The sequence below is a fragment of the Pan troglodytes genome, chromosome 19, assembly GCF_028858775.2.
Source record: "Pan troglodytes isolate AG18354 chromosome 19, NHGRI_mPanTro3-v2.0_pri, whole genome shotgun sequence".
Classification (NCBI taxonomy): Eukaryota; Metazoa; Chordata; class Mammalia; order Primates; family Hominidae; genus Pan; species Pan troglodytes.
Genome location: NC_072417.2, coordinates 16,944,217 through 17,066,112, shown reverse-complemented (window position 1 = coordinate 17,066,112; position 121,896 = coordinate 16,944,217). Strand labels below are relative to the sequence as shown.

The 121,896-nt window shown below is 52.2% G+C and overlaps 2 protein-coding genes across 4 annotated transcripts; one reads left to right on the top strand and one right to left on the bottom strand.

The window, feature by feature from the left end:
• Nucleotides 1-7,030: 7,030 nt before the first annotated feature.
• PITPNM3 (PITPNM family member 3) lies at nt 7,031-108,902 on the top strand. 3 transcript variants are annotated; one of them, XM_016931368.4, is made up of 20 exons: nt 7,031-7,145; nt 25,540-25,635; nt 38,727-38,834; nt 60,032-60,079; nt 79,523-79,599; nt 80,061-80,296; nt 85,057-85,246; nt 85,697-85,819; nt 86,583-86,767; nt 89,193-89,365; nt 90,967-91,137; nt 92,448-92,642; nt 93,395-93,543; nt 95,472-95,588; nt 99,044-99,160; nt 99,497-99,645; nt 99,934-100,083; nt 102,276-102,459; nt 106,102-106,230; nt 108,494-108,902. In XM_016931368.4, exons 1-20 carry the CDS (start codon nt 7,124-7,126, stop codon nt 108,797-108,799), a joined length of 2,925 nt encoding a protein of 974 aa, XP_016786857.2. In that variant the 5' UTR covers nt 7,031-7,123; the 3' UTR covers nt 108,800-108,902. The 3 variants fall into 3 exon arrangements, with proteins under 3 accessions (XP_016786857.2, XP_054526748.1, XP_054526749.1); XM_054670773.2 differs by having other exon boundaries at nt 84,997-85,246; XM_054670774.2 differs by lacking the exon at nt 95,472-95,588 and having other exon boundaries at nt 84,997-85,246.
• Nucleotides 108,903-112,937: 4,035 nt separating this feature from the next.
• Nucleotides 112,938-119,595, bottom strand: PIMREG (PICALM interacting mitotic regulator). The gene is made up of 6 exons (XM_511991.7): nt 119,509-119,595; nt 118,590-118,918; nt 116,240-116,535; nt 114,596-114,691; nt 113,931-113,975; nt 112,938-113,641 (listed from the first exon to the last, which is right to left on the bottom strand). Exons 2-5 carry the CDS (start codon nt 118,881-118,883, stop codon nt 113,945-113,947), a joined length of 717 nt encoding a protein of 238 aa, XP_511991.4. The 5' UTR covers nt 118,884-118,918; nt 119,509-119,595; the 3' UTR covers nt 112,938-113,641; nt 113,931-113,944.
• Between the last annotated feature and the right edge of the window lie 2,301 nt (nt 119,596-121,896).

Below are 121,896 nucleotides of genomic sequence, written 5' to 3'. Positions count from 1 at the left end.
TGGATCCAGGTGATCCCACGGGATCTTCTGACACCGCCATGTTGGTTTCTGTGGGACCTGGATAGCACAGCCACAGCTGGAACCAAAACAATGGGCTCCAGAGTGAGGACCTCGGAGAGAAGCAGAGCCTGAAAGGAAACCTGTAGCCAAGGCAAAGGTGCAAGCACCATAGACGTGGAGATAGTAAACCAGATGCAGAGAAAGGCACCATCTTTTTTTTTTTTTTTTTTTTTTTTTTTGAGACAGAGTCTCGCTCTGTCGCCCAGGCTGGAGTGCAGTGGCACGATCTTGGCTCACTGCAACCTCCTTCTCCCAGGTTCAAGCGATTCTCCTGCCTCAGCCTCCCAAGTAGCTGGGACTACAGGCACCCGCCACCACACCCAGCTAATTTTTGTATTTTTAATAGAGGCGGGGTTTCACCATGTTGGCCAGGCTGGTCTTGAACTCCTGACCTCGTGATCCGCCCACCTCGGCCTCCCAAAGTTCTGGGATTACAGGCGTGAGCCACAGTGCCCGGCCACCTTCTATTAAAATCATCATTTTACATGATCTGATTGTGATTTTCTGCCCTTGTCCAACACTGTTTTGTTAGTAATCAGGCAGCTTTCCCCCCTTGATCTGTCTGCCTTATCATCTACCACTGTATTTGATTTTCTGAGTTTTGGGATCTGTCAGGAACAAACAATATTGTGTGTGAGGCTGGGGCAGGGGAGGGACACGGCTGAGGTCAGAGCCTCTGGATTTGCTTGTTCCTCGGCACCCAGTGCTGATGGGAATTTGCAGGAATGCAGACACAAAGAGCCCATCCTGCAGAGAGTTTTAGATTTTCACCCAGTTTCTAATTTTAATTTGGTCTAAGTGTAACTTGAAGACAACTGGGCTTGCTTGGGGCCAATCTCAAGTCTTGACAGCAAACAAGCGCAAAACGCAGATCCAACTGCCAAAGCTTTGTGAGCGAGATAAATTGTTGCTGACATTTTCGGGGGCAGATAGGAGGGCTCCACAGCAGAACCTATTGGGCAGCCTGATTAAGCTCTTTCCTCATAATTCCTCTCCTTACGGCAGCTGCTAGATTTCTCCTTGCCTCTACTCAACCACCCCTCAGCCTCTCCAGATCCCCTCTCCAAAATCCCATCTACCAGCACACCCCATTCAATAAGGCAAAAGCAAGCTAAACAGCAACTGAGAAAACGCAATCCAGGCTTGGGCCTCAACTTATTTCAGCATCTCAAATAAAAAGCTGGGCCAGGCGTGGTGGCTCACGCCTGTAATCCCAACATGGGAGGCTGAGGCGGGTAGATCACTTGAGGTCAGGAGTTCGAGACCAGCCTGGCCAACATGGTGAAACCCCATCTCTACTAAAAATACAAAAATTAGCTGGGTATGGTGGCTTGTGCCTGTAATCTCAGCTACTCAGGAGGCTGAGGCTGGAGAATTGCTTGAACCTGAGAGGCGGAGGTTGCAGTGAGCTGAGATGGGGCCACTGTACTCTAGCCTGGGTGACAGAGCGAGACTCTGTCTCAAATTAAAAAATAAAAAATAAATAAATAATCTGATGAGGTCCAGTTCAACAGATTCTGCAGATGTCTCCAGACATGTTTTGAAAACACAGCGGAAACACGCACATGTATGTTTTCTAGATTTTGCCACCCACTGTGGTGAGAATAAAGGGGGAATGCAGTCTCATGTAAAGACAGAACATTTTGCTTGGTCTGCTCCGTGGGGGGTCTGTCTTGGGTAGGGGGGTCCTTACACATGGGGGTCTGGGGCTCACCTAAAAGGTCATGTGTTAACCTTAAGGGAATCTTCCTGCCCCTGCAGGAAATCACACATAAGACGGTGGTGACCAGTGCCTTCTTTACAGCATCTGCCTTGAGGGTGAAGCCACAGCTGTCAACGTAACTGCTGAGAATGGGACTTACCAGAGGGGATTAAGACAGGGAGGTCCTAGCCCTTCTTGGGGTCGAAGGTAGAAGCACACACTAGATTGGCTGGGCACGGTGGCTCACACCTGTAATCCCAGCACTTTGGGAGGCAGAGGCAGGCAGATCACTTGAGGTCAGGAGTTCAAGACCAACCTGGCCCAACATGGTGAAACCCTGTCTCTACTAAAAATACAAACATTAGCTGGGTGTCTAGTCCCAGCTACTCAAGAGGCTGGGGCAGAAGAATCGCTTGAACCCCAGATGTGGAGGTTGCAGTGAGCCGCGATTGTGCCCCTGCACTCCAGCCTGGGTGACAGAGTGGGACTCCATCTCAAAAAAAAAAAAAAAAAAAAAAGAAGCACACACTAGATAAGCCACAGCCAGCAGCAGGGAAAAGGAAAAGGTGGAGGAAGAGGAAGAGGATGGGAGGAGGAGGAGGAAGGGGAAGAGAAGGGGAGGAGGAGGAAGAGGAAGAGGAGGAGGAAGAGGAAGAGGAGGAGGAGGGGAGGAGAAGGAGGAAGAGGAGGAGGAGGGGAGAAAGAAGAGGAGAAGGAGGAAGAGGCAGAAGAAGGGAGAAGGAGGAGGAAGAGAAGGGGGAGGGGAGAATGAAGAGGAGAAGGAGGAGAAAGGAGGAGGAGGGGAGAATTAAGAGAAGGAGGAGGAAGACGAGGAGGGGAGGAAGAGGGGAGGAGGAGGGGAGGAGGAAGAGGAAGAGGAGGAAGAGGGGAGGAGGAGGAGGAAAAGGAGGAAGAGGAGGAAGGAGGATGAGGAGAAGGAGGAAGAGGAGGGGCGGAGGAGGAGGAAGAGGAGAAGAAAGAGGAGGAAAAGGAGGGGAGGAGGAGGAAGAAGAAGAGGAGGAAGAAGAGAAGGAGGAGGAGGAAGAGGAGGAGGACTAGGAGGAGGAAGAGGAGAAGGAGGAGGAAGAGGAGAAGGAGGAGGAAGAGGAGAAGGAGGAGGAAGAGGAGAAGGAGGAGGAAGAGGAGAAGGAGGAGGAAGAGGAGAAGGAGGAGGAAGAGGAGAAGGAGGAGGAAGAGGAGGAGAAGGAAGAGAATGAGGAGGAGGAGGAAGAGGAGGAGGAGGAAGAGGAGGAGGAGGAAGAGGAGGAAGAGGAGGAGGAGGACGAGGAGAAGAGTAGTTCTGGATGGAAGGGCATGTTCCACTCAGTGTTCTGGCTGCTGGGTGGAACTGGGGGCATCCTGGGGCAAGGAGGAGACGGTGAGAAGAAACCAGCTACTCTCAGAGCAATTCTGTAAGACTCCAAGGAAGAGCAACTGTGTCTGGGACTACTTTTATGATTAGGGGTGGTTCCCATGGCAGTGGACAGCAACCATGACACTTTAAAGCATAGGAACCAGAAAGGAGGGGGTGAAGAAGGGTACATAGGCTGGGAAACACATCAGGAAGAGGTGCTTCCAGTGGTCCAGGTGAGACATAGTGATGTGATATTGGCCAGGGAGTGAGACTCAAGGACAAAAGGGGCTGTGGAAATTTACAAGTGGGAGTGAACACTCCTAGCTGGGTGTTTGTGTTTGGCCTGGGAGGATGGCCCCACTTGCTTGTCCATGTTCATGTCATCCTCTTGGCTTTGGCCCATGGTTCCAGTTTGTCAAGGCCATGGTGAGTGGGTTTGGCCCGTGGTCCCAGCTCGTCAAGGCCATGGTGAATGGCCGTGCATCTGTCCAGTCTGCATGAGCAGCGTCCTTCTTACGCAGCTTATTCTCTGTTGTGAGCACTTGCGCTGAGATGCTTGACATGGCTCAAGTCCTGGAGGGAGGTGGAGGCTCCCTCCACTGGAGCCCATCAGGGAGTGGACCGGGGTAAGCCACTTGACCAGGCTATCTTCTTGCTCCTGACTCCCTTTGTTGTTTACAAAGTTACCGTCAGAGAGCTGGGCAGCAGCCGTGCCCCAACCCAGGCCCAGAAGGCACAGCGATGCCCAACTCCACTAGTCATTATAACCGTGTCCAAATAGGAAATGAGCTTTGCCTGGCATGACTAGCTTTCAGGGGGGCCATGTTGGCTCCTAGGAACTGTCACTTAGCTTTCCAAGTGCTGACACCAGCTGTCCAGGCTGGATAGCCAGGCCTGGGGTCTGCCATGTCGAGGAGTTGTCTTGCAGCCAGCTCCCACTCCCTACCCACCTGGAGCTCTCCAACCTGTCCACATCTCTGCACACGTCCTCCACAGCCATTGACAGGATGGGCCCCTGCTCATTTTTACTGGTTCTCTGGGCTAGATGCTTGCCTGGGCCTGGGAGCAGCTGGCCACTGTGAAGGCAGGAGCAGAACAAGCTGTGGTCAGAGGAAAGGGCCTGGGTGCCAGGTCTCAGAGAAGGGATTTGATCTGGTCTCCTGGCACAGTAACTCTGGTAACTGGGAGCTGGGAGGCCCCATAGGCCCTGGCTGGCTCCTGCCTCTCTTTCCTCCAGGCAGCAGAGGTCAGCGTGGCTAAATTGCTAGTTATCCCTTTCTTCAATTAAGGACAATTCTTCTGACGCAGGAAGTTAACTCCCACCAGTTAATCTAATGGCCTTGAGTTCTGATGTGTTTGCTCTGTCAGAAGGCTGGGCTGGAACTTCCTTGGCAGCTGGTAACAGTCAGTGCCTTCAGGGGCTGCCTTGGGGGCAGACAGAGGCTGGGGTGAAGGCTTAAAGAGGGGAACCATGGATCTGGGCCTCTGAGTCATGGTTTTCAGGGGACAGATCTGGCTCACTGTCTTCCCATCTGAGAAATGGGGTGTGGAGTGGTCTGGAGAGATGAGTTCTGAAACTCCCATCAACTTGGCACCTCCCCTTAACCGCTCCACCCAGGCCCTCCTGGGTGACTAGTTTAGGGTTTGTGAGGACTAAGTGGTGGGAGGGGAAGGGGTCTGGGTGCCCACCCAGGGAGCATCTGTCAGCAGGTGTTTGCCTGTGTCTGTGTGTACGAGTGTGCCTACACACACCCATGCATGCATCCCTAAGCACACACACATACACCCCATGCACACATACCCAGGCACACACACAAACACAACGTGAAGCTGTGCCCAGAAGCAGGAGGGCCCTTGATGCCCTCTGGTCACTGCTGCTACTTTGAGCCAGGGCTAGGGAGGAGCTCAGGCCCAGGCGTGTCCCCTCTGTGGCAGGCGCATTGCTTCTTCTGCAGCCAGCGTTCTGTCTCCTGCGTGACCACTCACACCTACAGACCAGGTGGCCAAGCCTGGACATTGTCCAGGCTATCAGGCCTCTGAAACACCTCAGGGAAGGGTGAGGCCAGTGAGGCCCAGTAGACAAAGCACAGGGGCCTGAAATTGATCCTCCATGACCACAAGCACCGAACTTTCTTAGCCCCCACTTCCTTATGTGTATGCTGAGGATAACGCAATGTAGCTGAGAGAGTACATGAGGGTAAATACCGCCTGTTCAATCAATAGTCCTTGCTATTCTCATCCCCAGTCCCATTCTCATAGTGGGGAAAGGCTGCAGGGTCCATTCCTGCTCTCCCAGCTGGTGACCAATGGCAGGTGCTGGTGAACAGCGTTGGATTCAGGAGCCCAGAGCTTCTGAAATTCTACATCTGTTGGAGTTGGTGCTGTCATCTGGCTCTGGGATCCAGAGCTCTTGGGACTCATTGGTTTCCTGGGAGCTGAGCTCTGGCAAACGTGGATGGTTGTTCTCCCTGGGTGAATCCATACTAGGGAGTTTGGGTAGAAGGCCTTGGGAAGCCCTGGTTTTGTCGGGTGAGGTGTCGGAAGGCAGAGCAGAACTCATGGATGGGACATGCGGGTTGTAGATTTCAGCTCAAACGAGTAAGAACATTCTTAAGGCCAGCACTAGCCAAAAAAAAAAAAAAAAAAAAAAAAAAAAAAAAAATTAATAAAAGGAAGAACTCTCACTTAAGATACTGAGCTTCCTGTCCTTGGAGGTAACCAACCAGGAGCTGGAGGACTGCTTAGCAGGAATCTTGTGAATGGAGTCAAAGCCCCAGAGAAGGCACTGGACTGAGAGCCCCCATCTAACCCCATGTGTGCCCTGTTTCCATAGAGGAGCTTGCAGGACCCTGGAGCCTGGACCATGGATGGAATTCTCCAGTTGACCTTTTCCCTGTTAAGTGGAGTGGGACAGGGTGGGTTGGGTGCCTGGCTCTACAGATGGTAACTGGGCTTCAGCCTTACCAATTCCTGGGGGAGGCAGGGCACCCTCTCAGTGGAGGGTTGCTACCTCTCAGGCACCGCCAAATACAATTGGCCATCTCCTGCTCTCTTTTGGGGCTGGACTGTGGATCCCTGCTGCCCCTAAACAGAAGTCATAACCCATATCTCCCCGGCCCACAAGGCTTGTCCACTAGAATCTCTGCATCCCGATTTAGGAAGTGGAAGGCGGGTACTGCTCACCACCAGGCCGCTGGGGTCCACAAAGCCTGCTCCAGCCTAGAACCCCAGGTGGATGTGCAAGTGTTTTACTTATCCCTTGAGGGTTAAAATCACGGGAATCCTTTCTCTTTTGAGGTTAGGTCAGACGCCATAAATGATCCAGAACCCCTGGAGCGGGGGCTGATGAAGGGGGTCCCTCTCTTGTCTCTGATCCCAGAGCGACTTTCCTCTTGACTTCGTGGGGGCCTCCCTGGATCCCTGTCCTCCTTCCTCTCTCTGCTCCCTCTGTCCGTCTCTCCCGGAGCCGGGCTCTGGGTCTCTGGTCTCCTCTGAATTTCTCTCTCTCTCTCCCTACACCTCGGCGTTCTGGCCCTAGGAGCGTCTCTCTCCAGCGCTGTCTAATAGTCTGTGCACCCCTCTCTCAGTCCAGGGCCCCGTCTCTGGCCCGCAGTGTCTCGGGCTGTCTCCGCGTCTCTGAGCCCCTGGGCTGCCGCCCCTCGCGCGCTGCGGTGGCCGCGCGGGCCGGAGCGGAGCGGGCTGGAGCGCGGCGGCCGCGGCCCGGGGCGGGGGTGCGGGCCCGCGGGGGCGGCATTGGGCGCCTTCCTTCGTCAGTCCCTCCCCGGCGGCGCGGGGGGTGGGGGGGGGGGCGCGGCCGCCGCTCGGCGCCTTTAAGGGAGCGGGAGGGAGCGGCGAGGCGGCGGCGGCTGCGGTGGCGGCAGCCGAGGCGAGCGGGGCGGGGGCGCGGGCGCGGCGCTCGGAGTCCGTTCGGGGCCGGAGGCGGTCGGGGCCGGGCCCGGGAGGCGCGAGGAGCGCGGGTAGCGCCGCCGGAGCCCGCCGCCCGGGACATGGCCAAGGCGGGCCGTGCAGGTGAGGGCGGGCGCGGGGAGGGCAGGGCCGGGGCCCGGGGGAGGGACTCGCGCGTCTAGAGGAGGGGCCGCCGGCCCAGGTGAACCCCTCGCGCAGGTGGGCGGAGGTCCCGGGAGGGCGTAGGGGGCGGTAGCGGGGCTGGACCTCCCGCGCGTGGAGAGGGGGCTCCGCGCGCCCCCCGTCCTTCCTGCGCCCCCGGTCACCTCGCGGGACACCGCGTCCCCTTCTCCACGGCCCCGCCGGAAAGGGCCAGGTCTGCGGCGCCCCGGGCCAGTCCCGCCGTTGGGAGCCCTCTGCACCCCGCGGAGGCCCCGGGCAGACCCGGGCTTCGCCACCGAAGGGGATGTCCCGCGGCCGCCGCTTCGTCCCACACCCCAACGCAAACCGGGACGCGCCCCCTGCTCCTGCAGCTCTCTCCATCCAGGACGCCACAACCCCCCGCCCCAGCCCCCGTCACCAGCTCAGTCCAGAGACCCAGATTCCTTCTCGGGAAGGAGGGGAGCCCCGTGCCGCGCCGGCTGCTGGCCGCCCCGCCCCCTCCCCCATCGACCCTGGGACGCAAAGCCTCAGCTGCGGAGGCCTCTTCTGGGGTCCCGTGGGCTCTGCCCTCCTCCAGGCTCAGACGGTGTAGCCTGTGGTTTGAGGGAGCGGGCATTAGTCATTCGTTCATTCATCCAGCCCGACGTTCATTCACTAGCATCTCCTCTGTGCCAGACCCTGAGCTGGGCACCGGGGCTCAGGCGGACTCAGCCCCCCTGCTGCGCCCATGCTGGGGAGACCCAGGCCCGTGACTCATCGGGCACATTCTGGGCCTGATGGTGCCTTGGGAGGCGGGTGGAGGACAGCTGTGCCCACAGGGCCGGCCATACAGTAGGCGGCAGCAAGCCTGGTCTCGGCAGTGCCTCTTGTGAGGCTGGCGTGTGAGAATCTACCATGAACTCACACCCAACCCGTGACGTTGGCTGGTGCCATGCCGTCCCCCAGGACCGGGCGCGACAGTGAAGGAATGGGTGTGAATTCACCCGTATGCACACTGGGCGTGAATACCATCGGGCTGTGTGTCAATCCACCCCCAAGCCCGAAAGCTGCCTGGGACCCTGGGCTGCGGACCCGTCTCCCTGTGCAGGCACTGAGCCTGTAAGATTTAGGTGCCTGAGAATGCACTCCCGTTCTGTCCCCAGGGAGTCCTGTCGGGGTGGGGCCGGTTGTGTGAGGCACAGCCAGTATGGAACACAGCTAAACAGCCTTCTCACTCCCCTCCCTTTTCCCCTCCTGAGGGAGGCACTGTGAGATGACACCAAGGAGGCTGAAAAAGGCTTCTTGCCTCCCTCTTTCCTCCACCATGCCTGGGTCCTCACCCACCCTGACTCCTTAAAATGGCCCGTGGCAGGGCGTGTGTCCCATCTGCTGCCCTACCCTGTGTGTGTGTGAGTGTGTGTGTGCACTGGGACGCCTTGAGCACAGGTCACCTGCCAGGGCACTGTCATCGCAACAGCAGTGAACATTTGCTGCTTGTTCTATGTATTAGGCAGAGTGCTAAGCTCTTTACTGTACCGTGATCCTGGGAGCGAGGAAATGCGACTCTCCCACTTTTAAAACATCTAGAAACAGATACTCAGAGAAATAGCAGCCTCAAGGTGGCTCAGAGGGTCTGGGCAGAGCCTGGACTCACAGCCAGGTCTATTGGACTCGAAGGACTCTCTCTGTCACTGCCCTGATAGGTCACCCCCTTACCAAATGGGGGTGCCAGTCTCAGTCCCTCTGCCTTAGCCTGTGGGTCCTTTGGTCCCTGGGCTGAGAGTCTGTGGGAATTTGTTCCAGTGACAGGTGGAAAAACTGCCCTGCTCTGAGCATCAATGCCTTGTGCTGTTCTAACATTTTGGTTTTTTTCTGCTGCAATTTCACGCTTGGCCTTTTCCCTCGAGGCAACACAGATTCCCCGTGTCTGTGGATCCAGTGCCTGGGCTCCTGCTCCCCACACTCAGCAGTCATCCCAAGGAGTCTGGTTACCTCTCCCTTCTCAGCTCAGCTCTCCCAGGCTCCTCTGCATTTTGTAAATGTCCCTTCTCTTCTTCTTTTTTTTTTTTTTTTTTTTTTTTGAGATGGAGTCTCGGTCTGTCTCCCAGGCTGGAGGGCATGGCTTGATCTCGGCTCACTGCAACCTCCGCCTCCCGGGCTGAGGCGATTCTCCTGCCTCAGCCTCCCAAGTAACTGGGACTACAGATACATACCACCACACCCGGCTAATTTTTGTATTTTTAGTAGAGACGAAGGTTTCACCGTGTTGGCCAGGCTGGTTTTGAACTCCTGACCTCAAATGATCTGCCTGCCTCAGCCTCCCAAAGTGATGGGATTACAGGTGTGAGGCACTGTGCCTGGTCTCCCTTCTCTTCTTGATGCTCCTAAGCCTACCGAATCAAAAACAACACACAGTAATGTGTGTATGAGAATCACATATTCCCCATTGGCAACATCTGTGAAGAATAGATTGGTGAGCTTCAGAACAGAGGGAGCCCTTGGAGATCAGGAACCCATCTCTTTCTTCACAGCTGGGGAAACTGAGGCCCAAGGAGAACATAGAGAGCGGGGTGGCTGTTCAGTACCACCTGCCTCGGATGGGCAGACTGATGGGCAGGAATGATCAGGCCTTCACTCTGGCGGAGTGGGGCGGGGTGGGGTGACACAGGAACAAAGGGCTGCTGAAGGCCAGGAGTGGAGGCTATGGCACCCGGCCTGTGAATGAGGGGTCTGCACCATGACCTGTGAGATGTTCCCTTTAAAATCTGGCCAGTAGATCACCCACGGAGAGAAAAGGCAGAGCTTTGGGCCCCAGGGCTGCCATGGTACCTGACTTTAGGTCATCACATGTGGTCTAGTGAATAATACCCCTGGAGTTGTGCAGTGCACAGCCTGAGCAGCAGGTCATGGCTGTGCCAGATTTGTGGCATGGCTTGTGTCGGACAAGAGCTAAAAGGAGGCAGTGAAAGGACTCTCACACTGCCAGGAGAATCCAGGTACAAGAGAAATTGTTATCGGGGCCCAGAGAGGATGAGATAGATCTTCAGAAGGTGAATCCAGATGGGTTATTACCAGTTCTCAATCTCTAGGGGAGATTTCAGTTACACAGACAGGCATCATTTATGGTGGCCCCAGTCTAACCAGCAACAGGGAGGTGAGGGCAGGGGTGGGGAGGATTCAGAAGCTCTGTGTAGGAGGGACAATTTACAGTACAGAGCTCCCCATGGAGCAGAGAGGCCAGTGAGTGGCTTGAGACAGACAGTGAAGGCTGGGTTTCTCTGGGAGATGGGCCCTAAAGGCTAGCACAGTTTGGATAGAAAGGTGGCCAGGGGCTCGGTGCGGTGGTTCGTGCCTGTAATCCCAGCACTTTGGGGCGCCGAGGCGGGCAGATCACGAGGTCAGGAGATCGAGACCATCCTGGCTAACACGGTGAAACCCCGTCTCTACTAAAAATACAAAAACAAAATTAGCCAGGCGTGATGGTGGGCGCCTGTAGTCCCAGCTACTTGAGAGGCTGAGGCGAGAGAATGGCATGAACCCAGGAGTCAGAGCTTGCAGTGAGCCGAGATTGTGCCATTGCACTCCAGCCTGGGCTACAGAGCGAGACTCTGTCTCAAAAAAAAAAAAAAAAAGAAAAAAAAGAAAAAGAAAGGTGGCCAGGGGCCGGCTTCCAGGTGGGGGTAGTGGCTTGAACAAAGGCTAGGAGGATGGAAAGGAAGAGGCACATGTGTAAGTGTGGAAGGACTGCTATGGGTAGGGGTGGAAGGTGGGTAGGAAGTGCCCAAAAGTAAAGAAACCTGGCTGGAGCGGAAGAATGCAGAGGGCTAAAAGGAATTCCAAAGAGCATGAAGACAGGAGTGCCGGGGTAAGACTTGGCACTGTGTTTCGACAGATCCCTCTGGCTGGGACGCCAGGGCTCCTGGGAAGCTGGAGAGAGGCCAGCCTGGTGGAGCTGCCTTTGTTGGGAAGGGTTGATTCTGACTCCTGCCAGCCACACTGCCCCTCCCTTCCTGTCTACCTCCCTGTGCCCCTCCCTCTGCACCCCAACAGGCTGCCCCTCTTTCCCACTGAGAGAATGAGGGTAGGGGGTGGGGGCCAGGTCCCCAGGTTAGGCAGGAGCAGAGTGAACAGCCTAGAGGGTCTTGGCACCTCTCAGGCTGGGGCAGGAATATCTGCAGAGACAGAGCCGAGGCCACAGGGTTGGGCCTCCCGGGCTGGAGGAACCAGTTTATTCTCCTCTCAGGTGTTAGCCTCTGCTCTGAGGGGTGTAGCTGGCAGGCTTCCATGTGGCAAACCTAGTAATTTGAGTCAGTAAAGTACTGATCCTACGGTGTTAGGATGGGAGGGAACATTTCGATACTCATGTTCCAAGTCCTCGTTAACAATGGGTCGCTGAGGGCCCATGAGAGGTAGGTATTTGGCCAACGTCACAGAAGAAGGTGACGGCAGAGCCTGGGTTTCCAGAGTTTGGACCTTGCTCTGCTGAGTCAGCCTCCTTTGGGGTCCTCCTGGAGTGGGGTGTGTGCTCTCACATCCTCCCAAAGCCAGACTTCTCCTGGGCCCCTTACTCTGTGGCTCCCAGGGGCAGTGACTAGTGGCTGGATCACTCAGAGGAGGAAACATCTGGAAGCTTGGAAAGGGGACTAGCGCAGATTAAAAAAAAAAATTTTTTTTTAATACTTTTTTTTTCATAGAGATGGGGGTCTCATTACGTTGCCCAGGCTGGTCTCAAACTCTGGGCCTCAAGTAATCCTTCCTGCTTTGGCTTCCCAAAGTGCTGGAATTACAGGCATGAGCCATCATACCTGGACAACGCTGGGATTCTTAAATCTTTGGGGGAGGTGCCAGAGGATTTGAGGCATGACTCTGAGAAACTCCCAGGCCTAGGGCACTGATTACTCTACTGTGTATCTTGGGACGGGCATTGCATCCTGCAAGGAGATGGTAAACCCAAGGTCCCCAATGGGAAGATTATGGTCAAATATGGTCAAATCAGACACCAGTGTCCAGACTCCAGGCTTTTCTTTTTTTTTTTCTTTTTTTTTTTTGAGACGGAGTCTCGCTCTGTCGCCGGAGCTGGGGTGCAGTGGCGCGATCTCAGCTCAGCTCACGGCAAGCTCCACCTCCCGGGTTCACACCATTCTCCCGCCTCAGCCTCCTGAGTAGCTGGGACTACAGGTGACTGCCACCATGCCCGGCTAATTTTTTGTATTTTTAGTAGACACGGGGTTTCACCGTGTTAGCCAGGATGGTCTCGATCTCCTGACCTCGTGATCCGCCTGCCTTGGCCTCCCAAAGTGCTGGGATTACAGGTGTGAGCCACTGTGCCTGGCCAGACTCCAGGCTTTTCAAAAGCTTTCCTGCAGTCTGGGGTGTGCTGGAACTTGGATGTGCCTCACATTCCTATGCAAATACACCGACCTCTGTGAAATCACCTATCCCAGCAGCAGACCTGGCAGGTCCCAGCCTGAGACGTTTGTTGCCTCTCAGTTCTGGCTGTGGTGTCCTTGTTTGAGCCAAGGATGGTGCAGCTCAAACAGAGAGGTTCCACCTCAAGCCTGTGATCCTGGGCCTGGAACCCCTTATCCCCCATTTGAGGCCTCTGTGACTTGACCTGTGTTTGGAAGTCCAGTGTGGCAGGACACAGAATACAAGGACATGGCTGGACAGTGTCCCTGCCCCAGCCACTTGCCTGGGCCATGTCTGGGTCAGATTGGCCAGAAGCTGTGATGTTTTCTCACATACATCTTCATATGTTATGAGACTTCATGGCTGGAGGTGGCCTGGTTCTCCTGTTCTACCTGTTAAGCAGGTTGGGAGACAGAGACCAGACCCTTTCAGTCAAGGGTCCCTCTCTGAGATCCGGCATCCTTTCCCCTTTCAAGGACAGAGTGTGAACTTTCAGAGACCATGGAGGCTTTAGGGACTGGGGACTTCCTGGTAGGACCCAGCTGCCTTCCAGGAATTCTGAGATCCTAGGATCGGGAGTTCGCATGCTGGGACCCATTTGGCTCAGATCCTATAGCAGCTGTCAGCATGCTTTTCTGTCCAATGGCTCAACAGCATCTCTGAGGTAGAGCCAATGTTATTCCCATTTTATGAATGAGACACTGAGGCCCAGTAGGGTTAAATATCTAGGGCTAGAATCACACATAAAGTTAGAGGCAAAGCTGGGATTAGAGCTTATGTCTCTTCTACTGTTGGAGTCAATATTCCTGGGAGCTAGCTTGTCTAACGAAGGAGAGCCCTGGCTTTGGCACTGGTTGACCTTGAACTGCCCTCTTTGGGCCTCAGTTTCCTTATCTGTAAAAGTGAAAGGGAAGAGTTTGGGGGTCAAGATGAGCTTCAGGCTCTTTCCAGCTCCAACACTGCTCTCTCCTTTTTGGAGAGAGCCTCCCTGGCTGTGGGTTTTACTGTGTCCTGAAGAGGCCTTGCCCCCTCTCAACTCTGACCTTGCATTGATCCTCCCAGACTTGAGGGTCAGTCAATCCATGGGGAGCTGAGGACATGGACGTGGAGAGCACGTGCCTCCTGGCAGGCCATCACCAGGTCTGCAGCCAGGAGCCCGGAAGGGGGTGGCCAGGGTCCCCAGGGGAAGGGCTCGGTGTGGGAGGGGGGAGGAGAGAATGTATATTGGAAATCAAATGAGATCTGAGCTCCCCACCCACTCCCTCAAATCTCTCTCCACTCTCTCTCTTTTAAAATTCCTGTTTTCTAAAGAGAAAGAAAATGCTAAATTGCACCCCCTTTTGCAAATGGAATAGGAGGCTTAGTGAGTCACTCCGGAGGTAAATGCCACCTCCAGGGTCCCACGTGTGCCTGTGGAGGCCTGCACAGCTGTGTGGCCACCAGCCCCCACAGGGTGCGTGTGTGGCAAGGGTAGACAGGGGGCAGAAGCCTCCTCTGTCCATGACTCTGGGGTGGGAGCTGGGTCCCAGCACTGGGGCCCCACACAGCCAACCTGCTTCCTCCAGGCTCTCCTAGGGCTGGATTTGTGAGGCTCACACGTTCATGGGGCCACAGCTCAGATTGGGCCAGGCTGGAAGCCTGTGTGGTCACTGTCAGTGCTTGATTTGAGGCTAGAGATGGGGTGCAGGGTGTGGCATGTTGGGGTTCAGTCTGTGGCTGGAGTTGGCACAGTGTGAGTGAATTTGGGGCTCCATGGGGTGTAGTCCGTGTGGCCAGGGCTGGCAAGGGGCTGCGGGGGGTTGCATCTGCCTCTGGAAAGCAGGCGTCTCAGGTTTTGTGAAGCTGCTCTCTCTAGGTGTCCTGGAGAAGCTCTTCTCCAGGGCTGGTGAGCAGGACAGCTTGGAGTGAACCACTTACCAGGGGAAGGTTCCTGGGGGTGTTGGGAGCCTCCTCTCTCTTTGGGAGGGTCAGCCTGTTTATTAGAAGACCTGGGACATGGGAGGCCAGAGACGAGGTGTTCCTCTCCCCAGATGACCCATTCTTCTGGAAGGAGGGGAAGTAACCGTCTGTTAGCTGGTAGCAGGGATGCCAAACAAGGGTTGAAAGCAAAAATAGAAACGCGTTGGGCTCTGTCTGGGAGGGGCGTTGAGTTCTGGTGGATCTGAGAGGCCTCTTCTGAGCTGTCTGCTGCTGACACCGTGTTTGTTTGGCTCTGGGTATTTGCAGAGCACGTCACGTCCTGCACTCCTGCCCTCCTTGGGGAGAGACCTAGGTGTGCAGGATGTGGGACTGTGAGCTCTCGGGGCTGACAGCTGGAAGGCTTTCACTTGTTCTAGAGTCTGTCTTTCAGAGATTCTGAGTGTCTGTGGCTGCCCGTCACTCATGCACCATTGACCTTTTCTGATTGTTCTGGGTTGATCCAGATTACTACCCTCAACAGAAATCCTTTTGGCCCTGATGTCGCCCCTGTGGGTTCCTTCTCTTCCCCTTGCTCCTACTTCCTGCCCCCCGTGAGGCTAGTCCCAGCCGAGCAACTCTGGAGTCATCCCTTGTGGTAAAAAGAGCTATTTTCAGCTCTCCCATTACTGCCCAGTTCGGGTGTGTGTGTGTGTTTACCCCTCGCAGCCTCTGTGTTTCCTTCTTATATAGTATAATCTGGAGCAGTGATGAGAGCTCCGCCTCTGGGACTTTGGCTGGCAATTCCTGGCACTGTGCTTTGGCACTAAATGGAGGGGCCTGGGGGCAGAGGCAACCTTGGGCCCCATCTTTGCTCAGTTGCAGTCCAGGAGTGGCAGGTGGTATGAGTCGGATCACCTGCAGGGGGTCACATTGGCTCTTGCTGGCATGGGGTGGGGTGGGGAGCTGCTACCCTCCTACTGTTTGCTCCAGGCTAATGGCAGCCTTTGATGCACTTCCCAAAAAGCTGGTCGTTTCATTGAGGTGGTAGTCTTTGAAAGAGACCCCAGCCGGGCGTGGTGGCTCACGCCTGTAATCCCAGCACTTTGGGAGGCCGAGGCAGGTGGATCACCTGAGGTTGGGAGTTTGAGGCCAGCCTGACCAACATGGAGAAACCCCGTATCTACTAAAAATACAAAATTAGCCGGGCATGGTGGTGCATGCCTGTAATCCCAGCTACTTGGGAGGCTGAGGCAGGAGAGAACCCGGGAGGCGGAGGTTGCAGTGAGCCGAGATCGTGGCATTGCACTCCAGCCTAGGCAACAAGAGTGAAACTCTGTCAAAAAAAAAAAAAAAAAAAAAAAAGAAAAGAAAAGAAAAGAAAGAGACCCCAGCGTCCTTTGAGGAGTCTGATTCCAACCTGGCCTCCCGTTGCCTGGGTAGGTGCCTGGACCTTGAGCCCCTATTCTCAGCTCTCTGCAAGGGGGTCCTGCCATGAGCAGAAGGAATGCCTCCTGCTGTCCTGTCTTTCGGGCTGCCCTCCTGGGGAGCCTGCAGGTGGCAGAGCCTGTTGTGGCACAGTGGCAGGTGCTACGGGGAGCTCATTTTAGAGGGAGGAGAGAGCCTCCTCCTTATGGAACAAGAGTCTGGCGGGACATAGGGGGGACAGCTGGGCCTTGGGAGAATTGTTCCAAATAATTCAGAACTGTTGGGAGCCTAATTGGCAGAGCAAATGAAAGTACAATAGATAGCCAAAGCTATTAATCACTAATTATCTCCTAAATAAGGTAATTAATGGGTATTTAAATGGCATATTTATGACATTCCAGCAGGTCTTCAAAAAGCACATTTCCCCCAAAGCAACTGGTTTGGCCAACTGTGCCCTGCTTGGAGACCCCCCTTACCCCTAGAAACAGGCGGCATGACAGGAGGCACATCAGTTTTCTTCTCTGAGCTTCAGTTTTCTCATCTGTCAACAAGAATCGTGAGTCCTTTCTTACTGACCTCCCTGGGCTATCATGAAGACGACAGGCAGCAGAGGCTGTGGAAATCCCAGGCAACCGGATGCAATGCTGTACAGATTTTTTTCTTTTTTTTTTTTTTGAGACGGAGTCTTGCTCTGTCACCCAGGCTGGAGTGCAATGGCACGATCTCAGCTCACTGCAACCTCCACCTCCCGGGTTCAAGCAGTTCTCCCTGCCTCAGCCTCCCAAGTAGCTGGGATTACAGGCATGTGCCACCATGCCTGGCTAATTTTTGTATTTTTTAGTAGAGACGGGGTTTCGCCCTGTTGGCCAGCTTGGTCTGCAACTCCTGATTTCAGGTGATCCACCTGCCTCCGCCTCCCAAAGTGCTGGGATTACGGGCGTGAGCCACCACAGCTGCCCTGTACAGACTTTAGAGTGAACATATCCTTCAAGTTATTTGATACAAGCCCTTGATTGTGCTGGGTGCCATTGTGTGGCCAGGGTCAGGGCTTAGTCTTTGGCTAGCAGTGTTGTTGCTCCGTGACTGAGTCAAGCTGGGTCTGTGGTCAGGTTCGTGGTGTGGTTTGAGACAGGAGTTGTGGCCTGGCCTGTGGCCATGGTTATAACTTGGTCTATGGCTGAACTGAAAGTTGAGGCCATGGTTGAGGTTGAGGTTTGGGCCACGGCTAGTGTCAGACCTGAGCTGCTCTCAGGACAGTTCTGCAATCTGAAGTCAGCCTCAGTCTTTAAGTGCATTACCGATGGATGGATGATCCCCTCTGGTTGCCCTGGAAGCTGGATTTCTTCCGGGGTTCTCCAGGATGTTGGCTTCAGATGCAGTGTACTCGGGCAGATAGGCCCTTCCAGGGCTCCTGGCGTGTCCCCTGAAACAGACGAGCACATGAGCTCATCAGTGGCACATATAGCAGTTTGGGAGATAGTTAGGACATGTTTCTATAGCAACCAACCCCCAACCAGTACTGGTTTCCTTCAATAATGCCTTTTTCTGGAAGCAGCTTCTCCTGGCCTCTCTTCTCTCCCTGGACAGCCCCCCTTCAAGGCTGAGGATAGGCTGGCTGGCCCTGGACTGGTCTGGTCTCCAAATTCACCCTGATCCAGAGAGGAAGCCTGAGGACATTCCCTCGGGGATGCTCCCCTGAGAGGGGGCCTTGCTAAGATCTCCCCTCTGCTGGGCCACACTGAGCCTGACAAGAGCCTTCTGTGTGCCCAGCCCTGACCTGGCGCAGGTTAGGAGCCTGGAGAGGATTCCTACCAGGTGTCTGCTCAGGGGGAACCCACAGACCAGTGGGGCAGGCAGGCCTGGACCCAGTCTGTAAATAGGGACTCTGAGGGACACAGGTGCTGCACATGAAGGACACACAAGGAGACAGGCACCCGGGCTGGCCTCAGGGGCCAAAAAAGACTTCCAGCTGATGCTTCAAGCATCAATAGGAATTGGGGGTGGGATGGGGAGATAGAAGACGTTTCAGGCATCAGGACCTGCAGGAGGAAAGGCCTGGAGAGGAAGAGGAGCGTGGTGTGAAGGCTCTCCTGGTGGCAATGTGCTGCTGAAGCCCAGGCTGCTGGAAGGAGAGGCTGGGATGGGAGAGCAGGTCCTGGCCTGCAGTAGTTCAAGTTTAGGGAGCAGACAAGGCAAGCCCCAGGGAGCTGCGATGGGAGGGAGGAGAGACGGATTGGCCTCATGAGCGTGGGCAGGGGCAAGCATTTCCAGCCTTTGGGGAGTGGCAAGGCTCCCATTCCAGGGGCCCGAGAAGAAGGAGAGGGGTCTGCCCTTGGAAGTTGCCACGGATGAAAGAACCAAAGAAAAGCTCTTGGAGAATCACAATTTATGATTTTATTTAACACACCCTTTTATAGCACTGATGGAGTCTCAGGCACTCTGCTAAACCGTTTTGAAATGTTTGTTCATGTAATCGTCACTGCGACACTATGTAAGCATGATTATCCGCCCCGTTTTACAGAGCAGGAAACTGAGGCACAGAAGGGTTTCCTGTCATTTAGTAAGATCACGAATTGGTAAGTGGCAGAACTGGGGCTGGAAGCAGTCAGGTGGGAGCGGGATGGTGGTTTCCTCGAGGGAGGAGGAGGCACAGAGGAGGTGGGGCTTGACAGTCACCTGCCTGTCCGCAGGAGCCTCGGCCAGGCTGTAGGAAGCACTGCACTCCACATTCTGCGTTTGGACCCCAGGGACCCCAAGGCAGAGCTGAGAGCACTGAAGTGTGATTCTAAGTGCATGTGTGCGTGTGTGTGTGTGTGTGTGGCTGCATGAGCCACATGTGTGCTCTGGGCTGTATGTGTCTACGGGGCTCCCACTGCCCATGGGACATCCCAAGGCCTGATTATTTTCAGCTGCATCAGCCGCCAGGAGTTAGACCCTGATGCTTGTGCTTGTAGAACCTGCTGTTCTCGTGTATGTGTATGTGTGTGTGTGTGTGTGTGTGTGTGTGAGAGAGAGAGAGAGAGAGAGAGAGACCATTCAAATGAGCCTCAGCCCTGCAGCCAGGCACTGCTCTCACTCTTGGCTCCTCTCCTTTTCTGTTTTTTATTTTATTTTTATTTTTTTTGAGACAGAGGCTCACTCTGTTCCCCAGGCTGGAGGGCAGTGGCATGATCATGGCTCAATGCAGCCTCAACCTACTGGGCTCAAGTGATCCTCCCACCTCAGCCTCCTGAGTACCTGGGACTATAGGCACATGCTACCCTGCCAGGCTTGTTTTTTTACTTTGACTTTTTTGTACAGATGGGGTCTGACTTTGTTGACGTGGCTGGTCTCAAACTCCTGGGCTCAAGCAATCCTCCTACCTTGGCCTCCCAAAGTGCTGGGATTACAAGTGTGCGGCACCATGCCTGGCCTCCCTTTCTCCTTCTGAGGCACAGATTGCTTAAGTCCATCCAGCATTGGCAGGCTGCAGTTTCTGATATAGCCGTAGGCAGGGCTGGGCCTAGAAGCTGTGGCCACAGGCCAGTAGGTGCAGGTGCCGGCCCAATGCTGTGCACCCACCAGGGCCTCGCTCAGGGGCACCTGTTCCTCCCTGGAGGTCTGGAAATTGCACGTGTTATCTGAATGTCCCTGGAGTCACAGCTGCCAGCAGACACCCATGTGCCCTCCTTTGCCCCGATGCTCCTTACGCTTGAGGAGAAAGTTCTAGATCCAGCTTTCCTTGGAAAGGGCTCGATTGTTTTGGCTTGTGTCTCTCCCTTCCTCCCACCTGCCCCAGCCTGGCCAACCCTGCCCACCCCTTCCTTGGAGGCTCATCTTGGCTTCCCCTCCCCCGGAAACCCTCTGGGTACCCTAGCCAGTCCCTGCTTCTGGGAGGACCGTTCCCACTTGCCGCGGGACAGACATGGTGGGTGTGGAATTTCACACGGGCCAGGACGCCTGCTCCTCTGTTCCTCCTGTGCTCTGTGCAGGAAGCAGTGTAGGGCTGTGCCCCCAGGGCTGGCATTTCTGAGGGCAGGGACTGTTCCAGTTCAGCTCTGTCCCCTACTCCTTCCTTCCTGGCACCATCTGGCCCAAGGTCTGGCCCAGTAAGCATCGGCCAATACCTTTGTTCTGCATCTTACGGTCAGGGCGTTCCTCACTGTGAAATGTCTTCCCCTCAGACAGGGCTCCTGAGCATGGGGGAGGCATCTCCCTTCGCCTGAGGACTCTGCCCCTGGGACTGGGGCTGCCTTGGGGTCCCTGATATAGAGCAGAACACACATAGGAGACGCCTGTCCATCTGTCTGCCTTTCTGTCTCTCTGTCCACCTAGTCCTATGTCCCTGGGTGGGAAAGATGGCCAGGAGGAGCTGACGATCTGAGCAGAGTCCTTGGCTGCACCCATGCTAGGGAGACCCAGGCCCATGACAAGGTCCAGGAGACCACCCTGGACCTGAGGTGGTGGGTATCGGGGCCAGGAGAGGGAGTGGGGATGGCTTCCAGCAGCCCCTCCCACTGAGCGGCCCAGCTCGGAGCTGTGCTGGCATTGCTGGGGTGAAGGGTCATTTGTTTCTCTCTAAATTGCTAGAAGGGTTGGGATATTCCCCTTCTCTTTCATCCTGACTTAACATTTTAAATAAATTTGGGTCTGGGTGCGGTGGCTCACGCCTGTAATCCCAGCACTTTGGGAGACTGAGGTGAGCAGATCGCTTGAGCTCAGCAGTCCGAGACCAGCCTGGGCAACATGGCAAGACCCTGTCTCAATTAAAAAACAAAAATTAAAAATAAATAAATGTGGTAGTGAAGGTGGATGGAAGGAGGGTCTTCAGGAGGAGGTGGGCTGGGCTTGGAGGACACAGATAGAGCTCTGAGGCCTTGGGGAGGGCCCCTGGCAGCTGCCTGGAAGCCCCTCAGGTGGGCTTACCCTGCCTCAATCCTTGGTCCTGTCGCTGACAAGGCCACCATTTCCAAGTGCCAGGCAGTGGGCTAGACGCTCTGGGGCCTGATGTCATTCAAATCTCCTAACAGTGGGGTAAGGATTATGATGCTCATTTTCCAGATGAGAAAAGTGAGGCTCAGTGAAGTTAACTTGCTTCAGGTCCTAGATTAGCCAGTGGTAACACTGCACCCAGATTTGTGTTGTTCCAAAGCCTGTGTTCTAACCTCTGCTAAATTTTCACCCATGGCTGGAGCTGATTTACTTTGTGTGTGAGGGAGAGAGGGAGAGAATTATGGGAGTGTGCATGCATGCATGATTCTTAGGAACAATATTACGAAGGGGGCTGGCAGGTGGGTAAGCTCACACTCCCCAAGGAATGTAGACACACACACAACAGCCAAGCAGACACAGGGACAGATGCTCGTGTAACACTAGACACCTCTACGCAGGAATGTAGACATCCATTTAGATTTTTCCCACAGACACAAGGATACCCAGACACTGATTTGTAGACCTGATGGGCAGATGGTTCTAGAACTGGAACAGCTGAGCCCCTCAGGGCTAGGGCCCCCATGAGGAGCCAGGGGCAGGCCTCTGGCCCCTTGCCCAGCTGGCCAGAAACAGGTAGAAGGGTTGCTATTTCCAAGAGAGCAGGCAATGGAGAGAGGAGGAGACTGAGGTCCCCCGCCCTGATCTCTTCCGCAGAGCAAACGCCTTCCTGAAACATCCCTGAGGCTCTGTTTCCTTAGCTGTAAGGTGGGGATTCAGTATGTCTACTTTGCTAGGCTTGGTTAGGATGACTTTAGCTAATGTCTGAAAAGCAGCTAGCAGACTGCCTGGCATGCCGCACTCACCAAGCAAATCATTTTTATTCATTTACTTGTTTGTCAAATACTTCCTGGCCCTCTTCTGTGTGGGACTTTGTGTTGGACCCAGAAAATGCAGGGAAGTGTAGGGCAAGGACCCACCTCAAGGACACTGTTTCTGAGCCTTTCCCTTGCTGTTCTGGGGTCGTCATGCCCACCTGCTGTGACTCTCAGGAACCTACGTGGCCTCTAGCACATCTGACTTGTGGTCCCCTCCCCCACGAGACTTTCTGACCCTCTTCAGCATCTGTATTCCCCTCCTCTTGAAGTTTGCAGGTGATAGAGGCTCGGCAGTGGGAGGAGCCTTAAAATTCACCTGTTCCAAGCTTCCGTCCATGAGAGGTCCTACCCTACCTGGTCAGGCTCCATTTCCCCTATTCCTGTCCCCCTTCAATCATTGGCCCCAGCCACATGGATTTCTTTCTGCCCCTTGGACACACCAAGCTCATATGGGAATTTACCCTTGCAGTTCTTTCATCCAGGAAGGCTCTTATCCATGGATTTTGCCCGGTCCATCCCACACATGTATGTGCACAAGCAGATGTGCATACACACACACACACACACACACACACACTCTTAGCATATCTGGGTTTTCTTATTATTCAGGCCTCTGCTTGCCTGACACCTTTCCACAAAAGTCTTCCCCTCTAACCCCTCCTGAGACACTGCCCATTGCTTTTCTCCTTGTTGGAAATATGACCTTTGTTGTTTGCCAAAAAATCTGCATGCTGGAGGAAGAGATGCAGGGAAGAGTTCCCATGTTCCATCTTAACATATCTGTTTTTGCAGGTATATAACTGAGGTTCCCCGCACCCCAACACCTTTCCAGAAGTTTGTTGGGCAGCCCCTGCTGGAGGGGAGGGAAGACCTGGTATCCGGTATACATTTAAAAACCAAGGCAGGGCCAGATGCAGTGGCTCACGCCTGTAATCCCAGCACTTTGGGAAGCTGAGGCGGGCAGATCACCTGAGGTCAGGAGTTCGAGACCAGCCTGGCCAACATGGTGAAACCCCGTCTCTACTAAAAATACAAAAATTAGCCGGGCATGGTGGCAGGCACCTGTAATCCCAGCTACTTGGGAGGCTGAGGCAGGAGAATCTCTTGAACCTGGGAGGTGAAGGTTGCAGTGAGCCAAGATCGCACCATTGCACTCCAGCCTGGGCGACAAGAGCAAAACTCTGTTTCAAAAACAAAACAAAACACCAAGGCAGGTATACATTTTGAAAGCAAGTAGAATAATAGTAAACAAGATAAAATATGCATTTGAAAAGAATATATATTTTAACCACAAAAGAGAGCCACAATAATAAAAGGGAGACATCGTGTTAGTTCAGCATTTATAACTACAATAGGTGACAAAGTTCTTTTGATGTCTGAGGCTGAGTTTCCCCAAGCATTTTCTCCCCGTGGAAGTACAGATCCACACGTTCAAGTCTGTCTGTTCTTTAGGCTGTAATTATCACATAAGAGACACTTGAGGAAGGAGGACATAGTGTAGGAAGGGAGAGGTTTTGGGCTGAAATTATCTGGGTTGTTTATTTGACTGAGGCTGGCTTTTCCTTCCCCGCCTGCAGAATGTAAGCTTTGCGAGCACCCAGTCCTGTCCATTCCCCACAGTGTTCCCAGTTCCCCACACAGTGTCTGTGGAATGAGAGGCCCCTTTGATGCCTACCAGCCCCTTCCTTTTCTGCTCACCTGTAGCTGGGAGAACTTGCTCCCTCAAATGGAGCTGACTGGCCTCCCTGCAGCCTTTCCCTCTGCCCCAGACCTCCCGCTGGGACCCCTGCACAGGTCATCAGAGAGAATGCACTGGCCTCCCTGCAGCCTTTCCCTCTGCCCCAGACCTCCTGCTGGGACCCATGCACAGGTCATCAGAGAGAATGCCTCTGCCTTTGTTCTCGGATGGATCTAAACCGTGCATGTATGAGGCCACCGCATAGAGGAGCCTCTCACTGGGCTCTTGCTGTTCAAACTCAGGAGCCAAGTGGATCCAGATAAATCCTCAGCTGACTCTGTTGCTACTTAAACTCTTGCTTCTTACTATCTAAAACTCAGGAGCTGAACAGATGGGGATAATAGGACTTTGCTGACTATCCAAATTCTTACTTCTTAGGAACGGAAAAGATTGGGATAGCAAGGGATGTCTGTATATTAATATAGCATATTCACATAGTATGCAAATGTAGTAGATATGATAGATTTTATACCTTTAGTATCTGTTGATTGAGAAAACATACAGTTCATATAATTCAGGAATAATTTTAAGTGATTGTAGTTTTTGAATCACAGAAATTTTTATATACATTTGCTTTATACCTAAGTATTTTGTGTGCGCTATTTTAAAGGGCGTTATCATTTTCAAATTTCAGTTCATTTCTTGTATCTAGGAATGCAATTGACTTTTGCATGTCGATCTTATATCCTACAATCCTGCTATACTCAGTTGTTAGTTCTGGTAGTTTTTTTAATATAGATTTTGTAGACTTTTTGTTTTCTGCATAGACAATCATGTCATCTGGGAATAAAGACAATTTTATTTCTTCCTTTCCAATCATTTCTTTTTTCTTGTCTTATTGCAATAGCTAGAATGTCCTCCACATACATTTGGAAAATCGTCCCATATCTGTGTTAGGAACACACAGTTATGGTGCATCTGAACTCTCAGACCCCCCTTGCAGTAAATCCAGGGCCCGAGGGTGGAACGTCAGCTCACACTGGTGGAGACAGGGGATCAGAAGCTTAGGGAATCAGCCTTGTACCTAGAGGTGACTACCGAGTTGGTGTTCACTGTACCCTCTGTCCTTTTGATGTCTCAGAATGTGCTTCTTACTGGGCTCCAAGCCATGAAGCACAAACTGGGTGTGTGTTTGGGAGTTTGTGGTGGGCCAGGCAGGAACGACAGGCAGGAGGGCTGTGTCCCTGGATGGCCTGGGCTGGCCGTCTCCCTTCAGGAACAGTTTATGCTCTGGGATCTGAACTCAGGGCAGGGAACAGTGCCAGCATCCTGCAGGGTAGGGGGTGTGGTGAACTGGGACTGTAGCAGGTATCTCGAAGGACTGCACCATCAGGCTCACCTGGCAGTGGCTAGGGAGGATGTCCACCCCCCGCCCCATGCTTGTTTATTGACAGTTACTGTGGGCCAGGTGGGCTCCTCCAATATCAGTCAGAGTAGAAGAGTTTCAAAGGACAGTCTCTGCCAGGATTCTCATTGTACAGATGGAAAAACTGAGGCAGGGGCATTGCTGATACAAGAATGCAGGTCTCTGAGGGACAGGACGTGTGTGCCTGGTAGCCAGGGCCAGTGAAATGCGAGCAGAAGTGTGTGATTTCTGGGCAGAAGCATTTAAGACTAGGTGAGATTTTCTGAGCTCTTCTCCCCTGCTTGGCCAGAACTTGATGTCTCCTTTTGGGCTGGTGACATCGTAAGGTGGTGGCACTTATGAGTGACAGCAATGAGCAGAGCTCCCTTCCAACCTGTACGTGAGTGAGAAATGAACCATTGCTGTTTAAACGTCTGAGCTCATTTGTTAATACAGCAGAGCTTCCCCTGTGCTGACTGAGACACTGCTTGGCAAAGTCACCTTGGCAAAGGCTCATAACTACCACCAGCCTCAGTGTTAGGACATGGAAAATGGGCACACGCATTCCTGCTCTGCTGCACTTACTCAGAGAGGTTTTTGAGCTTCAATGACAGCACAGGAGAGGGAGGGCTCTGTGAGGTCTGAGGCCTCGGAGGGAGAGGGCACACATGTGCAGGATGCTAACTGGCTTTTAGTGCAGGGGGGTCTTGGGTCACCTCCCTCATACTGGGACACCATCTCAGGCTTGGTTAACAGATGTGTTCCCTTTAACAGGTGGCCCTCCCCCGGGCGGCGGTGCCCCCTGGCACCTTCGAAATGTCCTCAGTGACTCCGTGGAGAGCTCAGATGATGAATTCTTTGATGCCAGAGGTGAGTGAACCCCAGTCTCATATCACTGGCTGGGTGACCTTCCTAGAAGCCTCAAGAAGAAGATCCCATTTGGGGGTCCGCATCCCTCCCCACTCAGACACGGTATCTGCAGCTCCACACTCCATACTTACCCATCCTGTGGGTGTGCCAAGAGCAGGGGCTCAGCCTTCGTCTGTTCACTGTTTGAAATATTTGCTGAACCCCTCACATGTGCCGGGAACGCTGCTAGGTGCCAGGGATCCTGTGGCAATCAGTCGTCACATTGCTGCTCTCATCATACTTATAGCCTTGCAGGAGAGGCAGACATCCAAGAAAATACAATGACGAATGGGGACCATCGCCACTAAGTAAAAGTGCCGCCGCTAAGTAAAAGTGCCAGCTGTTGTAAGAGAGAACAGTCAGGCCAGGCGCGGTGGCTCACACCTGTAATCCCAGCACTTTGGGAGGCCAAGGTGGGTGGATCACCTGAGGTCAGGAGTTTGAGACCAGCCTGGCCAACATGTGTGTTCCCTTAACAGATGTGTTCCCTTTAATAGGTGGCCCTGTGAAACCCCATCTCTACTAAAATTCCTTTAGCCGGGTGTAGTGGTGGGTGCCTGTAGTCCCAGCTACTCGGGAGGCTGAGGCAGGAGAATTGCTTGAATCCAGGGGACGGAGGTTGCAGTGAGCTGACATGGTGCCACTGAACTCCAGCCTGGGTGACAGAGTGCGACTGTCTCAAAAAAAAAAGAGAACAGTCAGAGGGGCACCTAATTTAACATGGTGAGGAGGTTGTTAGCACCCGCTCTACAGAGCTAAGGAGTAAGATATTGGCAAGGTGGAGAGAGGGAAGAAAGAACCTTCTGGACAAAGGGCACAGCAGGTGTGATGGCCCTGAAGTAGGAGAGACAGGAACATTCCAGGAACTGGAGGAAGGCCAAGTGGCCAGGAGGTGGTGGGCAGCGGGGAGGGGGCTGAGAGGAGATGCTGCATGCACCTGTGAGTCGGTGCGACTTAAGATCAGCCTCGGCCAGGGGCGATGGCTCACGCCTGTAATCCTAACACTTTGGGAGGCCGAGGCAGGCAGATTACTTGAAGTCAGGAGTTCAAAACCAGCCTGGCCAACATGGTGAAACCCCATCTCTACTAAAAATACAAAACATTAGCCGGGTGTGGTGGCGGGTGCCTGTAATCCCAGCTACTGGGGAAGCTGAGGGGGGAGAATCTCTTGAACCCGGGAGGCAGAGGTTGCAGTGAGCCGAGATGGCACCAGTGCACTCCAGCCTGGGTGACAGAGCGATACTCTGTCTCAGAAAAAAAAAAAAAAAAAGAAAGAAAAAATAAATGAGCCTCATAGATGCAGGGAGGGCCAGAGTGTTAGAAAGACTGTTGCCAGTGTTCAGGTGAGGGACAAGGAGGGTGGGGAAATGACCTCTGCATCTCTTCCCGGCCAACCCATGAGACATAGGAAGGAGCATTGTTGACGTTGGGATTGAAAGAAAGGGGCATCCAAAGGGGTGGACATTTCAGGCAGAGATCAGCCTTGAAGGCTCAGAGGCACGAGTACCCAGGCAGGTGTACGGGCATGGGAAGGTGGAATCGGTCTGGAATTGAGCAGAGAAGACCCTCCCTAGCCATGCTCTGCTGGGCTACAGAGGAGTTGGGGAGAAGCACCAGGGTCCTGCTCCACAGCCCAGGACAGTCCCTGGCTCTTGCTTGGCCTGCGTGGCCCCACTCTGGGAAGTCACCATATTTAGGGTGTTGACTTACTCCTGAGACGGAGCCGGCTTTGAAATGCTTGGCAAACGGGGTCTTGGAAGAGAAACAGACTACGTGCTGGGAAGACGTCAATACCCAGAGCGGGACACTTGGGATGTGGTCTCAGCCATGCCATCGACTAGTTTTGTGACCTTGGCGGGGCTTTCACCTTCTCTGGGCCTCAGTTTCCCTATCAGCTCTATGCCTCCAACAATGGAGAAGACTCAGTTTGGGTGATTTTTAGGACATGTGGCTGGGAGGTGGGGAGCTTTCCCCCATTCTTGGCTCTGGGCGGGGAACCCCTTCCCTGAGGCCAGCCCTAAACCAGCCCATTTGGGGCCTGTCTCCCATGGGCGTCTAATTAGAGTGGCTGCTGGGGCTGAATTTCTCCATAGCAACTAACCCACAGTGAGACAACAACGGCTTCAATATTTTGATGCTTGGAAGACTTTCATTTAAAACATTTCTGCAGTTCATCAGGGCTCTGCGTTCCCAGCTGACGACAGAGGCATCTGTGGGTGGCGCGAGGGTCAGCTCTATCCCTTCGGGCCCTGCTCACCTGCCGTCCCTGAGAGCAGCTGCAGTGCTTCTCATGCTGACGGCTGTCTCCCTGGCCCCTCCATTGTCTCTGTCCTCTCCCTCCCATCTCACGGCTTGTTCTGCCGTGAAGTCGGCCCCACTTCTCACTCCTCCCATGTTGGTGGCCCTGTGTTTTCTTTCTCATCATCTCCTTTTTTTTTTTTTTTTTCCCTTTTTTCTTGAGATGGAATCTCGCTTTGTAGCCCAGGTGGCAGTGCAATGGAGCAATCTTGGCTCACTACAACCTCTGCCTCCTGGGTTCAAGCAATTCTCCTGCCTCAGCCTCCCAAGTAGCTGGGATTACAGGCATGCGCCACCATGTCTGGCCAATTTTTTTTCTTTTTTCTTTTTTTTTTGTAGTTTTAGTAGAGACAGGGTTTCACTATGCTGGCCAGGCTGGTCTCAAACTCCTGACCTCAAGTGATCTGCCCGCCTTGGCCTCCCAAAGTGCTGGGATTACAGGCAGGCACCACCACACCTGGCTAATTTTTTTTTTATTTTTAGTAGAGACAGGGTTTCACCATGTTGGCCAGGCTGGTCTCGAACTCCGTACCTCAAGTGATCTGCCTGCCTTGGCCTCCCAAAGTGCTGGGATTACAGGTGTGGGCCACCGCGCCCGGCCACTTCCTTTTTTTCTTCTCCCTTTCTTTCGGGATCCCAGATTCTCCCATCTTTCCCCATCTTCTGCCTCTCCACACACCCTACAGGACCTCGTATATCTCTGCAGCCTCCCTACCATCTGCCCTCTTCCAGAGCATCTGCATTCCTAAGCCACAGGATCCACCTCACAGGCTGCTGGGACCCTGTTTAGTTCTGATTTGCCAACTGCTAACGTCCTTTCCATTCCTCCCTGACCAAGGCCTTTGTGTGTTTCCTTGGCTCAAGGCAGTGAGAGGTGAAGCCATGCTTTCTGTCTCTCCCAGGGCTCTGGTCCAGCCAAGCCCAGCCCAGCCAGTGCTCTGTGTCTGGGACCAGGCCATGGGCTTCTGAGTATCCCTTGAGGGTCTGCTTCCCTGCCCTCTGCTCTCCAGCCCAGGCTGAACCCTGACCCTGACCCTGACCCTGGGTGCGGTCTCTGTCTTCCGCTTGAGCATGGCCTGGCATCCTGTGGCCTCAACAGTTCCAACTCTAGTTGTGGTGGGGCCAACACCATTAAATCCAGCCCCATTCAGACATCCTGCACCAGAGCCTCCAAAGCTCCCTGGGTTTCCCCCATGAGCCCCTCAAAAGACTCCTTGGCTGCCATGGATGTCCATTTCAACAGTTCCTGCACGTGTGGCGGTCTTCACAGGTGACCTTCTCTGTGTCTCCCTGCAGAGACCAGCTGGGTACTTGCAGCCAACTCCTGGGCTTCGTGCTGCCCTGGGTATGGCAGTCTCATTGCTGCCTGGGCAGCCTTCTGTCCCTGAGAGCTCCTGCATCTGTACTCCCTCCTCTGCCCATAACCCCCGTCGTGATCCCCCACCCCTGCCCACCTCAACTGATACAAAAATGACCAGAGGAATGAGAAACCAAGCAGCGTCTACACTGGAAGAAACTGCGTAGCTAGGTACCAGCACTGACTGGACCTGGGAACATTGTATCTCCTTCCTCCTCAGTGCACTAATGGGGAAACTGAGGCCACAGCACCAAAGGGACCCCCTGCCCCCCACCGCCACCAGATCACACATCAAGGTGGAAGTGCAGGGGCTGGAAGCCGGGAGTTTAGTGTCCAGGTCAGCCCTTTCCCTTTGATGTGTTACCGATTAGGACCGTCCTCCCTCCCTTGCGGCCATCAGCCCCAACCCTTTGGCCTAGCACTGGGGTTCACCTGGAGAGGCCCTTGGAGCTCATGGTCTGGGAGCAGAGAGGAATTCTGGGTTCTGGGGGTCTCTGGTTCTGTATGGAAGGCATGGGAGGGATTAGGGAACAGTCAGGCAGGAGTATTGAGCTCTCTGGATCCATAACAACTCCTCGGCAGGGTGCCAGCTCCTCTGGCTAAGGTGGCAGGTCTGGGGCTCAGGAGTGATTAGATGCTGCAGGGTGGGCTATGGGGTCCAGGCTCCCAGATTCAAAAGAAGTGTCACTCCCTCCCCTCTCAAGACAGGATATCTGGGGGGCCACAGCCCAGCAGTGCCGAGGTTGGAAGATGCAGAGTAAGGGAAAACCCAGAGTGGCCAGAAGGGGATGTGGCCTCCAACCCAGAACAAGCCAGAGCTGGGAGGCTCCTCAAGGTTTTTGAATCTAACACCTCTGACTCACTTTACAAGCTGGGAAACGGAGGCCGGGGAACTTTGTTCAGGGCCACACAAAGAGGCAGAGCGGGAGCTAGAATTCAGCCTCATTCATTTACTCTTTCCACAGTATTAATGGTGCGTCCGTCCATCAAGTGCCAGGTGCTCTTCTGGGTGTGGGGGATACAGGAGCAAGCAAGTCCTGCCCCAGCCAATGGAGCTCATAGCCTAGTGGTGGTGGTAGGTGACAAATAGGAAGACAATACACAAGAAAATACATTCTATTAAGAATTACCATACGCTGGGCACAGTGGCTGTAATCTCAGCACTTTGGGAGGCAGAGGCAGGCGGATCACGAGTTCAGGAGTGTGAGACCAGCCTGGCCAACATGGTGAAAGCCTGTCTCTACTAAATATACAAAAAAATTAGCTGGGCATGGTGATACACATCTGTAATCCCAGCTACTCAGGAGACTGAGGCAGGAGAATCGCTTGAACCCAGGAGGCAGAGGTTGCAGTGAGCCGAGATCATGACATTACACTCCAGCCTGGGTGACAGGGCGAGACTCTGCCTGGAAAACAACAACAACAACAAAACACCATAAACAAAATAACACAAAGGAATAAATGCTGCACCAAAGCAGATATATACATGGCAAGTAAGCATGTGAAAAGATGTTCCACGTCATTCATCATTAGGGAATGACGTCATTACTGTAAATCAAAACTGCAATGAGATACCAATACCTACTTATTAGAATGGCTGATTAAGATAACTTACCAGGGGCCGGGCGCGGTCGCTCATGCCTGTAATCCCAGCACTTTGGGAGGCTGAGGCGGGTGGATCATCTGAGGTCAGGAGTTCGAGACCAGCCTGATCAACATGGAGAAACCCTGTCTCTACTGAAAATACAAAATTAGCTGGGCATGGTGGAGCATTCCTGTAATCCCAGCTACTCGGGAGGCTGAGGCAGGAGAATAATTTGAACCTGGGAGGCAGAGGTTGCGATGAGCTGAGATCGCGCCATTGTACTCCAGCCTGCGCAACAAGAGGGAAACGCCGTCTCAATAATGATAATAATAACTTACCAAGATGTGGAGGCACTGGAACTTTCAAACTCGGCTGGCGGGAATGTATGATGATACAATCATTTTGGAAAATTGATTGCAGCTGCTTAAGAAGCAAATCATACTTCACTACCATGTGACCCAACCCTTCTGCTTGTTGGCATTTCCCCAAGAAAAAGAAAGCATTTGTCCACCTGAGAACTTGCTCATGAATGTTCCCAGCAGCTTGATGGATTATAGCCCCACACTGAAAACGCCCAAATGAGCATCAGTGAGTGAACAAATTGTGGTACAGTTAAGAAGGAACGGACCACGGATATATGCAACAATATGGATAAATCTCAGAATAATCATGCCAAGTGAAAGAAGTCAGACTGAAGCAGAGTACATCCTGTATGATTCTATTTATACACAAGTCTAGGACATGAAAACCAATCTGTGGTGCCAGGAGCAGATCAGCGGTCGCCTGGGGATGGGGAGTTGGGGGAGGAGGGATAAATAGGGGCAGGAGAGAACTTCTAGAAGGGATGGAGCCTTGTTCACTAGCTTGGTTGGGGTAATGGTTTTACAGGTATGTACATATGTCAAAACTTACCCAGCTGTGTGCTTTAAAGGTGTGTAGTTGATGGAATGTCAATTATGCCTCAGTAATGCTGTTTAAAAAATGGAGACTGTCCCCACCATATAACATAAAAGGACATGATAGAGTGGATGGCTGCTAGAGGGTCCCTGGGGTGTGGCCCTGAGCTGAGAGCTGAGTAATGAGAAATGAGCCACCTGCGAATCCAGGGGGAAGAGTGTTCTAGACAGTGGGAACAGCCAGCGCAAAGTGTTGATTGGTGGAATGAGCTTGGCATCTTTTTTTTTTTTTTTAGATGGAGTTTCACTCTTGTCACCCAGGCTGGACTGCAGTGGCACAGTCTCGGCTCACTGCAACCTTTGCCTCCCGGGTTCAAGTGATTCTCCTGCCTCAACCTCCCAAGTAGCTGGGATTACAGGCATGTACCACCAGGCCCAGCTGATTTTTTTTTGTATTTTTAGTAGAGATGGGGTTTCACCATGCTGGCCAGGCTGGTCTTGAACTCCTGACCCCGGGTGATCTGTCCGCCTCAGCCTTCCAGAGTGCTGGGATGACAGGCGTGAGCCACTGCACCCAAGCTCGGCGTCTTTGAGCAACAGCAGGAAGGCTGGTGTGGCCAGAGTGAGCCAGGGAGGCACTGGCTCAGTGCTGTGGGTTCACAGCCCCAGCAAGGAGAGAGGGGGCAGACTAGACCCAGTAGCCCATATTGTGGAAGGCAGTGGGTGTCCTCTGGACACGCTTTCCTGGCCAGGCTCAGGGTTGGCCCTGGGTACCCTGTCCCTGTCCCAGAGAAGGCCAGAGATGCAGAACTCAGAGTCCGTAGTGCAGGATGGATCCTCAAAATGGAACCATGCCTGGACCTTGAGTGAGCTCCTCATTGTGAGGGATGAAGGTTGCTGGGTGACAGGTAGTCTGGCCAGAAGCCATGGGTAAGAAAAGCTTAGTGGACCAAGGAGGATGGGTTGACCTGTTAGAGCAGCCCAGGTTTCCCAGGGTTCCTGGCTATGAAACGCTAAGTTCTAGAGAGAAAATGAAACTGTCTTTTGAAGTCTTCATCCCTGAAAGGATGCAAGGTTGGGGCTAGTGCAGTCACTGTGGTATTGGTTGAGTTTATTTGGGATTTGGCTGGATATGCCAAGCCTAGCTCACTTTGTGTTCTGTTTTTATAGCAAAATGTATGTCTTCATTTAGAAAATATCAGCTGCATCCTTCACTTTAACCTTAGATAGAAAGAATAATCCAATTATTTGGATATTGGAAATAATTGGAACAATATCCAATTATTTGTACCAGCAAACATCTAGGTACAAACAGAGGTGTTTTCATGAAATTAACTGGCAGGAGATAGTGTTACTGGGAGTGCCTTTAATTGGCAGGATCTGGATTCTTGGCCCAGCCCTTCCCCTGAGGTTCTGCATGGCCGTGGGCCAGTGGCACAGCTCTGCACCTGTAAAATGAGGATGCTGGGATTCACCTGGAAGGATCTGTCAATGAGGCTCCCCATGGCCTTGCAAGGCTCTGTTGGCTGTGGTGTCCAGGTCCATTCCCTCACTTGAATGGGAAATACTTTTCTTTTGGTTTCCCAACCCCCTCCAGCATCTAAATAGCCCTCCCTCCATGAATATGCATAAGCAGGCCAGGCCCTGACAGTTGCAGAGACAAAAATGCCATCAGGGCCAGGAATGGGCTGGGCATGGTGGTGGTGGTGGTGGATCTAGGATTTACTCTCAGGGCACGTCTGGCACTGAGTAGCTGGATCAAGAGCAAAGCACAAGACTTGTCTCCTTCAGCAGGGCTAAGGGAACTCTCTGAGCTAGAAGCTGGAGGAGTCCTCCTTTCTGCATTTACCCCCATGTCTTTTGTGTCCTTGGTTTCTTGCTCTCTCAGTGCCCAGCCTGGCTGGTCCTCCCCTCCCCCACTCCCCAAGGTGGGAGGCTGGGGCCTGAGGAGCTGGGTTCTGTGTTGCGGAATCTGCTTGTGCTTCTAACTCCTGGTTTCCCATAGCAACTGGGAGAGGAAGGTAGTGCATGGCTAAATCATCCCATTTTACAGACAAAATCTCAAAGTCAGGGTCAGGTCTCACAGAGAATGGGGGGCACATGCCAAGCCTTCTCATTTTGATCTGAGCTTTCCCTATGATCACTCAGCCTCCCAGCGGTTTCCAACCCCAAGGGTGAGAGAAGGGGGAACAGAAGAAAATGATATGTGTCCTCTGGGCGTAGAGGACCAGGTTTCCATGATAGTTGTCACTGACTGGCTGCCCTCTGATCTCAGGCAAGTCTTGGGTCTCTGAGCCTCAGGTTCCTCATCTGTAGAATGGCAAGGGTAGAACTGTTTGTCTCCTGGAGGGAGTGGAAGGATGTCACCGTGGGAAGCTGCATGATTATTCCTGGGCCAAGGAGCCATCACAGAAGCAAAGCACAGGTGTGCCACAGGCCCCACTCTCCCTCTACCTTTTCCTCCAGTGGGGGAGGGGAAGTGGAAAAGAGAACGCCATGGAACCAGCCCCAACATGTCTGGGGATGGGCTGTGTGGGGACTGCCCCTCACAAGGAAGAGGGAGTCATGGTATTGGCTATAGGGGGGCCATGGGGGCATGTGGTAGGCAGTGCAAGGTGAATGTGAGCAATCTTGTGCTCCAGAGCCCCAAGCAATGCATATCTAGGTCCTTGGAGAAATCCATGTTGTGGGCCTGATGATGAGTGGTACTGGATGGGCCATCTGCAGAATGTGACCAAGCCCTTGGCTCCATGAGCTGGAGGTGAAGCTTTCCTGGCATGAGACAAGGAGATTTTTTTTTTTTTTGAGATGGAGTCTCACTCTGTCACCAGGCTGGAATGCAGTAGCACGATCTCAGCTCACTGCAACCTCTGCCACCCGGGTTCAAGTGATTCTTCCACCTCAGCCTCCTGAGTTGCTGGGATTACAGACATCCACCCCCACGCCCAGCTAATTTTTTGTATTTTTAGTAGAGATGGTGTTTCACCATGTTGGTCAGGTTGGTCTCGAACTCCTGCCCTCGTGATTTGCCCGCCTCAGCCTCACAAAGTGCTGGGATTACAGGTGTGAGTCACTGCGCCTGGCCAAGACAAAGAGATTCTTTACTCTGGAGTCCTGTCAACAGTAGAAACAGAAGCTCCAGGGTAGGAAGAAAGGCTTTCCTTATGGCATTGTAGGTTGTGCTTACAGGAGTAGAGTATAACCAGGTTTTGGCCAGGGTCAGAGTCAATCTGTGGTCAAGGCCAGGGCTATTGTGACAGTGGGTGAGGCTCAGCTTGGAGCTTAATCAGAGCTGGGTCAGGTCTCAGTAGGGTGAAGTACGTGCTAAAACCATGTCCGAAGCAGAGGTCACCAGGATGAGAATTAGCATGCAGGAGACAGTCACCAGAAGGTGAAAAGCAAAATCAACCAGGGCGTTTATACAAATGAGCACGCTGTGGCCTCCACAGGTCCTGTTGGAGGCATGTCCTACAATGTGGGAAGCAGAGCAAAGACTTCAAGCTGAGCCCTGCAGCTCCCCTCTTTGCCTGAATGGCTCCAAAAGGAGATATTGCTGCTGCTGCTTCCGTGTGTGTGTGTGTGTGTGTGTGTGTGTGTGTTCTTGTTGCTTCTCAGGGGACAAGCCAATTGTTGCCAGAGTGAAGACGTAAAGGCTGAGTGTGGGAGAGAAAGCATGTTGGGGAGTTGGGAGGGTGCACAGAGCAGCAGAGAGACAGGGATGGGCGGAGGGGCAGGGAGTGTGAGAATGCCAGAGAAGGTAAGATAAAGCAGAGAGTGAGAGGGAGCAGGAGGGAGAGAGGGCCACACACATATGCACACACATGCACATATGCACATACACATGCATGTACACACACTTGCATGTACACACATGCACACAATGCATGTATGCACTCACACATGCATGCACACACACATGCACGTGCACACGTGCACACACACATAGCAAGAGGAAACAGGGAGGGGAGGGAGAACACCCTTAGGGAGCAGGGGGCTGGAGAGATCCTGAGGACAGGGACCCAGAGAGACAAAAGAGAAATCCATAGAGAATGAGAGAGATCAAGAAAGAGACATACCCAGCCTGATAAGATGAGACCCAGAGAAAGGAAAGAGAGAGATGCTGGGGTGAGAAGAGAGCAAGGCAATGCATACATGTTCCACCCAGAGAGAGATACGGATGTGGCAGGCAGCATGGGAGAGCTTGGGAGAGGCAAAGAGAACTACAAGGACCAAGAGAGACACAGACCCATAGAAAGGGGTCGAGAGCTCAGATCTGAGTGAGTCAGGGCCAGATGTAAAGCGTGAGAGAAGCACGGTGAGACTCTGGTAGAGAAAGACATATTTGATCGGAAACAGACAAAAGCCCAAACCCCAAAGATGGAGCAGGGTTATACTGGTGATTAGGAAAAAGAGGAAAGTGGCCTGGGCCATGCAGGAGTAGGCATGCTCAGACCTCCAGAGCCCTGGGAGACCCCACAGGGTTCCAGTAGCCTTGCATAAACCACTGGGACAGGACTTATGGCACTGTAGAAGAAAGCTAGGATGTGCTGAGTGCCTGCTGCATACCTGGCTCTCTCAGCTTATGTCAGAGGTATTTCTATCATGTTTTTCACAAAACTGGATTCCAGCAGGAGGGAGGTTGTGTCTCACCCTGCACACAGTAGGTGCTCAGGAATCTATTCACCGTAGATTGAATGCTAGAATGAACAAATGGATAGCTCCATGCTTGAGTAACTGAACCAGGAGACAAAGAACTCAAGGTGGTAATCAGGCTGATCCTGATTACCTTACTCTAGAGCTGGGGTAGAATGTCATAGGGGCCGACAACAGCAGGAGTGGAACCAAGAGTGAGTGTGGGGCATAACACCCATGCTCCTACTGGTGGTGGTGGTGCTGGTGATGATGATACCATCATGCAATGGCATCTCAGCCTGTGCTTTTACTGTGTGTGGGGCACTCTTATAAACACCTTTACCTGCATCTTCTCACTTAATGCTCACAACAATCCAATGACAGAGGCCTTACAATGATATCACTTTTAGATGAGGAAACTGCAGTTGTATTGCTAGCAGATGGTGGGTCCAGGATTGAAAAAAATCAATCTAACATGAGAATTGAGCTCTTAACCTCTTCATAATTCTGCTTCCCGAAGAATAATATCACCTCATATTTGTTTACAGCACCTTGACTTGTGTCGTATTTTCAAATTTGCTATATTATTTGTCCCCATAGCAGCTTGCTAGACAGAGCTATAGACCCTGAGTCGTTATTGTTGTTTAAAAGATAGGAAAGCAGACACAGTGGTGGAGGGTGTGGAAAAGCACAAAGCTCACATGCAGCAGGATCTGCACTGGAACCTGGTCAGGGCCCTGCCCAGCACAGAATAAACCAGTTCCCAGATGGAACACACTGGGCTCAGGAAATTGTCCGAATGTGTGTGGTGCCTGGCTGGAGTGTGGGCAGCCAATACAGGATGTCCAGGGTAGGCTATCAGGATGGCAGGATTTCAGGACTCTTGAAATAGTATACCTGGTTTTGAATCCTGGCTCTAGCCAGTGACCTTGGGCAAGAATTACTCAGCTACTCTGTGCCTCAGTTTCCTTGTCTATAAAATGGAGATAATAACAATTTTACCTTTTTTGTATTGTTATGAGAATCGAGTTAATATTTGTAAAGCACTTATAATAATCTCAGTGTATGGTAACGGTTAGATAAGTGTTGTTAAGTCAATCAAATAGATACATAAAATAAGACAGGAGGAGATGTCCTAACCAGAATTGGGGGTCTGGTCAACTGAGCTCTTGAGTGAATCAGAACTCTGGACAGCTCCCAAAGCTTCAGATGCACCATATTGATTCCTTCTGCTAGGTAAAGTTCTTTGGCAGTGAAATGGATCTCAACCCTTTATTCTTAATTATCATAAGCTTGGAGATTGTCCTCAACACCCTTTGATGTCTGTTCTGCGAGGGAGGGCACAAAGCTCTTCACCAGAAAGGCACATCTGTTTTTCGGCAAAGTATGGGGAGGAGAGCACACATGCCTAAGGGTTTGTTTTTGAAGAAATGTCCCTTTGTAGGATGAGGGACAGTACCAGATGTGTGTATCTGATGTGTGGGACCCAGGGCCTTGTATTCAGCGTGGTTATGGAATATAGCCCCACTGATTTCTCCCAGAGGACTCACTATGCTCAGACAAGGAAAGAACAAGGATAGAGACAGGGTTGAGGGGAGGAGTGGGAGAGAATAGAGGAATTAAGAGGGTCATAAAGTTCAGATGGGGGCTAAAGGTTCCATACAAGTCAAAGCTTCCTTAGAACCAGAAGGTTTCTTCTTCTCCAGTTACTCCAGAGCTGCTTCTGCAGCACACAAATCCTCATCCACTCAACTCCTGGTGGTGAGTTACTTCTCATGTGATGACATCATCATGATTGCTCTCATCTATGAGCACCTCCTCTGCACTAAGACCTTTACATCCATTATCTCATTTAATCCTCACAACACCTCTGTGGCCAGATCCATTTTAGTGATGGGAAAATCGAGGGTCAGAGAAGTCAGTAATTTAAAGAAAAACTGCTTGCAAATGACAAGGTTTTGCTCTTTCTTCCCAAACACACTGACTTTCAAGAGATACTGCCATCAGTGCTAGGAATGGTACTTTCTATGGGGTTTCAGGCTTTTTGTTACTTTCTTTTGCTGTTGCATGTGGAGGCCCAGTAGGGTACAACAGTACCTTCTTTCAATGATAAATCTCTGCAAGTCTTGTAACTGTCTAGCTACAGACACCTTCAAGAGTTGAGGTGTACCTCAACTCAAGGAAGAAATAGGACAAGAGAAAATGTCCCTCAGACATAAGCTCCTGATAGGGCTACCTATCCCTAGCTGCACCTGCTTCTGCTCACCGCTGCTTCTTCCCACAGAGGAGATGGCTGAAGGGAAGAATGCCATCCTCATTGGGATGAGCCAGTGGAACTCCAATGACCTCGTGGAGCAGATCGAGACCATGGGGAAACTGGACGAGCATCAAGGTGAGACTCTGCTTCTCTCATGACCGGGATGTGCACATAGGTGTGTTGCAGGGGGAGCTGTAGGGCTGGTGACTGGGGCTGGGGCTTGGGTCTTCTGTGAAGAGTCTATCTGCCTTGGTTCCTCCTTCATAGCATCCCTGAATTTTGCCACTTACAGGAACTCTCATGGGGACTTCTGTGGGGTTTTCTGTGGCATAAAAGCTCCAGCCTACTTCAACAGAGCTTCCTTTGTCCACAGAATGACTACCCCAGTGGCACGGGTGGTTAATGGCAGGTGCCTGGGTCCAAGCTCCTTGGACTGCCAGGTCTTTGGCATTGGAATCTGCTGAATAAGGAGGGTGACAGTTGGAGGAGCCTTTGAGCAGGACAGGAGCTGAGGTCTAAGGGGAGAGAGAAGGACAGCAGTGAGAATCAGGATTTCCTTTGGCGGAGTTGTTGAAGAAGGAGTATATGGCTGGGGATTAATCCAGGAGGCTTTCTATGGAGAAGAGTTTTGACCAGGAGTTTGATCAGCCTACAAAGCAGGCTGATTCTTTTTGGCATCCATCTATCCATCTGTTTGGCTATTGTTCATCACTAACAGGCTCATTGAGCACCTACTGTGTATAAGTGCTTGGCAGGAGCAACCAAAGGTGATTCATGTGAGGCCTCTGTCTTGTGATATGTGACACGTATAAGTCAAGATATACGGATCAGGCTTAAGCTGAGGGTGTTAGCTCAGAAGTGAGAGGCATGACTTTCAGGAGGCAGGAGAGGGGATCCAGGAAGGGCTCCTGACAGTGAAGCAATGGGGCAAGGCTTTAAAATGCAAACGGACAACGTGGCTGAAGATGTCGTAAAATCTGAGCTCACATATGGGAAACTGAGCTCAGAGATCTTCAGCTGAGGGCTGTATTTGATTAATGTTACAATGGAGTGAGAAGCAGAGCCAGGGCTAGACCCACATCTGGGATGCAGGGTGCTAACCTCTGTACCTGTTACCCTCAAGTTGGTTTCTTCCATCCCTCCTTCCCCACCCCACATACCACTCCTCCTACTTTATTTCTTCTTCATCTTCTCTTCTCCTTCCTCTCTTGCTCCTGTCATTCGCAGTCGTGCTCTGGCCCAGAGTTGCCGAGTGTGCAAGGCCATGCTGTCAGGAGGCATTCAGTGAGATGGTCCTGGCCCAGCCCACGGGAACGGCTGCCTTGGTAGTGACCATCTTGCCCTGTTCCTGTTCCTTTTCTCATCCCCATCCTTGCCTCCTTGGTTCAGAGCTCTCCTTTTGCCAAAGCACTCATCCTGAGAAATGGGCAGGCCTGGTGTGGTCATCCCATCTAACCAACAAAGAACCCAGGCTCAGAGGAGCCACGTCTTGCCCAAAGTCCCCCAAGCTGGTGGCAACATCAGGCTCAGATTCCTGGTCTTCTGATTCCCAGTCCAGGGCTTCACCTCCCGGACTGGACTAAGGCTTGGCACAGTTCTGGGCCCTAACAAAGTCAGGCTCAAGGAACCATGAGTCTGAAAGGAAAGGCACCCTGTACCACTGTCCCATCCACGAGAAGGGGGGGCTCTGACTCTGGCCCCCAAGGGCAATCCAGAGACAACTTACCAGTCGTCATAGCCATGTATCTGCCAGTGGGTCCTTTGCTGCTCTTTCCTTCATCCCGAGAACCCCAGAGGGGGCCTAGAAGGGGTCATGGATTCTAGGTCCTGCCCCACAATAGTGCTTGTAGCCTTGAAAAGACAAATATGGATTTGTACCATCCATTTGGCCATCCCCTTCCCATCCCCCACCCCCACTTGTCTGCTAAAGAATGTATGACTCAGACCCAGTGAGAGCTAAGGGCAGTCAGTCAGGTGAGCAAGAGGCAGAGTGAGCTGGGAGGGCACTGGAGGGCAGGGGACGAGGAAGCACAGCGGGAGGTCCAGGACAGAGGCAGAAGCTGCAGTGCTGGAGTCAGAGAGGCCTGGGTTTGAACTTCAGCCATGCCACTCCATGGCTGTGTGGTCAGGAAAAGTCACATCACCTCCCTGGTCTTCTGTTTCTTCATCTGCAGAGTGGAGGACTAGTAAAAAAGCTGTGATGATTAAATGAGATGATATTTGCAAAGTGCATTCGATAGCAGGTCATTCTTATAATGATGGAAGGGGGAGAAGCATGACCAATCTTGCACAAGTGGCAGCCCTCACAAATGCTTCCTGGTGCTCATGAATGAAGGGCAGTGCTTACCTGAGTCCGAGGGTTGGTACTATTTCCTCCCAGTACAGAATGGGGAGCGGGAAGAAGAGAGGAGAGAGGGTAAGAGGAAGAGGAAACCAGCTGGATTTCCAGCTCCTTCCAAGTCCCATTCTCGTGTGAATTCATAATGTGAATTCCCACAACATGACAGAACACACACATTCATTTCAATAATCATTTATGGAGCCATCACAGGGGCTCAACCCTGTGCTCAATGTAGGGGGAATAAAGACAAGCAGGATGGCCTTGTCATTCCTTAGAAGCTTGCAGCAGAGTGGAAGCGACAGATCAGAGCCAGGGGTTACTATGCAGTAAGGCAGGCTGGGACAAGGCTCTGAGAGGCTCTGGGAAGTATCTTGGGGAAAGGAAGATCCGTGAACTCTTCCTGGAAAGGAATGCAATGGAAATTGGTGGCATAGACAGAGCAGATCCTCTTGTCTTCTTCAAGTTTCCTACCCTTAGACACAGGACTCATTCCAGGCCCCCCTCCCCTGCCTCATGCTGGACACTCTGGCCAGTCACACTGCCTCCATGGGTGCTCCAGCCACCTCGATGAAAACTCCTTGCTCTATCTCCAGCCAGGACCTTTCTTCTGGGCTCCACACTCGCATTTTTGGTAACCTCCTGCTAACCTCTACCTGGATGTCCTAAAGACTCCTTATGCTCCACAAATTCCAAATGGAGCCAACCTTCTTCCCTTTAAGCCTGAATTCTGTTTTGTATTTGACCTTTTCTCTCCCTAACCATTTAAGGCATATATTTCATCAGCACTTTCAGACTGCTCTCATCCCTCCAGTTCTCAAGGGTGTTAATTCTGCTCTGTGTGTGTGTGTGTGTGTGTGCACACTAAATGTACCTCATGGGTTTTCTTTCTCATTTGTGATTGTGAACTCATCTTGGTCACACATACCTCTCTTTTCTTTTTGGGGGAAGTCTTTTGTGCCCTAGGTTGGGAAAATGTCCTCATAAAGACCGGCCTTGTTTTATTTCCTGCTGGGCCTGAGTGTTTCACTAATCTTGAATATTTTATAGGCTAAATTTATAGTTTAGAGTTTCCATTCTACATGGGTGGTGTAAATTTAGACCCTACACCCAGAAGTGGCACAGGCTTAGGGTTTTAATTACTCATGTGTGAATTTTCTCTCTCACTGTCTGTGAATGGTTTCTTTGCTGCTTCCGCAAAGAAGGTTCTTTTTTTAAGTTCCTGTAAGGATGGAATGGCCCTTCAAGTGTCCCTGCTATAAAGTGGGTGCCACATCAGCTCCTTGCCATCCACAGGCTGAGGTCAGGTTGGTGGAGTTCACAGTGTGGTTTTTAGGCTCTGGCCCTGGAGCCTCTTTCTTTATTCGTCTGACTCATGGGATTCACGGATCTCCTCTATCTCAGCTTCTGCTTTCGTCTCTGGATTCCTTTTTTGTTTCTGGCACTGTGTATTATACATTTTTTATTTTAAGCTTGGTTATATATTTATCTTTTTTGGCAACATATTGCCCAGTATATATATATATTTTTTAATGGAAAGGGATCCTTCAGCACCAACTGAACACCCAGAAGCGTGTTATTACTATTATTTTACAATTGTTCAAATATTATTTATTATACTATTATTATTTTTGCAATTGTTTGTCTTGTTATTTTTGTGTAACATTTCTTATTGTGGTAAAATATGCATAACATAAAATTTACCATTTTAACAATTTTTTTTGTTTTTGAGATGGAGTCTCGCTTTGTCACCCAGGCTGGAGTACAGTTGCGTGATCTTGGCTCACTGCAACCTCCGCCTCCCAGGTTCAAGTGATTCTCCTGCCTCAGCCTCCCAAGCAGCTGGGATTACAGGCGTCTGCCACCACCCCCAGCTAATTTTTGTATTTTTAGTAGAGACAGGGTTTTGCCATCTTGGCTAGGCTGGTCTTGAACTCCTGACCTCAAGTGATCCGCCTGCCTCGGCCTCCCAAAGTGCTGGGATTACAGGCGTGAGCCATCGCACCCGGCCCATTTTAATGGTTCTTAAGTATACAGGTCAGTGGCATTAAGTCCATTCACATCGCTCTGCAACCATCACCACCAACCATCTCCAGAACTTGGTCACTCTCTGCAACTGAAACTGTGCCCGTCAAACACCAACTCCCCATTCTCCTTTCCCCAGCCCTTGGTAAACACCATTCTACTTTCTGTCTCCATGAATTTGACTTCTCTAGGTACCCTACATATGTGGGATCATTCAGTATTTGTCCTTTTGTGTCTGGCCTGTTTCACTTAGCATAATGCTTTCGAGGTTCGTTCATCTTGCAACATGAATCAGTACTTTATTCCATTTTGGGGGCTGAGTAACTTTCCCTTGTATGGGTATACCACATTTTGTTTATCCATTCATCTGATGATGGACGTTTGGGTTGCTTCCACATTTTAGCTACCGTGAATAATGCTGCTACAAACATTATAAATATCCACCTGATTTCTTAAATGTATTCTCATTGGAAGAAATCAAACACAACAAATAAAACCAAAATCTCCTTTAGTTATTCCTTCAATTACAGACCTCCTTGCGGAGTTGATCAACGTATCTCTCTAGAGGTCGATGGTATTAGACATTAGTGCTGCAACTTACCTCTTCCCTCACATTTAACAGAAGATCTTGGAGAGCTTTTCATATGGGTATATATAGATTCACTCCGTTCTCTTTACCTGTACTATAATATTCTCTACTATAGTTGTACCATAATTTATTTAACCATTCTGCAGTGATAGACATTGGAATCTTTCATTATTATAAGAATGCTTTATGGGCTTAAAGTATAAGCACTAAAAATTGCAATAGATACTGTCAAATGGTTTTCCAAAAAACAGTGCAAATTTATATTTGCACACCAACCATGGATTAAGTTAGCCATTTCCCCACAATGTGTTACCAGATTTGATATTATCAAACTTCAACATTTTATGTAATGGCCGGGTGAAAATGTTTTCTTGTTTTGCTTTGTCTTTACCCGGTTTCTAGTGAGATTGAACATCTTTTCATAACTGTGTTGACTGATCCTATTTTCTTTTCTCTGAATTTCTTAAACATAATTTTTGCCAATATGCTATTGGATTGTTTATCCTTTTTATTGGATTTTAGGAGATCTTCATATATATTCTGGAAGTAAATTATTAGTCTGCTATATATTTGAAATATTGCTACTTTGGTGACATTTCCTGTTGGTTCTAATAGTTTGTCAGTTGATTCTCTTGGGTTTTTTCTAGTTACAGCATCACATCATTTACAAATCTTTTCTTTCTTTCTCTTTTTTTTGGAGACAGAGTCTTGCTCTGTCACCCAGGCTGGAGTACCGTGGTGTGATCTTGGCTCACTGCAACCTCTGCCTCCTGAGTTCAAGTGATTCTCCTACCTCAGCCTCCCGAATAGCCAGGATTACAGGCGCCCGCCACCATGCCCGGCTACTTTTTATATTTTTAGTAGAGATGGGGTTTCACCATGTTGGCCAGGCTGGTCTCGAACTCCTGACCTCAAGTGATCTGCCCGACTTGGCCTCCCAAAGTGCTAGGATTACAGGTGTGAGCCACTGCATCCAGCCTTGTTTACAAATCTTTTTTTTTTTTTTCTGAGACGGAGTCTCGCTCTGTCGCCCAGGCTGGAGTGCAGTGGCGCTATCTCGGCTCACTGCAAGCTCCGCCTCCCAGGTTCACGTCATTCTCCTGCCTCAGTCCCCCAGTAGCTGGGACTACAGGTGCCCGCCACCACGCCTGGCTAATTTTTTTTTTTTTTTTTTTTTTTGTATTTTTAGTAGAGACTGGGTTTCACTGTGTTAGCCAGGACGGTCTCGATCTCCTGACCTCGTGATCCGCCCGCCATGGCCTCCCAAAGTGCTGGGATTACAGGCATGAGCCACCGTGCCCGGCCTACAAATCTTAACAGTTATATTTTTGCCAGCATTTACTCTCCTTTCTTATTTTTCCTTTTAAACTGCATTGCATGGGATCTCCAGGTCAATGCAGAGTGACAAGCGGTAGCGGGCTTTCTGGTTGGATCCTGACTGTAGTGCTGTGATGGAAACGTTCCAATGTTTTACCAACAAACATGGCCCTCGCCCTAGGATTCCAGAAATGCCCTTCATCAAGTTGAAAACAATTAACTTCCGAAAGTTATGACTTCTTTCTCATTCCCCTCATTGTTCATTTGTGTTTTTCCCCATCCCTCCGTCTTTCTCTTTCTCTCTCATTCTTAGTAAGTTTTGCCAAAGGCTTACCTATTTCGATGGTCTTTTCAAAGAAATAGCTCTTACTTTTATTAATCAGTTCTATTGTCTACCGTTTTCTCTACTTAGTTTTTGTAAATTAACATTGCTTTTATTTCATTAATTATTTCCTTCTACTTCCTTGGAATTTATGTGATTTGTGCTTTTCTATTTCTAGAGATAAGAGCTTTTTAATCTTATTTTTTAAATGACACACGCACAGTTCCCTTCCAAGGGAGGGTCCTAGCAAGGTTACCTTTTTTTTTTTTTTGCTTTTTTACCCATTACCTTTTTTTGGTAAAATTTATAAAAGTAAGCTTTTTTGGGGGGATAATCTTTTCCTTAAAAGGGGACCCCAAACTTGTATAACCTCAGTCCCCAGAAAACCTGCATCCAGCCATGTTGGACACATTCCGCAGGGTTTGGATAAGTAGCCCCCTCACTGTCCATCATGTCTACATAGTTCAAAATCTCCACGTTCTCCTCTTTACCCAAAGAGCTGTTGAGAGCCATGTACAAGAATCCTGACAAATAGATTTTTTTCTTGTTAATTAGCAATTTGATTCCACTATGATCAGACAATGTGACCCTAAAGTGATATCTTTTTGAAATTCTTTCTTGTCTAAACCCTGGTCTAGTGTGTGTGTGTGAACGTTCCTTATGAGTTAAAAAATATATACATTATCTATATACTGTATATGTTGGGTTATAAATTCTCTATAAAATTAAAGATATTATCAATACAGTTTTCTCCTTCCCCTTTTCTTGTTTTTTATTGACACCATCAAATTTCTTATATACCTCCTTTTTTTGTAGTTCTAGAAATGTACAGTTTTAACACACATTTGAAAACTGGTATTTTTGGCCAGGTGCAGTGGCTCATGCCTGTAATCCCAATACTTTGGGAGGCCGAGGTGGGAAGATCGCTTGAGCCCAGGAATTTGGGACCAGCCTGGGTAAAGAGAGTGACTCCTACCTCTACAAAAAATTAAACAACTAGCTGGGTGTGATGGCATGTGCCTGTGTTCCCAGTTATTCTGGAGGCTGAGGTGAGAGGGTTGCTTGAACCCAGGAGGTTAAGGCTGCAGTGAGCCATGCTTGCTCCACTGCAACCCAGCCTGGGTGACAGAATGAGCCCGTCTCAAAAAAAAAAAAATTAAAAATAAAAACTGGCATTTTCTACCAGGGTTTGGATTAAGTCAGTAGCTCTATCTATCCTATCCCTGAACAGGGAAGGATGTTTGTACCTTTTTTCTTCCTTCTCTTCCTAACTCCCCAGCTCCCATGGCCCCTGACCATTTGGTTTCATGTTGCCAATTCTCATTTCAACTTAATGATTAGTTTTGCTGTTTTACTTTTGGGGAGGGTTTTGTTTTCTCATCATGGTGGCTTTGGCAGTGACAACTCCTCCGCCACCTCCCCCTCCTTCTCATTCTATTTGGGTTAAGTATTTTGAGCTATGATTTATATTCAGTAAAATTTGCCCTTTATAGCATATAGGTCTCACTGCTACTTCCTCAATTTCCTGACTTCTTCTTGGATTTACTTTCTCTTTTCACTAGAATGTCTCTGCTAGTAATTCTTTCAGGTAGGAACTGTGGATAGCAATTTTCTAGGTCCTTGCTTCGCTAAACATGTCTTTATTTTGCTTGCTCATTTGAATGTGAGCTTATCTGCCTCCATTATCACGTTCCCAACTATCTCTGCAGCTATTCCTCCATGGCCTCTTGAATTTAGTGATGTTGGTGAGAAGTCTGAGAAAAATTTGATTCTCATTCCTTTGTGAGTAATATGGTTTTTACTCTTCCTGAAGATTTACGTTTTAAATTTTTTTTTTCTTTCTTTCTTTTTTTAATAGAGACAGGGTTTCAACATGTTGCCCAGGCTGGTCTCGAACTCCTGGCCTCAAGTGATCAGCCCACCTCGGCCTCCCAAAGTGCTGGGATTACAGGCATTTGCCACCATGCCCAGCCTTTAGGTTTTTTACATCTTTAGTCCTTGTATTCTGAAATTTCAAGCGACGTTTCTGAGTAGGTTTTTGTTGTGGAGGTGTTTGTTGGTCATGCCATACCTGGCTGTGCTCTTTCACTACTGTGAAGCCTTCTTTTCATGATTTCTTCAAGTATTTCTTTCTTTGTTTTTTTTTTTTTTTTTTTTTTTTTTTTTGAGGTGGAGTCTCTCTCTGTCGCCCATGCTGGAGTGCAGTGGCACCATCTCGGCTCACTGCAAGCTCCGCCTCCCGGGTTCACGCCATTCTCCTGCCTCAGCCTTCTGAGTAGTTGGGACCACAGGCCTGCACTACCACACCTGCCTAATTTTTTGTAGAGATAGGGTCTCGCTGTGTTGTCTTGGTTGGTCTTGGACTCCTGGGCTCAAGTGATCCTCCGGCCTCAGCCTCTCAAAGTGCTAGGATTACATGCGTATGTCACTGTGCCAGGCCTGGGGTTTGTTTGTTTGTTTGTTTGTTTTTTAAAATCATCTTTTCATTTTCATGTGCTCTGATTGATTCTTTTGATTAGCAATCTGATCTTAATTCATGGAAGCATGGGCTCATGCTACATTTTTTAAAGTCTCCTTCTGCTTGTTTTAGAACATTTCAGAGTTTTCTGGTAGGTTAGATATGGGTGGGAATAACTACACACTTAAGATTGGATTATTCAGCCAAAGATCATAGGTGAGATTACAACACAGAGCAGGAGACATCTTGATTTGAATGATCTAAGGAGGCACACAGCTGCCATTAACACTATTCAAGTGAAGCAGGTCTTGCCAAATTCTTTTTTAGAAGTTGAGATATAATTCCCATACCATAAAACCCACCTTTTTGTAAAATGTACAATTCAGTGGTTTTAGTATATTCATGAAGGGATGCAACTATCACCATTATCTAGCTCAATAATATTTTTTCTTTTCTTTCTTTCTTTCTTTTTTTTTTTTGAGATGGAGTCTCACTCTGTTGCCCAGGCTGGAGTGCAATGGTGCAACCTCGGCTCACTGCAACCTCTGCCACCCGGGTTCAAGCGATTCTCTGACCTCAGCCTCCCAAGTAGCTGGGATTACAGGTGCCTGCCACCAGGTCTGGCTAATTTTTGTATTTTTTTAGTAGAGACGGGGTTTCACTATGTTGGCCAGGCTGGTCTCGAACTCCTGACCTCAAGTGATCTGCCCACCTCGGTCTCCCAAAGTGCTGGGATTACAGGCATGAGCCACCATGCCCGGCCCAAGAACATTTTCATTTCTGAAAAAAGAAACTCCATACCCATTAGCAGTCACTCCCCATTCCCCTTCTCCCAGCCCCTGGTATTTCATATAAATGGAATCAAACAATATGTAGCCTTTTGTGTGTGACTACTTTCCCTTAGCATAATGTTTTTGGGATTCATCCACGTTGTAGCATAAGTCAGTGCTTCATTTTGTTTTATGGCTGAATATTACTCCATTGTATGGATATGCCATGTCTCATTTATCCCAGTTGATGGACATGTGAGTTGTTTCTACTTTTTGGCTATTATGAATAATGCTGCTATAAGTAATCATATGCAAGTTTTTGTGTGGATATGTTTTCGATTATCTTGCTGATATACATAGGAGTGGAATTGCTATATCATATGGTAATTCTGTTTAACTTTTTGAAGAGCTGCCAAATTCATTTCCAAAGTAGCTGCCCCACTTTACATTTCCACCAGTAATGTAAAAAGGTTCCAATTTCTCTGCATCCTTGCCAACACTTGTTACTGGCTGCCTTTTTGGATATAGCCATCCTAGCAGGTGTGAAGTGATGTCTCATTGCGGTTTTGATCTTCATTTCTCTAATGACTAATGATGTTGAGCATCTTTTCGTGTGCTTATTCATCATTTGTTTATCTCCTTTGGGGAAATGTCTACTGAAATCCTTTGCCCATTTAAAATTTGGGTTGTCTTTTTATTGTTGAGTTGTAAGAGTTCTTTAATGAATTCTGGACACCAAGACCCTTATCAGATATGCTTTCTCCCATTTTGTGGGTTGTCTTTACACTTTTTTTTTTGATAATGTCTTTTGGAGTACTAAATCTTAAAATTTTGTTGAAGTTTGGTTTATCTATTTTTTCTTTTATTGTCTGTCCTTTTGGTGCCATATGTAAGAAACCATTGCCCAATCCAAGGTCATGAAGATTTACCCCCATGTTTACTTTGTAAAGTTTTATAGTTTTAACTCTTATATTTAGGTCTTTTATTCACTTTGAATTAATTTTTGTGTATGGTGTGAGGTAGGAGTTCTTTTGAGTGTGATTAACTAGTTTTCCCGGCACCATTTATTGAAAAGACTATCTCTCATCCATTGAATTGTTTAGGCAGGTTTGTCAAAAATCAATAGATCATAGACATATGGGTTTATTTCTGGACTCCTAGTTCTATTCCACTCAGGTGTATATGTTAATATGCCACACAGTCTTGATTACTGTACACCTGCAGTAAGTTTGAAATCAGGAAGTGGGGGTCCACTAGCTTTGTTCTTCTTTTGCAAGATTGTTTAGCTATTCTGTGTTTCTTGCACTTCCATATGAATTTTAGGTCGATTTCTGCAAAAATGCCAGTGGGGATTTTGATAGGGATTGTGTTGACTCTGTAGATCAATTTGAGGAGTATTGTCATCTTAACAATATTAGTTCCAATCCATGAACGTGAGATGTCTTTACATTTATGTAAGTCTTCTTTCTTTCAATGATGTTTTAAAGTTTTCAGTGTACAAGTCTTGCACCTGTTTTGTTAACTTTATTCCTAAGTATTTTAGTCTTTTTGATGCTAATGTAACTGAAATTGTTTTCTTAATTTCATTTTCAGACTGTTTATTGCAAGTGTGTTGAAATATAATTGAGTTTTGTATATTGATCCTCTATATTGCAACCTTGCTGAACTCATTTTTTAGTTTTATTTTTGGGGGGATTCTTTAGTACTTTCTATGCATAGGATTACATCATCTTTGAATAGGTAGTTTTACTTTTCCCTTTCCAATCTGGATAGCTTTTATTTCCTTTTCTTATCTAATTTCCTTAACTAGAGTCTCCAACATAATATTGAATAGAAGTGATGAGAGCAGACATCTTGTTTTATTCCTGATCTTAGGGGGAAGGTTTTCAGTCTTTTACCATTAAATATGATGTTAACTATGAATCTTTTGTTGTTGTCCTTCATCTAGTTGATGAAGTTCTCTCCTATTTCTAGTTTGTTGAATGTATTTTTTACCATAAAAGGGTGTTGGATTTTGCAGGATTTTTTTTTTTTGCAGACATGTATTGAGATGTTCATGTGGTTTTTGTCTTTTATTCTATCAATATGGTATGTTACATCGATTGATTTTCACATACTGAATAACTTTGCATTCCTGGGATAAATTCCACTCAGTCCTTGACAAATCTTGTTATCTCACTATTCTTTTATGCTTGGGGTTTATATATCTCTTCTAGGATAATGTATACTAACAATCTATGAGCTATCATTTAAGGAATGATTTACAATCTAGGTTCTTCTTGTTCTTAAAACAAACAGTGTCAGCAAGGCCACGTTCTTGTTGACAGGAAGGAAGCAGTCACTGCCTGGGTATCCCTGATTAATTTCTCTGCCTCTAGCATTCCAGAGAGCTATTTTTTCCTACCATTCACCCCCTGACTCTGGTTTATGACCTTGTATCTCAATACATGCTTCTCAAAGAGTGGTCCCTGGACTAACAGCATTAACATCTCTTGGGAACTGGTTAGAAATGTGACTTTGGGGGTCACATTTCTAGACCCCTAGACCTACTGAATCAGCCAAACTCTGGGAGCGGGGCTCAGAATCCACATTTTAACTAGTCCTGTGATTCCGATGCACTAAAATTTGAGAGCCACTAATGACCATGACACTAAGTTGGTTTAAGGACTCCACAGGTCCAATTCCCTCTTCCCTTCAGTCACTGAGTTGGATATCTTCCTTCCACATTGTTGGCTTTTATCTAATATTTACTAATATTTGGGCATATGCCAGTTTGTGTTTGCAGTTCCCTGTCAGCCTATCTATCTCTGAGTGATAGGAATATGTCTGTTTACTGAAACCTGCTGTCATCGAATTATTGGAGAAGGTAGAAAATGTCGCTGGTGTGAGTTGAGCCAGTTGCTTCTGTTTTATTCCTCTTGGGTATTTTCAGCTTTCCATGGTGTCCTGTCCTTCAAACACTCATCCTTTCTCACACTTTGGGACAGATGCTTTGCTTGGCATAAGCAGGGGTTGGGGGAGGACCAAGACACCTGGCTCCTCTGCTATGGAGGCCCAGACGATCGATCACAAGAGCTTTCTTTGCTTCTGTATTTTTCACCCATAAGCCTGCTGTTCCTTCTGTGCTGCCTCCATCACTGGCCACAGACCTTTCTTTTTTGAGATGGAGTCTCGCTCTGTCACCCAGGCTGGAGTGCAGTGGTGTGATCTCAGTTCCTTGAAACCTCCACCTCCTGGGTTCAAGTGATTCTCCTGCCCCCCATGGCTAATTTTTTTTATATTTTTAGTAGAGATGGGGTTTCACTATGTTGGCCAGGTTGGTCTCAAACTCCTGACCTCATGATCCACGCACCTCGGCCTCCCTAAGTGCTGGGACTACAGGCGTGAACCACCGTGCCTGTCCAAGCCACAGACCTTTCTTTGCAGGCTTGAGGTTATGGTTTTCTTTCTCCTGGGCTAGCCTTGTGAGCATTTGTCCTTTGCAGTCACACAAGGCTCCACACACTTGATTTTCTACTCTACTGTCGCCATCTTGAAATTTTTAATTAGTTTGAACAAAGGGACCCACATTTTCATTTTACACTGGGCCCTGAAAATTATGTAACCAGTCCTGCCTCCCTCCTTAGATCTCTCTGCCTTCTAACTTTTGGGGATGCCACACAGTTTCTGGTCTGCTAAGGACACTTCTTATTTTACAGTGTTACTAAAGATTAATTCACATAAAAATGCTTGATGTCATTTTCTAGGGATCTGGAGGAGGAGAAAAAGACTAGATCGTGTAGTCAGTTTACCATCTTTATCCAATCCTACCACGACACTTCTAAAATAGAAATCCAGTCCTATCATTCTGCCACGAAATTGGCAAGTAGGTCTTTGTTGACTGCAGTATGAAGTATAGATCCCCCAACCTGGCACCGAAGGCCATCCACAATGTGGTTCCAGCCTTCCTTCTAGCAATCATAAATTTCCAGAGTTAGTAAGTTTCCTATCACTACAGGAATCAAACAGCCCTGGGAGAGCTACCATGAGGGACATAAAGGGGCTGTCAAATTGTTGCTAAACCCAGTAATACCAAGGTTATCTCTGATTCTGATATTCATGGCTTCCTGGCCATCCCTCCCCTCCTTTTCCACCCCCACTGTATCCTAGTCAAATGGCCAGGGGGCTGCTTGCAGAGGGATCCCTGGGCTCATGCGGAGCTCGTCAGCTTCCTGCCTTTGCCCCGGCTCTTCCCCTGACTTCATCTCTAGCTCCCACAATCCCATGCGCTGCCTCTGGGAAGCCTCCTTGATACTCCAGCCTCTCCCAGACCACTGTCCTCATGCCCAGCACAGCTGAGTTGGTCTCTTGTCTGTAGCACGGACCACTCTGCTGACAGCTGTGCTTTTCTGGGTGTGTCCCTTTCCTCCCTGTCTGAGCCCAAAGCGGTGAGGGGCTCACTGTGCACTCATACATTCCTTCCCTCACTTATGCATGCAATGCACAGGAATGGACACTTACTCTGTGTCAGACCCTGTGCTGGTCACCGCAGGGGACACACAGATGACTCAGAAGTGGACTCAGAATTGACCTGCTCCCAGATGGGGGTGGGGCAGTGACAGTCCAGTGAGCTAATTGCTCTAACAAGATGGGGAACAAGGCACAGAGGGCTCAAAGAGGAGGTAGCGCTGGAGCTGCCACATGAGGAGGTAAGGAGGCTTTGCTGGGGTTGGGACAGACCAGTGAGGGCAGAGGGAGCTGCAGGGACAAAGGTACAGAGGGAGGTGTGGGAAGCAGGGAGATTTGGAGAGTTTGTCCTGACTGAGGTTGGACAATCTATGAGGTTGTCATTCCTTAAATGACAGCTCATAGATTGTTAGTATAAATTGTCCTGGAAGAGATATAAAAACCCCAAGCATAAAAGAATAGTGAGATGACAAGATTTGTCAAGGACTAAGCGGAATTTAGCCCAGGAAGGCAAAGTTATTCAGTATGTGAAAATCAATCGATGTAACATACCATACGGATGAAATAAAAGACATGGGAAAGACGTACAATAAAAGGTATGGGAAGAACGGAGATTTGGGGAGTTTGTCCTGTCTGAGGTTGGGGTGTGAAGCATTGGGCTGGGGGTGAGGTGTGGAGCTAGGGGGTGGTAAAAAGGGGTGGGAGGTCTTGGAAAAGAGGCAGGGGTGGAAAAGCTGGAGATGAAGGCCTTGAATGCCAGGCTGAGGAGTTAGGGGCCTTCTTGGGAGTGCCCCTGTGGATCCACTGAATGGTTTAAGCAGGGGAGCGAAGAGCCACTTTTTAGAAAGATTATTCTAGAAGCCAATGTGGAGAACAGGAGGGGCCGGGGAATGAGTGCAGGGGCTTACGCTGGGCCAGGTGAAGGGTAATGAGCGTGAGTCTCAACCTGCAGCTCAGGGGAGGCTCCATGGTGGGAGTGGCCTGAGCAGGGAGGAGCATGCAGGGGAGGCTCCATGTTGGGAGTGGCCTGAGCAGGGAGGGAGCATGCAGGTCTTCGCTCCTCAGCCAGGCTTCATGAGCAAAGCCACCAGTCTGGCCCGGAGCCTGGCCAGGGCTCCCAATGCCCAGTAAGGGGAGAGCCCAGGGCAAATTCCGGCTTCAGCGGCTCCTGTCTCTGCTCCAGAGGGGCTATTCCTGACACTTTCTGGTTTATCAGGAGAATTCCCAATTCTTTATTCTCCAAGGCCCCGTCTGTCTGAATCACTCTCCCCGCAGCCACCAACTCTCCAGTGTGATGCAGGAAGGCTCTCCTGTTTCAGAAGTTTGCCGAAAGTGTTTCTGTTCTTGGCCATACACTTTGCTTCTCTTGCACTTGGGGAACTCATGATTTGTTGGGAGGGGATTGGAAGAAGAGTTATAAAATCACTCAGGAAACCATTAGCGGGACTCGGAAGCATCTTCTCAGAAAAGATGATGTGGCTCAGCCTTCCAGGGCTGTGTGAGTTCAGGACAGGCAAGATTGGTGGGGCCCAGAGCCTGGGGTGCATGACAAAACTCTGCCTTCCCAGTTCTTAGCCCTCTCCTTGTAGCCCATTCTGTCTGCAGGAGTTTCTGGCAGCTCCTCCGCTTGAAACAAGCTCCAGCAGGGGCAAAGCTGTCGGGCCCATGAGCCTTGCAAAGCTCTAGGCTAAGTGGGGTCTCATTTAGGCGGCAGCTGAGCCAGCTGCACAGTTGGTTAATCACCCTCGTCCTGGGAGCTTGCTAAATCAGGAAGCCAGGTTCAAGCCGGCTCCTCCCTCGCTGGCGGTTTCCAGGGAAGATGGAGCTGGCTTGGACTGGGCAGGCGAGCCCGGCTTCCTACTGTCAGCAGGCTTATTCCTGACCCCGTCGGTGGCCTCACCAGCCCTGGGAACCCTGGGATGCCTGGCTCAGGCTGCGCTGCAGGAGAGACGAAGCCCGAGGCAAACACCAGCCAGTCCCCAAGCCTCTGGATGCATCGTCTCTGCACCCCGTGCAAATGTCCCCTTCTCTGCTCCCGTCCTCCTCACCCCTCAGCCCCTGACTGTGGCAGCCTTCCCCTGTCCCATGCCTTCCTCCTCCAGAAAGCACTACCCAGGCTGCCTGAGCCGTCCTGGGAAGCCACTGCTCTAGGAAGCCCCCGACCAATAGGAGGCGGGGTGAAATTGTGGGAAGAGCCCTTGCCAGTATTGGGGTGTCCAAGGGACCAGATCTCAACGTTGGGGAAGTGACTTTACCTCGCTGAGGCTCAGCAGCCTTATTGCATAGGCATGGAAGCCAACGATTTCGTGTGCGGGAAAGCACTAGGCAAGCCAGAAAGCACCTGCGTGCCCAGGTGCAGCCTTCAAGGCTTACGCAGCTGAGGCCGCACTCAGGGCTGGCTTTGAGGAGTCCCAGAGCTTGGCCCCGACCTCCTTTCTGACATTTTCCCTCTTCTTACCCACGTGAAGCTTGCGCACTGGCATTTCCAGGACACTCACCTCCTGGCCTCTTGGCACCTGGGTCCCCGAGCTTCTTCCGGCCTCTGAACTCTGCATTCCCAGCAACCCCAGCTGCATCCCCAGCATCCCCAGCAACCCCAGCATTCCCAGCAACCCCAGCTGCATCCCCAGCATTCCCAGCAACCCCAGCTCTCATCCTTGCCCACCTCCCCAACTTTCCCACCTCCCCACCCCTGGACATCCTGCCCAGGCTAAGTCATATTTACACCCTGGTAATGAAAGTATTGGGTGGTCTGGAGAACTCATAAACTGTCTCCGTGAGTACCAACTATGGACTTGGCGTGAGAATGTGGAGGTAATGACTCAGACCCGGCTCCTCCCTGCGCTGGAGTCCTCCCCTCCTCCAGGGCCTGACACATAGTAGATGCCCGAGAAATGCCAGAAGTGTCTGTGTTATAGTCAGGGCTCAGGGCCAGTGCTCCAGAGGGCTGCAGGTATTGGGTTTGCTGTTCTGAAGTCCGAATGGTGTTATCTTCAAGTCTGTGTTTTTGTGTTTTGTTTTTTTTTTTTAAATGGAGTCTCACTCTGTTGCCCAGGCTGGAGTGCAGTGGCACTATCTTGGCTCACTGCTACCCCTGCCTCCTGGGTTCAAGTGATTCTCCTGCCTCAGCCTCCCTAGTAGCTGGGATTACAGGCAAGCGCCACCACGCCCAGCTAATTTTTGTATTTTTAGTAGAGACGGGGTTTCACCATGTTGGCCAGGCTGGTCTCAAACTCCTGACCTCAGGTGGTCCACCCACCTTGGCCTCCCAAAGTGCCAAGTTTACAGGCGTGAGCCACCATGCCCGGCCAAGTTTGTGTTCTGTGAGTGAAGTCTGACGGGACAGTGCATATGTGCGGGGGTCCTTGGTGGGCGGCTCTCACATGGTCCTGCCTCCTGCCACCTTGAAGCCTCCTGGGATCTTGGCCTCCTGCTCTCCTGCCCTCTGGCTTCTCAGCCCCACCCCCACCCAGCTTTCTTCTCCTGCCCCTGCCCATGGACAGCCGCTGGCCTCCCTCCAAACCAGAGCCTGGGAGCAGGCAGGGCTGAGGTTAGGTGCTCATACTCCACCATGTCTTGGGGCGAGGCAGCTATCCCCACCCTGGGCTGGCAGTGCCACAGAGCATTCCAAGGGTGATTCAGAGGGAAAAAACCTCTCACTCAACTAGTGCATTTCAGCATGGAGGTTGCAATACTCTTGTCTACCCTGGATGGGGCCAGCAGGCCTGTGGGAGGGGCGCATGCTTGGCTCAACTTTCCAACTGTCACTCACAGCATGGTTTGTTGGCCCAGTGGCTGGCAGGAGGGGGATCCTGGGTGCTGGTGGAGCCTGTGTGTGCGTGCCAAGCTAAGGAGCAGGGACCCTGGGGCCTGGGAGGGCCTGCACTCATCCCTCAAGTCTCCCTGGGCATGAGGAAATACAGTAGCAAATAGAAAACACCGGCCGGGCACGGTGGCTCACGCCTGTAATCCCAGCCCTTTGGGAGGCCGAGGTGGGCAGATCACCAGGTCAAGAGACTGAGACCATCTTGGCCAACATGGTAAAACCCCATCTCTACTAAAAATACAAAAATTAGCCGGGTGTGGTGGCGGGTGCCTGTAGTCCCAGCTACTCGGGAGGCTGAGGCAGGAGAATCACTTGAACCTGGGAGGCGGAGGTTACAGTGAGCCGAAATCGCACCATTGCACTCCAGCCTGGTGACAGAATGAGACGCTGTCAAAAAAAAAAAAAAAAAAAAAAAAAAAAAAAAAAGAGAGAGGAAGGAAAAGAAAAGAAAAGAAAGGAAGGAAGGAAGGAGAGAAAGAAAGAAAACACCATAACAGGTTTTAGAGCATACTCAGGGAAAAGGAAAAATGTTATATTTTAGTACCTTTAGCAACATTTTTTTTTTTTTTTCTGTTTGAACAAGGGACCCGGCATTTCCTTTTTGCATGAGGCCTTCCTCATTTTGCAGCTGGTTTTGGTGGAGTATGATAGAAAAAGCAGGAGGTTTGGATTTGGAAGAGTCTGCAAGCTCCTTCACCTCTTCAGGCCTTGGTTTTCTTATCTGTAAATGGGCTTCCTTCCTTCCTTCCTTCTTATCTGTAAATGGGACCATGCTCTCTCACACCCCCACTTTGCCTTGAACTTGGCATTCCATAAACATGATCTTGCTGGCTGCTTGGAATGCCATGCCCTTTCCTCTACTGTCAAAACTGAAATCTCTGCTCTGGCACAAGCTTCCTTGGAGTCCTCAGTCAGAATGAATCTTTCCCTCCCCCTCTCTCTCCGCCGGTCTCGCCTCTCATTGCAGTTAGCCGTGTGCTTCTCTGCACAGAGGTGTTCTTGCTCCTCACTCACTCTGACTTCCTCATCTCTGTATCCCCCATGGCCCCTAGCATGGGGCTTGGCCCATAGAAGGCGTTTTTTGAATGCATGTCTTATGTCTTAATTTCTCTGCTAGGCCCCAGCTCTGCTGGGTGGTCAAAGTTGACTTTTTTTAGGGGCGCCAGAGTTTCACGGGCCTTAGCTGGTGCTCAGACATGGTGCTGGTCTTCGCTTCCTGACCTGTGTATTGGATGCTGGGTCATTCCTTGTTTCTGTCCACATCTGTGCTGCTGTTGCACCTGGGAAACAGTCTGCGTCCATCCTATTGTGCTGTGTGGGGACTGCTCTATGACGGTGTCCAGGTCTCTGTTCTCTATCTGGGCCCCTCTTGGGCCTAGGCTTTGTCACGGCCCCTGGGTCTAGGGAGTGCTGTGAGCTGGCATCTAGCATTGACCATTGATTGTCTCTATCTGGCTGCACCTGGGATCATGATGAAGACAAAAGGGACAAGGTCTTGAATCAATGGTTAGAAGTAAACAAGAAAATAACACAAGAATCAGAGCCATCCTCACTTACTGAACACCTGTTTTGTGCCTGACTGTGTTCTGAAGGCTTTACATATATATATATATATTTTTTTTTATTTGTCTTCTTTTTTGGAGACGGAGTCTCATTCTGTCACCCAGGCTGGAGTGCAGTGGCGTGATCTCGGCTCACTGCAACCTCCACCTCCTGGGTTCAAGCGATTCTCCTGCCTCAGCCTCCCGAGTAGCTTCGGGATTATAGATATGCGCCACCACGCCTGGCTAGTTTTTGTATTTTAGTAGAGACAGGGTTCCACCATGTTGGCCAGGCTAGTCTCAAACCCCTGACCTCAGGTGATCCGCCCACCTCTGTCTCCCAAAGTGCTGGGATTACAGGCATGAGCCACCGTGCCTAGCCGGCTTTACATATATTAATCGTTTAATATCCACAGTAACCCTCCGAGGCAAGTACCAGTACTATCCCCATTTTATAGATTGGAAGACTGAGGCATATACAGGTTGTGTAACTTGCCCAAGGGTGCATGGTTCGTAAGTGAAGAAGCTGGCATTTGAATCCAGGTATCCAATTATAATGCAGTGTCACTCAAGGGCTTTCAGGACTTGGAGGTTCTTAGCGAGCACTGGATCCCTGCTATCTAGTAGGAATGAACCCAGAGAGGGAGAGTGCTGTGCCTTACATCACACAGCAGGCCAGAGGGAGCCTGAAATGGAGTCAGCCTCCAGATTCCAGCTGGACGCTCTTCCCATTGTTTACCCCTGCCTGCTTTTGAGAGAGCCCGGGGGCCATGACCCCAGGATTCAGGGGACGTGGGCCATGAAGGTGGCCCTGGCAGGCAGAGGGCTACAGAAACAGGGTGATGGATTCTGATGAATCCATCTGGAGAACACCTGGAGAAGTTCATTCTGATGAACACCTGGAGAAGTTTCATGTGAGAGGCAGGCACGGGGTTGTGAGAAGCAGGCATGGGGTCAGGAGAGGAGTCATCTACCAGGCCCTGGAGTGTGGGCTGTGGAGATGGAGGATGTTCTTAGACTGGAGTTGCCCTTCAGTTCTGTAGGGGAAGAAATGAGGTAGCTTTGCATGGGGAAGGATTCTCGAGTCCCTTGGGGAGACCAGGAGGTGACTTTGCTTTGTGCCTTGGAACCCTTCCTCAGAGACCTGGGGCCCTAGAGGAAGCCACAGACACATTTTGGGAGGGGCCGCAGACTTCTAGGGAAGCTTTGGTCATGGGGAGTGTGCAGTGTTTGGGAGTGCGCACAGAAGACGTCTGGGGGGCAGTGGGATATGCAGATCCAGAGCTAAGGGGAGAGGCCTGGGCCAGAGGCAGAGCCCTGGCAGTGGTTTGTGGGCTTGGAGTTCAGTGTGGACCCTCAGAGGAGAGAGTGAGTATAGAGAGGCAGGCAGCTCCTGGGAAGCCGCTGCTTTATAGAGGAGGGAGGAGAGGAGGAGCTGGAGGACAAGACAGAGGTGGAAACGCCTGAGGAGGCAGAGGAGCCAGGCCCTACTCTCCCCAGAAATGGCATCAGGTGTGGCATGAAGGGCCAAGGGCTAGGTCAGGTCAGGGCAGAGCAGGGCATGAAGTGGTAGGAGATACTTCTGCCCATCCCAAGTTCTAGAGTGAGGGTCAGAGGCAGCTCCAAGCAGCCTCCCTGGGAAACACAGTGCCTGGCAACAGTGTCAAGGATCTGCTCATGTTTCTTTTCTTTTTCTGCAGGAGAAGGGACCGCGCCGTGCACATCCAGCATCCTCCAGGAGAAGCAGCGTGAGTCAAGCCTGACCCTGTGGGGTCATTTCTTCCCCTTGGATGGGTGCAAGCTCATTGAGCCTGGGTCCCCTCTCATCCACTCAGAGCCTGGAAGGATGGCAGGATCCCTGCCATCTTGCCTGCAGGCAGGACCGGAGGGCCTGGGGTCACTCAGCCTGAGTTTGGGCCCTCTCTAACCCATGAAGTGAGCCTCCTCGGGTTCCTGAGTTCCTATCACTGGGCAGCTCAGGCCAGCTCATGTCCCCCTCTCTGGGGACTCCACAGGGCCAGAGTGTGGGGTGGGAGGCTGATGGGTTGGGAGTGTGAGCTCAGCAGAGCAGCTGAGATCATGGAATGAGGACAGAGAGAGGAGGACGGGGATGGGGAACATGGCCCCTGTGCCCATCACTTTTGGGTGACACAACTTCCAGGAACCACTGACGGTGCCATGGTGACTGACATGACTGAATGAGGTTCAGAGACACTTCATTCCTGGATGTGCCCGGGGTGATGATCCTCAGTATTGCTCCACGAAGAGGCTACCTCTCTGCATAGCCTATGGCCCTGTGGCTGAGTCCCTGTCCTCTGTGTTATACAGGCGTCTCCAGGTTTCCTTCCCCCTGTGTTTTCTCAGAGAGATGAGCACAGCATTGGACCTGGGAAAGACCTGGTCGAGATGTGGCCATTTGCTGACATAGTGACCTCAGGACGTCTTCCTTGGATGTTCTGGGAGGACTCAGTGGCCAATGTCTGGGCCAAATGTCTTTGCTGTTGGCAGTACTGACTTCCATATGTGGCTGGGTCAGGAGAGGACTCCATGTGTGTTTGGGGTGGGGTTGTGCTCAGAACTTTCCTGACTTCTCTCTCTTGCTCCTTTGATCTATGGTTGCAGCTTTGGGGGACCCAGTCCACTCTGCCCACCACCTCCCTGAGCTCAGGCCTGTGGCTGCTCTGCAAGCTCTTCCATCCTTCAGTTGCTGTGCTGAGGTGGAAGGACCTATGACACCAGCCTTCCTATGGCCTGGAACCCAGCCTTGAGTGGGTGCACAGGCATCCCCTGCCAGAGAATCTTTCTCTATTTTTTTTTTTCTTGAGACAGAGTCTTGCTCTGTCACCCAGGCTGGAGTGCAATGGCACGATCTCGGCTCACTACAACCTCTTGAGCTTCCCGGGCTCAAATCATTCTCCCGCCTCAGCCTCCTGAGTGGCTGGGATTACAGGCGCCGGCCACCATGCCCGGGTAATTTTTGTGTTTTTAGTAGAGATGGGGTTTTGCCATGTTGGCCAGGCTACTCTTGAACTCCTGACCTCAGGTGATCTGCCCGCCTTGGTCTCCCAAAATTCTGGGATTTTAGGCGTGAGCCACCACACCCTACATGGAGAACCTTTTTCTGCTTCTAACATTCAATGGCAATTTCATAGACAAAGCCCTTCAGGGGCTGGCAAGTGTGAATGCCTTTGTCAGGGGCACCCCAAGGCCCAGGCCATAAGGGCATCAGGCCATGGAAAGGGCAGGGCAGAGAGAGGGCAGTTCTCTTTCCTGAGCACTCGTAGGGGTGTAAGGAACTGAGCTCAGCACAAGGGGAATGTGTTAAAATGTACCTGTGGGTCTTTAGTGTAGAGGTGACTGAGCATGTGGAGAGGCTCATGTCATCAAAACATTTTCAGCTCAGGTTTTGAGAGATGGGGCCATTCCACACCATGCAAGGCCACGGGGGAAGCACCTGGTTTGGTCAGGAGACAGAAGGGCCAGGAATCCAACTCAAGGCTGGATTCCAGGCCATAGGAAGGCTGGTGTCACAGGTGCCTCCACCTCAGAAAATAGCAACTGAGGTATGGAAGAGCTTGCAGAGTGGCTGCAGACCTGAGCCCAGGGAGGTGGTGGGCAGAGTGGACTGGGCCCCCCAAAGCTGCAAGCCCAGAGCCCTTGTTGGTTTTTTTTCTGGAAAGGCAGGGCAGAGCAGGAGAACCATGCAGGGCTGGCTGATTTGCATGTCGAGGGCTCTGGGCTCTGGGCTCTAGGCTCTAGGGCTGGTGTCCCGTTGTCTGGTAGCTGGACCTTGGGTTGATTTAGGGCCAGGGAAGTATTGGCTTGGTGGGTGAGAGTTAGAGAAGGTGGTTGGGGATATGGGTTTGGGCCTGGTTCGTTTGCCTATGAAAGGTGCCCTCAAAGGGAGTAGTTATTACCTCTAGGAATTAGCCAGCTCTGGGAGGGGCAGTCTCTTCCTGGCCAGTGAGGCCCCAGAGATGTCAAAACATTATAAAATAACAAGCACGATGAATATAGGGGTGTCACCACATTCCCCAGGAATGCAGAAGAGGAAAAGAACCAATCATCTCCCCTTCTGAGCACCTGGCCAGAGGAGACAGCGGCAGCCCGGAAGCAAAAACAGCCACCCGCCATGGGGCTTGTCTCCGGGATGCCAAACCACAGCTCTGTTTTCCACAGACACAATTGAATTGATGAGATGTTTAGTGACCTCTGGACCTGGCTGAAGAAAAATGTGTGTTTAAGTAGTTAGAATTCTATTGCTGAAGGCTGTCCTCAAATTCTGCTCCTTAAGAATGTTCTTATCGGGCTGGGCATGGTGGCTCACACCTGTAATCCCAGCACTTTGGGAGGCTGAGGTGGGTGGATCACCTGAGGTCAGGAGATCGAGACCAGCCTGACCAATATAGTGAAAACCTGTCTCTACTAAAAATACAAAAATTAGCCAGGTGTGATGGTGCATGCTTGAAATCCCAGCTACTGGGGAGGCTGAGGCAGAAGAATTACTTGAACCCAGGAGGCGGAGGTTGCAGTGAGCCAAGATTATGCCATTGCACTCCAGCCTGGGCAACAGAGTGAGACTCCATCTCAAAAAAAAAAAAAAAAGGAGTGTTCCTATTTAGCAAAGAATGACAGCGTATGTGCAGATGAATTTTGGAGCTGAAATGGTACCTTGGAGGTCGTCTAGGTTGGGGATGCCCAAATGAACCCAAGATTTTCAGCAGTGAGAAAAACAATAATACTGTGATGTATTTTTCCATAATGTTGAGTGTATTCAATTGAGAGGACTCCTTTTCACATAATTCTACAATTATGTCCTGCCCAGTTTTGGCATTAAAATGCTTTTTCTTTTATGAAATGATGGTGATGATCGATGGTAATGTGTTTATTTTTAATGCAAAATTGGCAGAAGAAAAAATCTGTGACCTGAATTAAAACAAGAAGAATCGCAATGGCTTGCATTTATAATGGCGCTTTTCCACATAAGACAATTTGCATGCAAGTATACTTTATTTAATAGTTCCACTGGGTTTTTGAAAACTCACTAAAAACAAATTGCGAGATGGTAAAAGTTGCCCTGGAACCAGGAGTCAGAACATGCTGGGACTGGTGTGATGGTGTCTGGGGTTGCAGGTTTGGAAAGGCCTGGGTTTGACACTCAGCTTCTCTCGTCTAGTAGCTGTGACATTTTGGACAAGTTACTTGATGTCTCTGAGCCTCAGTTTACTCAGTTGTGGAAAGACGACCATACTGTCGTGCCAGGCGCAGTGGCTCATGCCTGTAGTCCCAGCACTTTGGCAGACCAAGGCAGGCAGATTGCCTGAGCTCAGGAGTTCGAGACCAGCCTGGGGAACACGGTGAAGCCCCATCTCTACTAAAATACAAAAAATTAGCTGGGCATGGCGGTGTGCGCCTGTAATCCCAGCTACTTGGGAGGCTGAGGCAGGAAAATCGCTTGAACCCAGGAGGTGGAAGTTGCAGTGAGCTGAGATTGTGCCACTGCACTCCAGCCTGGCAACAGAGTGAGACTCTGCCTCAGAAATAAAATAAAATAAAATATAAATAAATAAATAAATAAAGAAAAGAAAAGATGGCCATATCATCTACTTCTTAGAGTTGCTGAGGGCACCAGAGGTGATATCTGTGAGATACTAGGATCCGCGCAGGGTGGATAGAAAGTTCTGATGGTTGTCACTTGCTACTGGACGGATGTGCCTCGGAAGCTGGAACACCTGGTCCCCATGTGATGATGAATCTTATCAAGTGGGGCTCAGTCTTTCTGGCGCTCTGCTGGTCCTGCGGCTGCCTCAGTTGCCATTGTCACAGCAGTGTTTCCCCAAGCGTTGGAGTCCCCAGAGAGGAGGACATGAGCCAGCCAGACAGCACGGGGCCTCTCGGGTTGCAAGTGTGGGGAGGGAGGTCTCCATGGGCCTCTCAGGCATGCGCAGGTATGAGGTTGCAAGGGCTTGTCTGCAGTGGCTATGCGGGGAGGGGTGTCTTGGAGACTTTCTCCTTTGTGGCTGCCAGGCAGCCCCAGCCTTCATTGTGCAGTTGGGCAGGCGGCCTGGCAGCCTGGCAGCCTGCTGTCACTGGCGTGAGCCTGATATTTGAAACCAAACTAGAGGAAGCCAAGGGAACCATTGTGTGTGGGGGCTCGGTCGGGGTCCAGAGAAGAGAGAGGGCCTTGGACTTGGGGGAGGAGACCTGGGTGACCTACTGCCGAGTTGCTGTGCAGTCTCAGCTCCTGCCTGGGGCCCCATCTGTCTGTTCATGGAGTCCCTCCTGGTTCTGACATTCTCGGGGTCTTCTGTTGCCACCTCTCTGTCCCCTGGCTTCCTCTGTCTGTGCCTCTTTCTGTTTCTGCCTTGTTCATGCTGCTCCGTTAGTTAGCACAGTGACCATTTCCAGAGTGCTCCCACCATACCTGCCATGGTGCTGGCTGTAGGGACTCAGGGATCTTGTGTGTTTCCATTGAACCTCACTCCTTCTGTGCTTCCATCCAGTGTGAATGGCACCATCCTCCATGAATCCAAGCCAGAAACCTTCTAGACTTCTCTGTCTCTGTCACCATCCACTATCAAGTCAGCCTCTGCTAGTGTCATTTAACCTCCAGCAGTGCTATGAGACCCACCCACTCCTCCCTGTCCCCATCCCTTCTCTAGTTGAGGCCCTATCTTCTCTCTCCTGGACCATTGCATCCTCCTGTGCACTGGCGTCCCTGCCTCCCTGCCTCCCGGCCTCCCGGCCTCCCTGCCTTCCTGCCTCCCATCTCACCCACTCTGATCCTCCCTTCGGCATGTCAGAGAGACCTTTGGAGGAGGAAAGGCTGGTTCTCACAGCCCCTGCTTTCCTTCCCATGGCTCCTCTCCAACGAAGCGTGAACCTTGCCTTACCCGACCACTTTCCCCTTTTCCTGTCAGCTCTCCCGTTTCCCCAGGCTAGCTCTGGGAGGAGCGTGGACTCTCTAAGCACAGTTTTCTTGTGGGCTAATTGGGAAGCCTGAGCATACCATCCATCTCTGTGGAGGAGACAGAAGCAGTTCCTCTGCAGCAAATGGTGGGAAGGACCAGGGTCCCTCTGGACCCCGCACTGTTGGCCTCTGCCCTTGTGGCTCCATTCATGGCTGCTGGGCTCACACGTGCTGAATCCAGTAAGCCCGGCTCACCCCTCCTGCTGCAATATGCCACCACCATAGAAGAGGCAAAGGGTAGAGCTGTTGTCTCAAAGGGACAGTAACTCCCCTTCCTCTGCCCACGCCCCCATCGAGGAATGTCTGGTGGGAGGAGGCATGACATTCTCCCAGGAGACCTGCGGCTGCCTCACCCGCTCCATGCCTCTCCCTTCCAGTCTCAGCAGCTCCACGAGGGGCAGGGCTCCGCAGTGCACAGGCTGGGAAAGTGCGAGTTGAGAGGAGCCTCCCTCTGCCCCACCCCCATGCAGGATGGGTTGGGGGGCAGATTCTACAGCAGGAAGACCTGTCTATTGTGGCCCTCAAAGTTGGACCCGGCCTGTGTAGATGACAACAGCCACCTGACACATGTGACCCAAAGCCATGCTGGTTGTCTCATGGCTTTTCCAGAGCCAGCGCCTGGCATCAGCTGCAGGGGTGAGGGCCGCAGGCAGCTGTCCCACGTGCGGGGAGGGTCTTCCCACAGCCACGTCCACACATTAGAGCAGATGCTCTGTGGGGCTCTGAACTTCCTCTCGTCCCCAGAAAAAGACTGGCAATGGTCCACAGAGTCCCAACCCTAGTCCCAGTCTGACCCTTTATCTTCATCCTCTACTGAGCCTCTCTCCTAGCCACCAACTGAGCCCCAGTTTATCCCCAGCTGGGTCCTAACTCCAGCCCCTGGTCCTGGACTGAGCTTGGGTCCTCGGCTCAGACGCAGAGAGATGTAGATGGCTCAGCTCACCTCTCCCCATCGTGGGCATGTGGTTTGACTTCGCACCCCACTGCCTAGGGTCAGTGACCAGAGGAACAGCTCTGAATGCCCTGACCAGCCACCGAAGGGCTTCCCTTCCCACATACCCTCAGCCCCTGGCCTCCCCAGGAAGACCCCCCACCACAGACAGGATGCGTGAAGCCCCTTGCCCACGGCTGGCCTCTCCACTCCTCTGCCTGGTAACTGGTGTCTTTTCCTGGCCTGTGTGGGCAGCTTGCTGAGCACAGCTGCAGACAGGCTATATTTAGCCAGCTTTAATGAGCTCAGGGTGGCAGACGTCCGCCTTGGGAGCACTTTTCTTGCATGTGTGTGTGTGTCTCTGCTTGGCATGGTTCCTTCTCGTTTGTGTGTGTGTGCCCTTGCACTTGTATGTGTGCATTAGCCTCTATGCCAACGCATTGGTGCATTCACTTTCATGAGGATGTGCATTAGCCTCTATGCCAATGCATTGGTGCATTCACTTTCATGAGGATGAGCGTGCGTCTCTGTGCGCATATGCAAGTCTATCTACATAGCATCTGGGCTTTGCTGGGGCACGTGCAGCTTCCGACACTTATAGGGGTGCAAAATGGGAACAAATGATTAGTTCATTCACCCATTTGTTTAAAAAATATTTAATGAGCACCTTTATATGCCAACATCGTGATAGTCTTTGGGGATAAAATAGAGCAAAATCAAACCCAGTCCCAGCCCTTAAGGATCTTGTCATCTGGGAGACGGAGGAGGGGAAGATAATAATCAAATAGTCATAAAATGAAAAGCGTGAGGATTAACCCCAGGAAAGAGAGGACCGTGGCGCTTTTGTGGAGAGGACAGGAAGAGTGGAAGGCCCCCGGAAGGAAGGAACACTGAGGTTCCTGTGGGAATTATCTGGGCACGGGGCAGTGGAGAGAAGAGCCCAGGCCCGGGGGAACATTTGATGGGACTCTGCGGTGAGAGGGAAAGGGGATGTGTGCGAAAACTGGCTGAGTTCAGAGAGGGAGGGGCGAGTGTGGGAGAGCGGAGCAGAAGGCGGGGGCTTGGTCAGGATAAGAGAAGCCTGGAGAGGGGTGGTGTGGGAGGAGGTGATGGGATTTGCATAGAGCACTTAGGATCCAGCCTGTGATGCAGTCAGGGTTCTAGCAGGAAACGGAAGGCTCACACAAACCACAGGTGGGAGGAGGGCTTAGCAGAGAGACTTTATTCACAGGTGAGTGAGGCTTTAAGGAAACCAAGAAGGCATCAGCAATACCCTGGGGTTGTTCCCACCCCTGAAGGAGAAGAGCCCAGAGAGGCTCCTGCATGAGCCTTCAGCAGAGACCACCTTACGATGACCCGGCATGGAGGGGGCTCCCTTGCCCCAGTTCTCCTACTGGTGCTTTCCATCGCTACACCCAACCTGTAGCTAGGGGGGCTCGGCCTCGGGCTGAGTCGGGCAGAGATGGGGCACTGTGGCTCTGGAGGGGCAAAGAGAGAGCTCACTGCACAGTCTACTTACTTCCACGTGGAAGAATCGCCCTTTCCTTTGTTTTTCTGTAAGCCACTTTGATTTTGACTGTACATTCCCATGCAGCTGTGCTGGTGAAGGACTCCTCCTCCTCTGTGCATCAAGGAGCTTCTCTTTCCTCCCTCTCCTGCCATTGCCCCAAAACTCCAGGGGTCTTCCCAGCACTCCGGTGGGGGAAGGGTGCCCGCAGCATGCACACATGTGCAAGGGGTCCTTCATCCACAGCGGTGAGCACAAGGACCCCAGAACCCAGCCTGGTGGTCCCATTTGTCCTGGGCTTGCAGCTCCTGGCCTAGGGTTCAGGCTCTCTGGAGCATGGGATGGCCAGGTCTTCTTATGTTTTTCTCCATCTTCCTGGAGTTGCGAAGGGACCCGTACAGAAGACTCTCTCCTCCACCCAGGGCCAGGGCGTGAGGATCTCTTTTCACCCTGAAGCATTCTCTGTCTCCAAATCCTTTCCTCTTGGGAACAAAAGAGCTTTTGGAAACAAAAGCCAGGAAGCTCTGCCACAAACCTTCCCAGAGGCAAAGGAGCCAGAGCTGGGAGAAAATATAAATTGGTATCTAAAAAAAAACCACCCTGCTACATGCACTCAGAAAAATTCTTATTTTTAATCTGTCTTTTGAGTAGGTAGCACATGTACATGGTATAAAATGCCTCCGTCTCCTGTCTTCCAGCACACACAATTCTCCCTAGAAGAAAAGATTATAACTGGCTTCTTAGATTCCATTTCAGAGATAATCTCTGCATACAAGAGTCTATCCATAAATATGTATTTATATATTTTTTATATCTGTACCCTCACACAGATGGGAGCACACAGTTCCTTTCATTGTGCACCTTGCTTTTCTCAGATGTTGATACTCGATCATGATTGTCTCCTTAGCTCGGTACGCTTAGAGGTGAGTTGTTTTTTGCAATGGGCATGTGCAATTTCACTGTGGTCCAATTTATTTAATCTGTCCCCTACTGGTGGACATATAGGTGCTTCCTGTCTTTTGCTGTTGTAAAAGCAATGTGGCAATGGTTAGCACTGTACATATGTCCTTTTGCACATGGGCTTGGAATTGCTGGGTCAAAGGCATTTTGCATGTTGAATGACATTGCCAAATGGCCCTTCACAGAGGCTATACTGATGTTTACTCTCACCAGCAATGAATGAAGAGATCGTTTTTCCACATCCTGGCCCATAGTGTGTCACAGCTGCCAGTCTGACAGGTGGAAAAAAAAAAGTTGTCTTAGGGTAATTTCAATGAGCCTTCCTCTAGTTTAGGGTTCTAAGGTTGAGCACCGTTTTCCTATGTGTGAGAGCCATTCCTAGGCCCTGTGCTGGATGCCGCACACACTTGGCAGGGGTTACTGTGCAGGTGCGCATGGGCTGGAGTGTGCCACTGCATTCCTTTGTGTATGTGCTGTTCCAGGCAGAGCCAGGGTGGACTTGACAGGGGATCATTAGGGGGTCAGGCTAACAGCCTAAGAAGTTCCTGCTATGAGTAGCCTCTTCCCACTCTTTCTTCCCTGCCAAGAGTCTCCCTGAGGAGGCAGGGCTGTGGCGTGAAGGCATTAGTAAGAGCAAAGAGACCATTCCTTTCTTACTCCCCTCCTTCAGGACGATGAAGAGCCCTGACCTGGTGACCTGGGTTCAAGTACCCAGCCCTCCACTTACATCTTGAGAGAAATCACTTCACCTTTCCAATCCTTGGTTTTCTCATCTTTAAGATGGGGAGAGTACTCCTGACCTCACAGGATGAATGTGAAGATTGCCTGAGACACCAGATGAGGACTAGAAACTCAGGACCAGTCTTAGGAGGGCTGTGTTTGTTGCAGAGGAGTCTGTAGGAGAACACCAGGGTTTGGGATTTCATGTCCCTCTAGAATCCCTGTGTCGTGGTGGCAGAGTTTTCTCATGGTTGTATACCTGGAAATTTCACTGGGCCCGATTCAGGATGGCACCTCTGATCTGAACTGGGATCCCCCATGAGAACTGTTCCTCCGGACTAACTCCGTGTTCACTTGGGGTATCTAACAACATGTTCTCAAGGGGCAGGGTTTAGGGCATAGGCCCTCGCAAGAGCCAGGCCCTGGTCTGGAGTAGTGTCTCTGTGAAAGGCTCACTGGGCCGTTGAAGGTTTGAACACATCACCTTAGCCTGGTTAGTCAGATGAATCCAGGCGGACATGATTAGATTCTGACCCTGAAAGCGTTAAGGAGTCATGGAGGGACCTCAGCCTCCAGCTCCCCCAGACTCTGGATGAAACTTCCCTCCCCAGCACCCTGCTACGTGGTCACTTATATAACTTGCTTGTCTAACCTCAGTGAAGGAGAACAGCCTGCTTGCAGGTCAGCACAGGTCACTCTTGAACTGTTGTAAACATTTCCTAGGTTGTGCTAAAACTTGGGATGGCTCTCCAGAAACCACCCCAACCCTTATTTGTCCTGGCTTTGCCCTCTGCTCCCTTGACCCACACGAGGCTCAGCATAGATTTGCAGGCAGCTGCTGCTCTTCTCCAGGCTGGGTCTCTCAACCTCCTGAGCCCCTTTCTACAGCTTTCCTGCTCTGTTACTGGGCATCAGACATACCCTCAGCAGGGCCTGAGCTGCAGGGGCAGGGCAGGGATGTCTCCCTCTCATTTTGAACTGAGATCTCTGGTTTGTGCAGCCTTAGAGGTTGAGAAGTAACTGTGGCAGCCCCACTACCCTGAGTCAAGCTGTTTGTAGCCTTTGGTCATGTGACTGATCTTGGGCACATGACCTAGGTCTTTGTCATTGACATGACCTTGGTCACATGACCTACTCTTGGTCATGTGATCCCAGGGGCTTGAGAGATCTTTGAAGGCAGGTGCTGTGTCTGATTGGTCTTGGTGTTTTCAGCCTTGACACAAGTTTGGGCAATAACCAATAGGGTGGGAATAGGCAAGTGGTATTGAGTTCATTGTTTTTTTTTTTAAGTCCTTGGAAGGCTTACTTTATTTTTATTTTATTTTATTATTTCATTTTTTCAGATAGGGTTTCACTCTTATTGCCCAGGATGGAGTGCAATGGCAGGATCTCTGTTCACTGCAACCTCCACCTGCCGAGTTCAAGCGATCCTCCTGCCTCAGCCTCCCAAGTAGCTGGGATTACAGGCACCCGCCACCATGCCCAACTAATTTTTGTATTTTTAGTAGAGACGGGGTTTCACCATGTTGGCCAGGCTGGTCTTGAACTCCTGACCTCAACTGATCCACCCACCTTGGCCTCCCAAAGTGCTGGGATTATAGGTGTGAGCCATGGTGCCTAGCCTCGAGTTCATTTTTAACCCAAACACAGGATCTTAATTCACTCATCATGTTCCACATTTATTCTTTCCTTCCACAAGCATTTCTTGTCCTTTTATACTCCCTCATTAGCCTGTCAGCTCCTGAGGGGAGGACAACATTTCACACTTTTTTCTTTGTAGTGTTTGTATTGACTAAAATAGGAGGTTGTGGCTGGCTTTAAAATGTTCTTGCATAGGCCGGGTGCAGTGGCTCATGTCTGTAAACCCAGCACTTTGGAAGGCTGAGGTGGGCAGATCACAAGGTCAAGAGATCGAGACCATCCTGGCCAACATGGTGAAGCCCCGTCTTTACTAAAAATACAAAAATTAGCTGGGCATGGTGGTGGGTGCCTGTAGTCCCAGCTACTGAGGAGGCTGAGGCAAGAGAATTGCTGGAACCCGGGAGGTGGAGATTGCAGTGAGCCCAGATTGCGCCACTGCACTCCAGCCTGGCGACAGAGTGAGACTCTGTCTCAAAAAAAAAAAAAAAAAAAAGTTCCTTGCATAAACATGATACATACTTATATTATCTATCCAATAAACATTCATAAATAGTTTTAAACTAAAAGAAATATGGACTCCTTAGAGAAAAATTGGAAAATAGATGAAAGTAGAAAGTAAAAAAAAAAAATATATATATATATATATATATATATATTACAGGTGTGAGCCATGGCGCCTAGCCCCTCGAGTTCATTTTTAACCCAAACACAGGATCTTAATTCTTAATTAGTTCTTAATTAATTCTTTATTTTATATATATATATATAAAAATCCATTGTCCCAGCATCTAGAGAAAACCACTGTAAACATTTAAGTGTGTTTCCTTCTAATATGAGGTCCCAAGCTTCTTCCCCCACCTCCCCCACCATTATTTAGATTGTCATTTTTCCTTTTCTGCAATGCTAGGAGCTGGGAACCTGCAGAGGAGGGTGGCCTGCAGTCTGGCTGCTGAACAAGCTCAGTGGCTTTTAAGTTTCAGTCTCTTGAAGCCCTCAGGAACTGCCTAGGGACAGCGATGTGCTGGAGTGAGGAAGGTGGGCTCTGGGCCCCCCAGCCTGCTTCAGCCAGAGCCGATCCACTTTCATCTTTGCAAATTGGGCTCCTAAGGGAACTTCCATTGGCTAAAAATTTCCCCTGTTTTTAAAAAAGTTTTAAAACCTTCAGAACAGCTTCACGCTGTTCCATCCGCATCTGCTACTGGCTGTTGGTCCCCACATCTTCTGTGTGGCCGCAGGTTCCCATTCATGAGCCCACATTCCTTGAGCTCAAGTGGTGAGAGCTATGGGTTCCTTAGATAGTTTGTTATTCTGCCAGTGTGTTCCCCTCCCCAGATGCCCCTAAGCCCTTGGCATTCCCTCGAGCTGCTGGTCCAGCGACCCTATCTATGCCACATGCTATGATGCAGGGTTAGCGAGCTGGTTCCAAGAGTACCTATCAGAGCTCTGGGAGCCACTGCTCCGCTCCCCTCCCCTCCCCTTTCCTCCCCTTTCCTCTCCTCCCCTCCCCTCCCCTTTCCTTCCCTCCCCTCCCCTTTCTTCCCCTCCCCTCCCCTCCCCTCCCCTTTCTTCCCCTCCCCTCCCCCCCCTTTCTTCCCCTCCCCTCCCCTTTCCTCCCCTCCCCTCCCCTTTCCTCCCCTCCCCTCCCCTTTCCTCCCCTCCCCTCCCTTCCCCTCCCCTCCCCTCCCCTCCTCTCCCCTCCCCTCCCCTTTCCTCCCCTCCCCTCCCCTCCCCTTCCCTTTCTTTCTTTTTTTTTTTTGGTGACAGAGTCTTGCTCTGTCTCCCAGGCTGGAGTGCAGTGGGGCCATCTCGGCTCACTGCAACCCCAGCCTCCCAGGTTTAAGTGATTCTCCTGCCTCAATCTCCCAGGTAGCTAGGATTACAGCTAAATAGGTGCCCACCGCCACGCCTGTCTAATTTTTGTATTTTTAGTAGAGACAGGGTTTCACCAGGTTGGCCAGGCTGGTCTCGAACTGCTGAGCTCAACTGATCTGCCCACCTCAGCCTCCCAAAGTACTGGGATTACAGGCATGAGCCACTGTGCCCGGCCCCACTGCTTCCTTTTCTAAGGGTCCTCAAAGCATTTGTTTATTAATTTGCCCCAGGACTTGCCTAGGAATTAACACCAAGCCCCTAGTTGGAATCAACCACTTTGAAAAGCAAAGCGAAATTTGCCGCCTGCAGCTTTTTGGTTGCTCTTCCTTTCTCCACAGCCTCTCAGAGTGACTCCATCATTGTGACTGTGGGTCCCCTTCAAGGTCCTAGTGCCAAATTCTGCTGGGTCTGGAGACTAGCACTCACAGAGGGCACTCGTGCTTGGACTCATACAATCTCAGACTGCCTGACTCTTACCGGGGAATGTAGGCAAACCCCTCCTTTTGCGGTGGTTTGCAGAGCGTGTCTGAGGTCACCCTCTGAGTAGAGGGTTGGTTTCCCATCCGAGGACTCTATCCAGGGCCTGTCTCCCCTGTAAGTCTGTGTGTGTCCCCTTCTTTCCGCATGTGTGTGTCATGCGGGCTCACCTGGGGAATGGGGCCTGTGGATTGAGTCCCCCAGGTGCTACTGAATGAGGCTGTAGTTCTTCCCAGACGTCATCTAGGTATATGGATGAATCCCACATCACAGCAAAATAGCAAAGCCTTTGACTTCCAGGCAGGGCCAGGGTGGACTTGACAGGGGATCCTCAGAGCATAACATGTCTTTTTATTTTTTTTTTTTGAGATGGAGTCTCGCTCTGTCTGTCGCCAGGCTGGAGTGCAGTGGTGTGATCTCGGCTCACTGCAACCTCTGCCTCCCGGGTTCAAGCGATTCTTCTGCCTCAGCCTCCCGAGTAGCTGGGATTACAAGTGCGCACCACCATGCCCAGCTAATTTTTGTATTTTTAGTAGAGACGGGGCTTCACCATGTTGGCCAGGCTGTTCTCGAACTCCTGACCTCGTGATCTGCCTGCCTTGGTCCCCCAAAGTGCTGGGACTACAGGCGTGAGCCACGGTCCCCGGCAAGTAACGTCTTTTTAAACGGGGAATGAGCTCGACTGAAAGGGCCTAACAGTCTAAGAAGTTCCTGCTCCTCATAGTGGCCTCCCCTCACTTTTTCCTCCCTGCCAAGAGTCTCTCTGAGGAGGCAGGGCTGAGGGGTGAAGGCATTAGTAAGAACAAAGAGACCATCCCTTTCTTACTCCCCTCCTTCAGGATGATGAAGAGCCCTGGTCTGGTGACCTGGGCTGGTGACCTGGGCTGGTGACCTGGGCCGGTTTAGGCAAAAAAAAAAAAAACCAAAAAAACGTATGTTTCCACCCATGTATGAGCTTCCACTAGCTTACAGAGGATTAGATACTTTTGCAGCTACTTCTCAGGATGTGCCACATGGCCTCAAGCTGGGCCCAGCTCTGCTTGGTTGATGCCAGGGGTGACTAACAGGGGATGGGAGTGACTGCCAAGGATGGAGGAGGAGACTGAGTGTTTGGCTTTAGCCAGTGGGCCCTCAGCATCCACCCCTGTGGACCCCAGAGGTTGGTAGCAAGAGAGAGGGAGACAGCTATGCTCTCCAGCCGAGCTGGGGTGATTCTTTGCTTAGGGTGCTGAGTGTGTGGGTGATGACCTTGGCTTTCGTCTCAAGAGCAGTGTGGCGCATTGGTAATTAGAGGGGATGATCACGATTTGTACCTCTCCAAGGCTGTGATTAAGCAAAAATAGGCTCCATTCTTCAGGCATCAAGAGCAGCCATGGTGAGCTGGGTGGACCACCTCTCCTGATGTGGGGCTAGTGGGGTACTGGGAGCTGGCACTGCGGTAGCTGGCCTGTCTCAAAGCCTGTCAAAAAACACTGTCACAAAAACAGCTGTGGGCTCCCCCACCCCAAATCTGGGCACTGCAGGGACCCAGCCTGAATAGGGACATGCAAACAGAAATTAACAGGAAGTGGGAAGAAACAGGCAGCCTAATGATGAGGTCCTGGGGTCCCCTTTATGTGGCTCTCCACCCCTTAGGACCCCCTGCCAGCTGCTCTTGTCACCAGAGTCCCTGAGGAAGCCTCTAGGGGTGGAATTATGAAGCCCAGGCCAGACTCTTCTAGAATCCCCAGAGGTTCCCAGGTACCAGTTCCCGTGAGTACTTTGAAGCAACGTGCTTCTCAGTGGATGATGCTTCCCTGAACCTGATTTCTCCTGGGGGTTTAATGGCACAGAGATGTCTCACAGGATGTGTGCATCCTGGGATCTTCCAAAAGGTTTTCACAAAAGTGCCATACTAGTCCCTGAAAACTGGTAAACTCTATTCTCAAGGGGCCCACAGTCTGATGGGGAAATAGACAAGTAAGCCAAGACCAGTGCCGCATACTATGGGATAGCCATCTTTGCCTAGATAGATCAAAGACGGCTTTCTAGAGGTGATAGCAATTGAGCAGGGTTTTGCAGGACAAGTAGGAGTTTGCCAGTCTGCAAAGGGAGGAAGGGCTTGCAGGCAGAGGGCTCAGCATGAGCAAAGGCAAGGACGAGTGAAAGAGTTATGTCTTATGGGTGAGTCAGAGCCAATGGCCTCAATTATCATGGTAGGAATGTCTGGCTTTTAGAAGAGCAGAGACCTGTGGGGAAGGTACAGGGAAGGTAGCCTACGGCTGCCCCTGCTTGTCTACAGGGGCCTCTGCTAAGATGAAGACGGGAGATGTGCCTTTCTGTGGGGAAGCTCTGGTCCTGTTAGTCAACTCTCAAGGGGCCAGAATCTGAATCTGGCAGGCTAGATCTCCCTTCCTCCAATCTCCCAGAGCAAAGCATTCCTGGCTTTTGTGCATGGAAAGGAAGCAAGGCTCTGTCCCCAAACAGCGTAGGAGGTGAGACTCTTTCCTCCTGCTAGGGAGGAGTGAGGGATACTGAGGACAATCCTGCCCAGTCTCTGGCCTGAGGCTCCCATCCCCATGGAACCAGGCACGGCCTCAACATCGTTGGTGGCCAGGATGCAGCAGTCATCCACCGATTTGATGCCCAGAGCATCACATGGGTCCCGAGGGAGCTGGCTCCAGACAGATCAAAGATGTAGGTGCTCCTTGGCCTTTGTAATGGGTGAGGGTGCAGAGTCCAGCCCCCACCTAACAGAGGGCGTCGTGCCCAGGAGACAACAGGACCCTCATGTCTTCCCTGCAATGTATTTATAGCCTTGCCATAGTAATTTGTGGCAATCACAGCATTTAATCCTGTAATCACACTGCAAACAGGCGCCCAGCCCAGCAAGGCCGAGGAGCATGCCAGGGCTCAGGGAGGGACTTGGCACCAGGGCAGGCAAATGTGGAGGCGGCAATGTCCCCATCAGCCCATCTTGTCAGCTGTGGTCCTGGCTCTGTGCCCTGGATGTCCCCTGGATAATGATAATAATAACAATAGCCGCTAACCCATGTGACACTTCCTGTGTTCCACACTCTGCTCTAAGCCCTTTATGCATATGAACTCATCTATCCTCACCACCACCCCATGGGGTAGCTGCTTTTATTATCCCCATATTCCAGATGAAGAAACTGAGACACAGGTCACACAGCTGATAAGAGCCAAGATGTGAACTCAGGCGTTCTGGATCCAGGGTCCGTGGCTTTAACCACGCTCCTCCCAGCCCTAGAGCCAACCTCAGCCCTGCCATCACTCCTGGTTCTTCTTGACTCACAGCCTGCCCCAGAGCCGCACACACAGCCGCACACACCATGAAGCATGAGCGCTTTGTCTCAGGGAAGCCACACTCAGACCCTCTCCCTCCTGGTACTAGTTCACGTGGTGGAAAGGGGCCTGGCAGCGGCAGACCTGGGCTTTAACCTTTAAGGTACGTGGGGCAAGTGACATAGGTTGATTGAGCCTTGGTTTGCTCATCTGTAAAATGGGGCTAATAACAAGATCATTCAGACTCAGAGAGTAATTGTGGGGACTAGAGAGGATGAATCATGTAAAGCACATAGTGCCCAGGACATAATAAGCGCTTAATAAAGCTGAGCCGTTACTGTTGTCTTGTGTTATCATCCTGTCCTGAAGAGAGAGCCAGGGTCTCCTCTAGCCAAGCCCAAGGCAAGGTCTTTAGTAAGTTAGAAATTAGGCAGGAGAGCCTAGCCAATGGGAAGAACTAGGAAGTGCTGGGCACAGCCGGGCCCCAGGATGAGTTTTCCCTCTTTCTCCATCATTTAGGAAATGATTTCCTGTCTGTGTGGGCAGTAGCTCGGAGCTCATAAAGCAGTTACCCTTTGACTGGGATTGTGTCTGTGAGGACAGAATATTTCAGAAATGCTCTTCCCTGCTGAGAAAAGCTTCTCATTTGCAGTTCTTTGTAGAGGTACCCTCCCCTGGGGCTGGTCGTGGTGAGGGGATGTTGACAGGGTGCCTAGGGTTGCCCGCAAAGCCCCTGGAAGGACCCTCCCCAGATGTGACTCCTAGAGGGGAGCAGCAGGCTCTGGTGGGGGTGGGGTGTGAAGAAGGCAAGGACCATCTTCATCTAGAACCTACGACTTTAAGAGATGAGCCAGTTCCTCCTCCCTGAAGACAAACAGGTGGTTCAGCTTGGCTGTAGGTTTTAGCCACACACGGGAGGTAGCATCCCTCTCATGGGGGAGGAAGGAGAGGAGCTGAAGGCAGCCTGGTGGCAGGAAGGAGGCCTCAGAGTGCAGGTATCGTTTGGGTGGGGGCTCAGGGGTGGCTGTTGGATGCCTTTGAAGTCTCTCCACCCAGGAGTCCAATGTCATCACATTCAGGAGTGTAGGTGTTAGATCAGGGGTTGACAGACATTTCTGGAAAGGGCCAGATAATAAATATTTTCAGCTTTGTGAGCTGTAAGGTGTCTGCTGCAACTGCTCTGCTGCTGTAGCACAAAAGCCGCCTGCCATAGACAATATGTAAATGAAGGAGCCTGAGTGTGTTCCAATAAAACTTTATTTACAAAAACAGGCAGTGGGGCAGATTTGGTCCATGGCTGTGGTTTACTGAATTCTGTGTTAGGTAAATGAGAGCTCAGGGAGGGCTGGGAGCCAAGAAGGACTTCTTGAAGGAGGAGGTGTTGAGCCCAGGCTGCTGAGAGGAGCAAGGAGAGATTTCTGGCAAAGGCCACCTTTACCCTAAAGCTCATGGGCAATGCCAGTAATGTTTCAAATGCCGACCTTACCTCTCTGGGAGTCTACCTTCCCTGGAAAGTGGTCCCGTAATTCAAGCCTCTATTATTTCTCTGTTAACTTCAAACAGATATTTTTTTTTAAAGTATGTATCCAGCCATATTAGGGTTCTGCGGAGAAACCGACCGAAAGGATATATACACAGATGTATAAAAAGAGACTTATTGGCCAGGCATGGTGGCTCACTCCTGTAATCCCAGCACTTTGGGAGGCCTAGGTGGGCGGATCACTTGAGGTCAGGAGTTTGAGACCAGCCTGAGCAACATGGAGAAACCCCGTCTCTACAAAAAATACAAAATTAGCCAGGTGTGGTGGCACACACCTGTAATCCCAGCTACTCGGGAGGCTGAGGCAGGAGAATCACTTGAACCCGGGAAGCGGAGGTTGCAGTGAGCCGAGATTGCACCATTGCACTCCAGCCTGGGCAACAAGAGTGAAACTCCATCAAAAAAAAAAAAAAAGAAAAGAAAAGAAAATTAAAAAGAGACTTATTATGAGGGACTGGCTTTCGTGCATGGTTTCGTGATGATGGAGGCTGAGAGGTTCCCTGACCTGCTGTCTGGAAGTCGGGAGGCCCAGGAAAGCCTATGGTGTAGTTCCAGCCCAAGCCCAAAGGCCAGAGAACCCGGGGAGAAAATGGCACGAATCCCAGGTCAAGTCCTAAGGCCAGAGAAGCGGGAGTGCTGATGTGTGAGGCAGGAGATGGAAGTCTGAGCTTGAGAAGAGTGAATCCTTCCTCCCTGCAGCACTTTGTTCTACTCAGACCCTCACGGACTGCACGGTGCCCACCTGCCTTGGTGAGGGCAGATCGCCTCATTCACTGCTTCAAATGCCAACTTCTTCCCAAAACACCTCACAGGTAGACCCAGAGAACATGTTTTACCAGCTCTCTGGGCACCTCTCAGCCCAGTCAAGAGTGGGTGCGTACGCTTTGCCATCACACCAGCTCTTCTAGTTGTTCTCAGCGGGAGGCTTTGCTCAAATCGCCGTCCATAACCGGAAGTGGAAGTCCTCAGGTGGTACTCACCCTTGCTGCTGTCCTGGTGAAGAAACGCAGGCTAGTTCCTTTCGAGGAAGCCCCTCCTTTCAGGAGCACCATCCGCGATGGCCTCACTCTGCCACCCTCCCTTTTCCTTATGAGGAGAAAGGGTTTCATGTTGTGTTGGTTTCAGAGGCAGGGCCTGGATGGGGTGACTCTCCCTAGCTCCAGACTCTAACTTGAGCTCACCTATGATGTAAGCCAAGATCTCACCTTTAGGGCCAGCTGGGCCCAGGGAGTGTCTGGTCACTGTAGGGAAGCCTGGAGATGCTGAGCTCTCCTCTTTCCCTCTGCAGGAGAACTGTACCGGGTTTCCTTGAGAAGACAGAGGTTCCCAGCCCAGGGAAGCATCGAGATCCACGAAGACAGCGAGGTAGGCTGGGCTTCGGAGGGTGTCTGGGCTCAACTCAGAGGCCAGGATTTTAGGAAGAGCCCTCGGATCATAGGCGGCCTCGTTTTCTTCCAGCTCTTCGTCTGACTTGCTGTGTGACCCTGGGTGGGTCTGTGTCCTTCTCTGGGCTTTGGGTTCCCATATGAACAGGAAGCATCTCTTGGGACTCTTCCTGCCCTGACATCCCTCCTGGCAGCCCGTGTCCTTCCCTCACTCTGAATGCACCAGAGGTTCTATCACACAGCGGGGTGTATTAGAGCTGAGACTGCTCCTCAGATTGCAGCTGAGACAGGCTGGACATAGTGCCTGCTTCTCTGGCCTCAGTCTCCCCGTGTGTGCGTGTGTGTGAGTGTGTGTGTATGCGCACGTGTGTGTGTGTCCCTGTGTGCCTCCCCCGACCCCAGCCGCCTCTCTCTCTGTATTCCAACCGCCTTGGCTCTCAGGAAGGCTGCCCGCAGCGCTCCTGCAAGACACATGTCCTCCTGCTGGTCCTGCACGGGGGAAACATCCTGGACACGGGTGCCGGGGACCCGTCCTGCAAGGCAGCCGACATCCACACCTTCAGCTCCGTGCTGGAGAAGGTCACACGAGCCCATTTCCCTGCTGCCCTGGGCCACATCCTCATCAAGTTCGTCCCCTGTCCTGCCATCTGCTCTGAGGCTTTCTCGCTTGTCTCTCAGTGAGTCCATTTCTGCTTGTTTGAACTGGTTGGGGTTGGTGGGGGAACTAAGTGGAGGGGCTCCCCCTGCAGCATGGACCCCGTGGGCAGGTGGGTACCTGCAAGGACTCTCTGGGGTGTCAGATCGTGACGAAACACAAGCATCCCTGGTGGAAGGTGTGGGAAGAGTCCTCTTCCTGGGCCTGGGTGTGCTGGGGTCTCCATGAAATCTTGAGCCACTTCCAGTGTTCAACAAGCCTGATCTGTTTGGCCCAGATAAAGACACTGAGTGTTGGCCGGGTGCGGTGGCTCACGCCTGTAATCCCAGCACTTTGGGAGGCTGAGGTGGGCTGATCATGAGGTCAGAAGATCAAGACCATCCTGGCTAATATGGTGAAACCCTGTCTCTACTAAAAATATAAAAAATTAGCCAGGTGAGGTGGGGGGCGCCTGCAGTCCCAGCTTCTTGAGAGGCTGAGGCAGGAGAATGGCATGAACCCAGGAGGCGGAGCTTGCAGTAAGCCGAGATTGCGCCACTGCACTCCAGCCTGGGAGACAGAGTGAGACTCTGTCTAAAAAAAAAAAAAAAAAAGACACTGAGTGTTGAGAGTTTAGCCAGTTTCCCCCAGGGTCGCCCAGCCCATGGAGACAGGAGTCAAACTCGGCCACACGATTGCAGCCAAGTAGGAATCTGAAAAACACGAATGGTGTTTTTCCTTTGCTCTCACACCGTAACAGTCAACACAGAAGACTTCCGGGGCCACATGTGAGGGGCTGTTTCCGTACACACCAAGCAATCAGTTCTGCTGTGGACACCAGCTGGGTGCCCTCCAGTTCAATTCTGCCTCTGTCTACCTGGAGACAGCATCAGATCCCACGGGGTGAGAGCTTGGTCCCACAAGACTGCCCCAAACTTCTGACACCGATACCATGCCCCAGTTTGTTTTATCTGTGCTGCTGACAGCCCAGCTTCAAGCTGGGGTTCTCACAACCCTGTCACTGGGTTCAATTAATTGCTAGATCGGCTCACAGAACTCAGGAAAATGCTGAATCACATTTACTGGTTTATTATAAAGGATACAGATGAAGAGATGCATAAGGTGAGGTATGGGGGAAGGGGTACGGAGCTTCCCTAGGTGTCGGTCACTAGGAACCTCCACGCGTTCAGCTCTCCGGAAGCTCTCCTGTCCTTTTGGCCCTTTAAGGGAGGTGTCATTGGCTAGGCATGATTGACAACATAGATATTTGGTTGGACAGAAAGGGGCTGACACTCAGACCGAGTCGGGAAACCCAACAGGGCCTGTCTGCTCAGATTCTTCTTGGGCTCTGAAGCATTCCTTCCTCCTGGGTATGGGGCAGGACTCCTTCCGAAATGAGGGTCTCATGACCTAAATCAGACAACGGAGATCAGAGAATTTCTTCACAGCCAGCTCAAGGAGGGCAGGAGAATGTCAGAGAGAGAGAGAGAGAGAGAGAGAGAGAGAGAGAGAGGTTCTGTTTTCCTAGGCCTAAGTGCCCCAACATTATAGCAACGGCTATGGGAGCCAGGAACTGTGGACAAAACCTATCTATGTATTCTCTCTCCCTCCCTCTCTCTCTCTCTATCATTCTATTCTATTTATCTGTCTGTTCATCCATCCGTCCATCCATTATCTATCTATCTATCTATCTATCTATCTATCTATCTATCTATCTATCTACCTCATAATATCACAGTGCTCTGATGGAGGAGGAACAGGGCACTGTGGGCTCTCTGAGAAAGGCCAGAGAGGACTTCCTGGAGGAGTGACTTTTGGGTTTGCATACCACGGCTAAGTGTGTGGGCTCTCAGGCCACCTGGATTTGAGTCCTGGCTGTGTGGTCTGGGGAAGGTGTTTAACTTCTCCTCGTCTCAATTTCCTAATCTGTACAGTGAAGGTAGCCATAGTAAATAACCTCTCAGGGTGGCTGTGAAGAGTCTGTGTGCTAATGTGTGTGAAGCACTCAACACAGTGTCCAGAATGTAGAAAGCACATAGGGATGCCAGCCTTGGGAATGCCAGCCTTGGGGATGCTAACCTTGGGGATGCCAGCCTTGGGGATGCCAGCTGTGGGGATCTAGCCATGGGGATACTAGCCTCAGGGATACTAGCTATGGGGATGCCAACCTTGGAGATACTAGTCATAGGGATGCCAGCCTTGGGGATACTAGTCTTGGTAATACTAGCCATGGGGATGCCAGCCTTGGGGATACTAGCTGTGGGGATCCAGCCATGGGGATGCCAGCCTTGGAGATGCTAGCCATGGGGATGCTAGTCTCAGGGATACTAGCCATGCGGATGCCAGCCTTGGGGATGCTAACTGTGGGGATGCCAGCTTCGGGGATGCTAGCCATGACTCACATCATCTTCCTCCTGGCTGGAAGAGGGGCTCTCTCTGCAGGTGGAGAGTGGGCTGGGGAGAGAGACTTCCAACTCGCAGCAGGGAACCCAGCTGGTGGGGAGAAAGGAGGGAAGGATGTGTGCACAGAAGGGCTGGTTGAGCGCTGGGCAGCTTGCTCACTGCTGACGCTGGCACATCCTTGCCCACTGTGGGCCCTGGCACCTGTGGGGGACAAACTGAGGGGACCTCCAGGGTATGGGGCCTCTGGGAGCTCCACCCACTGCTCCAGGCACTGAGGGCTGCAGTGCTCCCCTCCTGCCTATCCTGTTGAACTAGCTAAAGGTAGGTGCCTGGGGCCGGGTGGATACCTGGGTTCTCAGCAGTCATATGTGCAAAAATGACCTAAACGCCTACAGGGCCCAAATCCTATAGGCATTTGGCAGATCACTGGGGCTGGCAGCTGGAAGCTGGGAACTTTCAGTCAGGGGCAGGAGGGAGGCCTCTGCACCTCTGTTCTGCCTGTCCCCCTCACAGGACCCCGCCAGAGACTTGGGGCTGCTGCAGAGCCCAGCCCTCAGGCAGAGCCCTCATACCCCGGGGCTCCGGAGCTGGGAAGGGTGGGAAGAGGTCCCCAGCAGGGTGCCAGGTGTGTGGGGCGCACCGCACTCCGAATTCCCCAGGAGAATGGGAGCCGATGTTCTCAGCCAGTTGTGGCTCTGAGGAGGGCTCAGTGCGGGGAGGGCCAAAGTCCCCTGCCCTGGAGCTTCCAGCCAGTCAGGAGAGAGCACGGGCAAGCCCCTTCCCTTCCCTGGGCCTTCCTTTTCCCCCTCTGGATTGGGGGAAAGTCAGAGACTCTGATTTATCTGCGTTCCTTGGACACCAACAGGAATTGCAGGCAGATCTCAATCGGAGTTGGAAGGAAGGAAGATTAGGTCTGTAATTCCGCAACCTGGCTAATTGCCCAAATCCCTGGTGTGAGTCTTGTTAAACTGCGAGATGTCCAGGCCTCCCCCCAGCAGTGGCTGATTCAGGAGGGAGGTGCCCCGGAATCTGCATCTTTGACACCTGCTCACTGCTGAACTGGTGGCGCAGCATGTTCCCTTGTCACTCTGATAGTCCAGGACTTCACTGTGCTAGTTCATCATCCGTCTCAGGAACCCCTCTACCTGTCCCCAGGACATCTGACCTCCAGAGCTGGGTCACCCCTATCTCCAGGAAGACGGATGGCCCGGCCATTGATTCATGGGGCCAGCGGGAGGGAGCTTAGTTCTCCCCCAGGCAGTTCCTTGCCAGGGCCATTCATCACCCCATAATCACGGCTGGGAGGGAGCTCTTTCTCAGCTAATTAAAATCTCTCCGGCTGCAATCGAGGCCTGCTTCCTCTAATTTGTGTTCTTTGGAGATGAGGAATGGCTGACAGGGCCAGCCTTGTACACCACGAGGACTCTGCCACCTGCTGAGAGTGCTCAAGCCCTGTCCCCTGCCCCAGATTCTGTCGAGTCCCAGTGGGATGTGCACTGGGCTCCATCAGCCTGAGCTTGGGCTAAGGGGGAAGGGCAGGCTCTGGGCAGGGGTGGAGAGTTCCCAGCCTCCCTGTATGGTCCTTCATGACCAGCCAGGTCCAACAGTGCATCTGGGTCGGAAGCCCCAGGGAACAGAAGCAGAGATGGGGGCAGAGGCAGGGGTAGGTGACTCGGAGGCACTGGTCTCAGGTGAGTCTGAGCTGCCCAGAGAGGAGGGGGATTTCCTAGTGGGAAGGTAGGGAGTTGTGGGTGCCAATGCAAAGTCTGGACAGTCTGCTGGCTGGACACTGTTGGGCAGGCTCTCAGCCCCCTCTGGGGTCACAGAACTTTCTGCAAAGCTGATGAAAGCTCTGATCTTCTCCCAGTGATGCAATGAACACAACATCATGTCTGCAGCTATGTGCCCAGCTCCAAGCTGTGGCCACCATGTGAACCCCAAGCCTGGCATGTCCTCTCTCCTCCTTTCCCAGCTTCTCCAAAGCCTTTCTTGAGGCCTAGTTCAAGCCCCACCTCCTCCAGGAAGTCTGCCATGATGATATGTTCCTACATGTTCCACCCTAGCTGGCTCCTCTGCTGACTTCTTCCTCTATGGTTGGGGTGTTCTTTGGGGCCATGCAGAAGAGGGCAATAGAGACTGCAGTCACAGGGACCCCAGGGCCCACACCCATGGCCAGAACGGGAAGGACACACAGGGAGTCAGTGTAGGCGTGAATCCTCTTCCCCTCTCCTCCCCACACTGCCTGTGCTCTGTGTCACCAGGCTCCTGCCTGGGTCTTCCTGAAGGGTCCCTGGAGCCCAATTCCTGGCCAGTATGTGCTCTCTTCTGCCTGATCCTCAGCCCCAAACCTGCCAACCTGCCCGATCCTGGCTGGGCTCACCTTGGGCCCCCTGTCTGCAGCCTGAACCCCTACAGCCATGATGAGGGCTGCCTCAGCAGCAGCCAGGACCACGTCCCTCTGGCCGCCCTTCCCCTGTTGGCCATCTCCTCCCCGCAGTACCAGGATGCTGTCACCACTGTCATCGAGCGAGCCAACCAGGTCTACAGAGAGTTCCTGAAGTCCTCTGATGGGATTGGCTTCAGTGGGCAGGTAGGACAGCCTGCCCTCTCCTCCTCTCCCCTCCCCTGTTCCGGCCCCGGCCTGGGAGAGAGGCTGGAATCTACTGAAAGGGCCAAGGCCAGGCTGTTCTCGAATCAGCCTCTGAGCCCGAAGGCGGCTTTTGAGATCTCTGACTTTGCCCTCATTTTACAGATAGAAAAGCAGAGGCCAACAGTCTGAGTTCTGATTCTGAGCCCATGCGGCTCTCTAGCCCAAGTCTGACCCCTGAGAGTAGACTACTCCCCGTCCTTGGGCTGGCCTGGGCCAACGCCAACCCTGACCCCCGCCCAGTTTGCACACTGCTTCCCAGTTGGGCTCTCTCAACACCTCCCAAGGATGAGTTTCTCATTCTCCTGTGGGGAGGCAGCACTGCTCTGGCCGGGTGTGGGGGTGAGGGGTCAGCAGTGGGCAGGCCTGCAGTCCCAGCTGCATCTCTTTCAGGTGTGTCTCATCGGGGACTGTGTGGGGGGCCTCCTGGCCTTCGATGCCATCTGCTACAGTGCGGGGCCCTCAGGGGACAGCCCTGCCAGCAGCAGCCGGAAGGGGAGCATCAGCAGCACCCAGGTATAGCCGGGGGGACAGGACCGCGGGAGGGGTATGCCCATAGGAGCAGGGCCTGCCCCTTGGGGAGAGAGTGCTGGTTCTTCACGTTGGCACCATGACATCCAGGTTACAAAGAAGTGTATCATAATCCAGCTGGGCGCAGTGGCTCATGCCTGTAATCCCAGCACTTTGGGAGGCCGAGGTGGGCAGATCACCTGAGGTCAGGAGTTTGAGACTAGCCTGGCCAACATGGTGAAATCCCATCTCTACTAAAAATACAAAAATTAGCCGGGCATGGTGGTGCGTGCCTGTAATCCCAGCTACTTGGGAGGCTGAGGCACGAGAATCACTTGAACCCAGGAGGTGGAGTTTGCAGTGAGCCAAGATTGCACCACTGCACTCCAGCCTGTGTGACAGAGGGAGACTCTGTTTCAAAAAAGAAAATAAAGAAAGAAGAAGAAGAAGAAGTGTATCATAATTCTACAAGAGTAGCAGGGGATTATTATGACAGGTGTGGAAACTGAGGCCTGGAGAGCTGGATTTGGCCCCTTCGACAGCCATCCAGCGTCCCAGTGGGAATGTCAATCCCGGTGGATGCGGGAGAGAGCCTGTGCCTAGAATCCTACCATGATTGCGATGTGGCTTCCTGTGTCTTTTGGAAGAAGGGTAGCCCCTCACATCTTAGGATGAAGGGGTTGGTTTGTGCTTGGGGGGAGGAGACAAGGCCCCAGAGTCTCCCGTGACAACAGTCTTTGTCTCTCCTGTCCCCTGTTCGGTCCCAAAGGACACCCCAGTCGTGGTGGAGGAAGATTGCAGCCTGGCCAGCAGCAAGCGTCTCAGCAAAAGCAACATTGACATCTCCAGTGGGTTGGAGGATGAGGAGCCCAAGAGGCCGTTGCCGCGGAAACAGAGCGACTCCTCCACCTATGACTGCGAGGCCATCACCCAGCACCATGCCTTCCTCTCAAGGTAGCCCCTCCCTGTCCAGAAACAAGAAGACCTTGGCTCAGAGCCAACTGGGAGGGCTGTGACCAGTCAGATGTCCCAGGCCCTTCCATGGGGGCCCATAGATAAGCATTGAAAGGCTGGGACCAAGGCCACTCGCCATCGGCCCTGTACTGAGGGACCACAGCCACTCGTCGGCGGCCCTGTACTGAGACTCTGGAACCTGGTTCCCTGTCCCTGCCCTGCTCTGACTTGCAGAGAGATTGGGAACAGTCGTCCTTTTCTGAGCCTCGGCTTTTCTTCTGCAAAAAGATAATGCTGCCCAGCCTACTTCACCGCACGGTTTTAAGAACCTGGCGGAATAATTGCTGTGACTGTGTTTTGTGAGTCACCCGAGGTGTGTGTTGCTATCATTTCTCATAGGGAAAGAGAGGGTCAAGTAGGTCAGGAACTTTCTAGAGGTCACGCAGCCAGTGACGGAAGAGCTGGGATCATCATTCTGGTCTCCCTATCCCAAGTTCATGTTTCTAATCCAACACACTTTTGTTTATGGGCCAGGCAGGCTCCTCTACAGAACTGTTTACCCTTTAACTTTCTAGAAGAGACATGTTAATCAATGTGGGCTAAACACATTATCTGCACATTAATTCAGCTTACACATTAATTGAACTTGGACCCAGATTGGAAGGAATGTCTCTTTCTTTTTCCTCTGCTCCTCAGCTCTCTTCTTCCTTCCTTTCTCCTTCCTCCTTACCCAAGTGATAAGTATCATGAGGTCATTACAACATTTGGAAGATAATCATCTCACCACCCAGAGGGAGCCAACAGTCTCATTGTTAACATAGAGACTGTTTCCTTCTACATGCTTTTAAGATCGTTTTATTTAAAAAAAAAAACCTTTATATTGTGATCTTTTCCTGATATAATTAAAAATACTTGATAAATATTCTTAATGGCAATATAATGTCGAATGAATGGATATCAGTTTACTTAATCCCTATAATTAGGCATTTTGGTTGTTTCCAATTCCTTAGCAGTATAAATAGCCCTACAGTGAACATCTTTGTGCATAAACGTTAATGTATATATTAGGGTGATTATATTTGGGTGGATTCCTGGAGGAAGAATTATTAGGTCAAAGGCTCTGCACATTTAAATCTCTGAATGTTTAAAGCCCCACTGACAGATGATCCTTTAGAAAAGCAGCTACCTTCTAGTGAGGCTTGCAAGGTGAAAAATCTCAACAGTCCTGGCTCATCCTTGAAAAATCCTTTAGGAGAGCCCCAAATTTGGAGAGTGATGAGAAGTTGGAGGCTTCCAGGAGCTGGTCTGACACAGCCAGCTTTCCCCTCTGGTGTAGGGACAGATGGTGGTTTCTTTGGCAATTAAGTAGTTGGCGTGTGTTTAGGGACCACGCTGTACATGAAATATGTATTGTTAAACATCAGAGTCATCATCTCACTGTGAGATGCTCACACTGCAAGAGGCAGGAGGGAGTGCGGAGACTGAGGATTCAACTTTGCAGACTCGCTCACTCCTGAGGGTGGGGCACTTGTCCACATGATTTCAATAGCTCTCTCTAAAGTTTGTTCTCCTCTGACTCAAGTAGTTTAGTTGCTTTGCATTCAGTTAATCGATTCACTCTAAGCTGTAGCTAATGCTGGCTGGAAGGTCAGGGAGGTGCCCAGGTTTCCTTCTGATTCTCAGCGTCCTACTCTGGGTCTGTGGCTGAATGTAACTTGGATTCTTCCCGGGACAGTGGGCACCTGGGTTGGAAGTGGTTGGAATTCTGTGTGTCTCACATTTTTCTCCTTAAGCTCTGCTTCATCTGTGGGCTGGGGCTGGGCGTGGGGAGACCAAGCTGTTTGCATCTGTGTCTGCGGGTTGCCTGGAACAGGAGTTACGATGAAAGCCCTGATCCCAGCAGAACAGAACTGACGTTAGCCAGCTGAGTGTTGGGCAGGCTGGGCTTGTCTGGTACACAGTGCAGGAATCCTCAGCGTGGCCATCACAAAGCCAGCATGACGAGGCAGGCCTGCCAGTGTGTAGGATGCTCAGGCGCCCCAGGTGCTCAGCCTGTTTTTGTAAGTAACATTTGATTGGATCCCAGCCATGCATATTTAATCACTGTCCATGGGCGCTTTTATGCTGCAATGGCAGAGTTAACTAGATGCAATGGAGACCACACGGTCCATGGCGTCTGAAATATTGACTCTCTGGCCCTTTGCAGAAAAAGTCTGTTGATTCCTTTTCTAGCCAAATATCAGCCAGGCCTTGGTGGCCAGTGCTGACTGTAGGTGGTGTGCAGCCGGTGGACTCTCAGCCCCGCCCCAGAGATGGAGGGTTGGGCACTTCACACTCAGAATTCAGGCTGCGCTGCTGTGTGAACACTCCCGCATTCTCGGTCCTTCCCTGACCTGCCCTGCCCTGCGTCCTCCTCCCTCCGCAGCATCCACTCCAGCGTGCTAAAGGATGAGTCTGAGACCCCGGCGGCTGGGGGGCCGCAGCTCCCTGAGGTCAGCCTGGGCCGCTTTGACTTCGATGTGTCCGACTTCTTCCTCTTCGGCTCGCCACTGGGCCTGGTCCTGGCCATGCGGAGGACGGTGCTGCCTGGGCTGGACGGTAGGGATGGTGTGGGCTGGGGCCTGAGGTGCCTGTGCGTCACTAGGGCCACCGTGTCAGGGCCTCAGAATGAGGAGAGTGAAGTTGGGGACAGGGGCAGGGAGGGTCACAGAGTTGGGATAGGTGGAAAGAGAGGAGAGAGGGTGGGGAAGAGGAGGGAGAGAGGAGCAGCTTCCCTCCTGACACAGGGCGAAGGTGAGGCAGCTTCAGATGGATTTCACTCTCCATGTCAAGTGCCCCTGGCTGCTTTGTGGCCTCATTGTCCGGTGGTCACGCCCTATGGGGAAGAGAAGACAGAATATTCAACCTCTTGCCTCCCACCCTCTCCTTCTCCTGTACTGAGGCAGATACGGCTGCCAGGTTGGTCTCACCACCCACCCCCGCATATCCCCAAGCCCACCTCAGGTGCCTTTGCTCATGCAATACCTGCAACCTTTTTTTTTTTTTTTTTTGAGATGGAGTCTCACTCTGTCACCCAGGCTGGAGTGCAGTGGCGCGATCTCAGCTCACTGCAACTTCTGCCTCCCGGGTTAAACCAATTTTCCTGCCTCAGCCTCCCAAGTAGCTTGAATTACAGGCACCCACCATGACGCCCAGCTAATTTTTGTATTTTTGGTAGAGATGGAGTTTCACCATGTTGGCCAGGCTGGTCTCGAACTCCTGACCTCAAGTGATCCACCCACCTTGGCCTCCCAAATTGCTGGGATTACAGGCGTGAACCACCGTGCCCGGCTAATACCTGCAACCTCGAATGCCTTTTCCTGCTCCTCTAAAATGTACACACCAGGCGATTGGCACCAGCAGGCATGAGGGGTGGGGAGGGTATCTGTGACTCTTAAGGACAGAAGTACAGACCGTCTGAGGCTGCAGGGCACCTTGGATATCCACAGATCCATGCTTTTGGCCAAAGCTTACTGACAAGCTACAGTATGGAACAGATAAAGTGGGTGGTAGAAATGGAGGCAAGGAGGCAGAACCCCATGGCTGCCCTCAGTGTCGCTAATGAACCCTAGGGCTCCCTGGATGCTGGACGGTCCAGTCCCTGTTCTAGGAGGACAGGGAGGCCCGCCGATGAGGTGGATGCCTCAGTGGAGACACCTGCTGGTCAGCGAGAGAAGTGTTCCACCAGCTCTGGCAAACCTGGAACTCTAGCAGCAGGCCTGGGAACTGTGTGTTTATAGCCTTGAGGCCTGCGGAAGGGGCAGCTGACCTGCCTGAAGGAACCTGGGTTGGCTTCCTAGGTCAGGTGGTAACTGAGTGAAAACTGGAAGAATCTAAAGGAGTTGCCCCGTGGAAATGGTGGAGGGAGGGCCCACAAGGAGAAGGGATGTTTTGAGCAAAGGCTCAGAGAAAGGAAAGCTGCAAGCCTGATTGGGGAAGGGCAGCTGTGCACCACGGCTGCAGTGCTGGGTGCCTGTCACTGCGCTCCTGGGTGGGGAGACAAACTGAATGTAATGGCTTTGTTCCCGTGGGGAGCAGGGAGCCCGGGGAGGCTCTTGAGAGGGGAGTAGGCTACTCCAGGCTGCATTCCAGGGAGCCTCCTAGGGCCCAGGGAGCAGGTACTAGAAAGTGGCTTCCCTCTGTCTTCCCACTCACCCCAGGCTTCCAGGTGCGTCCTGCCTGCAGCCAGGTCTACAGCTTCTTCCATTGCGCAGACCCCTCTGCCTCACGGCTCGAGCCACTGCTGGAGCCCAAGTTCCACCTGGTGCCGCCTGTCAGCGTGCCTCGCTACCAGAGGTTCCCACTGGGCGATGGGCAATCCCTCCTCCTCGGTAGGTTCTTGGGGGTGGGAGAGAGTGTGCTGAGCTGGAGGTGGGGCCCCAGCCCATTCAACCCCTCCAAGCTCTCAGTGAGTAGGGTGACTCACCTGAGCAGGGGCTGTGAGAACAGAAGGTTAGTCAACTCCTCTGTCTTCAGAGTCGCCCACCTGTGCTAAGCACCTGCTCTGTCTGAGGCATCTTGGGGCTCAGAGACCCAGGCTGTGTCCCCCAACAGGCTCCCGGACACACTCCTGTGGCCAGGGCTGGTGTAACACTTGAGCTTTCAGACCTGATGACGGGTCCAGGGATCCGTGCTCCAATCTATTTATGAGTGCCCAGCCTGGACTCTGAAGGGGTAGGGCAGAGAGTGTGCCATCCTGGTGGGCTTCATGGAAGAGGTGGCCTTTGATTAGGGTCCAGACAGGGGAGGTGCATTTGGACAGGTGGAGAAGAGCTAGAGGATGAGGGTTGAGATCTTCCAGGCAGGGAGAACAGCAGGAGCGAGGGCAGGTGTTTTGGCGAAGAGCCAGTGGCCTCCAGGGTCAAGTGGGGTGATCCGGGCATGGACCGAGTGTGTCGTCGATGGGAGACCTGTAATGGGCAGTCAGCAGCTTGGAAATCGGAGCCTTGGCTCCACGCCCTACTTGAGGAAATTTAGCCTAAGCCTGCTCAGAGGTTTGCGTCAGGGATGGGGGAGTTGTGCATGGGGCCGATTCAGGATTAAAAACCATCCCTCCCTCACCCCTAATTCAATGGAGCCTTTGTTTCCAAATCCCTGCCTGCCTGGAGCTTCAATAGGTCGGCTAGGCTGGAAACCTCCCTCCCCCATGGATCCCTCTTTGGTCAGGGGACTCCCCTCCCTCCCCTGAGGCTATCCTAGCTCTCAGGCTGGAGTCCCCATTCCCTTCCAGAGGCAGCCTCAATTCTTTGTGGCGCAGGGGAGGAGTTGGATAAGAGAGGATATGGCTATGAGTCACTCCTGGGACCTCAGCTGGTGCTTTTGGGGCAACGTCCCAGAGGCTCCCTCTGCAGCTTTACTGGGGGTAGGGGTGATGGCTGGGACTCCAGCTTGTGTCTGCATAACTCACAGCTGCAAGGAGGTAAATGCGGCAATATGCGGTGGCAGCGGGGTCCCTTCAGGCCCAGGGGACTGGTGGGGTGGGCACAGTGAGAGGGGCAGGTGCCTGCTGGGCTGGCAAGTGAGCAGAGCCAGGGCTGGCTCCTCCAAGTGCCCAGCCTCCCTCCCAGCATGGGGCTGGCACTGAGTGGGCAGCTCTGCTGGAGACACATGACTCAGCCTGACCTTGAAATTCCCCCTCCAGCTGATGCCCTACACACCCACAGCCCCCTCTTCCTGGAGGGCAGCTCCCGGGACAGCCCGCCACTTCTGGATGCCCCTGCCTCGCCCCCTCAGGCCTCGAGGTTCCAGCGCCCAGGACGGAGGATGAGCGAGGGGAGCTCCCACAGCGAGAGCTCGGAGTCCTCGGACAGCATGGCACCCGTGGGTGCCTCCCGCAGTGAGTGAGGTCCTTTTGGGGCCCTGCCTGGATTCGGGGGAGGGGAACCTTCCTCTGGGTGTTTGCTGGGTCACTGCTAGAGCTGCTGAGGGCAGGCCCTGGGATAGGGAGAAGGTGAAGGAAGTCCTGGGGGCTTGCTTCTGCCTTTAGAGAGCTGGGCGTCTGCTGATGGAGACCTGGCGTAGGTCCAAATCCTCACTCTGGCCCCAAACTGAGCTCTGACCTTGGAGGAACCTTGACCTCTGACCCTGGACAGAGCCCTGAACTCTGACCCTGCCTCAAATCAGAGCTCTGACCTTGAAGAGAGCAGTGACCCCTGATCCCTGACAGGGTCTGAGCTTTGACCTCAAACAAAGCCCTGACCTTTGACCCTGGACAGGGCTCTGACCTCTGACCATTAAGGAAGTGCTGAACCTTCCAGACATAGACTCAGCGCCAACTTCAGGCAGAGCCCACTGGGAACTGCCACTGAGCGGCAGCCCTGGGTGAGACTGTGGACGTCTCTGTGGGTCTGGCCCTCCTTCCTGGGCATGGGCTTGGTGCCCACAGCTTAGGGGAGGGCTGGTGGGTTTTGAGAAGGAAGGAGGAAGAGCAGCGCGTTCCCCAGGCCTCCTCCAGGCCAGGGTGCTCCCGCCCAAACCTGTGCCCCACGTGGGGCATCCACCACCAGTCTGTGCAATGGGAGACCCCGCTGCCCCTCGGGTGAGGCCCCGGGCCGGCCACGCATCCTCACCTTCCTCTCCGACCCACAGTCACAGCCAAGTGGTGGGGAAGCAAGAGGATCGACTATGCCCTGTACTGCCCTGATGTCCTCACGGCCTTCCCCACCGTGGCCCTGCCCCACCTCTTCCACGCCAGCTACTGGGAGTCCACAGACGTGGTGGCCTTCATCCTGAGACAGGTACTGCTGCCGCAGTCGCGGGCCTGCCCACAGCCACACCAAGGGGGTACCGCCCTTCTCCAGCTGGAGAGGAGGCTATTCTTGCAGACACTGTTCAGCTTTTGGCCTTGATCCTAAGAGCATGAGGAAGGCATTGGAGCACCTACGTGAGTGGGGAGTGACATGACCAGAGAATGGGCTTCATAAAGACATTGGCTCCTGGGTGGCTGACGGTATGGTACACTCTAGAAAATTAAATATAAACTACGCAGGAGAGTGTCCCAGTGTTTCAACTTGGAGACTGGAGTAGTCAGTTCCCACTCCCCACTGGGTCTCAATGTCCTCGTCTGCAAAACAGAAGGTATAGCAGAAAGGCTGGTGCCGGAAGGAGAGCCTGGTGGGGAGGGAGTCTGGGGAGCTGGTAGGGGTCATGATGTTCATGAACAGCCGTGATGGCCAAGGTCAGGGGTATGGTTTTATATTGGGTTCAATGGGAAGCCATTGCAGGGCTGTGAGCAAGGAAGAAATAGCAACTGGCTTGTGTTTTTTGAAGGAAACCCTGAGGCTGAGGCTGCTGTTTTCACGGCAGGAGAGGAACCATGAGGCCTCTTGTGAGGCCAGTGCAGGGTCCCAACTTAGAGAGGAGGCTTGGAGTAGGACAGGGGGTGGAGGTGCCACAGAGTGGCAAGATTTGCATTACGGTGAGAGCGCTTGTGGCTGTCTGCGTTGTAGGAGAAAGACGGGAGCCCAGTACGTCCTGTTTCCCACTTGAGTGACTAAGGTGGTTCCGTGTCCTGCACCTGCGGAAGAGCAGGGCTGGGCAGGGGGCGGAGGAAAGTGAGTTTTGTTTGTAGGTTCTTGGGGGTGGGAGACAGTGTGCTGGGCTGGGGGTGGGTCCCCAGCCTGGTGGCACCCAGGCCAGGGTGCTCCAGCCCAAACCTGTGCCCCACGTGGCACATCCACCACTGTCTGGGTGTGGGAAGTGTGAGCTGCCTCTTAGTTGCTGGGACGGAAGGGGAGTAGAGGAGTCTGGAACTTAGAGAAGACATCAGGATTCCAGATAAAAATGTGGGTGTCATCAGAGCTTGGACGGCATTTAAAACTGGCAATGAGTGCCAGACTAAGGGTGCTCCTACAGAGAGGGAAGTTCAGAGATGAGTCCTGGAGCTCCCCCAGGGAGAGAAGGAGAAGCCACTGAAGGAGAGAAGAGGACATCCCTGAGGTTGGAGGACCCAGAGAGTGTAGGGAGAGGACCCCTGAGATAGGCGGGGTGGGAGTCACCGGGGCCGTGGCAAGAATGGCTTCCGTAGAGTGATGGAGAAGAACCCTGACTGGAGTGGGTGGAGGAGAGGGGGCAGGTGAGGAAGGGGTGACAGTATATGGGCTAAGTCCTCTGTGAGTGCTGCTGTGAGGGACAGCAGGGATGTGGCGGTCACTGGAGAGGCATGAGGAATCCGAGAGAGTATTTTTTAAGATGGGCAGTATTACACGTATTTGAATGCTAAGGAGAGTGATCTAGCGGAGGGAGTCTAATCAGCGCTGCGGGATTGGGAGGGGAGCATGGCTGGAGCAACGTCCTCAAGAAGCAAGGAGCGGCTGGGATCAGGACTCAAGGCGGCCTTAAGAAAGGGCCACCTTGTTGTAACAGAGGGAGGGCAGAGAGTGGGGACAGATAGAGGTGGCTGCCAGGTTTGGGCACAGCGAGGCAGAGACTTCTCTCAGGAAGGGAGCCAGCTGGGAGACTGCTCTGGCCCCAGCTATCAGGACAGGAATGCAGGGACAGGAATGCAGGTCCCGGGGTCTGCGGCCTCCTGACGGTTCCAGGCTGTGAGGTTGGGGGGTTGCAGGGGCAGGGCCCAGCTGGCCACAAGCGGGTGGGCGCTGACACCCTGGGAGGGAAGCAGAGAAGCCAGAAGACCTGACCGGGGCCCTGCTCGGCTCTTGGCCAGGTAATGCGCTATGAGAGCGTGAACATCAAGGAAAGCGCCCGCCTGGACCCCGCAGCACTGAGTCCTGCCAACCCCCGGGAGAAGTGGCTTCGTAAGCGGACTCAGGTCAAGCTGAGGGTGCGTGCATGCTCAGTTCGCATGCGGCTGGGACTGTGTCCTTCAGGAGGTGGGGCTGGCCTGGGGGCTGGGGCATCTGCATGGGAGGTAAGCGCTTCAATTTGCCCTCAGAGCTCAGCACCCAAACAGGCTGGGGCTCACACTCAGATGAAGCCCAGGCACTACAGCTGCAAGGGTGTGTGAGTTGCTTCCCCATGGCCTGGTTCCACAGGAGCCCTGAAGGCAGGAGTCCAAGACACTAGGGTTGGTGAGGAGATACCAGTTAGGGAGCAATTGCTATATGCCAGGCTACGGTAGATGTGGACTTGAATCAGAAAGAGTCCTGGATCTCAGTCACTTACCATTGAGTATGGCCTGGTGTGATATTTGATAGAGGAAGGTACAGATTAAGACAAAGATGGAAAGAAGGATTGTAAGGGCAAATCATTCAGGGCTTCTCTGAAGAGGCTCCTCTGTGAGGTATTGAAGGATGAATAGGAGTTTGAGGTGCATACATTTATTTATTCACTCAGCAAACGATCATCAGTGCCTACTCTGTCTCAGTCATTCTGCTAGAGAGTGGAGCACAGGGTTGTACAGACACAACCATTGCTATGGTGGGCATCTCCAGTCTGGTGAAAAGACCAGACATGGACCCCAAGAACAGTCCTAAAAGGTAGAAGGAGATCAATCCTTCATGAACCAACTCTTTTTTGGTAAACATATTTATTGAGATAAAATCCACATATTCTATAATTTACCCATTTAGATAGTACAATTCAGTGGATTTTAGTATATTCACAGATGTGTGCAACCATTACCATGGTCAGTTTTAGAGCTTTTTCATAACCTCCGAAAAGAAGCTCTGTACCCTTTAGCTGACACTCCCTCACTTGCCCCAGGCAATCAGTAATCGACTTTCTGTGCCTGCAGATTTGCCTATTCTGGACATTTCATTTCGATGAAATGATGTAATACGTGACCATTTGTGTCTGGCTTCTTGCACTTAGCGCACTGTCTTCAAGGTTCATCCAAGTGGTCGCTGTGTCAGAAATTCCTTTCTGAGGCTGAATAATATTCCGTTGTATGGAGATGCTACGTTTTGCTTATCCATTCACTACCTGATGGACATTTTTTGGGTTGTTTTCACCTGTTTTTTTTTTTTTTTTTTTTTTTTTTTTTTTTTTGAGACAGAGTCTTGTTCTGTCGCCCAGGCTGGAGTGCAGTGGTGCAATCTCAACTCACTGTAACCTCCCCTCCCTGGTTCAAGTGATTCTTCTACCTCAGCCTCCCAAGTAGCTGGGATTACAGGTGTTCACCACCATGCCCGGCTAATTATTTTATTTTTTTATTTTTTGTATTTTTAGTAGAGATGGAGTTTCGCCATGTTGGCCAGGCTGGTGTTTTCACCTTTCGGCTACTATGAATAATGCTGCTAAGAACGTCCGTGTATAAGTTTTTGTGTTTTTCATTTCTCCTGTGTTTTCATTTCTCTCGGTTAGATGCCTAGAAATGCAATTTCTGTATCAAATGTTAACTCTATGGGTAATCATATAGGGAACTGCCAGACTGTTTTCCACAGTGACTGTACCATTTCACATTCCCACTGCAATGCATGAGGATTCTGATTTCTCCGCATCTTCAGCAACCCCTGTTATTATCTGTCTGTTTGATTCTAGTCATCCTGGTGGGTGTGACGGGGTATTTCATTGTGGTTTTGATTGCATTTCTCTAATGACTCGGGATGCCGGATCTTTTCAGGTGCTTATATTCATAAACCAGCTGCTCCCTCTCCCCTGACAGTGCACCTGTAAGGGGGCCTGCGTCCCCTACTTGGCTGAGTGTCTCCAGGGCAGGGCCCATGACCAGTTTATCTCAGGGACCCCATGCAGATGAGGTGTCTGCAGATATTTGTTGGATTGAATGAAAATGCATGGGAATTGAAAGGAGGTTGAGAACCTGTCTTTGAGGAGTCCGAGGAGTGTTTCTTGGCGATGATGGCGCTGAGTCTAGTCATAGCGAATGGGCTGGAATGTGGGGGAAGAGGGCCAGGGCCAGGGATGGCACCTAGAGCCAGTGTGGGGGGCGGGACAGCGGTGTGAACAAAGGCCTGGAGGCTGCTGCAGAGCCTGGCAGAAAGGACCAGAAGGTGTGGATGGGGAGCAGCAGGAGACAGACTGAAGAGGTCGTTCAGGCAAGCCTTGGAAAGCTAAGCTCAGGTTCTGGACTCTACGCAGAGGGCACTGGGGAGCCCGGGAGGGTGTTAGTAGAGCTGTGCTTTATAGAGACAGAGGATCTGTTGCAGGGACTGCCTTTGAGGAAGGAGCTCCATTAGGGAGCTGTTAGCAGCATCCATGCGATGTGGCTGTGCGAGAGATGAAGATGTGGCCAATGCGGTAAAGGAGTGGTCACTAGATTGAGAGACTGGGGTCTTGGAGGCCAGGCTGGGAGTGGGGGCTGGTCAGGGCCAACACAGGCTGCAAAATGAATTGAAACCAGTTCATTGATAAATGAAGAAGAATAGGGAGGTTGAGACAGTCACAGATAAAATGACGCAGCGTCCAGGATTGCTCCAGGAGAATCCCGGTGGGGCTGGGGCCGAGGCTGGGGAATTGGGCAAGGGAAGAATGAAACCAGGATGGCCATGAGTTTGTTGCTAAGTGGTGGAGCAGGTGCCGGGAACACGAGGCTTTTTTACACTCTTCTCTCTCTCTATGCTTGTGCATTTGAAATTTTATCTTAAAAAAAAAGACAGATAGTAAATATCTGTTGGATGTGAGCTGTGATGTAGAAGAAAGAACCAAAAGTGACCAGGCAGTTTCCAGCCTGGGGATCTGGAAGACAAGGACAGGCTGTGAGGCCGGTTGTCCCCTCAGGGCCGAGCAGAGTCAAAACAGAGAACGGGCCAGGCACGGTGGCTCATGCCTATAATCCCAGCACTTTGGGAGTCTGAGGTAGGCAGATCACCTGAGGTCGGGAGTTCGAGACCAGCCTGATCAACATGGAGAAACCCCATCTCTACTAAAAATATGAAATTAGCCAGGCATGGAGGCGCATGCCTGTAATCCCAGCTACGCAGGAGGCTGAGGCAGGAGAATTGCTTGAACCTGGGAGGTTGCGGTGAGCTGAGATTGCGCCATTGCACTCCAGCCTGGGCAACAAGAGCAAAACTCCTTCTCAAAAACAAAAAACAAAAACAAAACAAACAAACAATCAATCAAACAAAAAACACAAAAGCAGAAAACGTACAATGGCAGGAAGCCCTGTGCACCTTGAAGACAGCGTTTGGGGGACTCACGGTCTGTTTTTCTCACACGTTCCCTGGGAACACATCTCTGAAACTCTAGCAGAAGTTAGTAGAGAGACATGATTCAGCAAGCTGATATGCCTCCAGCCAGTCTGAGGAACACTGCAATGATAAAGCAAGGTTGAGCCTCCCTTGCAAGGGCTGAGCCAGCTTCTTTCTGTCCTTCCAGAATGTCACGGCTAATCACCGGGCCAATGATGTGATTGCTGCTGAAGATGGCCCCCAGGTCCTGGTGGGGCGGTTCATGTACGGGCCCCTCGACATGGTGGCTCTGACTGGAGAGAAGGTACCTGGGGCTGGGCCTCCCCTCCTCAGCCACTCCACCTGCACCAGGTGCCTCATGGAGCCACATAGCGTGTGGGGTGAGGGTGTCAAGAGGGCCGAGCTGCCTGGGGTGGAAGCACAGGGCCAGGAGCTACCCACCTGCTTGGGCGGGCCGGGAAGGGTGAGCAAGGAGGAAAGGATGGGCTCAGAGTATCCAAGGACAAACGAGGAGCCAGGCTGGCAGGAGCCAGGGAATGTCAGGCAGGGACCTCAGCCCAGAGTTCCCCCGCCCAGCCCCTCTGCCAAGCCTGTAGCCCCTCAGCCTTCAGGGAGTCCCTGACCCCCTTCACTGCCGCAGGTGGACATCCTAGTAATGGCAGAGCCATCCTCAGGCCGCTGGGTACACCTGGACACAGAGATCACCAACAGCAGTGGTCGCATCACATACAATGTGCCGCGGCCCCGGCGCCTGGGGGTTGGCGTCTATCCTGTGAAGATGGTCGTCAGGTAAGACCCAGGGGCCATTCTCAGGGTGGTTTCTCTCATTTCTATGGCCCTTCCAGCCAGGCCTGTCTAGAAGATGGGGTCCTTGGGGTTCTTTGTGGGCCCCCATCTCTGTCTGCATGGACTGAGGTGGATGGGAGAGGTCACCAGCCGTGGCATCAGGAGATGCCACCCAGGTGCTCTCTGACCTTGACCCAGACTGAGCTCTGACTGCAGCTACAGCCTGACCTCTGGATTCCGGCTAACGTCTGACCCTGACCTCACGGCTGACCACAGGCAGGTTTCTTTCAGGGGCGACCAGACCTGTGCCATGAGCTACCTCACGGTGTTGCCCCGGGGCATGGAGTGCGTAGTGTTCAGCATTGATGGGTCCTTCGCGGCCAGCGTGTCTATCATGGGAAGCGACCCCAAGGTCCGGCCGGGTGCAGTGGATGTTGTCCGGTGAGTGCCACCTTCCACCAGGGCTATATCTCCCTGGGGGACAGGAGCCAGCAGCCCTGGGGGAAATATGTTGTTTTTCTGATTTGCTCTAGGAATTCTACTGGTCTCTGGGGCTGTGAGCTGAGAAGCCCTGGCTTTTCCTCCAACAGTAATTTATTGAGTGTCCTTGGGAAAATTTCTCCTGCTTTCTAGACCTCAGCTTGTCTGTTTCTTCCTCTCTCCCTCCCTCCCTCAATTCCTTCCTTTTTTCCTTCTTCCCTCCCTCCCTCCCTTCCTCCTTCCCTCCCTGCCTCCCTCCCTCCACTCATGCACACATCCACTGCTTTCTGAGGCCCACTGTGGCCAGGCTGTGTGCTGGGCACTGATGCAGAGTGAGCTCTTAAGTTGGAGGATACTCAGAGTCTGGTGGGGAAAATAAGTCACAGGCATGAGAAACTGTAACCCAGGACTCCAAGTGATCAGAACCTCAAGAGTAGGACAGATGCCAGGCACTGGAAGTTCCTGGGGGCTGGAGACTGCCCTGCCTCACCCCAGTAACAGTGACGGTTTTGGGGAGAGAAGACGGGCCTGGCTCCTGGGCTCCTGGGAGACTGCTGGCCTCAAGATGCCCAGCAGCTCCGTAAGAACAGGCCTAGACAGGCTGAAGCCCATTTCAGGGGGCCAGCCTCCCCCCTTGTAGAGCTAGGTCATGTGTTGCCATTACAACAAATCCCTCCTGCGTCACAGTTCCCCTCCCACTGCAGGGAAGGGGAGGCTGTGGTCCTTCCTCTCTGGGGGTCCATGATCCTCCCACTGCCTTCCATGGGCTCCAGGGTGCTCCCCGTGGTGCTCCACATGGTGCTCCACATGATGCTCCACATGGTGCTCCCCAAACCTCGACAGTCATCAGAAACTCCCCTTTTCATAAACACATCACTGGGCCCCACGTCAGAACTAACCAGAATCCCTAGGGGTGATCCCTGCACCCCTGAGTTTGTGTAGAGCATCCCCAGATCCCTCAGATCATCATCCAGTTTTAGAACTCCCCATCTCTGTTAGCTGGTTCTGGTGGCAGGTGCCATAAAGGTGCCCAACCAGGTCTGGGCTTACCTGACATCTTGCAGCCAGGATTCTGTGTGAAGTCAGCCAACCAGAGCTATCCCACTGCGCTGTGAGAGCACAGAGGAAAGAGGCTGATTCTGCTTGGGAAGCAGGGAAGGCTTCCTGGAGGAAGGGGGGTCTTGAAAGATGGAAGATGGGAATATCAGGAGATGGAGCCATAAGGGCTGTCTAGGGGAGTGCTGTGCAGCAGAAGAGCCAAGGGTTTGTTCAGGGGGCAGCAAAGCAGCTCTGGGTGGGCTGGAGAGATCCCATATGCAAAGGCAGAGCAGAGACATGGCCACAGAGGCAGAGAGAGGCCTTGAGGCTCTACCTCAGGGTGCTGGGGAGCTGGAGATGCTGTTAGACAGAGGAGTGCTGGGGTTAGATTTGCGATGTACAGGAATCACCATGGAAACACTGCGGAGGATAATAATAAAGCCAGCCACACCAAGCATACCACCTTGCTATGCATGTTTGGGATTAACTCCTTTCGTCTTTAGGACAACCTTGTGGGGTAGTTCATATTATTATGCCCATTTTACAGAGGGGGAAACTGAAACCCTGGGAGGTTGGGGAGGGTTGAGTAATCTGCCCAGGGTTACAGGGCTCAGGTTAGATGTGGGTAGGAGTAGGGGTGGAGGGAAAGAGGCCACCCAGGAGGCTTTTGTAGTGGCCCAGGAGAGAGATGGGGCCCGAGCTAAGGATGAGAAGCAAGGCTTAAGTGAGAGGGCTGGGGGAGGGGTTAAAGAGTCTGGCCTGGTGAAAGCAAAAGGCTTTCTTCCTGGAGGAGGAGGAGGAGGAGGAGGGAGGGAGGCACAGGGAACAGGGAAGAATGAAAGGCGCCTGTCTCTGACTCTGAAGCGGCTGTGAGCAGAGGGGCAGGGCGAGGAGATGAGTTTGGATATGGGCCTGTGGCATCTGCAGGCCTGATCCAGGGGAGATGTCCAGGGCTCAACCCAGAGAGGGGATTCGGGGTCCCCCTTGTTCTCCCTAGCATGCCTCAGACTCGTCCCTCTGACGTCTCAGGAGGGCAGCTGCGGGCAGGGCAGGCTTCTGGGCATCAGGTGGCCTGCACTGGGCAGGGCTGGACCCTTCTAATGCCATCTCGCCAGGCACTGGCAGGACTTGGGCTACATGATCCTTTACATCACGGGACGGCCGGACATGCAGAAGCAGCGGGTGGTGTCGTGGCTGTCCCAGCACAACTTCCCACAGGGCATGATCTTCTTCTCCGACGGGCTGGTGCATGACCCGCTGCGGCAGAAGGCCATCTTCCTGCGCAACCTCATGCAGGAGGTGAGTGGCCAGCCTGGGGTGGGGACTCCATGGCTTGAGAGCGCAGCCCTCCTCTCCACCGCTCCCCATCTCCCTCCTCCCGGGTGGGGCCTTGTGATGTGCAGTCTGTAAATCCCATTCCCGTGGATCTGGCTGGGTCCTCTAGCAGCCCTGTGAGGTAGGTTATTAGTCTCGTCATTGACAGAGGAGAAAGGTGAGGCTCCGGCGACTTGCCCTGGATCTGAGTCAGACTTTCGTCCTTTATCTCCTGACTCTTGTCTCTACATCTGGCCATTCATCCAATAGACATTTAAGTGCCGATTGTGTTCCTTACTCTGTGCTTGTTGGGGCTGCACAGAGACAAACAGACCCAGGCGGGCAGAGGATGTGCTTTCCGTGACCCGGATGTGCTTTCTGTGACCCAGATGTGCTTTCCATGACCGAAGCTATGGTTCCCACTAGCAGCACCAGGAAACTCAGGAGAAGTGCAAATTATCTGCCCTGCCTCCTCCTGCCACCCTCTTAGACCTACTCAATCAGAAACTCTGGGGAGGGGCTCAGGAACCTTTTCACAAGCCCTCCAGGGGATTCTGATGCACAGAAAGATTAATCAAGAATCCCTGACCTAGAGCAGAATAGGCGTTGACATATAATGACCAAACCCAGCCCACAGCCTGTTTTGATATGACTGGTCAGCTAAGAATGGTTTTTACACTTTCAAATGGATGGAGAGAATAATCAAAAGAATGATATTTCATGACATGAAAATTACATGAATTTCAATGTCTCTAAATAAAAAAAGTTTGATTGGAACACAGCCAGGCTCATCTGTCTACGTATTGTCTATGATTGCTTTTGCAATACAACAGCAGAATTGAGTAGTGGTGACACAGTGCGAAGCCTGATATATTTACTATCTGGCCTTTCAAAGAAAAAGTCTGCAAATCCCTGATCTAGGGGAGGAAGGACATGTCAATTGACAACTACTGGTGTGTGGTTGAAAAAGGCCCTTTTAGCAAACAGAGGAGAAAGGACTTCAGTTTGTCCAGGGAGGGCAGGGAAGGCTGCTAGGAGGTAGTAACTTTTGAGCTGAGTCTTGAAGCATGAATTTGTCAGGTAGACAGTGAAACAGCATGTGCAAAGGCACGGAGGCAGGAGAGAGCTTGGGACGTTCCAGGCTTGGGATAAGTGCAGGCAGGGTTAGACCCAGGACAAGTGGGAGCTGAGCCCTCAGAGGTCATCAGGGGCCCAAACTTGGCAAATCTTGAAAACCTTGGAAACCAGGCCAAGATCATAAATTCTCTGCTGAGGGTCACGGGGAGCCATGGAAGAGTTTAAAGCAGGGAAGTGGCAGTGTCTAATTTGGCTTATAGAAAGATCCCATTGGTGGCTGTGTGGAGAACAGATTGGCAGGAGAAACTGGAGGCAGGGAGGCCAGTTAGGGGGCTGTTGCCCAAGCAAAAGACAGGAAGACCATAATCCAGGCGATGATGGGTATGGGATGGAGAGAAAAACATGGACAGGATTAGGAGGTGGAATAGTCGGGGCTCAGGGATGGTTGGACGCAGGGAGCGAGGAGTTCTAAGATGCCCGTGCTGGGTGACCAGGAGGGATCCAGGTGCTACACACCTGACCAAGGTCTCCATGGAGGCAGAGCCTGTCCGTTCTGCTCACCAATATAGCTTCTGCATTGGGGGTGATGATGCCACATGGTAGGGACTCCATAAATGTTGGTAGAATGAATAAATGAATGAGTGAGTGAATGAGAGGGGACATGAGAGGAGGACCAGGCTGGAGGGAGATGAGCTCAGCTGTGGACACGTCAAGGCTGATACAGCCACGGGACCTGATATGGCTTAGGGTAGTTCTGGGCTGCAGGTGGAGACTGGGAAACAGATGCACGAGACGGATCAATGGAGCCATGAGACGGGAGATGAGGCGTTAGAAGAGGCTGTGCTGGGCCACTGAGAGCGGCACAAGGAGCAGCTGAGGAACCAGGAGGAGAGTGAGGGGGAGGAGGACCAGGAGAGAGAGACGAGACTCCAGGTATTGGGAGGAGAGGGCTTCAAGGAGATAGCGCCCCTTTTGCCAAGGCTGTGGGATGCTGAGAACTGTTCAGTAGGCAAAGATTGGCCACCAGATGACCTTGTGAGGAAAAGACAATTCGGAAGGACAAGGGGGCAAAAGTAGTAGGGAGAGGAGCAGAGAAAGTGGGTGTCAGCTGGCAGGGTCATGAGGCAGGTAGGCAGGGTCACCAGAGCGGGAGTATCCAAGTTATAGGAGTGAGCTCAGGTGAATGAGAAGGTGGAAGGGCCAGACGAAGAGGGGCTGCTCCATCCTCTGAGCCAAAGGCCAGTTGGGAATAAACCAACCATTGAGGTGAGGGGCAGTGGGCTGAGGAAGCGCTCTCCTTGGTCCAGCATCGAAGGCAGTCACCTGCCGGATGGGGTAGGGCTCAGGGAAGGACAGGAAGAAGATGGAAGGTGAGAGCTGCGTGGCTCTGTTTCTTTAGCAGCTCTCGGTGGGCAGCATGTACAAAAACACAAGGTGGATAGTGGAAACAATTTCCAGGGCTGAGATTTGGCCAGGCAGGTGTGGGAGGAGGATGAAGGGGTGAGAGAATCTGGGGTGGAGGCAAGGACACAGGGATGCCATGGGTCACTCAGGCAGGATGAGGAAGGGGCGAGGCAGCAGGGCTGGTGCAGAAAAGACAAGTGTCAGTAAGGCTGAGAGCAGCCAGGTGGGGGCTGGCGGAGAAGTGGTGGGGATGGGGCAGAAGCCCTGAGCGGAGCGGACGTGTGGAAGTTCACAGTTAGAGGGGCAGGTTCTGAGTTTGGTCCTGGAAGTGACGGCCACTGACGTGAAAGAAGGTGCGAAGCTGCCAGGCCGGGTGGGAGGTGGTAGATCCTTCACGTCACGCAGACTGTGGGTCATCCCAGTGATGGTGGGGCTTGGCAGGAAGGAAAGCTTGTGACCCAGGACCAAAGTCTCCAATGGCTTGAGAGGAGTGTGAGTGGGAGAAAAAGAGGATGACAGTGACAGGAGGCACACAGTGAGGGGCAGCTGGGTGGCGAGCACCTCACAGGAGGAGGTAGTTTGATCGGGTTTATCCTGGGGAGGGGAGGGAAGGGTGATGGTCTGGAAGTGCCCCTGGAGCAAGACGGACCTTATGCAGTTCTCTGAATTGAATTGGGGATTCTGGGGTCGGGGAGGGGGGCGGTCATCACACCAGCCAGTGAGAGGCAGTGGGCACATGGCAAGCTGCAGTGTGGAGCGGTGTGGACGGCACAGGATCAGGAGCCAGGCAGAACTGGCCTCCAGTCCTGGCCCTGTGAGCCAGAAACCTGGAACTCAATTTCCTTATCCACAAAGGAACGCTTGCCTTCATTATTACTTAACCTGAGTGTACTGCTGTTGGAGGCGGGGCCGGTAAATGGTGTGGTCACGACTGTTTACTGGGCAGAGACCTGGGTTGGGCCTGGGGTGCAGGGAGGCGCAGCCACTCTGAGGGTTCATTCCTGACGCAGGGTGGCCCCATGGCTTGGAGTCTACCAGAGTGCACATAAAGGGTCCCCAAGCAGGGGCCCCCTGGGGTTGGCCTGGGAAGGCTTTCCAGGGGGTGGGCTGGCCTCACTCTCGCCCTATGCCTGCCCTGTGTTTCAGTGCTTCATCAAAATCAGTGCGGCCTATGGCTCCACGAAGGACATCTCTGTCTACAGCGTGCTGGGCCTGCCTGCCTCCCAGATCTTCATTGTGGGCCGGCCCACCAAGAAGTACCAAACCCAGTGCCAGGTGGGTGGAGGCGGGGCTGGAGGCGGGGAGTTGTGAGGGAGGTCAGGGAAAGGGATAGAGGGAGTAAGCACTTCATTCATTCATTCATTTGTTCATTCCCCCATTTGCTCATTCATTTATTCAACAAACACTTCAGGGTGCCTGCCTCGGGCCAGGGCCTGTGTTGGGTGCAGGGGAAGAATCCCAAGTGGAGTCAGATGCAATGAACTTCAGTGTAGTGGCGAGATGGACACATTTGCAGTTGGTGACAGTGGAGTGTAACAAGTGCCATGATGTATGACGGGGAGCACAGGGAACTGTGGGGCCCTGGAGAGGGACCGCTAACCCAGACTCCAGGGCAAGGTTGGGTTTCCGGAATTTGAAGGAATGGTCCAGGAAGAGCCTGAGATTGAGAAGAATATTTGTGACAGAGGCAGCAGCAAAAGCCAAGGTCAGGAGGTGACACAGAACATGTATATTCTGGGAACTGCCAGTGACTCAGCTTGGCTGCATGGGACGTGAGCTGGGAGGTGGGGGGGGCGGGGCTAGAACGGTCAGTGCAGCCAAGATGGCCTGTGTGGGAACTCTGAGAGGGTGTGGGATGAGCAGGTGTGTGATTCAGGAAGCTCCCTCAGGCTGCAGGTGGAAGGTGGTTCAGAGGAAGGAAAGAAAAGCCGAGAGGACATGGAAGAGAAAGTGGAGGGTCTGAGAGGCATTTTTTGGTAGGGGATAGATTGGGTTTGGTAATGCCCAGATCAGATGTGCAGGATGAGAGAAAGGGAAGGTGGAGGACAGCTACTTGGTCTGTGGCTTGGGTGACCACGTAGGAGGTGCCACTATTTGAATCGTGCAGCAGGTGGAAGGGAAGGAGTTGACCTCCCTCTGGGGCATGTCAAGTGTGCAATGCCTGAGAGTGACCCGCGGGTAGAGGGTCAGGAGATGGTGGCGTCTCCCAGTTGGGAACTCAGAGGCCCTGCTTCTCAAACTCTGAAGTGCACAAGCATCACCTGGAGATCTTGTTGACATGCATATTCTGATTCCATAGGCCTAGGGGCGGGGAGAGGGCCTGAAGTTCTGCCTGACAAGGTGCCAGGTGGTGTTGATGCTGCCAGAGTCCATGGACCACATATTGAGTAGCAAGGCTCTGGACACAGCCGGAAGGACTGGCAAGGAGGGCAGTCGCAGGGCTCAGAAAAATGACAAGAGGCATGGAGAGGCTGCGTGACGGGAGGGACTTCGCAGGATTCTAGTGAGCCAAGTGACAAGGATGGGTGCTTCCCCACCCTCAAGAATCCAGAGGCCAAGCACCCTGGCTCATGCCTGTAATCCTGGTGCTTTGATACGCAGGATTGCTTGAGCCCAGGGTTCAAGGCCAGCCCTGGCAACATAGCAAGACGCTGTTTCTACAAAAAATTAAAAAAATGAGCTGGGCGTGGTGGCATGTACCCGTGGTCCCAGTTACTCGGGAGGCTGAGGCTGGAGTATTGCTTGAGCTGGCGAAGTTGAGACTGCAGTGAGCTGAGACTGGGCTACTGCACTCCAGCCTGGGCGACACAGCGAGACCCTTTCTCAAATAAATAAATTAATTAATTAAAATAAAATAAAATAGGAAAGAAAATCCAGAGAACTCTGGTGTGACCCATGGGTACAGGTAGAGATGCATGGTTGTCCAAAGCAGGATGGGGACCCTGGAACGGTAAAGAGCTCCCGACTTCCCCAGGGTTCCTTGGAGAAGCTGGAGGTGCCTCCGTAGAGTGTTCCCGGGAAATGATGGGGACAGGATCAGGATAAGGGGCCTGCCCCACCCCTCCACCTGATGCCTGTCCCTTCCCCTCCCCTCCTCTCCCTTCCCTTCTTCCGCTTCCCTTCTTCTCCCTCCCCTCCCCTCCCCTCTTCCCCTCCCATCCCCTCTTCCCCCTTCCCTCCTCTCCCCTCCCCTCCTTTCCCCTTCCCTCTTCCCCCTCCCCTCCCTTCCCTCTTCCCCCTCCCCTCCCTTCCCCTCTTCCCCCTCCCCTCCCTTCCCCTCTTCCCCCTCCCCTCCCTTCCCCTCTTCCCCCTCCCCTCCCCCTTCCCCTCTTCCCCCTCCCCTCCCCCTTCCCCTCTTCCCCCTCCCCTCCCCCTTCCCTCCTCTCCCCTCCCCTATTCCCCCTCCCCTCCCTTCCCGTCTTCCCCCTCCCCTCTTCCCCCTCCCCTCCCCTCTTCCCCCTCCCCTCCCCTCTTCTCCCTCCCCTCCCTTCTTCCCCCTGCGCTGCTGCCCTGCCCTGCCCTCCCCTGCCCTCCGCAGTTCCTGAGCGAGGGCTACGCCGCACACCTGGCCGCGCTGGAGGCCAGCCACCGCTCACGCCCAAAGAAGAACAACTCGCGCATGATCCTGCGCAAGGGCAGCTTCGGGCTGCACGCGCAGCCAGAGTTCCTGCGGAAGCGCAACCACCTGCGCAGAACCATGTCAGTGCAGCAGCCCGACCCGCCCGCCGCCAACCCCAAGCCCGAGCGGGCCCAGAGCCAGCCCGAGTCGGACAAAGACCACGAGCGGCCGCTGCCGGCGCTCAGCTGGGCGCGTGGGCCCCCCAAGTTCGAGTCGGTGCCCTGAGGGGTGGGCTGTGCTCAGAGCAGGGAGCGGGGGGCCCAATCAGGCTGCCTGCGGGGACGGGAGGGGGCTGCCCTCTCCCCGACACAGGCGTTTTCCTGCTTTTTCCCTCCCGTGTCTGTCCAGCAGTGTCCGACCAGAGCGGGGAGGGATCCTGCCCGAGCCCGGGGGGCTCCCTGAGCTGCGACGGGGTGAGGTCCGGGGATCTCGGTGCAGCCACTGCTGCCTCCCACGGGCCTGCGACCGCAAGCCCAAGTCAGGGTTCATGTTTGTGTCATCCTGGGGGCAGGCTTGCCCGGGGCTGAAGCGTTTGGGCAAAGTCGACCACCCTCCTGCGTCCCCAGGCTTCACAGCGAGCTAGGCAGGCCCTCAAGGGGGCAGCCCCAGCCTCGGCACCAAGCGCCGCTGGCAGGCACAGCCTCTGGGCTGTCTTGTGGAGGTGTGAGTGGCATTTGTGCCCGCCCTCCCTGTGGTTTGGGTCACCATTTTGGGGTTCGCGCTCTTATGGCAAGATGGCCACTTTCTGGGAGTGAGAGCACATCCCCGGGCTCATGTGACGCCGTCTCTGTCCACAGCCCTCGGGGGGGTGGGGTCTGGTGCTGACGGTCTGTCCTGCAGCTGTCCATTGTCCCCAACCCCCGTTGTCCTCAGTGTTCTCACCATTTCCCTGTGGCCCTGGAGGCCAGGGCTTCCTCTTCCCGGAGCCCTGCCTCATGCCCTCCCTTGGGAGGCTGCAGCCTTGGGCTCTGGCTCAGCTGGGCTGGCTGTGAGCCCCTGAGCTGGTTGCTTGCCCTCTCTGGGCCCCGTCTTCCTTCTGTTATTGGAGGGGTCCCCCTAGCTGAGATTGGTGTGAGTCTTTGACTCCCAAGATGTCCTGCAGTTTGGCCCATTGAGGCTCTTCAGGCCTAAGGGTCCCTCTGAGTGTCCTGTGACCCACACCTTTCACACAGCCTGGGAGAGGGGGTCTGGGTGGGCTGGAAAGGAGGGGCTCTTAAAGGAGCCTCTCTGGGTGGGCTGGGAAGGGATCCCTACTCCACGGAGAGGTGCAGCTGGTTTGCCTTGCACTGGGTGTCCCAGGGACAACCCACCTCCATCTCCTGCCAAAAGGTTACTGATCAGGCTCCCCATAACCCCAGCTCTGTGAGGACCTTTTTATCCTTTTTGGCTCCCAGAGGCATAGAGCTGAGATTCCAGGGTTCTAGGGGTTCCTGGAAGTTTGGCTCCAACTGTTGTATTCTCTTCCCTTTCCCCTGCCGCTCAGTTTGTGCCCATAACCTCCTCCTGGGTAGTCCCCTGATGTTGGCAGGACTTGGCCCTTCTGGGGCCCCTAAAGCCTGCTCAGGCCCTCCTGCTGCTGAACCTTGGCCTGGGCACTGCTTTCCTGCATCCTGGAAAACCCCGACTCCCTGGCCCAGGCCCACACCTGCTGTGTGGGGCTGCCCACGTGGCCACTGAGCCCCCCCATAGGCTGCCATCAAGGCCGGTCCCAGCAATTTCAGCCGGGCTGCCCCAGGGCCCAGACGTCTGTATACACAGCAGGCACCTGTGTCAGCTCAGTGTCGCTTCTGCTCAATGTCTACCTCTCGCGGCTCCCATGCAGCCAATGACGCTGCTGGTGGGGGCGGCTGGCACCACCGTTGTGAATTGCCTGGCAAATTGGGTGCCCTCCTGGGGTTGGAGGGGTCTGGGCTCCTAACCCCCATCCCTGCTCTCTCCACTAGAAATGTGTCTTCAGTCTGCCAGCTCTTCTGCTCTACTTCCAGTGCTGCATCCTGCACTCAAGCCCGGGGCTGCTGGCGAGTCTATGGGGAGGAGTGCGGATCAGGCTCAGCCTCAGCCTCAGCCTCCTCTATGGTCCTGTCTCCTGGCGGTTCACAGGTGCCCATCCCCCCTTTAACATTTCACAGTTCTTGGCTTTCCAAAGGCACCAGCTCATATGGCATAGCCACCCCAACCCTAATCCTTCCCCCAAATATCCTGATTTAAACTTGGGCAGACTTATTGATTCTTGAAAACTCTACCATCTCCTTTTTGCAGAAGGCACTGGTTACACTAAAATGATAAAATAATTAGTATGAGGTACTTTGCTCCCAGTTAGATTCCCTCTTCCCTGAGAACCCCAGGCTAGGCGAGAGAGGGAGAGGGAGAGAGAAGGAGAGAGAGGGAGAGAGAGAGAGAGAGAGAGAGAGAGAGAGAGAAAGGAAGACAGAGAGAGGAAGGCAGAGAGAGAGAGAGAAAGGAAGACAGAGAGAGAGAAAGGAAGACAGAGAGCTCATGAGCCAGGATCCCTGGGGAATTTGAAGTCAGTGTGACCAGGGTTCTGTGGCTCTGGGGTCAGAGCTGGGACACAGGATCCAGCAGGAGGGCCACCACCCCTTCCTTTTGGAAGCAGCTCTGGTTCCAAGCAGCAATCAGGTAGGAGGATCGGGGCTTTGGCTGATGATGCACACACAAGATGCTGATGGTGTACGGTGAGATATTGTGAACGCAACAACTGGAGCTGTAGTTGGTGTGTGTGAGTGTGTACCTGCGGTTCTGTTTAGTGGCGAGACAATGTATGTTTCAGTACTGCTTTCACGGCAACTGTGTGATGCATATGCTCTTTCTATACTAGCGGTTTGTTCAGTTTTGTCTGTCCAGTTAAGTTGGAGAAAGAACCAAGTTGTGTTGTTCTCTGGAGGGGGTGCCGCTGCCTCTCCTTGAGTAGTTCTGTGACCCCCAATCCAGCTGTTTTGTAGAGAATCCTTCTAGCTTCTGGTATGCCTGCTCTCCAGCAGCTGGAAACAGATCTTCCTGCCTGACCAAAGCTCCTTGTTTCTTGCGTGGCATGTTTGTTCTTCCCGATCCGGCGGCTGTCGTAGCCGAGGGCCTGCCTGCCACCTTCCTTTATCTTTTGCCCTGTTGGGGTTCAGGGTGCATCCTTAGCCCAGGACCTGCTCTTCCAGCATCATGGGTTTTTTCCTAAAGATCTCAACGGCTCCCTTGGGCTCCATAAAATATTTCTTTTTTAAAAAAGCAGACTCCTTTCATGCATTGGGATGAACGGCCCTCTTGTCTGGGTGCTGGGCTACAGCAAACAAATGTGTTTGAATCCCAGTATTCCAGAGATTCCTGGCGGTGGGCTCTCTAGAAGAGGCGAGGCTGGATCTCACGGTTTTTAAACTGTATTTTTACCCCTTTGGGACCCATACCTGTGCCCTGGAGTCTTTCATGAGGCACGTGGGTCCTCTGCATCCTCACTCTCCCCCCTAGCCCAGGTGCAGCCCCGGGAGGGGTGCCCTGACCCCGCCTTAAACAACCAACTTTCCCACCGAATCCCATCTGGCGGGGGGGTTTGGGTGCCAAGTGCCCTGGAAACCTATTGTCTTTTGGCTCAGCCAAAAGAAACATTCCCTCCTTCCTTTCCTTCCGGGCTTGGGGGAACCTTCTTAAAAATCACAGTTAGGGTTAAGTCCAAGCAGTGAGGCCTGACCTGGGCTCTGCTCTCCTTGTTGAGACACTAACAGGCAGTTGGGAGGAAAATCTGCATTTGACTCCACCCTCGTTGGGGCAAAGGAGAAGCAGGTGACCCGAGGTGGGGCAGGCCAGAGGAGGGCGACTCGTGCACAGGGACCCCCACCCTTGGACCGCGCTGTCCTTTTCTAGTTGTTTACGTGGTGGTGGCAGCCAGTCTGACCTTGTCTGTGGTCTGACTGTTCCTAAGTGTGTAACTTTCAGTATTATCTGTGACAGATGGTTCTGTGGTGAAAAAGGTTTATTATATTCCTTATGGCTGCCTTGTACAAAATCCGTTAGAAACGCTAATGTAAGATATCAGATTTCTAACAAGACAAAAACAGCATTATGGAGTTAAAAGATTTTTACAACTGGGTCTTGATTTTGATGTGAGCTGGTTTTTAGCTCTCAAATGTTGTCTCTTAAATAAAAACCTTCTTTGCCTTTACAATGTGTTTTGGTCTGAACTAAGTTGAGAAACCTTTCCCTTTCTACATGTTCTCCCTGGGGTGGGATTGGGGGGCAGACTGGCTCGGAGCGGAGGTGGATGAGGGCCAGACCCCAAACCACAAATTACAAATCTGTAGCCCAGAGTGGTGTGGGAGGGCGGGGGAGGTTGGAGGTTGCCGGTGAAAGGGAACAGATGTCAAATGCAAATAGTCTTTATTATGAGAAAGCAGTGTTATCTAGGAAAGTCACACGCTGGTTTCTTTCTAATAAAATGACAAAGCAGGTTTCTTAAATAATTTACAAAGGGCAGAAATTGCTCTTGAACAGGGCTACCCCTCCTGGCACATCCACAGTGCTCTGCACTGAGCATATAAATAGGTACCCGTGAGCCCAGGGTCGTAAGCCTGGAAATATCTCCTATGCCTTCCTCCGAGTCCCTGGTAGGGAAAGGAGGGATGAGAGTGGGGCCCTCAAGAGCCTTGGCACCGGAAACACAGTGGGTGAGTGACTCTGCGGATGACTCCCCCAAAACCAGGCACCTGGGTACACAGCTAAGAGCTCTCAAATATCTGATGCTAGCACTTCATGTTATAGATGAGGCAAATAGAAGGCTCAAGGTCAAGTGTGCAATGAGTTTCTAAGCTCAAGAGCCCCCTAGGAAAGCAGAAGGAACAATTCTCCCCCTCTGCAAGGTCTCCCCAAGACACTCTCAGGCTATGGCAGGCAGTCACTGATGGGTCCAGATGTGGCCGGAGCAGGGGGCTCTGGGCCCCTTGTTAGGTGCTTGTTAGCAGTGGCCCAGGGGTACCGACGACTCCTGGGGGTTTTTTCCAGGAAGCTCACGGGGAAGCATAGACACCCTTGAGTATGAAGCTTTGGCGGTCAGACAGGGCTTGTTTCCTGTAAGACAGAGCTGCCTTTTTCACTGTGCTCAAGGTAGGAGAAGTAGGGATGCCTTTCCCTGCTCACTGCGGGGTGGGGGGTGCTGGAAGGTGGCTGTAGCTACTTGGGGCCCCCAGCGTGCTGTTAATGACGGGGTCAGTGAGGTTAGCAGCTCTGGCTTCAAGCAGCAAGTAGGTACTACCTACTCTGCTGTGCCCATCAGCTCTGTGGGCTTTTTCTTTAACTTGCTCATGCATGAGGTGGAGGAGAAGGACAGTGAGAAAGACTCTTGGGAGGTGGGCATTACCTGCAGGCACTTCCTCAGTCATGAATGAGAGAGACGACGTCACCACTAGAGAGAAGGGGAGGGATTGATGCCACTGGGTGTGGTGGGCTCTGAGACGGCCCTCCCAGCCTGAGCTACACAAGATCAGACCCGGAAATGTGGTAGGAATATGGCCCCTCAACACACAGAGCTGGCAGGGCCCAGCCTTAGAGCCCATCATGGCCATTATACAAGTGGAATGGGGAAACAGCCCCAAGTTAGGGGAGGTCCACAACCGAGGCCCTGCCCCCAGGATGGGGCCATGAGCAGACAGACCAGGAACTCCATAGCAGTCAGGTTGCTTTTCCCAATTCCATAGGCAGGCAGGGCACAGACGAGCCACGGAGAGTTCTGGAGGAAGGGCAGGTTTTTCAGGAACCAGCCACATGTGAGGTTCCAAGTGATGGACAAACATGGGGGCCCAAGGCCCAGAAGACCACACACATTCAGGCTACATCCTTTACCATCACCCCAGTCCAGGTTTTTGTCCTTTCTCATGTTTGAGATGAGGAAGACTGAGGCCCAGAGAGGGGCAGAGACTGGCCAGGGTCACACAGCAGGTCAGAGCAGAACCAACGCCTGCCTACAAAGATGGCTGGAGGGGCCCTCCCGGCCCCTTCACTTTGAAGCATGGGATGCCAACTCACCTCTCTTCCGCCATAATGGCTTCATCTAGCTCTTGGGACAGCTTCTGGAGATGCTGAATTCCCGCCCCCACAGGCTCTAGGTCACTGTCGGACTCGCTGCATGAAAGAAAAAGCCACACCAGTGACTAGTTGGAAACTCCCGGCAGGAGACCCTTGCAACCCGGTACTGGGGTGTGGTCTGTGGGCCCAGATGACCCTGGCTGGCTGGGCTTCACTCCAGACCCTCACTCCAGGAGGTGACCTCAGAGCGACAAACAGAGAGAAGATCAAGATCCACGAGGCCAAGGTCACGGGCAAGTGATTTTGCAGCTTCCCCACTTGGAAACTGAGCCTCAGCTCTCCAGGTGGCTTCAAAACTTGCTTCTGGGCTCACTAGGAGGCTTGGGTGAGTGTGATTGTGTCAGAACTAAGCTCAGCTCTTCCTTTACGGACAGAGAAACTAAGGTCCTGAAGGATTTTCTCAGGGCCCTGCTGGCTCTGGGCGCGGAACCGGGTCAGAATACAGATGTGGAGAGTATTTTTGGAGTGTACACAAGCCTTATTTTAGCTTGCAGGTTTGCAAAGAGCCACCTGGTCACTTACATGCATCCTGGTGACCACCTGCCACAACACAGGTGCAGCGGCTAGGCAGCCTTCCCTGAGAGCTCTAAGATGGGACCAGGAAACTGCCAGGGACTGCGGATTGGGATGAGCTTCACCCCCTGCCCTGAGCCAGGCCACTTTCTGGGCCTGTCTGAGAACTAGAAGATTCTGCAAGGCAGGCCAGCTTGATCGGTGGGGCAGAACATCCAGATGATATGGACCCCAGCCTTTACTCCTCTGTTTCCTATAGGACGACCCTCAGGCTAATCACCAAACCCCTCCGGACCTCCGTTTCCTTACCTGTCAAATGGGACAAACAGAGCCTGCCTTAATTACAGCTCAAAGTTCCTATTAGGCTAAAGAAAGATGCTAGCCCTCAAAGAAATCTGGGGAAAAATTCAACAGCCCAAAGCTACTATACAGCCTTAACTAACACACTCCATTTCCCCCTAGAACTCAGCCGGAAAGTTGAAATACAATCCTTAGGAATCTAGTTGTTGTTTTGTTTTCTTTCTCTCTCTCTTTTTTTTTTTTTTTTGAGACGGGGTCTGGCTCTGTGGCCCTGGCTGGAGTGCAGTGGCGCGATCTCAGCTCAATGCAACTTCTACCTCCCGAGTTCAAGTGATTCTCCTGCCTCAACCTCCCAAGGAGCTGGGATTACAGGCGTGCACCACCACGCCCAGCCAATTTTGTATTTTTAGTAGAGATGAGGTTTCACCATGTTGGCCAGACTGGTCTCCAACTCCTGACCTCGGGTGATCCACCCGCCTTGGCCTCCCAAAGTGCTGGGATTACAGGTGTGAGCCACTGCGCCCAGCCTGTTTTCTCATTTTCTGATGAGCAAATACATGCACTGGATATCTGCTAAAGCAGGACACACATTTAACAGTAAGAATAATAATAACACAATATGACGCTGCTCAGGGTGCCCCTGGCTCCAGGTAGCCACAGGGGGTGCCAAGAAACCCCTAGGGCCCAGTTGGTGTCTGGGAGGTCAGACAGCAGGGATTGTGCCCAGGCTAAAAGGCCACCAGCCCTGGGGTGAAGCACTATCCCACTTGCCTGGGAGAGCAGAGGGGCTCTGTTGAGGAGTAGGGGCTCCGGAAGGCAGCCTCCCGCCTTGATCGCCGTAATGGGTGGGCACGTGAGCCCATCCGGGCAGAGAGGCGGTGATGCTCCTTCTCCCAGGGGTCTGCGGCTGAGTGGGCAGGGGTGGCTCCAGACAGCCGGGTGCTCTTCTGGCTCAGGCTGTGAGTTGGGGATCCACTGCCCTTCTGTGCTCCTCTCTTCCGCCTCCTGGCCTTCACCTGGGTCTCCACCAGCCACTTGGTGCCACTTTGGCAGGACTCCTGGATTCTCTGGAACAGGCCAATGGAAAGGTTAGCACAGACAAAACCAAAAGTTAGGCCGGGCGCGGTGGCTCACGCCTATAATCCCAGTACTTTGGGAGGCCGAGGCAGGCAGATCACCTGAGGTCAGGATTTTGAGACCAGCCTGGCCAACATGGTGTAACCCCATTTCTACTAAAAATGCAAAAAAAAATTAGCCAGGTGCGGTGGCGGGTGCCTGTAGTCCCAGCTACTTGGGTGGCTGAGGCATGAGAATCACTTGAACCCGGGAGGCGGAGGTTGCAGTGAGCCGAGATCGCACCATGGCACTCCAGCCTGGGCGACAGAGTGAGACCCTGTCTCGAAAACAAACAAACTACAACAAAAAAACCAAGGGTGAGCTACCCTGGTCTCCAGACCATACAAGCAACCCCTACACTCAGCAAGTGTCCTGTAAATACAGGCTATTTTGAGTCTCCAGGGTGAAGGATGTGAATGACTCCTCATGGAATAAGTCCACGGCTGGGACCCAGCTCAGAGCTCTTGGATATGACAGCAGCAGTCAGCAGCAGCAGGACCCCCCTGGTGCCTGGAGCCTGTTTGTCTAAGTCCAAACTCTCCTTCCAGACAGACGTTGACCCCAGGACTGAAGGAGAGGGCCCCAAAAGAACAGGCCACCCCGCCCAGCACCCTCTGCACACCAAGAGAGCACCTGTCTTCTTGCCTCGGGTCTCACTCACTCTATCCACCCTCCACAGTGGTCCATAGTGATCCTTCTAAAGGGCAGTTCTGACCGTGACACTCAACTGCTCAAAACTCTTCTGTGGCTTCTTGTTGCCCATAGGACCAAGCCCCAACTCTTGGGCCTTTCACACCAGCTGGGTGACGGCCGTGAAGGCTCTTCTTCACCAGCTAGACTGTCTTTGCCTTGGCAAGCCAGAGCCCAGGGTTTGGAACGAAGCCCAAGTTAAATTTGATGAGTTATGTGACCTTGGACAAATTCATTTCATTTCTCTGATCCCTGAGGGTGGTGAAAACAATCAAAAAGTGCTTCCAAATAAGGACTAACATTTGGCTCAGAGAGCTCTCTGCAGAGGGTCCAGAAAGAGCCACCCACTTTCTGGAGAATTCTTTCATCTTCAGAATTCCCAATGAGACACCGAGGAGAAGCCTCTGCAGCCCCCAATCCTCTCCCTGGAGGTCTGTTCATCCTAATGGCTTCGGTCCTTTCTAAGTGACACGTCTACACCTCCAGCTCTGGGTTTAAAGATGCATCCCTTGAAGGGTCCATAGACACTTACATCCAATACAAGGACGTCTTCCTGACAGCAGCTCTCATTTGACAGCATATCCCCTGTAACTGACCTTCTCAGCAGCTCCTGAAGTTTATCCCCTGCAAGTCCAAACCCTTAGTCTCCTTCAGGAGCATCTCTGCCTCTATTCCCTTCTCCATCACGTAGCTAAAGGGCAAATTCTAATATGCTAATTAGACCAGACTTTCCACTGTTTAGAATCCTCCGGACTCCTGATCATTCCTGGGAGAGTTCTAAGCTCCTTCATATCCTTTCCCCCTGCTCTACCTTGCTCTCTGTCGTCTGTTCATACCCAGACTACAATTCTGGCTCTCCTCAGGGGTACACAGCTGAGTGGGCAGTACACCTTGCTTTCCCTCAGCTCTAGGCCTGGACTTGCACTATTTCCCCTACCCTAAATACCCCTTGACCTTTGCTTCCCTGGGTGAACTCTGGAATCACCTCCTCTGGGAAGCCTTCACCGACTAAGCTTGCATTTGGTGAGCCCTCACTATTGGTCACTTGCTTTGCAATTTCCTATCACGTACAGCTCTTATCACCTGGTATTGTGAGCATCTGTTTCTGCCAAGACATGCTTTCATTCACTCATTCAACTATTTGTTGAGCACCTATATGTGCCAGGAACTATTTGGGGTGCTGGGGAAACAGCAGTGAACTAACCAAAGTCCCTGTCTTCATGAAGTCTATATTCTTGAGGCTCTTTGAGGGCAGGAACTGTCTGGCACCAAGGAAACACTCCATAAAACAGATGATTAGTGTCGTCAGTATTACCTGGGATACGGCACCCAAAGCACTCTTAGCTGAGCGAGCTGCAGCCTGGAGGCCCTGCTGACCTGGCTCTGGGGTTTCCAGGCGTTTCCAGGAGGGCCCTGCGCGGAGGTTGAGGTTGACGGCTCTCAGGGGCAGCCTCCTTTGGAACTGTCTGCACAGGGACCCCAGGGCCCCTACAGAGGTCTCCTGATGGCTGACCACAGGCTGCAGCTCCTTGCTGTCCTTCAGCTGCTCCTGGTGCTGGAGAGATCTCCGGTGCACGGAGGTCCCCATGCTCTGCCACCGAGAAGCCATCTGCCTGGCCAAGAGTCTTCTCTGTCCACTAGACCCTGGGGAGGAGGGCGAAAGGCAGATCAGCAAGGCATTCCCCATACCCATTCCCAGGCCCCACAGAGACCCTGGACACAGGGGAAGAGACGGGATGCAGCGGGGTGGCGCGGGCGGGCGAGTTGGTAAGTGTGGGTGCAGGAAGGAGGATGCTTCCTGGAAGAGGGGCCTCGGGTCAGCAGCATTTCTGATGTCCCGCCCTTCAAGTTTCCAAAACAGCTGTCTTTTCATCCCAGCCTCCTTCCTCTCTCTGGCTCAGGCGAGGAGGGGAGGCAGGGTCAAGACACGCCGTAGCCGAGCTTCAGCGCTGGGCCCAGGACACAATCACCATCTTCTTCACCAGCTCGCCCAGACCAAACGCGCCCCCGCCCAGACCCCGGCCTTCCCACCAGACGCCCCGATTTCGATCCGACTTCTTGTGGTACCCAGACGACCCCACAGGCCGTGCGTGTCCGAACCTGATGCCCTCCCCTGTGAACAGAACCTGATGCCCTCCCCTCCGAACAAAAAAATTGTTTTGAGTCCAGATCGCGCCATTGCACTCCAGCCTGGGCAACAAGAGCGAAACTTGTTGTGCCCAGCCCGCACTCACCCGACACCACTAAGGCCGAGCACAGCCGCAGCACAGCTGCTCCTTGCCCACCGCAGCCGATTTGAAACTCTGCGCGGCTCCGCCCCCGGCCCCGTCCTCACAGCTGATTGGTTCCGTCCCCGCCCCCCCACCCCCGCCCCCGCCCCCGCCCCGGGGATCCGATTGGCTCCCTCGCTCGCGGCTGCAAATGCTGCGCTTGGATTGGCCCGGCCGTGCCCATTCATCGCTCCTGCCCCCGCCCCGCCGCCAGCCTCGTGGCTCCGGGCTTTGTATCCTGCGTCCCGCTCGCGCCACTGCCCTTGCTAGCCCAGCCCCCGCGCATCGCACGCCGGGTCCCCTCCCTGGAGCGCGCACAGGGTTCAGGCTGCCCTGACCCATGGGGTGGAGGCGGAGGTCCTGGGACCTAGGCCTCCTGGCTCAGGCCCCAGGCCCCAGGCCCGGCAGCGGGCAGAGACCCCTCTCATCCTGCCAAGGGGTCTGGCTTTTCCTTCTTGCTCAGTGGTTTTGTCAGAAGGAGCCAGGGACTGGCAGTGCAGAGCCCTGGGTTCCCAGAGACGTTTTCTTTCAAATTTCCCTCCTGACCCTCCCTTCCTGTGACAAGACACTGTCCCTCTCTGAGTTCCCCATACTCGCCATCCACGCTCCGCCCTCCCTAGAAAACGCGTCCCGGAAGCGGGGATAGACCAGAATACCGGTCTGCCCTCCTCCCGCCTACACCGCCTCCCCGCCCCCGCCTTGCCCCACTCATCCCTCCCTCTCTCCAGCGGAATGCCTGCCTCTCTTCTCCTTAGCATCCAAACAAATTCAGCCATTATAAAGCTCTCTCCAGCTCATCCTTCTCCTTTCAGTGACCTCAGAGCAGTGCTGCCCACTCCCCCGGCTGGTTTCTTTGTTACTTCTCCGCACAAGAGCCTGAGATGATGGCTTCTTGAGACTCTGTCTTCAGCCCTCTCCGTTTCTGGGTGGTCTCACCCACTCCTTTGGCCTCAGTGATTTCCGAGGAAAGGATGATGATAATGATTAACGTGTATATGGCACTTCGTATGCACAGGTACCGGTGTTGCAGTTTATTAACTTATTTGATCCTCTGCTATGGTTTGAATGTGTCCCTCAAATTTCACATGTTGGAAATGTAATGCCCAAATTCATATATCGGTGGCATTTTTTGTTTGTTTTTGAGACGGAATTTCACTCTTGTTGCCCAGGCTGGAGTGCAATGGCATGATCTCGGCTCACTGCAACCTCTGCCTCCCAGGTTCAAGCGATTCTCCTGCCTCAGCCTCCCTAGTAGCTGGGATTACAGGTGCCCGCCACCACGCCTAGCTAATTTTTTGTATTTTTAGTAGAGATGGGGTTTCACTATGTTGCCCAGGCTGGTCTCGAACTCCTGACCTTAGGCAATCCACCCGCCTCAGCCTCCCAAACTGCTGGGATTACAGACGTGAGCCACCGTTCCTGGCTATCGGTGGCATTTTTAAAGACATATAAATTGTTATTTATTCAAATTATAGAATATTATACAGCACTGAAAAATAAGCAATTTGTAGCCAGATGGTGTAACTTAAGTCAATCCCAGAAATATGTTAGATTAAAAAAAAGCAATATGCAGACAAACATAAAGTATGACACTGTATAAATTCAAACGCAAAAAAGCTAAACAACGTGGTTTAGGAATATGCACATACATTTGTGGACAAAGCTATTATGGAAAGCAAAGGAATTGAAACGCCAAAATGAAATAAATCGTCATTTTTGGAAGGGTGGCAGGAGAAGAGGATGTAATGAGGAAAGGGCTCAAAGGACTTCGAAGATAATGTTCCATTTTGTAGGCTGGGTGGTGGCCACATGGACGTTTACTTTCTTCTTTTTTATTTTTTTTCTTTTAGACAGGATCTTGCTCTGTTGTCCAGGCTGAGGTGCAGTGGTACAATCATAGCTCACTGCAGTCTCAACCTCCTGGGCTCAAGCAGTCCTCCTGCCTTGACCTCCCAGAGTGCTGGGATTACAAGCGTGAGCCACCTTGCCTAGTCTTTATTATTCTTTAAACCATATATGTAAGTAATTTTATACGTATCACTTTATATATGCGTGTGTATACACATACTTGTACATATATTATTTTCTAAGTATGAGCTACTTTGTAATTTTCTTTAAAAATTTTTTAAAAATTGACAAGTAATAATTAAACATTTATGGGACACATAGTGATGTTTTGATACATATAATGTAGAGTGATCAGATCTGCGTAATTGGCATATTCATCATCTCAAACATTATCGTTTCTCTGTGTTGGTAAGAGTCAATATCTTCCTTCTAGTTATTTGAAACTATATATTATTGTTCACTCTAGTCATTCAACAGTGCTATAGAATACTAAGCTTATTACTC

Bases quoted from the DNA above. Each gene is read 5' to 3' on its own strand.
- PIMREG (XM_511991.7), bottom strand. From the start codon at position 118,883: ATGGCTTCTCGGTGGCAGAGCATGGGGACCTCCGTGCACCGGAGATCT. The intron at 114,692-116,239 runs GCAAGTGGGATA...TCTTTCATGCAG, and splicing joins GAGCCCCTCTGCTCTCCCAG to CGAGTCCGACAGTGACCTAG. The intron at 113,976-114,595 runs GTGAGTTGGCAT...CCTTCTCTCTAG, and splicing joins GCCATTATGGCGGAAGAGAG to TGGTGACGTCGTCTCTCTCA.
- PITPNM3 (XM_054670773.2), top strand. From the start codon at position 7,124: ATGGCCAAGGCGGGCCGTGCAG. The intron at 79,600-80,060 runs GTAGGCTGGGCT...CTTGGCTCTCAG, and splicing joins AGATCCACGAAGACAGCGAG to GAAGGCTGCCCGCAGCGCTC. The intron at 86,768-89,192 runs GTAGCCCCTCCC...CTCCCTCCGCAG, and splicing joins CACCATGCCTTCCTCTCAAG to CATCCACTCCAGCGTGCTAA.